The 144,179-nt window shown below is 44.0% G+C and overlaps 1 protein-coding gene and 1 long non-coding RNA gene across 3 annotated transcripts; both read left to right on the forward strand.

Moving 5' to 3' along the window:
- The first annotated feature begins 30,477 nt into the window (after window positions 1-30,477).
- PLPP3 (phospholipid phosphatase 3) lies at window positions 30,478-113,469 on the forward strand. 2 transcript variants are annotated; one of them, XM_082832426.1, is made up of 6 exons: window positions 30,478-31,512; window positions 72,019-72,176; window positions 86,426-86,706; window positions 87,112-87,169; window positions 98,042-98,218; window positions 111,534-113,469. In XM_082832426.1, the coding sequence occupies exons 1-6, from the start codon at window positions 31,374-31,376 to the stop codon at window positions 111,657-111,659; spliced, it is 939 nt and encodes a 312-aa protein (XP_082688552.1). In that variant the 5' UTR covers window positions 30,478-31,373; the 3' UTR covers window positions 111,660-113,469. The 2 variants fall into 2 exon arrangements, with proteins under 2 accessions (XP_082688552.1, XP_082688553.1); XM_082832427.1 differs by lacking the exon at window positions 98,042-98,218.
- Window positions 113,470-132,769: 19,300 nt separating this feature from the next.
- On the forward strand, window positions 132,770-135,723 carry LOC309958704. The gene is made up of 4 exons (XR_014326048.1): window positions 132,770-132,983; window positions 133,946-134,079; window positions 134,178-134,299; window positions 135,263-135,723. It is a non-coding gene; the product is annotated as an uncharacterized lncRNA (long non-coding RNA).
- Window positions 135,724-144,179: the final 8,456 nt, after the last annotated feature.

Raw genomic sequence — 144,179 nt, forward strand, 5'->3', positions numbered from 1 at the left:
TTGTAGAGTTTTTAAGTATTTTAATTCATTTAATTGCAATTAAATCTATTTAAAAATACTTCTTGAATCTGTCTGCTCTGCCGCCACCACTGCTACCAATCTGGTATCTCTTGCCTAGATTACTCCAGTTCTTGTTGACCCAGTAGCCAGAATAATGTTTCAAATTTCCAAATCTGATTGAGTCACCCGGTTGCTTAAAATCTTTAAATTGTTTCTATATATTTTAGAATAAAACAAGGAATCCATAATCTAGCCTACAAATTCTGCATGTTCTAGCCTCTGCCTACCTCTTCAGTTTATTTTATTTCGCTTTGTGCTTCTAACTCATTGGCTTTCTTTCAGTTCCTCACAATATTTATGCGCCCTCCTACCACAGTACCTTAGGATATGCTTTTCCCTCTGCCTAGAATGCCCTTTCTCTAGTTAATGTCTGTTCAGTCTTCCGGTATAATTTTAGAAATCATCTTTTTAATGCAAGCATTCTCCAACTTTCCAACTAAGTCAAATGCCTACTGTACACTCCATCCTAGGCACCAAGACACCAATAATATGATGTAAGAGACAACATGTCCAAACAGTTTACAAGGGTTTGAATGAAAGCAGTGGCTTTAGGGATTCAAAGTCAGAACCCAATTTGAAACCTACCTGGAAAGCAAAATTATTTTAATTTTATACCTATTTTGACAGTGGCAGGGAATAAAAGGAAGGTTGGAGGAAATTTCCAAAAGTCTGACTTGCTCGACTAGATAGAGAGAGGTTATTTGTGGGAAGATGGTAAATTAAAGAGCAGAAATGGATTTCATGGCAAATTAAAGAATGAATGCCAGTTAATATCTTGCAAAATTACATATTTATTTGCTCTTCAACTTGGCGATTATGCTTCTAAGACTCTATCCTAAAGATAAACTGATGACAAAATACTGAAAACAACCCAGTGTCATCAACAGGGAATTAGATGAGCATGCTATAGCACATTCATGTAATAGAGTACCAAGCAAATGTAAAAAGAAAGGAATAAAGACATATATTACTATGGTGTTACCTTCAGGATATAGTGTTAAGTGTAAAAAGCAAGGAGGAGAAAACATATAGTATGTTACCACTTATCTAAAAATGGGAGGGGAGGATACAGCTATATATATTAGTATTTGCTTATATGAAAAAACAAAACTGCAAACCATATATATCTTGAATAGTTACCAATAAAGCAGGGGCATAAGACTGAAATGTAGAGCTGACAAAGTCTTAATCAATCCAATGAGGAGCTCTAGAGCAAAGATTCAGTGTTCTGGTTGGACATAAATGGCCAGGTTGTAGTATATTGCCTTAGTCTGCTCAGGCTGTCATAACAAAAGGCCATTAGACTGGGTGACTTAAATAACAGACATTTATTTTCTCATAGTTCTGGAGGTTGGGAAGCCCAAGATCAAAGTTGGACAGGGTTCAGTCCCTGGTGAGAGCTCTCTTTCTGGCTTGCAGACTGCTGCCTTCTCTCAACATCCTCACATGTCCTTTTAGTTTCCTTTTCTTAGAAGGCCACAAATCACACCATCAGGGCCCCACCCTCATGATCTAATCTAACCTTAATTAACTTCAAAGTCCCCATCTCCAAGTACCATCTGTCTTAGTCTGTTCTGGCTGCTCTAACAGCATACCACAGAATGGGTAGCTTGTAAATAACAGTGATTTATTTCTCACAGTTCTGGAGGATGGAAGTCTTGAGGCCAGGGTGCCAGCATGGTTGCTTGAGGGCCCACTTCTGTGTCATAGACTTTGTGCTGTGTCCTCACATGGCAGGAGGGGCTAGTGAACTCTTTTATAAGAACACTAATCTTCAGAGGACTGAAGAACCTCTCCTTTTTGACCGAAGCATCTGCCAGAGGCCCCACCTACTAATATCATCACCCTGGGCATTAGTATTTCAACATATGAATTTGGGAGGCACACAAACATTCAGACCATAGCATCATCACATTGAAGGTTAGGGCTTCAACATATGAATTGGTAGAAGTGGGACATGAACATTCAGTCCATAACACACCTCCACTGTGTTTAGTCATTGGCTTGGTGTTGCCTGGAAAGAGGAAGTTCTCGGTTCAAAAGCCAAAATGAATCCTGAAGGCACTGAAACTGGAAGCTGTCAACTGACTTCACTCTTTGCAACTGTGGCTGGACAACAAGTTCCTTCTTGAAGGGAGAGCTAAGTGGTGCACCACTATGACCACTACAGTCCACTCCTTGTGTCATGCAGTCCCTAGGGAATATCTCCTCCAGGGTTCTTTGGATGTTTGGGATACCCAGTTATACAGTTTACTTGTGCCCTTTGGTTCTGCTTATGCTTGATCTCAGATGTAACACTTTCATCTTATGATGGATTACTATTGGGATTGCCCAAATTTATAAGTTGGTGGGTCTGACAGAGCCCAAGTCATGGCAGGCAGTTCTGAACACCTGGTCCTTAAGTCCTTAGTGACCTAAGTCATTCCACATCTAGCAGGAGCCGGTAACATGTCAGGAGCCATTTCTCAAAAGGCACATAGTTCTTTGCTGTGAATAGAGTATCTTTGTTTCAGAAGCCCTAGGGCCTGCATTGTGAATCTACAACTAGAACTTTCCACAAACTCTACATGGAAATTTTTTCCACCACTATTTCCAACACATAGGATCTACCAAATGTCTGACCCAAGTGGCAGAACTGCTTGCCCTACAGCCTGGATCTTCTGCAGAGCCCTTTCGTATTCCAGGCCCAACTCAAGGCTGACAGACTTTCATGACACCAACATATGGGTGGTATTCCTAGGTGTGGACTGTACTACCTTCAGAACCTAAAGACCTACCAGGCATTGTGCTTCCATCTTTATAGAAAGGTGCAAGATGCATCAATTTGTCTTTTGCTCTGGAAGAGTTGTTCTGGCAAGTACCTGACCACTGGAGCTTTAAAAACTTTACCAAGGGCTTCCCTGGTGGTGCAGTGGTTGAGAATCTGCCTGCTAATGCAGGGGACACGGGTTTGAGCCCTGGTCTGGGAGGATCCCACATGCCGCGGAGCAACTAGGCCCGTGAGCCACAACCACTGAGCCTGTGCATCTGGAGCCTGTGCTCCGCAACAAGAGAGGCCGTGATAGTGAGAGGCCCGCACACTGCGATTAAGAGCGGCCCCCGCTTGCCACAACTAGAGAAAGCCCTTGCACAGATACGAAGACCCAACACAGCAAAAATAAATAAATTAATTAATAAACTCCTACCCCCAACATCTTCTAAAAAAAAAAAAAAAACTTTACCGAAATAGCAGTCCCCTTAATTATCATGGGATATATCTCCCACCTCCTGGAGAACATGAATAACTAGTGTGCTAGCTACTTCTTATTCATCCTGCCAAATCAGCATGATGTCATCACTGCAATGGATCAACGTGATGTTTTGTGGAACATCCGGAAAGGAAAGCCCTTATCTCTCTTGACTGTATTAACGTCAGAAAGCAGAAGAGGTAAGGTAGCTCTGGGGACAAAATTGTGAATGTACGTAGTTGTCCATTCCATGTGAACTGATTCTGGTCCTTTTTCTTGATTGGAATAGAAAAGAATACATCCTTCAAGTTAATGATCACATACCATACACCTAAGGCCATAATTAATGTGCTCTTATAAAGGTTTATGTCCAGTCTGTTAGTTGAAATTAGGGTTATTACTTGGTTGAGCTCATAGTAGTCATTCTCTAGAATCTATCATCTGGTTTCTGCAGAGGCCAGACTGTCTGGACACATGGAGATATCGTAGGGATCATCACCCCCTCATCCTTGAGATCCTTAAGAGTGGTACTAATCCACTCCATCCTCCCTGGGATACAGTGTTGTTTCTATCTTGATTAAAAGGTGGGGATGGGGAAGCTTCAGAGGCTTCCACTTGGCCTTCCTTACCTTCATATCCCTTACCCCACAGGCTGAGGGTTATTCCAAATGCCAAGTATGTCAATCTCAATTATACATTCAAGGATGGGGGAAATAACCACAGGGTGGGTGCACAGGCCTAGTATATAGATTTTAAGTCAGACTTTGGCCAAGAATCCACTTACTGCTTGGCTCACTCTCGCATCCACTGTACAGATGTTTAGGATGACATCAGGTTTCTAGGTATCTATATTAGCCTGGGTTTTCCAGAGAAACAAAACCAATACGGTGTGTGTGTGTGTGTGTGTGTGTGTGTGTGTGTGTGTGTGTGTACGGAGAGAAAGAGAGATTTGAAGGAATTGGTTCATGTAATTATAGGGACTGGTAAGTCTGAATCCTGCAAGGCAGGCTGGCAGGCTGGACACACAGGCAAGTGTTGCTATTGTAGATCAAGTCCAAAGGCAGTCTAGAGGAAGAATTACTTTTTCCTACAGAGGACCTATCTTTTTTATTCTTAAGGCCTAAGCTGATTGGATGAGGCCCATTCAGACTTTGGAGGGTAATCTTCTTTGCTCAAAGTCTTCTAATTTGAATGTTAGTCACATCTGAAAAATGCCTTCACAGCAACATCTAGACTAGTATTTGGCCAAACATCTGGGCACCACAGCCTAGCCAAACTGACACATAAAATTAACCATCACAGAATCGATGTCAAAAGTCAGACCCTTTTCCAATAGTTTAAAAAATGTGTTGGTATTTCTCTTTCCTCACTGTACAGTCACCCAAGCAAATGGCCCTAGGTCCCTTTGGGAAAGGTCTGGGACATCTGAGTATATACCTAGTGTGGTATTTCAGGATCCTTCTTCCTGAAGACAATCACCTCTTTATTCAGTGGTATACTAGTTATCAACTTATTACCTTCCAGCTTTAAATTTACACATTAATACGTACTCTATGAAAATGGATGGAATCCTTCCTTTTAAGCATTTGTTCTTTACAGTGAGCAAAATGCTAAGCTTTCTCTTTTTTTTTTTTTTACATCTTTATTGGGGTATAATTGCTTTACAATGGTGTGTTAATTTCTGGTTTATAACAAAGTGAATCAGTTATACATATACATATGTTCCCATATCTCTTCCCTCTTGCGTCTCCCTCCCTCCCACACTCCCTATCCCACCCTTCCAGCTTTCTCAGTAGAGAGTGCTAGAGAGGCATTGCTGGAGGAAAGGGCTTCTTTCACTATTTCTGGCTGCTCAGTGCCGTCCTCTGCCCCAGCCTTGCTCCATTTACGAAGGCCATCAGGTATACACCAGTGAGAGAGGCACCTGCATCACTAAGATGAATGAACGGCCCCAGCCTAGCTTGATGATCTTCCTATAGCCCTCTCCACACAGACATTGTACCCTCAAAGCATACTGCCTGCACCAGCACCCCACCTCCTGCTGGCCTCCACCCCTCCCCCCAGAGGTTTTTCTTCTACATCCCTGGCAATGGTGTGGCTTTCCTGATACAGACGCTGTGCTCTCCAGACATGACATCTCCACTGGCACCCTGTCTCCCCCTGCAGGCCATCCTCACTCCCAAAGGGTCGTCTCCCTGCTTGCCCAGAAACTGGTCCAGCCCTGGCCTGGGAAAATCAGCACATGTCCCTGCCAGTCAGTGTGTCGCAGCTATACCTTTTCCAACAAGATCTGAACCCAGTCTTCAGGAGAGACCTCCCACTTTACAAGTTGTCTTTTCTTGGGTACCTTCCCTCAGCCTTAGGGTACTAATGTCTTGTACTTACTCTTTTATCATAGCTTAATTATTCTTCATATTGAACGTTCCCTCTTCAAATTATGGTGTGGTTTCCGTCTCTTAATTGGACTTAGACTGATATAGAATGGGAATGGTCCCAGAAATTTAGGATTTGGGGATTGGGTAGCTCATGGGCTTGAGTGCAGTGCTGAGCACGTTGGTAATGGGAAATGGGATGCTAGGAACCCATGACATGCAATGGCATCACAATTAATCCAGCTGTGGTCGATTGTGACGAAATGCCAGATGGAGCATGTGCCTTGGAAACTTGAGTGTCTACTATGTTTGACCACTGTGACTGTCAGACGACTCTAAGGACTGTGGTATGGCGTGGATTCTTTTTTTTTTTTCTGTGGTATGCGGGCCTCTCACTGTTGTGGCCTCTCCCGTTGCAGAGCACAGGCTCCGGACGCGCAGGCTCAGCGGCCATGGCTCACGGGCCCAGCCACTCCGCGGCATGTGGGATCCTCCCGGACCGGGGCACAAGCCCGCGTCCCCTGCATCGACAGGCGGACTCTTAACCACTGCGCCACCAGGGAAGCCCTGGCATGGATTCTTTTGAGAGCACTTCAGCACATACAGCGAAAAAAATGACAAACTCAAGCTAACTCTCAGCTCCCTTACTCAGGGAAGTAGCTTTCTCCTACAACCTGTGCATGCCAACTGGTTTTGGCTTGCCTATGTTCCAGAGGGTTGTCTCCTGCTTTCCCAGCAACTGTGGACCAGCTGTGGTCTGGGAAATCAGAGAATTTTTCGTCATCTAGTGGACTGCAGCTACACATTCTCCAGTGAGGTCTGAACTCCTGTACTTGTTTGTCCTTTCTTGGTTACTCTCCCTCAGCCCCAAGGTATATTTATATCTTATACTTACTCTTTTATCATTGCTTGATAAGTTTTATATTGAACTTCCCTTGTTTAAATCACAGTGTGGTTTCTATCTCCTGGTTGGACCCAGACTGAAAAAATTGGACTCCACGTTTGGTATCTGCCACAGGTCAGAGACTGATCAAGGAAGCATCAACTTTTATTGAGGCCACTGTTTTCAGCTCCCTGTTTATCTATTCTTGCTTTGTTTTTATTAGAGGCATAAAGCAGTACCTTTTTTCGACTGCCCATCTGTTTTGCCTCCAGGGACACTGTGTTCTATTAACCATCTCTACAATTCTGTGGGTCAGTATCTTAGATGCTACATCAACTTTGCCCATTATGATCATTGTGAGCCTTTGACTTCTGGTGGTTAAACACTACCTGTTGGCCTCATCCCCTTTCCTAACAATGAGCTAAGTTCTCATACCTCTCTTACTGTCAGACCTGCCCTTTAGAGGAAAGCCACCACTAAACTTCTTGGTGATGCAGGTGCCTCTCTCACTGGTGTATACCTGATTGCCTTGGTAAATTGCATGATCTTTGGGACTTCCATGGAACAAAGTCTTCTGGTGGGTCTTTTAGCCTTACATGGTATGTCTACCCCAGCGTGTCCATTGCCTGAACTTTTTATCCTCTCTGCCCACCATATACACAGAAATTCAAGCATTTTTATTTATCTTGGCATAAGCCATTACTTCCTGCAGCCACCCATGCAGTGAGTTTGCACTGTCGCTTGAGTGTCTTAGAAGGGTGTTACATCCAATATCTCAAAAGAGAGTTACATTCAATATCTCAAGAGAGTTCCCACCGAGTTAATAAACTCTCGCTTATTCAGGTTTATGTTCCTTTGATAAAATGTTCTAAAATCCAGTACCACAGGTAACCCCTGGCTCCACCTGGAACATGCTTATGAATTCTCACAGTGCATTTGGAGTACTAACCTTATCCTCTCTTACCAGGCTCAACATGAACTCAGCTGGCTTATGCCGTTACTCTGTGGAACGACTGGCTTGGCAGCTGGGTCCAGGTGCCCCGTCAAGAAGAGATCCTTCGAGTGTCTTCCTCTATGAAGAGCATGCTGGCTCTAAGTGAGGAAGGGTAGGCCACCTCTGTGGGTTCTGAGGGTTTGGATAAGTCTGGGGAGCAAAAATCTTCAGGGGATATGCAGTTATCTCTATTCCATGGGTCAGGATCCTAGGCTTTCCCAGCCAGATCACTGACATGGGCATGATGGACGTTCTTTGGTTATGTGTTCAATTGTCTTTGATTGTCTTTGAAGTTAGGAACTCTCTCTAGTTCTTTTTGGTTTTAACTTTTTCTGCTTCTCACTGCAGGTGATGCAGGGCCCTTTCTAAGATACCACAAAGGATCTCTGGCCTTCACAATTAATTTTCCATTGTTAATTGCCCTCAGCTTTTTCCATTATCCCTCTGTAGGAGGGAGAACCTGTAAGATATAGCTTAGTAACAACTAGCCAATTACATTGTCTCTGTATGCATCTCCTCCCACTCCCATGCTTGAATCATTACACCAACCAAGGAATCCCCTTCACCAGAACATTCTTTCAAGCTACCACTTATGGGTTTTAGCAATTGGCCACAACCTTGGATCAGGGACAATCCATGCCCCAATCCACTGAGATGAGTTTCCTTTAGCCTGAAGAACTTCCTATATTATTTCTTGTAGTGCAGGTCAGTTGGCAATAAATTTCATGTTCTTGTCTGAAAGAATCTATATTTCACTTTCATTGTTAAAGGATATTTTTCCTGGGTATAAAATTCCAGATTGACATCTTCCCAAGAAACTTTCAGTATATTGTTATATGTTTTTCTGGCTAGAATTTTTTCTGACAATGTCTCATATGTTTATTTTCCTCTGGTTGCATTTAGATTTTCTTTTTACACTGGTGCTCAGTAATTTGTTTATGATGTGCCTTTGTTGTGTGTGTGTGTGTATGTGTGTGTGTGTGTATTCTGCTTGCTATTTGTTGAATTTCGTGGATCTGTGGATTTATAGTTTTCATCAAATTTGGAGATTTTTCAGGCTTTATTCCTCTTCTGGGATTCAAATTACATATATATTACATGGCAAATAGGCATATTTTTGAGATACTCTAGATTCAGTTCCAGACCACTGCAATAAAGTATTGCAATAAAGTGAGTCACACAAATGTTTTGGTTTCTCAGTGCATATAAAAGTTATGTTTACACTATACTGTAGCCTACTAAATGTGCAATCACATTATGTCTAAAAACACAATGTCTATATCTTAATTAAAAATACTTTATTGCTAATAAATGTCAAAACAATTACAAAAGTAATATCAAAGTTGAGTGAACACAGATTACCATGACAAATATAATAATAATGAAAAAGTTTTGAAATACTGGGAGAATTGACAAAATGTGACACAGAGACACAAAGTGAGCAAATGCTGTTGGGAAAATGGCACCAATAGGTGCAGGGTTGCCACAAACCTTCAATTTGTAAAATATGCATATCTGCAAAACACAATAAAGCAAAGTGCAATAAAACGAGATATGTCTGTGTTATCCCACAAGCCATTGTAACTGCTCACTGTTTTTCAGTCTTTTTTCTCTGTGTTTCACTTAGCGATATTTCAGTTTACTATGTCTTCAGAGTCACTCATCTTTTCTTCTGTAGTACCTACGCTGTTAAATCCATTCAGTGAATTTTTAAAATTTGGGATATTGTATTTTTCAACTGTAGAATTTCCATTCTACTCTTTTTCAAATTTTTAATTTCCCCTGCATTGTATTTATATTTTCCTTTAAATTCTTGAACTGTTTTAAAGCTCCTGCCTACATCTGTCATTTCTGAGTTGTTTATATTATTTTTCTCCTAGTTATGGGTCACATTTTCCTGCTTCTTTGCACGTTTTTTTGCTTCTTTGCAATTTTTCACTGGAATCTAGACATTGTGATGTTATGGTGCCAGGTATCAATTTTGATGTCTTTTTAAAAAGAGTGCTAAGTTATTTTAGCACTACTACTAAAACATATCATCCTATGTTTCTAAATATCTCTGATTGAAAACCACATGTATAAGAGTTATGGATTAGGAGGCAGAGGAATAGGTATATGAATGTAAAGTCTCTTTTCCCCTCAGTTTCTTTGGTGAAACAGAATCCTTTACATGTAAAACAAAACAAAACAGGAACAAAATCAATGTGGTGTGGTGAAAAATGCCCAGGACCAGGAATGAGAAGATCTGGGATTTTTAAAAAATTCAATTCATTTAAACTGAAAAACAAAAACAAAGAAAACAGAAGAACAAAAATCAGATCACCCCAAATCTGGGATCTTGGTCTTTCTCTATTTTAAGCAAGTTCCTTAGTCTTCCTAAAATAACTTCCTTCTTATAAAATGAGGTCCAAACGACAACTAAGAGTTCTTATGGCTCTAAAATTTGATGATGTTTATGCATTAAAGAATTAATTCTGCTGAGATACCTTATTTGCTGGCAAAGGTGGTCACAGACCAGTTTTGCAACTTGTAAATTGCAGAGGGGAGGAGTGTAGATTCTATCATCCTTCTTCCTATTTAGATACAATCAAATAATCTAGAGGTCAGATGACAAAGCCTAGGAAGAATTTCAACAGCCTCCCAGGCTTTTTCAGAGGAAGATTTTTATTGGTCTACATGAACTCACAGTCTTGTTTTCCTCCTTAGCTCTCTTTCTGTTTTGATGAATCTGTTTGCCTGGTTTAGAATACTAAGTTTCCTTTCTCATTTGTCTATACATTTTAGAAATTTCAGTTAGTTATCGAATGTGAAGCATTAATCCTTCATGACAGAATGTAGTTTCTAGGGAGTCCTCCCATTACACTGCTGAAATATAAAACACTTACTGTGAATGGAGCATGTTATTTGGGACTTTATATACATTCTTTATTTAGTCTGCCTAGGAACACTTCAAAGCAGAGCTAGTCTCCTCATTCTACGGATCAGGAAACTCTAGGGACAGAGAGCTGAAGTCAATTGCCCGTGGTCACGCGTGCTAGTAAATAGTTCATCCTGACTCTGTACTATCATAATATCGAGTTCAATCAAATGAATCATTTAGGTAATTCAAGGAAGACATCCATTATCCTTCAAATAAAAAAAAAATACAGAAACATGCCTATTAAGGGTTAAGGCACTTCCTCAAACATTAGTCCTAATATTTTCTCCTGTTTTCTGTTTCCTGCCCTATTTAATTTATTTTTTTTATTATTTTATTTTATTTTAGTTTTTTTTTTTCGGTGTGTGGGCTTCCCACTGCTGTGGCCCCTCCCGCTGCGGAGCACAGGCTCCGGAAGCACAGGCTCATCGGCCATGGCTCACGGGCACAGCCGCTCAGTGGCATGTGGGATCTTCCCAGACCAGGGCACGAACCCGTGTCCCTTGCATCAGCAGGCGGACTCTCAACCACTGCACCACCAGGGAAGCCCCCTGCCCTATTTTAAGAGAGCGTATCTGTATCAAATCCTGAAACCTGAATAACTACTGATTATGACCTAGAAGGAATACTCAAGGAAAGAACACAAACTTTTATGTGTGATTACCTTGAGGCAGTGACCTTTAACCTTTACTCCAACTCACAGATTAGGGAAATAGACAAAATACTTTGCCCAGATTCAACTGTGAGATAATATATTCTTTATGACTATATTACGAATTGGGTTAAAAAATGGAAAATTTGAATTTAAATAATACTGTAAAAAAAAAAGACTTAAAATAAAAAACGATGAACAGGCTTATCATTCTTATAAAAGATTGAGTGACAAGTCCCTTTGTGTTAACCCTTTCTTTTTGTTACTGTGGGACCACCTTTAATATTGTTAAACTTTCTCAGTGAGGTCACTGGGATCCCAAGCCCCCAAGTGGCTGCCTTTCCCATGGGGTCCTGGATGAAGTTTTGTTTCTGATGCTACAGCTACTCCAGGTCTCCCTGCTTCTCTGACACTTGCTGGGCTCATTCCAAAACTGCTGCTGCTTCCCTTCCTGGTATCACTGGGAATGGATAAGGGTCTTCCCCTTCCAGCATTCATAGCTCTGAATTTGGCTCACAAAGGGCTTTATAAGTTTTTCCCCATTGGCTGGAATGAAACATATTTGACAGTGATTCAATGTCTTGCTTAAAACAATTCCTCTTGTCAAACAATCATATTGAGCCCCAAGCTGTCTTAAGTCTTTCTTACCTCAAGATTTTACCCCATAAAAATTAGAGATGGTCTTTATCTCCCCCCAACACCTTTTTTCCTTGAGGCTTAAACATCTATAAATTATAAATATATCTCTGAAAATATCCACAGAATTTATCTGGTGCTCCATTCTAAGGCTCTCCATGCTTTTTAACCACATGGCTGACTACCAGGACTGCTATGCTATCTATACAAGACCAGAGGCCTTCATATATGTCCACGTGGATGGAGATCCTGGAATTGTGTAGTCACGTGTGGTGGCCCTAAGATTTTATACATTTCCAAAATCTTTATGGACATATTTCTCTGTCCCCTTATTTGAAAATTACAAAACATGCCTCTCTAGTAAAATCCCTATCAAATCTTAGCATTAAACTAGGCGTCAGCTAATCTATTCCATTGAAGAATTATGATCCTTTTAACAGTAAAAATAATGTAATAATAGTATATCTTCTCAGAAGTTAATTTTTTTAAAGATGACTTTTTTAATATGGTCATTTCAGTTTGCAAAGAATTTCCACATTAATTATCTCATTGTATTCCCACATCAGCCCAGAATATAAGGTCTGCAATTCTCGCTTTCTCACACTGGGAACTGAGGCTTAAGAAGAGACAGGAACTTGCCCAAACTCACACAGCTACTTAGTGACTGATTGGAATTCAAATTGCTGATTCTACTTGCTGTGATATTTCCATTATGCTACTTTTTTCAAAAATTAGAAATATCTTGCCTGTGCCAGAGATAATTCCAGTGATCTCATAGGTATATATAAAATCAAAGGGGGTTTAATGATATTACATAAAAACTCAAAAAGAGCAGAAAAACTACCCACAGATGTCAGAATGGTCTTTCTGGGAAATTTTATTTATTGTATATTAAATGTTTTTTATTTATTTTATTTTATTTTTGGCTATGTTGGGTTTTCGTTGCTGTGCGTGGGCTTTTCTCTAGTTGCAGTGAGCAGGGGCTACTCTTTGTTGTGGTTTGCAGGCTTCTTACTGCAGTGGCTTCTCTTGTTGTGGAGCACGGGCTCTAGGCGCACAGGCTTCAGTATTTGTGGCACGGGGGTTCAGTAGTTGTGGCTTGTGGGATCTAGAGCACAGGCTCGGTAGCTCAGTAGTTGTGGTGCACAGGCTTAGTTGCTCTGTGGCATGTGGGATATTCCCAGCCCAGGGCTTGAACCCCTGTCCCTTGCACTAGCAGGCGGATTCTTAACCACTGCACCACCAGGGAAGCCCCTGTATATTAAATGTTTTAAATTTTATTTTGTTATAGTTGGTTGATTGACTCGCTCATTAATTCAGTATACATTTTTGGGATGTCTGTTATCGACAAGGCAATGAACTGAACACTATGAGAACTGTAAAAATGTGTATGACACAATCACTGACCTCATGAGATGTACAATCTCCTAGTACACAAGTAACTATAATAGCAGACAAAATTTACAGATGATACCAGAGCTGTGAGCACAGTGTTACAAGACATTAGCAAAGGAGACTGTTGCAACTGCCTGCTGGTCTCTGCCACCACAGGCACTTTGTATACACCCCAGTCGTGGCTGCTGTACTCCTCCCCAGCCTGAGTGAATTGATGAACAGCTGCCTCCCCGCCTCCCAGGAGACCTTCCAAGACCAGCAGGTATCAGGGAGACTAGGAAACATCACTCAAGGATTTTACATTCTCTTCTGGGAAAGAGAAGCAGTACAACAAACAACTATTCAAGAACAAGATATCACTGGGAGAATTTAATATAGTGCCATGTGGCTGACAGGGTCTTGGTGCTCTGGCCAGGTGTCAAGCCTGAGCCTCTGAGGTGGGAGAGCCAAGTTCAGGACATTGGTCCACCAGAGACCTCCTGGCCCCATGTAATGTCAATTGACAAGAGCTCTCCCAGAAATCTCCATCTCAACACTAAGACCCTGCTACACTCAACGACCAGAAAGCTCCAGTGCTGGACACCCCATGCCAAACAACTAGCAAGACAGGAACATAACCCCACCAATTAACAGAGAGGCTGCCTAAAATCATACTAAATTCACAGACACCCCAAAACACACCACCGGACACGGTCCATCCCACCAGAAAGACAAGATCCAGCCTCATCCACCAGAACACAGGCACAAGTCCCCTCCACCAGGAAGCCTACACAACCCACTGAACCAACCTCAACCATTGGGGGCAGACACCAAAAACAATAGGAACTACAAACCTGCAGCCTGGGAAAAGGAGACCCCAAACACAGTAAGTTAAGCAAAATGAGAAGACAGAGAAATACGCAGCAGATGAAGGAGCAAGGTAAAAACCCACCAGACCAAACAAATGAAGAGGAAATAGGCAGTCTACCTGAAAAAGAATTCAGAGTAATGATAGTAAAGATGATCCAGAATCTTGGAAGTAGAATGGAGAAAATACAAGAAACATTTAACAAGGACCTAAAAGAACTAAAGAGCAAACAAACAATGATGAACAATACAATAAATGAAATTTAAAATTCTCTAGAAGGAATCAATAGCAGAATAACAGAGGCAGAAGAATGGATAAGTGACCTTGAAGATAAAAGAGTGGAAATAACTACCACAGAGCAAATAAAAAAAGAATAATGGAAAGAATTGAGGACAGTCCCAGACACCTCTGCGACAACGTTAAATGCACCAACATTCGAATTATAGGGGTCCCAGAAGAAGAAGAGAAAAAGAAATGGACTGAGAAAATATTTGAAGAGATTATACATGAAAACTTCCCTAATATGGGAAAGGAAATAGTCAATGAAGTCCAGGAGGTGCAGAGAGTCCCATACAGGGTAAATCCAAGGAGAAACACACCAAGACACAAATTAATCAAACTATCAAAAATCAAATACAAAGAAAAAATATTAAAAGCAGCAAGGGAAAAGCAACAAATAACATACAAGGGAATCTCCATAAGGTTAACAGCTGATCTTTCAGCAGAAACTCTGCAAGCCAGAAGGGAGTGGCAGGACATATTTAAAGTGATGAAAGAGAAAAACCTACAACCAAGATTACTCTACCCAGCAAGAATCTCATTCAGATTTGACAGAGAAATTAAAACCTTTACAGACAAGAAACCTTTACAGACAAGAAAAAGCTAAGAGAATTCAGCACCACCAAACCAGCTTTACAACAAATGCTAAAGGAAGTTGTCTAGGCAGGAAACACAAGAAAAGAAAAAACCTACAGAAACAAACCCCAAACAATTAAGAAAATGGTAATAGGAACATACATATCAATAACTACCGTAAGTGTAAATGGATTAAATGCTCCAACCAAAAGACATAGACTGGCTGAATGGATACAAAAACAAGACCCATCTATATGCTGTCTACAAGAGACACACTTCAGACCTAGGGACACATACAGACTGAAAGTGAGGGGATGGAAAAAGATATTCCATGCAAATGGAAATCAAGAGAAAGCTGGAGTAGCAATTCTCATATCAGACAAAGTAGACTTTAAAATAAAGACTATTATAAGAGACAAAGAAGGACACTACATAATTATCAAGGGATAAATCCAAGAAGAAGATATAACAATTGTAAATATTTATGCATCCAACATAGGGGCACCTCAATACATAAGGCAAATACTAACAGCTGTAAAAGGGGAAATCGACAGTAACACAATAATAGTAGGGGACTTTAACACCCCACTTTCACCAATGGACAGATCAACCAAAATGAAAATAAATAAGGAAAAACAAGCTTTAAATGATACATTAAACAAGATGGACTTAATTGATATTTATAGGACATTCCATCCAAAAACAACAGAATATACTTTCTCCTCAAGGGCTCATAGAACATTCTCCAGGATAGATCATATCTTGGGTCACAAATCAAGCCTTGGTAAATTTAAGAAAATTGAAATCATATCAAATATATTTTCTGACCACAACACTATAAGACTAATTACAGGAAAAACACCGTAAAAAATACAAACATATGGAGGCTAAACAATATGCTACTGAATAACCAAGAGATCACTGAAGAAATGAAAGAGGAAATTAAAAAATACCTAGAACAAATGACAATGAAAACACGACTACCCAAAACCTATGGGATGCAGCGAAAGTAGTTCTGAGAGGGAAGTTTATAGCAATACAATCATACCTCAAGAAACAAGAAACATCTCAAATAAACAACCTAACCTTACACCTAAAGCAATTAGAGAAAGAAGAACAAAACAACCCCAAAGTTAGCAGAAGGAAAGAAATCATAAAGATCAGATCAGAAACAAATGAAAAAGAAATGAAGGAAACAATAGCAAAGATCAATAAAACTAAAAGCTGGTTCTTTGAGAAGATAAACAAAATTGATAAACAGTTAGCCAGACTCATTAAGAAAGAAAGGGAGAAGACTCAAATCAACAGAATTAGAAATGAAAAAGGAGAAGTATTAACTGACATTGCAGAAATACGAAGGATCATGAGAGATTACTACAAGCAACTATATGCCAATGAAATAGACAACCTAGAAGAAATGGACAAATTCTTAAAAAAGCACAACCTTCTGAGACTGAACCAGGAGAGAAATAGAAAATATAAACAGACCAATCACAAGCACTGAAATTGAAACTGTGATTAAAAATCTTCCAACAAATAAAAGCCCCGGACCAGATGGCTTCACAGGCGATTCTATCAAACTTTTAGAGAAGAGCTAACACCTATCCTTCTCAAACTCTTCCAAAATATAGCAGAGGGAGGAACACTCCCAAACTTGTTCTATGAGGCCACCATCATCCTGATACCAAAATCAGACACAGATGTTACAATAAAGAGAAAACTACAGGCTGATATCACTGATGAACATAGATGCAAAAATCCTCAACAAAATACAGCAAACAGAATCCAGCAGCACATTAAAAGGATCACACACCATGATCAAATGGGGTTTATCCCAGGAATTCAAAATTCTTCAATATACGCAAATCAATCAATGTGATACACCATATTAACAAATTGAAGAATAAAAACCATATGATAGTCTCCATAGAGGCAGAAAAAGCTTTCAACAAAATTCAACACCCATTTATGATAAAAACTCTCCAGAAACTAGGCATAGAGGGAACTTGCCTCAACATAATAAAGGCCATATATGACAAACCCACAGCAAACATCATTCTCAATGGTGAAAATCTGAAAGCATTTCCTCTAAGATCAGGAACAAGACAAGGTTGCCCACTGTCACCACTATTATTCAACATAGTTTTGGAAGTTTTAGCCACAGCAATCAGAGACAAAAAGGAATCCAAATTGGAAAGAAGAAGTAAAGCTGTCACTGTTTGCAGATGACATGATAAGAAAAAAACATAGAGAAAAAAACCATAGAGAATCCTAAAGATGCTACCAGAAAACTACTAGAGCTAATCAATGAATTTGGTAGAGTAGCAGGATACAAAATTAATGAACAGAAATCTCTTGCATTCCTATACACTAACAATGAGAAATCCAAAAGAGAAATTAAGGAAACACTCCCAATTACCACTGCAACAAAAAGAATAAAATACCTAGGAATAAACCTACCTAAGGAGACAAAAGACCTGTATGCAGAAAACTACAAGACACTGATGAAAGAAATTAAATATGATACAAACAGATGGAGGGATATACCATGTTCTTGGATTGGAATAATCAACTTTGTGAACATGACTATACTACCCAAAACAATGTACAAATTCAATGCAATCCCTATCAAACTACCAATGGCATTTTTCACAGAACCAGAACAAAAATTTTCAGAATTTGTATGGAAACACAAAAGACCCCAAATAGCCAAAGCAATCTTGAGAATGAAAAACAGAGATGGAGGAATCAGGCTCCCTGACTTCAGACTATACTACAAAGCTACAGTAATCAAGACAGTATGGTACTGGCACAAAAAGAGAAAGATAGATCAATGGAACAGGATAGAAAGCCCAGAGATAAACCCACGCATATATGGTCACCTCATCTTTGATAAAGGAAGCAAGAATACACAATGGAGAAAAGACAGCCTCTTCAATAAGTGTTGCTGGGAAAACTGGACAGCTACATGTAAAAGAATGAAATTAGAACACTCCTTAACACCATACACAGAAATAAACTCAAAATGGATTTGAGAACTAAATATAAGACCATACACTATAAAACTCTTAGAGGAAAACATAGGCAGAGCACTCTATGACATAAGTCACAGCAAGATCCTTTTTGACCCACCTCCTAGAGAAATGGAAATGAAAACAAAAATAAACAAATGGGACCTAATGAAACTTCAAAGCTTTTGCACAGCAAAGGAAACCATAAACAAAACCAAAAGACAACCCTCAGAATGGGAGAAAATATTTGCAAACAAAGCAACTGACAAAGGATTAATCTCCAAAATTTACAAGCAGCTCATGCACCTCAATATTAAAAAACAAACAACTCAATCCAAAAATGGGCAGAAGACCTAAACAGACATTTCTCCAAAGAAGATATACAGATTGCCAACAAACATATGAAAGGATGCTCAACACCACTAATCATTAGAGAAATGCAAATCCAGACTACAATGGGATATCACCTCATACGAGTCAGAATGGCCATCATCAAAACATCTACGAACAATAAATGATGGAGAGGGTGTGGAGAAAAGGGAACCTTCTTGCACTCTTGGTGGGAATGTAAATTGATACAACCACTATGGAGAACAGTATGAAAGTGCATTAAAAAACTAAAAATAGAACTACCATATGACCCAGGTCCCACTACTGGGCATATACCCTGAGAGAGCCATAATTCAAAAAGAGTCATGTACCACAATGTTCATTGCAGTCCTATGTACAAGAGCCAGGACATGGAAGCAACTGAAGTGTCCATCAATAGATGAATGGATAAAGAAGATGTGGCACATATATACAATGGAATATTACTCCATAAAAAGAAATGAAATTGAGTTATTTGTAGTGAGGTGGATGGACCTAGAGTGAAGTAAGTCAGAAAGAGAAAAACAAATACTGTATAGCTAACACATATATATGGAATCTAAAAAAAACAAAAGGTTCTGAAGAATGTAGGGGCAGGACAGGAATAAAGATGCAGATGTGGAGAATGAACTTGAGGACATGGGGAAGGGGAAGGGGAAGTAGGGACGAAGTGAGAGAGTGAGTGGCATTGACATATATACACTACCAAATGTAAAATAGATAGCTAGTGGGAATCAGCCGCATAGCACAGGGAAATCAGCTCGGTGCTTTGTGACCACCTAGAAGGGTGGGATAGGGAGGGTGGGAGGGAGACACAAGATGGAGAGGATATGGGGATATATGTATACATATAGCTGATTCACTTTGTTATACAGCAGCAAGTAACCCAGCAGTGTAAAGCAATTATACTCCAATAAAGATGTAAAAAAGGTATAAATTTAAATATTAAAAAAAAAAGAAATTAGCAAAGGAAAAGAAGATGCAACATAATTTTAAATTTTAGTCTACATTGAATATGTACTACTTTTGTAATAAGAATAAAAGGATTCATTTGTTTGTTTTTTAAAGAAGAGATTGTTAAATTTATGAAAGAGAAACAAAGGTATGGAAGTGGCCATGGAGAGTCAGGAATATATAGACCAACTTCTTTTTCTTTGTTCAGTGAATTAACAGAAGGAAAAGTAGCTGCCTTCCTCAGCAAAGTTTAAGGAAATGTTGTAAACTGGGGAAAACTAGGTTTCAATTAAGGTAAGCAAATGGAAGGATTTTTAGGGCTGGGGTGGGGGAGGGATCTTGGCTATCATCTTGCACACCCCCCATTATTTTAAAATTTATTTTTGGCTGCGCTGGGTCTTTATTGCTGCACGCGGTCTTTCTCTAGTTGCGGCGAGCAGGGGCTACTCTTCGTTGTGGAGCACGGGGTCTAGGTGCGCGGGCTTCAGTAGTTGTGGCACATGGGCTTAGTTGTTCTGTGGTAATGTGGGATCTTCCCTAACCAGGGATGGATCCCGTGTCCCCTGCATTGGCAGGCGGATTCTTAACCACTGGACCACCAGGGAAATCCAACCCCCCATTTTAAAGTTGAAGAAATTGAAGCACAAACAAATGAAGATACTTGCCCAAAGTCACATAATCAATTGCAACAGAGACAGAACTAACATTCTTGTCTCCACACCCCATGCTGCTTTCACTGGCAGTATGTAGAATACTGTCAGAGGCATAAACAGAGTTAGATTATCTTTATCGGATATCTACAGGTGTGCCTTAAACATCTAGGCTTTCACTAATTGTTCACTGAATGAGTAAAAAATTAAATTAGTAGTATGTTATTTGATGATACAAGGGCAAATAAAATGATATCTATAATCTATATCTGTCTACTTGACATCCTGAACAACTAATAGATATTTCAAATTTTCCATGTCCAATACTGAACTCCTCATCTTCTCTCCCCATACCTGCTTCCCTCTCAGTTCTTCTTACCTCTAGGGATGGCAACTCCATCCTTCTAGTTACCCAGGCTAAAAGACTCCAAGTCATCTTTGACGTTTCACTTTTTCTCCTACCACACATCCATTTTGTCAGCAAATCCTGTTGGTTCTACCTTCAAAATATCTCCAGAATCTGACCTCTGTCATCACCTTCTTTACCAACACTGCCTTAAATTGACCCACAACTGTCTTCCTCTTGGATTACTGCAATAGTCTCTAAACTAGACGTCCTGCTTCTACCTTTGCCCACATCCAGTCTACTCTCAAAACATCCAGAATGATTCTTTTAAAAGTCAAGTCAGATCATCACTCCTCTGGCCCCAGCTCTGAAATAGTCTTCCACTTCATTCTGAGTAAAGGCTAAAGTCCCTCCGTGGAACAAATGTTTAGAGCAGCTGTAGTCATAATAACCAAGAAGTGGAAGCAACCCGAATGTCACCCAATGGGTGTATAAACAAAAATGTGGTGTACCCATACAGTGGAATAATACTTGGTAAGAAAAAAAAAGTGAAGTACTAATACATGCTACAACTTAGATGAACCTTGAAAACATTACCCAATTGAAAGAAGCCAGTCAAAAAAGACCATATATTATACGACTCCATTTATATGAAATATCCGGAATAAACAAATCCATAGAGACAGAAAATAGGTTAGTGACTATTTAGCACTGGAGGGATTGGAGGAAATAGGGAGGTGACTGCTAATGGGTACAGGTTTCTTTTTTAAAATTTTATCTTATTGAACTACAGTTGATTTACAATGTTGTGTTAATTTATGCTGTACAGCAAAGTGATTCAGTTATATATATATATATTCTTTTTTTTCAGGTTTCTTTTGAGGATGATAAAAATGTTCTAAAATTGATTATATATATATACATATACATATATATTTTTTCAGCTTTCTTTTGAGGATGATAAAATGTTCTAAAATTGATTGTGGTCATGGTTGCTCGTCTCTGTGAATATACTAAAACCATTGAACTGTACACTTTAAATGGGCATATTTTTTGGTGTGTGAATTACATCTTTATAAAGCTGTTAAAAAATGGAAGGTAATAGAAGGGAGGAAAGAACATAATAAGAGGAGCAGTATATGTAAAGACTCCAAATTGGGAAGGAACTTAGTATCTTTGAGGAATACAGGGAAAGCCAGTGCCCCTAGAGTGTATGAACAAGGTGGGAAATAAGCTGGAGAGTTAGTTAAGGGCCACATTATGAAGGATTTTAAATTTTATCATAAGCCTCAAAGTTTAAAAAGGATTTAAGCAGGTAAGTGACATAAGCAAATTCCCATTTCAAAAATCATTCTGGCTGTTGTGTGGAGAGTTAGAAGTGGGCAAATGTAGAACCAGAGCAATTAAAAGGTTATTGCAATAGATAAGGAAGAAAGGATGGTTGATGTTGAGGCAGAGATAAGAGATAGAGTTTGTGATCTACTTTGGAGGGAGAAGCAATGAAAGTTGGTGACTGGTTGGATGTAGGGCATGAAGGATATTGGTAGATGGAGATTCTATTTACTTAGGTGGAGACCCCTAGAGGAAGAGTGGTTTGGGATAGTATATTTCCGGACATGCTAAATTTGAGATGCATCTGAAAACAACAAAGCGTCTATGTACATAGGTAGTTTGATATAAAGTCTAAATTGGGTTCAGATATTGGCTCTGCCATTTACTAGCACTGTGACATTGAGTAAAATTATTTTTTCCTGATTCCTTCATCAGGAGATAGCAATACCCTCTAATAGTCAAATAATAGCCTATTGGGTTATTACAGCTTGTTGGTTAAGAGCACAGACTTTGGACCCCAACTGTCTGTTTTGGATCCTGGCTCCACCATGACTATTGCTGTGTGACTTTGGGCAAGTTACTTAACCTCTTCGAATCTCATTAATAAAAGCACCTATCTCCTAGGGGCATTAAATAGTACATGCATTAGATCAGGGATCCCCAAGCCCTGGGCCGTGGACTGGTATCGGTCCATGGCCTCTTAGGAACAGGGCTTCACAGCAGGAGGTGAGCGGCGAAGCTTCATTTGCCACTCCCCATCGTTTGCATTACCACCTGAATCTCCCCCCAACCCCGTCGGTGGGAAAATTGTCTTCCACGAAACCGGTCCCTGGTGCCAAAAAGTTGGGGACTGCTGCATTAGATAATACAAGCAAAGTGCTTTGGGCTTGGCATATTAAGCCCGATATAAGTGGTAACTATTACTATTATCTCACAGGGTTAACATGAAGAGATGAGATAATATACATGAAAGACGCCAGTGTGTAATAGATGTTCAAAGAATGAGACTAAAATTTCTTTCCTTATTTTTCCACCTGAATTTTGTCTTAATCAAACTTTTAGCTTTTATCCAGATTAGATTAACCCGAGACACCCTCTCCTACTGGAAAGCCCACTATACCGCCCAACAATGTAAGATGGGAGATAAAGCCCGGTTAACATTGCCGAAGAGGGGACAATGGATAAAGGAATGTCTAAGAGAGGAGGCACAGTCCAGGCTGGGAAGATAGAACGCAATTAGCAAATATGGAATTCAGCTTAAACAGTGAAGCAGACACCATAGTTCCTGAGAAAAGGAGAGTTGGGTTGGTCTGGGACACTGGCTGCTAAGAGATGAAACTCCACAGCTGTGTCTTTTATCTGATGAATATCATCAATAAAGCAGGGCTCCTCCCGTGAGGACTCTGACTTGACAATATCTAAACTTATCATTAACTCTTCCCGAAGCGTTCGTGTGTGCCATCCCAGCTGGTCATTCATTCATTTACTCACTTGTTTGATTATTTAGTAATTCAATTAGTTACTAAGTTGACTATTTACTAATTCAACAAATATTTGCTAAGTGCCAGGTGCTAAGGATACACAAGGTGAAAAAAGACAAAAGTTCTTATTCTAATAGAGCTTGAAGTCTGGTGGAGGAAGACAGGAAAGAAACAAGTAAGATGCATAAATTCTATGGAGAAAAATAAATTAATGGCATCAGGAGAGATATGGTCATGGTGAATAAAGGGCTGAAGGAGGGGAACATTACAACAGAGGGAACATTCAGTGCAAAGGTCCCGCATCTTCCTGTCTCTGCCTTCTGTATCCCATTTCCCCATCCTCTAACATTTAAAAGAAAGAAAAGTTTTTGTTGGACTGAAGAAAATAATATACTCAGTAACTCAAGGTATTAGTTTCTTAGGGCTTCTGTGTGTCAATTTCTCCTTTTCAACATTATGCCTGAGAGATTCATCCATGTTCCTCTGTGTAGATGCAGGTCATTCTTTTTCACTGCTGCATAGTATTCCACTGTATGATATATCCTAATTTATTTAGTCATTCTATTTTTGATGGGCATTTGTGTTGCTTCTGTTTGTGAACTTTATTAGTTGCTTTGAACCTTCTTGTACAAGTCTTTTGATAGACATATGCCTTTATCTTTGTTGGGCATATCCATAGGAGTGGGACTGCTGGGTCATAGGATATGCATATGTTTAATTTTAGTAGATATTGCCAAAGAATTTTTCAAAGCAACTATACCAGTTTTCACTCCTGTTGGTCCACATCCTCATCAACACTTGATATTGTCAGGATTTTTGGTTTTTTTTTTTGTGGTATGCAGGCCTCTCACTGCTGCGGCCTCTCCCGCTGCGGAGCACAGGCTCCGGACGCGCAGGCTCAGCGGCCATGGCTCACGGGCCCAGCCGCTCCGCGGCATGTGGGATCCCCCCGGACCGGGGCACAAACCCGTGTCCCCTGCATCAGCAGGCGGACTCTCAACCACTGCGCCACCTGGGAAGCCCTGTCAGGATTTTTAATTGTAGCCATTCTGATAGATATACAGTGGTTTTAATTTGCATTTCCCTAATGTCTAATTATGTTGAGCACCTTGTCCTATGCTTATTGGTCGTTCATACATCCTCCTTCATGAAGTGCCTATTCAAGACTCGCTCCTCTCCCCTGAACCTTTAAAAATTTGGGGGGTTGTCTGTATTTTTGATTGATTTGTAGTTCCTTATACATTCTGGATATAAATCCTGTTTGCAGATATACATCTTTTCCTAATCTGTCCTAATTGCCTTTTCACTTTCTTACCTGTGTATTTTGGCTGTCATCAAACTTTTTCCGTAAAGGGCCAGATAGAAAATATTTTAGACTTTGTAGGCCATGTGATCTCTGTTGCAACTACTCAACTCTGTCTTTGTAGCACAAAAGCAGCTGTAGATAGCCATACAATTAAATGAATAAGCACGGCTGCGTTCCAATAAAGCTTTATTTATAGGCACCAAAATTTTGCATTTCATATACATTTCACATATCATGAAACATTCTTCTTTAGAGTTTTTTCAACCATGTGAAAACGTAAAAACCATTTTGAGCTCACAGGCTATACAAAGACGTGTAGTGGGCCGCATTTAACCTACAGGCCGTAGTTTGGTGACCTCGGATGTACTTCATAAATATAAGTTCTTAATTTTAAAATATTCCAACTTGTACCTCTTCTTTTGTCATTATTGTATTTTATTCCCATATAGGAAATCTTTGCTTACCCCACAGTCATGAATAGGTTCTCCTTTGTTCGATTCTAAAAGCTGTATTTTATCGTTCATGTTTATATCAATGATCCTTCTGGGATTAAGTTTTATGAATGGTTTAACTCTTTTGTTTCTATGTATTCAAGTTATTACATGTCTTTTCTAGCCTTAGTATGCAGCCCTGCCTTATCTGCTTTGTGAAACTTTCCCTCATGGCCCTATGTGGAACTTATAACTCTCTGCTAGCCTTTTATTCAACAACTACTTTTTGACGACTTATTATGTACCACGCTAAGCACAAAGGTTTGGCTTTTGTCTGAAGATTACATGCTGTTTTTTTGTTTTGTTTTTTTTTTTGCGGTACGCGGGCCTCTCACTGTTGTGACCTCTCCCGTTGCGGAGCACAGGCTGCTGACGCGCAGTCTCAGCGGCCATGGCTCACGGGCCCAGCCGCTCTGCAGCATGTGGGAACCTCCCGGACCGGGGCATGAACCCGTGTCCCCTGCATCAGCAGGCTGACTCTCAACCACTGCGCCACCAGGGAAGCCCGAGTACAGGCTTTTGAAGAAACCAATTAAGTCTTTATAATAAAATGTGATGAGAGTCAGGATAATATTGCCAGTATTTGGTTATGTTCTTCTCCTACTAAAAATGAGTCATTTGAGGAAAGGGACCATAAGCTTTTCATTTGATTATCTCTAGCATCTAGCATGAATTCTAGTGTAGAACAGGTGCTCATGAAAATGTGTGAGTGATTAAACGAATGAATAAACACACATGTATATACAGTGAATAAATACACACATAATGTATGTGAATAGGTATACAGAATATGTATACATATGAATTCAGTAAATGCACATAAATGTATATGTATGTGTATACCCACACACAAACACAAAACTCTTCACATCTTCTACCCTTCTTCCCAGACACACACAGCTAAAGTGTCACTTGGAGAAACCACTGATCTTTCCCTTGTGTACCTTAGACAGAGGACAAAGTTATTCAGTGTGGATTAATGATTAAAGTCTCAATGGCTCTTGTATCAGACAGCCCAGGTTCAAATCCAGGCTTTACCACTCAGTAACCTCATAATCTTAGACTAGTTTCTTAACTTCCCTGTGCCCCAGTAACATTATCTGTAAAACGGCAAAACCTTCCTCATAGAGTTGTTTAATGAGTCCATACATATGAGATAATTAGAGACCTAATTATCCGTCCTCAATGAGGACAGTAATTCTTGTCTGCTTTGTTCATTGACATATCCCTAGCTCCTAAAATTGTTTGGTACATATCAGATACTCAATATATACTTGTCACATGAATGATAAATACTGGATAAGGAAAATATCAAAAACTCTGGGCTATTATTATTTCACATATGATATAAAAATTCTGAATTCCCATTACAGCCATTCCCCATCCCCCAGCTATGACAATTTTCACTTTGGGAGTCCCAGCATTTTTCTACAGCGACACAAGGTGGCAGCATCAGTCTCCTTTTGAGTTATCAGCCATGCTCCAGTATTACCCATTCTGGAGACGAACTGCCACATCTTTATTTGCAAGTTCCTCTGTCCATTCTAGACTGCTTTTTTTAAAAAAAATTAATGAACTGCATTCACTCTTTGAATTATCATAAAGTTAGCTCTTAACTGCTATAATTTCTAGCTAAAGAAAAGATGACTGCTTGTAGAAAGGTAAACATATTGACATGAACTGAGGCTACTGTACAGTAATACTACTGTTTTGTGTTCTCAAGCTCCCTTTTTGTAACAAATAACTGCTTGACACACAATGAACCCAATTCTTGCTTTTCAGTGACACAAGGTGCAGCAATGTTGTTCCTTTCCAAGTCTATAAGAAAATACAAAACAACATAAAACTTCTCCGTCTTTTTAGTAAAGACGCGAGGCTAATTCTGCAGTCCCTTTAAATTACTCTGTGAAACCATGGTTGAGCAGCAGAAATTTCTGAGCACTTTTGAAGATGTACAGAAAAGAATTTTAGTTTAGAAATTAAGAGATCTGGAATTCTAGCCCTTCAGGAATCTCCTTACCTCCAATTTTAAGCAAATCTCTTATCTTTCAAAAATTCATTACCTTCATTTCTAAAATGAAGATAATAATCTCTGCCTTATCTACCTGAAATGAGATCAGTGAATATAAATGCCTTTATAAACTGTGAAGGGTTCTATTTTACTCCGCATGAGCTAATGTTAGAATCATTTCCATTTTACCTTCAAGGAAAACCATTTCTATCCAGTTAAATGGGCTCGCCTCAGTTTTGTCATCTATAAAATGGGCTAATGATAGCAACCCGCCCCCACCTACTTTGGTGAACTGTAAGAATAAAATAATACCTGTGAAAGTGCCTTTAAAATGAAAGTACTCCCACTTGTACAAAATTATTAGTTTAAGTAAATAGCTTTTCTTGAGTTTCACAAACAATCCTGAAGAAAATAATCTGTAACTAAATTGTCTAAAAGAAATAAGCTTGTTTGATTCAATACCTTCAGAATTCTCAAGAAATTGCACATTTCAAAAAAAGATAGATATAGAGATGCTGAAGGTGTTTTTGCATCTAGGGAAAAATGAATAAAATTAAATGGTACATTCAGAGTTAGTACTGGATAAACACCTTTTTAGATCTCTGCCACATCTTTGTTTGCAACCTAGGCAGTCTGATACAAGAACCACCAAGACTTTAATCCTTAATCTATACTGAATAACTTTTAATATCTGTGTTTAAAACAGGTATATTGTAGAAACAAAGTGCTCATTTAAAATATTAACATTCAATTAACATTTGTCAACTACCTATTGTGTACTAGGTATTTTCAAATGTATTATTTCATTATTAATGTTTTAGTCCCCAGAACCAGAGAAAAATGTCAGTCCCATTTAAAAGTTGAGGCAATTCAGGTTCAGAGAGGTTGTTGAGCATATCTCAGATCAAACAGCACATCAAGATGTTCAGACCTCAAAGCTTCTGCTCCTTCCCGCCTTTTCTCCAGAGTGTTACTCTGGAGGCCTCTATTCAGTCCAGTGGGAGCACTCGTGATATTGAATTCAACACTTAGAGCAGCAAGCCAACAAGTTTTGTTTAGTAAAAACGAGAGATGGAATGGAACACTTTTAAAGAACTTGGATAAGTGGGTACTTGTTAGCCCAAACTTAGGTTTCTTTAAGTGAATTTCAATGGCTTGGGAAATTTGGGCTCTGACCTTTGGACTACACAATTTTATGTAAAGGAACTCAGTTACCTTTCCCTTAAGTATTTCCAGAGCCAATTCATGCCTTTTCAAAAAATAAAAAATGATTAATTATTAAATGTTAGGGGTTAAAAAGAGAAATAAAATTATGAGGTAACGAGAGATCTTAGAAATGAAGGCCTTTTAAATCTCTTGGGAGGTATCAGTTATTTAAGAATGATGTGCTGTTGTTGCCACACATAATAAGTTAATCTTAAAAAGGCATTTATCCCCGCTGATGTTATAGTTTTTATACAGACTAGTTGAGTGAAATGGATGTCATTTTCAGGTGTGCATTCTGGTGGGCTATGTTTACCAGGAATTTAAATTATGTAATTACTTTGAAATGACACCATTCTAAACTACCCAGTCTGTTCTGTTGCATTTTACTTGCTAATTGGACTCTTCAATTTTAGGATTTAAAGCAAAGAGGCCTTCAGATGCATCTGGGGAGGCTGTTTTATTTCCTATTACATAAAGAATGATATTGACACTATATTTATGACTAGTTCAAGTCCATTTTAATGAGTATCTGTAGTGTTCTGTTCCCTTGAAGAGTTATCCAAATGTAATCATTGTTTGCACCCAACTACATGCACCAATTAACACTATGATCTTTTTGTTATGAAAAAATAGCCCCCAGAGCCTTGTAATTTGAAATATAAAGCTCTTATTTAAACATCCATTTATTTTCCCTTTTATTCGCTCCTGGAACAATAGATTTTTATCTTTCTTAATAAGTAGCTGAATTTAATCCAGGGAACCTTTGAAGCCAAAAAGGTTCCTAGTATTCAATCCAGTGCCAGCTGAAGTTTACCATCCATCTTGCCCAGTAACTTTAAAGAGCCCAACAGTGACTGCTGAGTTATAATACCATTTAACTACAGTAAAAGTCTGGCTTTTAAAAATGCCTGTTCTTAAATTAATAAAAGTCATTTCAAAGAGAAGGAAAAACAGACAGGAAATGTAAAGGGAGGTGACTATAAAATTCAAATAATAGAACAGAGGACTCTACAGTGGAATATTCATGGCTGTCAGTGGCACAGATGCCCTAGGACTTTTGAAACTCAAAGGAGGGAAAGATCAGAGTGGGCTCCTGAAGTTTCAGGGGTTTGCTCTTACTTTTCGTTTGGGATTCCAAAGATGTGGCTTGGTGACTTAGAACTTCAAGGGTGATAATCATGACAAGGAGTGCTGAGTGGGCAACAGGGAAGACACCAGGAGCCCAGAATTCCTTTCAGAATGTCAATAATGGTGAAATCGGTTTTGTATTGTTTCTGCTATTTTAACATGTCAAGAGAAGGTATTTCTCATGGTAAAGCCGTCTAAGGAATTTGTTCTTCTGGTTTCCCTGGCTTTGACTTGCTGCTATTTGATTGAGAATGCTGTGTCTGATCTGCCGCTAGATACTGCAGCTCCAAAACTGTCTCAGAGATTCAATTACTCTTGCTTCCAGAAGACAGCGATTTTGCCTTTCTTTGCCAGCCCAATGGTTGCTGTGCAGTCTGGACTTAAGCTTAATTCTGCAGGCGTCAGACTCTGTGCGAGGTACCTGGGAGATGCTTTGGAGCTGATAATCTGTAGAGTGGACTAGTCTTTACTAAGTATAACGCCAAATCAGACTGTGATGAGTGCCACAAGAGTGTTATAAATAAAGTGTTGAAAGTGAAGTTAATTCTGTCTAGAGATCAAGAAAGGGCTCCGAGAGAAGGTGACATTTCAGAGTACCCTAAAGCAAGAGAAGAATTTTGCTAGTTAGAGAAGGGATGGATGTGCATTACAGGCAGAGGGAAAAGGAAGACGGGGTGTGGAGTGGGAAAGGACTATTGGAGAAAGGTCAAGTGGCTGGTGGTGGCTGGATATAGGGTTACTGAACCCCATAACAAGTCAGGATAAAAAAAGACCATGAACAATATAACATATAAAAAAGCTACAACTATTTCTGTTTCTGGATGTACAAAAAGAGACATCTGGAAGAAATGCCTATTTATTGTACTGTGTGCCCAGTTTTCTGCTAGGCACTACAGAAGATAGAAGGAAAGGCCCTTGCCTTGGAAATGATTATAGTCTACCTGGAAGAAAAATTAATTCACATAAAATAATTAATTTAAAAGCACATGACAACCTCTAAGGCAAAGCATTAGATTGCCCCCAAAACTACCCCCCATAGTTGTACAAGCAGGCTGGGGGCCAGCTGAACTAGCAGGGGGTTGTAGGGCTTGGGACTCGTGCACCCTGGAAACAGGAATAAAAGTCATAGTTAACACCTATATACCTGGCACTGTTCTAGGCGTTACATGGGTTAGGTATTTAAGTCTTCACAATTACTCTATTTAGGAGAAACAGTTATTATCTCCAGTTTACATATGAGGAAACCAAGGCACAGAGCCACGGCCAAGGTTCCAGTCCACAGGGTCTAGTCGTGCAGTCCTTTTCCTGTTCGTATCCTCAGAACCTACCCCAGTACCCGGTGCTGGGTGTTAAGATCTTTAAAAAAATTTTTTTTTTCTTTGAGTATTTTCGGGATAATATGATTCAAATCAAAATAAAGACTTGAAAGCCCCAAATGTGTCAGGGAGGAGAAATGCTTTTGAGCTGCACAGCCTGAACTTTTACCTGACCCAAGGCCGGCAAGAAAAAGTTTCTTTTTATTCTTTTATTTATTTATTTATTTTTCCTTTTGTGACAATTTAGTGTTTCTGAACGCTAGGGGCTCCCGGATTCTCTGGTTTGAGAGTAACTTTTCCTTTTAGGATTTTTTTTTTTGGAAAGGGGTGGGGGAAAATGTGGCCTTAATTATCCTACGTCTTCGGCTGCTTAAGGAAGGGGCTGTGCTTTCGGAATCTCTTCTGAGCCAAGTAAGGAGGTCCCTCTCTCTTTTTAAAGGACCTCTTGAAATAAAACTGCCGAAAACAAATCCAGGCGATCACAACGGCAGCTGCGGCGGCAGCAGCAGCAGCAGCAGGAGGAGGAGGAAAGTTAGAGTTGCGGCAGCGCTTCGGCGTGGCTGGGCTCCGCGCAGCTGGGCTCCGCGCAGCTCCCATTCATTAAGCAACCAGCCGCGGAGGAGGGTGGTCGAGGGCCCGCGCTGCCCGCTCGCTGCTTTGCACACAGAAACGGGAGCCCCGCGCGTCCGGGGCAGCGCGGCGCTGCAGAAGTTTCTGCTCGGGAGTTGTCTCTCTCCCCTCTGGACTTTCGAACGATTCGGGATTGAGGCAGGAAAAGCAGAGGAGCCCCAGGGGAGCAGAAAGCACCACCGCCTGCCGTTGGAAGCGGGCAGCGGGGCCGCACTCTCCCGCCGCGCCCCGAGCAGCCTCGGCCGGGAGGCGACCCGGGCGTCTGGGTGTGTGACTGCTGTCGCGGGGCGTCTTGACCAGCGCCATGCAAAACTACAAGTACGACAAGGCGATCGTCGCGGAGAGCAAGAACGGCGGCAGCCCGGCGCTCAACAACAACCCGAGGAAGGGCGGCAGCAAGCGGGTGCTGCTCATCTGCCTGGACCTCTTCTGCCTCTTCATGGGTGAGCCCAGCCCCGTTGTCCCTCCGGCCCTCGGCGCCCGGCGCGCGTCCCAGCCCGACCGGGGCTGCGCGCCGGGCCGCGTCTCCCGGCTGCGCCGCGCAGTCCGCCCCGGGGGCCGCCCGCAGGCTTCTCGCGGAGCCTTCGCGCCGCTCCCGGCCCCCGGGTCCCCGCCCTCCCCGTTCCCGCCGCCTCCCCGGCCTGTAAAGGAGTGTTGGGAGCGCTGTAGGCTTTCGCGGGCCACTTGGACACCGGATCCTAAAAGCCGACCTCCGCTTGGAAGCCCGGCCAGAATCCCACGAAAGGCGTGGGCCCGGCCTGTTAGGATAGGGGAAATCGGTGGAACCAGGACCCGGAGCCGGCGTAGAGTTGGTTGCCCTCCATCCAAGTAAGATGGATCTCCTGGAGCGCTGGGCTCCAGCCTGTAGAACGCTGCCTTCCCCCGGCCGAATGTAAACATCCAGCCCTTCCGCCGGGGCTGCCTGGGCCTTTTCTCATGCCGCTATCCTGAACGCCCCCCGGGGGTTGGGAGGGTGCTCTCGAGGGGCGTGATGCTGGGTACCGATCCAGCAGTCACTTTTTAGGCGCCTACTGTGTGCCAGGGAGTACTGCCTCTCCCTGACTCGGTGCAACACGGGCGAGGAGGTCCATTTCACCGATGAGGCAACTGAGGCACTGGGAAAGCTAGCCACGGTTCATGCATCGGGACCACAATTAATTGTATTCCCAGAAAGCTGAGGCTGTAGCCCGCTTCTGTTTTCCAAACTAGTTGGAAGCACAGCTGGAAGAGCAGGAGTAAATGGAACGGAGTGGGAGGGAAAGGAGGATTTATGAACTCGCCCCCGGGGCAGGGGGTGGCTATTGGCAAGAATCTACAGGAGTTCCAAGATTGAAGTAAGTGTAGATTTTTTTTTTTAAGCGAATCATGGTGTTATGGGAAGCGTGCAGGACTTGTCATCAGGACACCACCACTCTGCCACTTGCCGGGGGTGCCACCTAACTGCCTCTCTGGCCTCAGTTTCCTCATCAGTTGAGTGAGTGGCTTGAGCTAGATCCTCTCTAAGGCCCCTTCCTGCATTAAGAACTCGGATTTGGTCCAGGAGCTGTTCTGCCAACTCTGCTAACTGAAGAAACATCTGTGTTCCCTGTTCCCCTTAAAATAGAACTCCTGCACGGAAGCTCAAGTCCCTTTGAAATGGAGTTGTCCATGCAGAGTGTGCAAACCAGAGACTTCTTGGGCTGGAGTCCAATGACCCTGTGTTCATGGCTCTGTAGCAGGATCCTTACTGAGGTCCATCTGTCCTTGGCTTGACTGTCCATAGTAAATTCTGAGAGTCAAAGAAAGAAAGGACTCTTGGAGCTTAAATATAAGAATGGCCCCCTTTAGATATGCAGAGACAGCTGAAGGTCAAATTGTGCTCTACGGAAGGGAAGAAAGGTGACTGTAGTTCAGGTGGCAAATCCCATTCCCACCTCCTCGTATCAATTCAGCATTAAGATGTTATGTAAAGGAATTGTCACTGGGGGGCCTACCTTCCTGAAGGCCACTGGCTTATTATGCACAGTGCAGAGATGAGTACTTAAAAGTCCCCTTGCCCAGCTATTGAATGTTTAAGAGACCTTCCCTGGTCCTGGGGGAGTACCAGGAACACAAACACATTGAAGCTGTTTGCTGTAAACTTGTCTGGGGCTTCCCAGTGTTCACTGATGTGTTTTGTTCCCTGGTGGTAGGGTGAATTCTTTCTAGACTGTCTGTTCCCTGTACCCTCCTACCTCCTACTTGGTGATTAGGAAAGCAGAGCTAGAACACACTTGACAGCCTTCGGACAGTTTTATTGTACTCCCCTCCTCTTTCCACTCTTCTGATTTCAGAAGGCAGTCCCACGAGATGGTGTATCTTATCAAAGGAAAAAGTGTGAAGGAATTTGCAAAAAGACACACCTATCAGCTATAGTTTAGCGGGGGACACAGAAATCCCAAGATACTGTTGTACATTGAAGGTGTTAAGTAAGGTGTGTGTTTGCACATTACAGCTCTTCATCTGCCCCAACTCTCCCTGTGTCCCCTTCAAAGCTAATATTCTATACCTAGCTGTGTGTTAAGTTTACTCACTATTGGCCTCTTTGAGCAAATGATTTTTGTTTACTGAAAAAAAAAAAAGTTAATAAGATACCAGGACCATGTATTTTACCATAAGGAGCACATAGCTATCCGTTTTAAGGTATGTGCCTTGCCATTAACATAATGTCAACCAAGTCATTTTCAATGTGTCTCCCCCATGCATAGGCCAAATTACAATATCACTAATTTAATGCCTCTCGACCACCCTTAATAGGAAACACTGTAAGGTAAACATTTACTTGAGAAATTTATGCAGGAGAACTCTATTTGGCTTCTAAAAGAAAATTATTAACACAACATGTGATTTTAATATTCCACACATCACAGTCCTAAAAAATTGTTTCTACTTGGTTCACTTTCTGCCTGGGACTGTCAGTATGATTTAATTTTTATATAGTGTATTGATCATATGGTCTGGATTACAAGGCCCTAATATATGAAAAAGGGAGACATTTTTCTGTTTATTCTCTCACAGGAATATATACCAAGCTTCCTCTCCTTGTGTCTGGAAAAAATAAAAGCTGATGTGCAATATACGTGTTATGTAAGTGGAAATATGCAAGCAGTTTAACTTGTTTCACATACCTTTTGGAACGTTAAATTCTTGGTGAAAAAACAGAAGCCCACTCTCCTTTGAGGACCAAAGGAATCTGTTGTCAGAGAATCACCAACGGAGGTTTATGTCTCAGAAAATAGCATCTTTGCCGATTATTGCTTTTATAAACACAGTTATGAATCTTTGCATAGTAGTTTTTCTGAAATCGATTTTGTTTTCCTTTCAGTTGCATAAACGTATGGCCTTCTGTTTTTTTATGCACTCCTTCTGCTCTACCAGGTTACAAGAGAGCAGCAGACGATATTCCCAGGCAAGGAGGAATGAGCATCTACTGTCTTTCTAAGCCCTGTTAGCCTCTTTTTCAGATGAATGAGCTTATGTCCTTTTCACTTCAACTCTGATGAAGAGATTATCTCCATTTTATAGATGAGAAAACTGAGGTACACACTGAAGTCAATTTGAGTTGATCTCTAATCCTCAGTGAGCATGACTGGAGTCCATCCCCCTTTTCTTCCCTCATCTGAAGAACCCTGAAACTCAGATCATTAGAAAATTCTAAAGCTCGGTTTGCAGAAAGTCCTGCCTCTTCACATTTTCCAGTTAGTCATTTGCACCAAAGCAGATGGATAAAGGTGGTTCAACTCTTCTGGTCAGTGATACGGTCTTGTCTCCCCAAGGTATCGTTTTGATTTGGGGTCGTTCTAACACTAAGTAATTCCCAAATTTTGAGGACGCCTTTTTACCCCATGAGACAGTGGTTCCAAAGAAAGCACAAATGGCAGTGCACGGCTGTAGCACAAATGCAGAGATTTGGTAAATCCATGTGGAGCTTCTCTGCTCTGTCCCCTGTCTCTTCCTTGTCCCCCTCCCCAGATATCTACTGAGTGCCTCCTTCCAACCCATGCAGAGTCAACCCTGCTGACTCTTCCAGGATGGTTGAAAACCTTTATTGTCTGGATTGGCTAGTTTCTTTTGTTTTTCTTTTTTTTTTTTTCTCCTTAGCTCTTCCATCCCTTTCTCTTATACTTGAGATATACCATAGGGTTATAGCTGCCTTTGTGGGAGACTGTTAAAGCCAGAGTTGGTGGCCTTTTCCACTTTTAGCCCTTTTGACTTCCTGTCAATTTGAGATTCTTTCTTTCCCCCTTCCTGTGCAGTTGTTTGGGCTGGCAAGCCCTGTTCATAGCATGATGCTAATGATACCATAGTTGAGGGCTTCTTCCCCGTGTAGGCAGTCATGTTTATGGAGACACCCTGCCCTAGGTGTCATGTCAACCTGGTACACATTATTTGAGGAGTGATAATTTGGGGGATGCCTACTGTGTCAGTACTTCGCCAACTCAGCTAATAAGGAGACCCATCTGGTATGACATGCAGATTTCTCAGGCTCCTTCCCAGGAGATTCAAATTCACTAGGCTCTGGACCAGGGCCTAGGATTCTGTGTTTTATAAAAGCTTCTGGTGATTCTTATCAGGCCAATTTGAGAATCACTGTGTTGTTTAATAGCTAATGTCTTAAAGGGCAGTTGGTTTATGTAGAGGGATCGCATGTTCTGGCACGTTTTGAATTGTTAGGTTGTCTGTACTTTTCTTTCTGTTTGTGGCCAGTACACCTGTCTTTTCCAATAAAGATATTCAAGATACCTAGAGATTATCATACTAAGTGAAGTCAGACAGAGAAAGACAAATATCATATCAAATATCAAAGACAGATATCACATATCTCTCATAGGTGAAGTCTAATTTTAAAAAATGATATAAATGAACTTATTTACAAAACAGAAACAGGCTTGCCGCTATGGAAAACAAACTTATGGTTACCAAAGGGGAAACGTGGAGGGGAGGGATAAATCAGGAGCTTGGGGTAACCGTACACACACTACTGTATATAAGATAGATAACCAACAAGGACATACTGTATAGCATAGGGAACTCAACTCAATATTCTGTGATAACCTATATGAGAAAAGAATATAAAAAAGAATGAATATAGGTATATGTGTAACCGAATCACTTTACACCTGAAACTAACACAACATTGTAAATCAACTATACTCCAATTAAAAAAAAATATTTAGATTGTTAGAATCCTTTCCAAAGGAAAAATTACCTCTGGGTGCTGGCCTGAAGGTCTGATTTTTAGTGCAAGGACTTGCTGGTGTCTCCTAACTGCTAAGAGACTGGGATTTTTATTTATTTGTAAACTGAGTTCTCTGTAGTGTTGTAGGCCGAGTGACCACTTTGGATAAATGAAGTGTTAACTCTATAAATATTTTCTTTTGAGATATTGAAGTTTGTATATGAGTAAACAGTGAAAGGAATGAATGAGGGTTCTAAAGAGACCCTTTAAAAGGTCAAAGTTAGCTTGGCAAAGTATTGTAGCAACAACACAAGCTTCGGATTCACCCAGGTCTGGGTTTGAATCCTGACATAAAGTCATCTACACATGTGACATGGGCAAAAATTATTTAACCTTTCAGGCCTCAGTTTCCTCATCTGTAAAATACAAAAGCAAACCTGTGACCCTCGTATATGGTGAGGCTCAGATGAGATCACAAATCTGAAAGCACTTCGAAGAGGTAAAAAGCACTAAGTCGTTATCGGGTATTAGGTAGCTATTATTATTCACAGTAATAGTAGCATTTTCCTTTCCTTCCCGGTGTCCTTACTCCTCGATGGTTCTATGAATTTGATATTTTGGCAGCAAAGTTGCCTGAAATATATTAGGGGAAACAGTGGTGAAGAGAATCCCAAGAAAAAACCAGACAGAGGGAACACAAATGTTTTCTATCAGCCAGAGAAAAGCAGTGGCAGGTTTGGGAAAAGTCACAGTGCAGGAACCTCAAGAGTCTTTGGTGGTTACCTTCTTCCCCTCTGGAAGGGACATGGCTATATCATCTTAAGGGAGAGACAGATACACCTTTGTCGGGGAGGGAATTTGGACAAATGGCCTATTTTAGTGTCAACTCTTATATGTGTCTTTTGAAAGCCCAGAGGAAGAAAAAATAACTAAAAAGAGCAACATGATTGAAAATAATCAAAATGCTTGTCATCCAGGGCGCTGTCCATATCTCTTGAGGAAGGGAATCACTGTGGTAGTGAACATATTTATTGTTCAGGTCAACCATGTAATATAGATAGTAGATTCCTTTTAGAGGGGAGGAAACTGCAGTTCAGAGAGGTTAAGTAACTTGCACAACGGTGCCCAGCTAATAAGTAGTCACTAAATTTTCCAGAACTCTCGTCGGCTTACCTTGCTGCCCACTTTTCAATGCAGTTAATGCAGTGAAGACTCCCTCTTTTCTATTCCATTCCATTTCATTTATTTCCATTTTTTTGAGTCCAAATATGTACAAATATGTTCTGCAGGGCCCAATAGAAATAGTTGCAGAACAGCTTGGAGTGTGCTGACTGAGCCTCTCGGTGGACGTAATAAAGAAAATTCCATCGGAGCAATTCTTTAGTGCCTAGATTCATGGATGCTTTAGAATTTGAAAGTACCTTGGGGATTTCATTATCAACAATACCAAGTCATTTTTTATCTCAGTCAGAAAAATAGCCCTCTTTCAACAGGGGACAGGTGGGAGGTCCAAGGGGGAAGCACAGGCTTTGGAGACAGATAGGTGGGAGTTTGCTTAGGGTTATTAGCTGTACGTGGTTAGGCAAGTTGTGACTGTCTCTGAGGCCTCGGTTTTCTCATTTGTAAAATGGGATAATATGTGTTGTGAAGTTGTGAGGCGATGCCTGGTATAGTGTGTGGCGCTGTGCACTCACCAGCTGCTGTTGTCATTGTCACCACGTCCTAGTCAGTGCCCTTGATTCACGTAGGAAGACTTGGATGCTTGGACTGGTTAGTAATTGTCTGGTGATAGCGAAAGGGCAGGACCTAGAACCAAGGTCTTGCCTTTATACCATTTTGCTTTTCTGGTGCGTACGTGTCAGTTCGAAACTTGATTATCATTTATGAGGTAGTTCTCCAGAGAGCCCTATTCTCATTTTTCTCTTTCCTGGGTCAATTAAAAGAGGAACAAGACAAACAGGTTTAACTTTTAACCCAAATCAGAGGATGATAGTTTAGTGAGGGCAGAGACACATGGGGCAAATTTGAAGGACTAGGCAGTTTTTTTGATAGATCACTTTTCTTCCACTGGCCCTTGTTCTAGAAGGTGCTTATTACCAAAGATCACTGCTGACTGATTTGAACTTGAACAGGCACCATCTTTTTCAAATGACGTGTCCCAGGAGAGAAGAAAGAGAAGCCCACGTTTTCGAAGTGTTTGTTTTTGACTGAGGAGGAAACTGAGTCTCAGATGAAATAATTTTCTCAAGGTCATGCATGAGTTGGTGGTCCCAACATTCAAAAGAAGGCTAGGTCAGTTTCTGAAACATCCTTGTGAAACTATTCTTCCTTTAGGTCCAAGTTAAATTATAAATTATGATCTGCATCAGAATTCCCAAATTTAAACCAAACCAAACCAAACAACACACATAAGATCCAGTTGGCACCTTATGAAAGGAACTTGATGATTTCTGTGTGCTTTGAGAGTATACACTGCAATCAGAGTATTGGTGGGAAGTGTGTTTTTGAGGTTTGTCACAAATTAACAAAATTATATGCTTAGAGAGTTTTGCAGAGAAATGCAAATCAGTGTAAGCGCCTTGTCATAATAAGCAGTATGCTTTTGTTCCTGTTTATGTATCCCTAAAGCACATAATACACATGATTATATTGACACGAAGGAAGCTCTTCTCACTGATGGTTTCTTTATATCTGGCCCCCAAATTAGCATCAATCAGTATAATTTCTAGAGAGCCTATTTAATTAAGTCTATGTTTGTACCTGTCTTTCAGGTATGTCTTGTCTTCTGCAGTTGTTTCTTGAGCATCTACTATGTGCAACACCCCTTAGTCCCTTCTTCCCCTGGGCTGGGGTTGGTGGGTGGGGTTCCTTGTGCTTTATGATTTCCCACGTTGGGAAAGGGTAACAGACTTTTGTGTAATTTTACACACTTAGTGCTGCTGATTTGGGCATGGTAAGGGAGGGGCTATGGCTGCACAGTGAAAAGCAATGAGTTTGCCTGAGGGCTTGGAGCTGGGTCTTGTTAGAGAAATAATAGCCTTCATTACATGGAGTGGGAAAGGGTATTGCAGCAGAGGGAGCAGCGGATGCTGAGACTTAGAAACAAGAACGTTTTGGGGAAGGGTGGGTGGTTGGAGGCTGGAGTGTAAGTGCTGTGTATTTGCATTGAGTTGGTGGGGAAAGAGAATGTTGGGGATGAGGCTGGAGAGATAGTTAGGAGCCAGATTAAAAAGGGGAGCTATAAATGGCAGGCCGCTAAGGGACTTGAACTTTAATTTGGAGGACCAGCGAATGAGGTTGTATTTTCGTTTTCATTTTTCTTTTCATTATGGAAAATTTCATACAGAAACCAAACACAGTATATACCTAGGAGTGGAATTGCTGGGTCATACGGTAACTCCATGTTTAATTTTCTAAGGACCTGCCAAACTGTTTTTCCATAGCAGCTGCACCATTTTAGAAGTACCGTAAGGTTAGTTAAAATGTGTAAGGAAAAAAAAAATTACCAAAGTTTTACAGGCAATGTTTGACATTAACATATTCATGTGCAGTTTTTAAGAGGGGATTAATTTAATCTGATTTGTGTTTGAGGGGAGGGAAATTGGAGGCCAAGGAGGGAAATCATTTGGGAGGCAGATTAGAAATGAACCTGAGGTACAGGGGACAGAGAGGAGAAGGATGGGTGACAAGGAGATTAAAGGAGATTGGGGGGGTGAGGGGGATGGTGGTGGGGGGGTGGTTCCTGATCTCCTGGTTGGGAGCCTCTGAACCATGGTGATGCCTCTCTCTCCACGAACACTTTAAAGGCAGTGTTCGTAGAGACCTATGAAGCCTGTATTATAGGATTAGTAAATGCTTCTTTATGTTCATAGCCTTATTAGAAAGATGAGGCTATAAGTTTTTTATATACATAATTTATTTAATTAATATATATTTTGCTCTGGAATTTTTAAATTTCTCAAAGCCCCTTAAAATAAATGGGCCATTGGTAATCCTCTTGGTTTAGAGAAACGGTTTTCCTTGAGTTATAATGGTATTTTTAAAACAGTTTTGCTGAGATCTAATTTATGTACCGTAACATTGATTCACTTAAAGTGTTCAATGCACTGGCTTTTAGTATATTCAGAGTTGAGCAACCATCACCACAATCAATTTTAGAACATTTTTATCACTGCAGCAACAAAACAACTGTACCATTAACTGTCACTCCACATTTACCCTCCTCCTCCCCCATCCCATGGCAACCACTGATCCACTTTCTGTTTCTTTGCCTTTGACTCAGCATAATATTTTCAAGGTTCATCCGTATCGTAGCATGTATGTTCAGCACGTGTGTTCAGCAGGTATTAGTACTTCATCTACTTTTTTTTTTAACATCTTTATTGGAGTATAATTGCTTTACAATGGTGTGTTAGTTTCTGCTGTATAACAAAGTGAATCAGCTATACGTATACATATGTCCCCATATCCCCTCCCTCTTGCGTCTCCCTCGCACCCTCCCTATCCCACCCCTCTAGGTGGCCACAAAGCACCGAGCTGATCTCCCTGCGCTATTGGACATAGATTTTCAATTCTCATGGTTATATTTACCTAGGAGTGGAAATGCGGGACGATATGGTTCCTGTGCTTGACTTTTTGAGGAACTGCCAAACTATTTTCCATAGTGCCTACACCATTTTGGAAGTATCTTAAGATTAATTAAAATATGTATGGAAAAAATACAAAAGGTTTACCGAAGACCTTTGGAATTAACATATTCATGAAACCACTCTAGTGCCGCTTTGTTTGTCAGAGAATATTTCACAAAGAAACAGAGTTTTCAGTCAGTTTAGCAGTGTCAGTGGGTTTACGATGAGTGGGCAGAGAACAATAAAGCTGCCTGAGGAATAGATGCTGGGTGGTCAGCTAGAGCCCCTCACCCGCTGAGTAACGTACTTCCACAAACCAGGGTGTGTGACAAGCAGATTCCTGCTTCAGCAAAATGAAAAGCAGCCTTAGATCTTCAGAGTGCCCTGAAAACAATTAAAAGTACAAACATTAAAAATCTCTATTCCTTGGATTAGCTTTACAATATTTTTAAGACCATGAAATAGAACTGTAGTTCCTGATAAGGTTGATTTTTTTTTTTTTTCCCATCCCCTTTCCCCCCTGGAGATGTGGCTGTTATACATGATTATCATCTCAAAAACTAAAATTACTGTGCATCTTTTAGATTCATGTGCTGGATGCTGGGTGATATTAAAGGGTATAAGACACAAACACAGATCTTTAGAAACTGGTTGGAGTGTCAAGCTGAAAATTACAGTGAAGATGAAGCTATAAGTGCGTGAAAAATTAAACCACATAGAATACAAGAAGGTGAGGAAAAGGCCCTCAACCTTTATTATTAGGAGTTCTGGTTGATATCTCACTTAATCTTTCCAATAACAAAATAAGGTAGATGTCAATAACCGGTTTTGCAACTCAGAGAGGGTAAATGATTTGCTCAAGTTCACACAGCTAATATGTGTTAGGCCTGGGATTTGGACTCAAGCAAGCCTGACTAAATGATGACAATTGCTAACAAGTATTGCAAGTATGTACCTCTCACTGGGCAAAGCAGTATGCATGCGTTCTCTTATTTAATTCTCCCAATGAGCCTATGAAGTCTTCATTACTATTATCTCCATTGACAGAACTGAGGTTCAGAGATGTTAAAAAATAATTCACCAGAAGTTACACAGCAGGTGAGTTTGAGTTGGGGTCAGACCTGAAAAGTCTGTCTCATGAGGCCATTTTTTTTTTTAACATCTTTATTGGAGTATAATTGCTTTACAATGTTGTGTTAGTTTCTGCTGTATAACAAAGTGAATCAGTTATATGTATGCATATATCCCCATATCCCCTCCCTCTTGCTTTGAGGCCTGAAGCCCAAGTTTTCCCCACTATTCCCTGCCAGCTTTCACATCAGCAACGCGTGATGAATTGTCCAAAATGAGTTGGACTCATGATTCTCACCCTGGGTTCTCTGGACCTGCCAAGGTCTGTTAGGGCAATCACAGGGCATCTCGTGCTCTTTTTAGGACTTCAAAAATACCTAACATGTCCTGTACGTTTTTCAATGATTAACTTGCCTAGACTAACTGAGAACAGCAGCCTCTGCCTGGACTGGTCACAGCACTGGCGTTCTGTGCTTGTGATCTGAATGTGGAATGACACTGGCAGATCACTCTGGTCTCGCTGGTTATTTCCACTCATCAGGGGATGTGATTGACACTTCCCATGCTTTGATTAACAGAAGTGGAGAAATGATTTAAATATAGTTTACCTGGTAAATAAAGACATCTTATAGATGTCACAGAGGGTCGAGAAGGAACTGCAAGGCATCTTTGATGGTGAAAAGGTTGGACGTTCTAGAATGGACAAGCAGCTCTGGATTTAGGGCAGAGGAAGCCCGCTGGATCCTGGGAAGGCTTCTTAAAGGAAGGAGAGACTTGAACAAGGCCTTTGTCACTCATATCAGGGAGCAGGAATGGGTCTCTGTTAGTGACCCTGTTTGTCCCGTGGGCTCTGTCTGCTGTCTTGGTGGTTTGGTGTAACCGTTGGGTCACACTGAGAAATTGTGAGCTTCTCTGGTTAGTGGCTGTGGATGCGGCATCTTCATTAAATGCAGTAAATAGAACTTCCCCCAGTAGCCTCTTCCCCACAAATGACCCACATTGTTGTAAAGTTAGCAACCACTGACAGGAAGTGGCAGGAGTGCTTCCAGCCACACAGTGGATTTCATTAGACACTGGCCCAAAGTAGCTGTTTTGGTCATTTTGGCTTTCGTAGGCTTCTAGGGAGGAACGGCCTAATACATTCTTTCTCATCCTTGCATGTGTCCTGCTGTCATCTTCGCCTTAGTGGATATTTTGATTAAATGCCTAGTGTCTTCTTTTGAAGCAGCCACATGTTTCGCAATCAAAGGGAGGAACTTCCGGCAGGCTGAGATTTAAGACTATTTCCAAAGGTGTCACCAACTTACAGTAGTCCTCCCTTATCTGCTGTTGCCCTTTCCATGTTCTCAGTTACCCTCAGTCCAAAAATATTAAATGGAAAATTCCAGAAATAAACAATTCATAAGTTTTAACTTGCATGCCGTCTGAGTAGCGTGATCAAATCTCTCGCTAGGATCCCCAACTGGTGACATGGTCAGCTACTGACATCCAACCATCCACGTTGTTATGACTTGATGATCCAGGATCACCCGATGCATATGGTCCTTCTTCTGACGTATCATCAGAAGGTCAGTAGTAGCCTAACGCTGTGTCACAATACCTACGTCATTACTTCACTTTATCTCATCATGTAGGCATTTTATCATCTTGCATCATCACAAGAAGAAGGGAGACTACAGTACAAGCAGATATTTTGAGAGAGAGACAACATTCACATAACTTTTATTACAGTATATTATCGTAATTCTATTTTATTAGTCATTGTTGTTAATCTCTTCCTGTGCCTAATTTAAATTAAACTTTATCATAACGATGTATGTACAGGAAAATTCATGGTACATACAGGGTTCGGTACCCACAGTTTCAGGCATCCACTGGAGCTCTTGTAAGTATCTCCTGAAAATAAGGTGAGGGGCTATTATACTTGAATCTTTTGTATAGCAGTTTTCTCATTTAAATCTGTCTGGAGAGAGTGGCTCCAATGCCCTGGCAGGAGGGATGATGGGTCCCACTCACTCTAGTAAACCTTTGCTTTGGACGGTCTATACTGTAGGCATTGTGTGAATGTAGAATTCTCTGGGGCTGGCTGGGAAATTAAAGTATACTTCTTGAGTCAGAGTATTCAAAATACAGGGCTTTCAATCCCAGGGGAAAATAAGCCCTCTTGATTTTAGGGTTTAATTTTCCGAAGGCCACTGATGGAGTTGAAGAGCCTTTAATTATAATTTTGCTTTAAATTGGATATTTGTGGTTGTGTTGACCTCAGCTGTGAAATCCAAACATTTATTATTAATTAATAATCCCTTTCATTGAACAGTTCTACCAAATGATAGCATATGCATCTGAGAATTTGAATGTAAATATTCTTCTTGCCTCAATTCATTTTTCTCATTCTAGCTCTTTCTTCAGCTCCCCAGCCCTGAAAAGCCCGCAAAACAAAACACTCAAACCACCCTACCCAGGATATCATTCTCCAAGTGTCAACAGGAAAAAGTCTGGGAAAGGAACAGTTTTGAACCCTTGCACTATAGTCAGGCACATTCACGCATCTCATCAAAGCCTACAACAGTGGAGGGGAGATATCGCTGTAACTGATTTTACAGATGTGGCAGTTGCCCTTGGGAAAGGTCGAGGAACTTGCTGGGGATCCTGCATCTGGAAAATGGTGGAATGCCTGGGACAAGAACCAGCCAGCACCTATGTCTCCTCTTTCCTCCCACAGTGAAGACTCGCATTGAAATTTGCACTGACTGCTATTTTCAATAATAAGCATATGAAGCGAGCAAGCCAGCCAGAAAATTTTAAAATGAAATGACTAGACCTTGTAAAGTGTTCAAGTGTGATTTGGGGGTTAAAGCCTTTTGCCCCTTTAGTATTGCCTGTTTCTTTGTAAATTCCTAGAGGATAGATATTAGACTCAAAACGTCTGGGCTGGAAGGGGGAAGGGCATGAACTTTGCTGTACATCCCTGGCAGGCAATCATGCAAGGGGTTTGTTAACTGGCTTGAATTTCACAACAACCTATGGAGGAGGAGGGGGTTAGAGTTCATTTCAGTTTCCTCAGAACCTGGTCGGCTCTGCCTGTCTCAACTCTTTTTGGTGGGTGGCGTAACACATTGTATTAATAATTCAGCTACTTCATCACTCGCAGAGACTGTTTACTAAGATTCCAGGGGAACTGCTTTGCTAGAATCTATTTGGAGCTGGTAGCTGGGACCATGCATCCACTTTGATTGAAAATATGCTCACAGAGCATCCCAACTCCAATTCTGTAGAGCCTGAGAAGAAAAGGGCAGAAAACCGTGGCAGGGGACTACTTTGCCGATTTCGTACAGAAATGGAATGACTGGGGGATAGCGACTTCGGATTTGTATTGTTAATTCTTCCTATGGGTTTTCTCCAAAGGAGTTAAAAGGGCAGGGAAATGCAACAATTTGAGTGAAGCAGCCTACACTTGGGTTAGAGGCTCTGTGTATTTCCCAGGCTATTGCAGGACTCCTATTCAGCTGGGATTTGAATGGGAGTGTGATTTGCATGAGGGCAAGTGTATAAAGTAGGTCTTTTTTTCCCTTTCCTCAAAGAAGTTTTGTGGCATTTCTTTTTCTGACAGAGTTGGCATGAAGCTTTGACAAACACAGACCGATGGAAAAGTTAAACAGGCCTGAGAGCAAGCGCATTTTGTCCAGATCCTTCACACTTAGAATGCAGAGCAGCTGGCAGGAGGCAGCTTAGATCACAGGAGTCACGGCAAGCGCTGTTCCTCCACTGTGGACTGGTGATGAATGGGAAATGCTCACAGAAGCAAGGGGAAAATGGATGATTGCCTATTTATCATTCTCTGTGGTCGGGGAAACTACAGATGAGAACAGTCCTGGGACTCAGCTGTCCATCTTATCTGTCCTTCGGTATTTATTGAGATAAATACAAAGAGATAACAAAGAAATACTAGAGGCAGATCCTGCCCTCAAAGTGTAGGAGAGAAGATGAGAAGATGGACACACATTCATTCCTGGAGAAAACATGGCCAGGTGTCTTGAGCTGATCATTAAATGAAATTTTAAAAAGTCTTAGAAAGTTTAAGAGGCAGCTCCACACTGATCCTGGGCTGTGTTCCCAACTTTGCTGTATTAGCTGGGTGATCCCTGGCATATCACTGCCACTTCAGGAATGGTAAAATGGAGATGATGATTCATTCCCTGCCTGCCTCATGGAGCTATTGAGACCAAGGGTATGGTATCACATATATATATAGGAAAATGCTTTGAAACTGTGAAGTCATATTTGTACTATATATATATATATATATATATATATATAGAGAGAGAGAGAGAGAGAGAGAGAGAGAGAGAGAGTGTCTTCTGAATCTGCTCTCCTCCATTCTCCCTATTTCTATCCCACTTTAAGTGCATGCTGTCATACACCTAGATCTGAAAACATTCCTTTACAGATCTTATTTTTAGGGGGATAGTGTGCCCCCGTATATTATTTATGCATTAACTATACAGGAATCTTTTCTCAAAACTGTAATTCGGATCACGTAGGCCCTTCTCTTCATGATTTTTATGACCTCTCGTGGACTACAGAATAAAACTTATTAGTATATTTGAGACCCTTCAGAATCTGGCCCCAACCAACCCTTTCTGCTCCCCATTCCCTTCCCATCCCCCTCCGCTTCCCCCCTTTATGCCCTTGTCCCAGACATCTCCATTCTGTGGCTCTTCCAGGAACTTTCCCACCAAATCATTTCTCTTTGCTTGATACGTGTTACTCACCTCTTAGAATCAATTCAAGTGCCACCTCCTCTGTGAAGACTTTTCTGATTTGCTCTGGGCAGAGTTAGCCCCTCTCTGGGCTATCATAGCACTTTGTATTGACCTTTCTTGTGTCAAATTTTTTGGCTTGTTTTATGGTTTTGTACAGTTCCATCTTAATAGATTATGATTCCCTTGTATATAACAGGTGCTTGAAAATTTTTATTAAAGTCAAGACATTGAAGAAAATGTCAATAAAACATTATTTTAGTAAATATAGACAAGAAGCAAAAAGAAAAATAAAATTTTTGTTGCTTATCCTACCGTAGTCCTAAGGTAGCCATGGGCACAGTATCTCTTCTTTCTATAAATGGCTGAATTATTATTAAGTATAATTATAAAGCTAAACACTGGATGCTTAAGACATACTTCCTGCCAATCAGTGTGATGGAATGGAAAAAAGCCTTCGCTTTCTAGAGTTTATAACAGCCCATAATAAAGTATTAACTAACCTGAGAGATGGGGAGTATGTAGCTAATTAAAGGCAGCTAGATATTTTAAGTTCGATTTTGCATTTCATGCAGTGTTTTGAACTTGGTCAACAGACTGAATTTGTACTAACCATAATAGCTTCCATTAAAAAAAAAAAATTGAACTTACCCTAAAAGCCAGGGCTGTATTTTAGGATGAGTGGTTTTTCTCATCCTAGTCGTGCCTTAAGGAGAGGCTCTGAATGAGGAGAGCAGACGCCTCCTGTTGGGGAAAGATGCCCAAGCGAGAGTTACGAAATCTAGGTTTATGTCTTAACTTTCTTATTAACTTACTGGGTCACTTTAGCCAAGTAACTTTTCCTCTCTGTGACACTGTTGTCTCATCTGTGAAATGGGACAGTTAAGTCTTCCAGCATGGAGAATTCTCTTGTTCTTTTGTCCAACTCGGCATTTCCTCTGAAATCTCTACCTCCGTTCCTTAAAATATTTTAAAGTTCACATTGAAGGAGGAAGGGAAGGATTTTCTCCTTTCAAATCTTTTCTGTTTGATCATATTGCTGTACTTTTTCTTAATTCTGTCCCTTCAAAAGTATTTGGTTCATAGCTTTTACCATTGGAAAAACTTAAAAACAATCCCCTTGTATACTAGGACACTGCACATTTGTGTGTTTACCTTTTTAGGTATTAATCTGGGTTAATCCTGCTTTTCATAATTTTGAGAGGGCTGAGATTGTAGTACCAAAATGTCTGATTCAGAAGAGAAAGGAACTAACAGTACGGAGCACCTAATGTGTTTTATTCGATCCCTGTGATATCCTTGTGGAATGGGTGGATTACTCCAATTTTATAAATGATAAAACTGAGGCATGAAGAGGTTAGTTACTAGGAATTAACCCCAGATCTGTGTATCTTATTTCAAAACTCAGGCTTCAAGACCATTTAATCAATCTTCCCACTTTCACCCACAACTGGGGCCGTCCCTCTAAACCATCTTTTCTTGGTTAGTGTCAAGCCTCTGCTTAATAACTTCAGTGATGGTAAATTTTATAGCAGTTCTAATTGTTCAGAATATTATGTTAATGTAAAATCTACCTTTCTATATATTTAACCGAGCATTGGCTATGTTTGGTACTCTGCTGGTAAGTTGTTATTAACATTAATAATCATATCAATCAGTTTCATAATTAAAAGCTCCTGAATAAGTGGTGGTGATACGTCACTTCAGGCAATATTCGTTGAGCACCTTTCATGTACCAAGTACTGTGCTTGCTGTTGGGGTCTAATGATGAATTGGATGTAGTTCTTCTAGGGTCTTCTGGAGGAGACACTGGTCAGATGCAGCTCTAGAAATACAACACAGACACGGTACAGAGGTAACAGGATCGAACTGGGGGGCCTGAGGACAGTCTCGTCACAGTCGTTTGGATGGGCAACTCAGGAGAATGCTCTTAGGCACCATTGTCAAAGAAGGCATTGCGCTGAAGACCTTTCTTGAGCAGAGTGGTTCCCGTGCCTCAGCTCTAACCATTGGTACAATGACCACCCTTTAGAATAACCTTAGAATGCAGGAGTGGAGGGGCCTAAGCATCAGTCGTTTTCCCCTGCCCGCTCCCATTGAATAGATGGGAAAACTAGGCTCAGAGAAGCTCAGTCTCTTAGAAAATGAGTAAAATCCAGAGCAACTAAAACCCTTACCTTGTGCAGGTTCAAGTTTAAATCCAACATATGCCATATTTTAAAGCATCCCTTTATGCCGTGGATTTGGTTATTATGCAAATCAGATAATGACCCCATGTGTCATAAAGCCTTTTAAACCTTCACATAACATCCCAAAGCACAGCAATATACTCTTACAGTAAAAAAATATTCCCAAAATATGATTATGTTAAAAGTGGATAACCCTCCCACCCTCCCTCCAAATTCCACTCCCCAGAAGCAGCTGCCGTTAACAGCTGTAGTTCCTGCCAGCCTTACTTTGAATACACAGGTCTTCTGATTGGCATCCACCTTCATCCGTATCGGTTGTTTCCTGGACACACCCCACAGATGTCTGCCTTCTGGCTCTGGCTCATGCCTTTGCTCTTCAGAGCACCCTCCCCTTCTTCTCTGCCTATGGGAAAGAGTATTCATCTCTAGTCTGGTTCCTGCTCATCCTGTACCCTCACTACCCCAACCTTGGGGAACTTCCACCTCCTCATTTCAAGTCCTTCCAGCTGTGACACTAGGTAGCGACCTTCAATCACTTACTTTCTGTTGGGTTAACTTTCCTTCCCTAAATAATGGGGCAGTTGAGTTAGATGATCTTTAAGCTCTGCTGAGGTCATCAAATATAAAAGACTCCACACTTAGGACATTGCTTCACGGTTAGATGTCTTGATCCGTGTTGAATTGCTGAATCCTGTACAGGGTTGCGACACAAGAGGAGAGATAAAGAGATTCACCCTAAGAAGTTCCCACAGTTTAATCTCAAGAGTTAGAAAGTTTTAAACTTTCAGAGGCGATATGGCACAACGGAAAGAGGATGTGTCCTGGGGGACAGTTCTGGACTCAAATCCTGGCTCTACCATTTGCTAGCTTACAACCCGAGGCCAGGGTTGTAACCTTTCTGAACTTCAGTTTCCTCATCTGTAAAAGAAGGACAACAGTTCCTATCTGACAGAGTGTCCCAAGATTGGGAGATACAGACAGTAGGCTCTTCCACATTAATCTCTACCCTACTCTCTAAAACCTTTTTGTTTAGAAACTTTTCTGTCACAGTTGGCAAGCTTCACAAGGAATAAGAGAGAGTGCTACCTGGATTGATAGGATGTGCAGTGTACACGGTATGGATTAGATGCAGTTTACCTGATCTGCCAAAAGTAACTTTGGAGTCCTTCCAGGGAATCATTGAGTAGCTGTACAGATGTAGCTACCTTTCTGTCTGCGCTTGCTAAAGGAAGGTGTTTTCCAATTTGGAGAGAATGCATTGGAAATTTGTCTTTAATGCATTCCAGTGTTCTGAGGCAAAACTTGCCCAAGAGATTGAGCAGAGCCTATGAACCAATATCATTTAAAGTTCATTAAAACGATCATCTTAATTGAATACAATGGAACAAGAAGTTCTCAGTCTTCTGGTAGCAATTAAAGACTAAAGAGTCAATTTGCAGTTGTTTTTGCAACTCTTCAAATAATACTTTCTCTGCCCCTCCTCTCATGAAAAGAGTTTTTAGCTATAGACATACCCTCACATTGAGGATTTTGAAAGCTGTGAGGACCACAAACCTGCTGGCAAAGGCTTCTGCTGCCAAGACGTCAGAGTTCTCAAAAGCAAGATGGTTCAAGCTCAGGATGCGCTGATTTGGAAATAGAGTCCAAACAAAGGGCCTTTTGAAGCAGGAAACTGGGCTTTGGCTTCAGCACAGAGCAGTGTGGGATTGGAAAAGCGCCCTAGGACTCGCTGAGGAGAAGAGGCACTATGAGACCGATGGGAGGAAGTATAAAGTTTCTCCATACAGTGAGACTTTCTTTCCAAAGCCTCGAAAGTTGGTTTCGGAAGCTGTCATCTTTCCTCTGTCTGCTTCATCGTCATGCCTCTAAAATGTGGGCTTAACGACATGGTATGTCTTTGAGCAGAAAAGGAAAATGAGCCTCCAAGGTACATGGGGACGTTCCCATTCTAGCAAGATGCCTCACCTGAAGACCAGTGGTTTTCTTTCAAGACCCAAAGCAACCACATTCATGAATTCATTCATTCACTCACTTAATTGCAATATTTACTGATCACCTGCTACGTGCTAGCTTGATGGAGGTATAAAGTTAAACAGCACAATTCCCGCTCAAGGAGCTCAACATTTAGTTAACCAAAACTTGAAGTACTTCCCAATGTGTTCACGCACACATGACTTTCCTCTCCTCCATCACGCACACAGGATTTTACATTTGACCTTCCCTGCAGTGAAACTTCGAATACTCACCTTTACAGGTATTCCAAACAGCAGCACACTGACAACAGAAGGAGTCCAGTTCAGGTAGAGAAGGGCTTTAAGCACGGGGGAAGGCTCAGTGATGGAGCTTAAGGAAGAGAAAATAATTTAAATTCTGATGGATTCTATTCTTCGTGGTTTTTTTTTTTTTTCCTGTTCTTTTCCTGTTCCTTTTTCTTTTTTCTGGCCATGCGGCTTGTGGGATCTTAGTTCCTGACCTGGGATTGAACCTGGGCCCTGGCAGTGAACCGAGTCATAACCACTGGACCACCAGGGAATTCCCAGTTCTTCATTTTGATGTATCTAAACTTCACCTATTAAGCACAAACTTCCGTGACCAGAAAAGACCCACTTCCTGTCAAAGGCTTGGTGAGACAGAGGGAGGGGAGTGGAAACACAAGAGTAGGAACAACAGAAGGAAAAGGGTGGGTTTGGCAGAACCACGGGCAAGAGAACTTACGCTGGAGAGCCTGGGAGCTGGAACCCGTCGCCATAGAAGAAGCGCGGTGGCTTTGGGTTGTACATTTGGAAAACTGATTTTTCTGGAACAGAAAGGGCTCAAAGATGTGAGGCAAAAAGGGACAACCTTTCATGTATTAGTGATCTTAGATGTTTGCTCTGTGCCCCCAAATGTGTATCGATAATGTAGCCCATGTGTTCGTGTCTTCCAAGAGTCAAGAATCCAAGCTTACTCTGTCTCTGCCTTGTAGCGTTATGTGCCAGTTTACTATTGATTGTTCCTACACAGTAGTTTTACAGACGTAGGCTTGCTCAACCAATGCAAACATTCTTGAATTCAGAGGTGCCAGGGCCTTGAATCTGCATACAGGTTCCCCTAATATTAGTTGGATGTTGTCATCAGATGTAGGGATGTCTTGATTCCCACTGAAGGTGGTGTTTTTGATGACAAGACTTAATCAGAGAAGTGACAATGTCTGATTGGTTGATTGAACAACATTTAGAAGAAAACTTTCTGGCGTGTTTACGGATACCAGGCCACACACGTAGCTTTTCTCTTGCTCTTTAGTTTTTGTTTTTTTTCTCTCTTGCTCTTTGAATTAAGAGTATTTGTATGGTAGATTACAATTTGGGGAAAATACTGCATTCGTATATTTGGAGAGGTATAGAGAATAAGTGAGGGTTTATGTGGAACCTTGACAGTGAAATCTGAGGCAGGGACCTTCTTTTTTTACTTCTCCATTTCTTTTTTTTTTAAATTTATTTATTTTATTTATTTGATTTTTGGCTGTGCTGGGTCTTCGTTGCTGCGCGCCAGCTTTTTTCTAGTTGCGGTGAGCGGGGGCTACTCTTCGTTGCGGTGCGCAGGCTTCTCACTGCAGTGGCTTCTCTTGTGGCAGAGCACAGGCTCTAGGCGCGTGGGCTCAGTAGTTGTGACATGCAGACTCAGTAGTTGTGGCTCGTTGGCTGTGGAGCACAGGCTCAGTAGTTGTGGTGCACAGGCTTAGCTGCTCTGTGGCATGTGGGAATCTTCCCGGATCAGGGCTCAAACCTGTGTCCCCTGCATTGGCAGGAGGATCCTTAACCACTGCGCCACCAGGGAAGTCCTACATACAATTTTCTATTTTTTTCTATTTTATTTATTTATTTATTTATTTATTTATTTATTTTTGGCTGTGTTGGATCTTCATTGCTGTGTGCGGACTTTCTCTAGTTGCGGTGAGCGGGGGCTACTCTTTGTTGTTGTACGCTGGCTTCTCATTGTCGTGGCTTCTCTTGTTGCAGAGCATGGGCTCTAGGCGCGTGGGCTTCAGTAGTAGTGGCAAGCAGGCTCAGTAGTTGTGACTTGCGGGCTCTAGAGCTCAGGCTCAGTAGTTGTGGCACACGGGCTTAGTTGCTCCGCGGCATGTGGGATCTTCCCGGACCAGGGCTCGAACCCGTGTCTCTGCATTGGCAGGCAGATTCTTAACCACTGTGCCACCAGGGAAGTCCTACATACAATCTTCTATGTTGCTAATAGTCACCATAATGAAAATTATTTTGTCTTTGCTTGACCATATGACCCTTTATGATCATTCAGAATTAAGCATCACCCTTTAATCACACATAGATTTCTCTTCCACTCCCTTTCTCTTCTCTTCATCCTGGGAATGGTACTATTGCCCCTGTTTTGCTTGGATGGCTGTGACAGTACCATAGACTGGATAGCTTAAAGAGCAGAAATGTATTGTCTCAGAGCTACGGAGATAGAAGCCTGAAGTCAAGGTGATGCAGGGCGATTCCTCCTGTGGGCTGTGGGGCAAGGATCTGTTCCTGACGGCTCTCTTTGGCTTGTAGATGGCCGTCTTCATGTTCTCATGGCATTCTCCCTGTCTGCTCTGTATGCGTGTCTCTCTGTCCAAATATCCCCTTTGCAGCAGGTCACCAGCCATATTAGATTAGGACTGACCCTAATGTCGTCACTGTAATTTGATTACTACTGTAAAGACCCCACTTCCAAATAAGGTCATACTCGGAGGTCCTGGGGGTTAGAATTCCAATATATGAAATTTTTGAGGTGGGGCATAATTCAGTTCTTAACACCCCGCATTTGTATATGAAGAAATTGAGACCCAGGCCAAGTAGCTGGAGATTTGAATTCTGGCCTGAGTGAATCTGGAGTGATACATTATCATCACATCCTGTCTTCTCCCCATGACTTGAAAATACCATGAACAAAGGGAAAAACAATTCTTTGATCTGAATTTAATTAGCGTGAGACAATGTTTGATGGTTATTAACTGCTAAATTTAACTGAGTTTGACTATTTGAAACCTGTGTAAATCATGTTATTTAAAAATGAAGTTAAGTGCAGCACATTATACTTAGTTAAAATGTTTTATTGCTCTAAAGCGTTTGCTAAGCCTGTTGCACAGACTCTTCCATTCTTATCTGAAAGTACCAGATAAGTACTGGTATTTATAATACAGTGACCTGTAGGCTTTATAGCATCCCATCAATTCCCTGGCAACTGGATCACACTTTATAGCAAAACCAATCAGTATTAGATATTGGTCACCAATTTTTATCTTGTTTGTCTCTCTTTTTTGTAGATTCCTTTTAGTTCTTCATTTTCCTTCTCCTGCATTAGTGATTATGGCAAGCCACACACAAACACTCACATGTACACACACACACTTGCACCCCATATATATATATATATATATATATATATGTACACACACACACACACACACACACACACACACACACACACCATTAGGCCCTAGGGAAGGCTAGAACCAGCATAACAATAACCGACTAATGTAGCCAGTCATGGTGCAGTTATACAGCTCATGGATACCTGTACTTGTGTCTCTTTGTCACTGAGTGCACTTGGGCAAATCACTACTCTTCTTAATTTCCCCACATGAATTAAAAAAGAAAACGATTTAACTTATGATCACTGCATCTCCCCAGTTGCTCTTACATCTGTGATTTGTTCATTGTAGGTGCATAATAAATATCTATTGGACAAAAATGAATGAAAAGAAAGTGAACACATAGTTTCCATAGTGTGGTGTGAACTAAGGAAGATCCAAGTGATCCAAGTGACATTCCATTCAAACCAACATGAAGTGCTGAGAAAATCCCCAGTTATTTTCCTTTAGCTGGAAATAATCAAACATTGAAAAGACATTGGAATTGTAGAAAACTCTACATATGCTGATGCCCTTGCCTGCTTTAAAGGAAAGGAAGAACTGCCACGTGGGGACATAGGGCTACCCTGGTCATCTTGCTTCATTCCAATGTATTTTGTGGGGGCCATAACCATAGCTTCATGAATTGAGTGCACTCTGTATATGGTACTGTACCTCTAAACTTCAGAGTAACCCCTCCACTGGCCCCACGTTACAGATGGCCTGGAGAGGTTAGCAGCTTACCCAACGTCACAGGACTAAAGAGAGGCAGATGCAAACTTCAAAAGCAAATCCATTTAATCCCCAAAGCCCGTGCTTTTCTTGATAGTCTGTATTGTTAGTCACCCGCTCCCATCTCATAAAAAACCCAAAGGCTTGGTGACGTTTATGATACGTAATCAGTAACTCTTTGTGAAGTACGTAGTAGACTTCTTTATTGGCCAAGATAACACTTGTCTCTCTCCTTCTTACAGAAGACACACCATCCCATATTCATGATACGAGTAACACCGATTGAGCATTTCAGTGTGCTAGGCATGGTGTGAAACATTTTCTCACACGGTATCTTTTTTATGTCATATCCCTATGAGAATTTAACTGGCATGTTTAAGGTGGAGACAGGACCCAGGTGTATCTGACTCCAGAATACACACACGTGGAGCTATACCATGCTACTTGTTGCCATGTGCTTCAGTAGCCAACAGATGGATTGCCACCCCCTTTAGCCTCATACTTCTCGTCTACGCCTAGTAATGCTTTTGAATAGTGCTGTGCGTTAAGATAACTGAGAGAGTCTGAGACTAGCAATGAGTTTCAGAGAGGTGTAGGAAGCAAGGAGGGGAACAGGCCCAGCCTCTCCTGGAGAGCAGGCAGTGTTTATTTGAGTTGTGCTGTCCTGGACCTAGCTTGGCGTCCAGGCTGTGAGAGGCTTTCATACCTCTTATTCAGGGTGGATGGGGATGTGTCTAGAGAATGCAGAAGGTTTTTCCTTGGGAAGATGCTTGTCATGTGTCACTGAGCAGAGAGCTTTAGATGTAAAGTCCTGTTCTCCAGTCCCTCTTCCCCATGGCCGCCAGGGTGCTCTCTCTCAAACACAACTTGGCCATACTGTCTACCCCACACGTATTCCTTTATTTTGAGTATCTGCTGTGCACCCAGCAATGTGTAGAGGATGAATAGGAAACACCATCCCTGCTGGCTAGGAAATCAGTCTTGTTGGAAAGCCATACCCTCAAAACATAATTTTGGAGCTGGTTAGAGACCATTTAGGCTAGCTTTTCTTAGCAAGGGCTCTGGAGAACTGTGGTTCTTCTAGGTTGTACATCTCCCTGTTGAAACTCAAAAGTGAACTCTGATGAAGTGTCCAGGGAGAACAGTTTGTGCCAAATATGCTTTGGGATATAACCGAGTAGTGCAGGCTCCTCTCTTTAATAGATAAGGGGGCTTGGCGAGGAAAAGGGACTTTCTGAAGTCACCGAAGAATCCAATGTTGGGCTCCAAGACCCAGCCCTGGGCTTATTCTGCCGCACAGAGGCCCCCTAATGTTACTCCCCACTCTGCTTCTATCTCAGACCAGGCAGTCCTAAACCACATATTTTCTCCTGTATCTTGAAACCATATGTTTCGTAGGTTTTTTTTTCTCCCTTTCTAAGATAGGCCTCTGATGTTTGGTGTCTGAAATCGTTCTGTTTCTTTTTCAGAGCTGTTTTGGCAAAGACATTGGAAAGCTAGGTTCACAACGAGGCAGAAGAGAAAGTGAGAGGAGGCTTACAGGTGTGGAGCCCTAGTAGGAAAGATGGGGTTTCTATGGGAATGTTAGCAGCCCCCTAAATAGGGAGCTCTTTGAGGGCAGGAGCCCTGGTTTATTCATCTCAGTATTTCCCACTCCCAGCACAAAATAGACACTCAGTAAACCTTCGATATTCAATATGCTTTAAAAATTTTGTTTATTTGGTGTATGCATATAAAAATTCCATTGTAAAACCCCCTGAATTCAAACGTGAAATGGTCTTGACTTTTTAGAGTAGTGATTCCCAGATCGCCTTGGGATAGAATCATCTCAAGGTCTTATTATAAAAGGAGAATTCTCAGGCCCTCGCCGCAGAACTTCTGATTGAGTTATTGAGTGGGTTCTGGGCAGTGCCTGGAATGTGTTTTTTAATAAGTGCCCCTGATGGTTTGGATGATTGGCCAAATCGGAGAGTCAGTATCCAGAGGGTAACGTTCGATCCCCCATGTCACCCTTAAAGACAGACATGAAAATAAGCACTGGCCTTCAGGCCTGGAACCTTAAAACAAACACACACACAAAGAGCTGTGTGCGAAGGAATACAGAAAGGCTATATGCAGAACAATTGGCCAGTATAGCCTGGGTCAGATGGAGAGGGGCGATGGATAGAAGTGATTTGCAAGCCTAATTAGACCTCCTCCCCAGTGCTCAAACCTGCAGCTCTAAGCCTCCTGCTAATTGGCAGTCCCTTAATAGATTAGGACCTGGCATCAGGTTTGCATGTTATTATAAACCACACACAGAAAAACCCAGTGGCTGAGGAGCTCCTGCCAAACCCAGGCCTGGGTTTTTGTGAGGCTTTTGAAGTGCGCTGCTCTTTCAGGATTTTGTATAGTCAGTGTACCAAAAGGCATCAAACCACTCCTTTGGATGGGATTTGTGAAGGGCGAGTTTGTTCAATAATTAATTCCCCAAGACCCATTCTGTCATCTTGACGGACAGGCTGGAGCCCATATATGCAGCTCTGCTCTCAGCCGTCCTTGGGGCATGATAGGAGACATGATTTCTCATGGATCCTGTCCTATCCTTAGGAATCTGTCCCCCTCCCCTTGGTGCGCTTGCAGGGGAAGGAAGAAACATTAAGAGCGCATCTGCTAGAGCTGGGCTGAGTGACACACCGTCTCAGGAAATCCTCACAGCAGCCCTTCCAAACTGCATGACATGACGTGTTTTGCCAATGAGGACGTGGAGATCCTGAGAACTCACTAGTCCAGGGTCACACCACTACACCTGGCGGAGAGCGGAGGGACTCGCACCTGGGTCTGCTCGCTGCAAACTACCACTGAACCAAACCAAAGCTGGAAGACCCTTTTTAATTTTTCTTGGTGCTCAGTTGATGAATCTGGGCAGTGTAAGAGTTTTTCTGAGACTCACATCCTGCGCGGGAATACTTGTTTGCATCCCTGGGTAATATATGTACTGTAAGTGCCCATCTCCCTCCTCAGATCATATAATGGGGTCCCTGCTCAGGAGTGAGGCTGCCATCACAGAGAGCCTTGCTGCACGGAGGGACCGAGCGGGGCCACAGAGGGTGGCTTTGCAGGAGTGCGAAGGCCTCTGACTGGCTTCCAAGGGCGCAGTCAGGTATGCCTGGAGCCTTTGAACAATTCCAGGGGCCTTGCCCTCTGCTCTTGTCGGCCCAATTAGGTTCCAGGGGGGCCTCCTTCCATTTTTTTCCAAGTCCATTTCCACAAAGGGAGAGCTGTAGGGGAGGCCGAGGTTTCAATGAAAACCTTCCATTTTTCAGGCAGACATACCAGGCAGCTCTCATGGCGATACTATGGTGAAGGAGAATAATGTTATTTGGCATTCCGCCCTTTTAAGAAAGTGTATGTGTGTGTCGGGGGTGGTGATGCCGATGGACAGGCAGGAGAGGATAGGCAGAGAGAACAGTGCGGGCTTTGTAATTTACCGCAATAGAGAGGTCAGGTGGGCAGGGTCATGAGGAGAGGAGGGCTGCAGGGAAGGCCTCAAAGCCCCCTCCTTGGGCTTCAATACCTTCTCCTCCCCCTTTTCCTGATTCATTCACTTTGAGAGGTTGCAAAGGGGATGTTGAGGAGTTTTTATGTTTTTATTTGGAAGAAGGGCTCTAGACGTTCTGTCCCTTGGAGAGAAGCTGGCTCCTTGCTGCTTTGCAAGGATTAAGGGCCTGGCTTCCAGAACCGTGGAATAAACATCCCAGGAACTACCCTTTTCTCTCCACAGCTGAAAAATGCATCATGGAGCAGTGGCTTCCTGGAGAGTTCTGGCAAAAGAGCTTCCCTCTGGAACAATAGGGCTCCTATAGCAAGCCACCTAGGAGTTCTTCCCTGCAGCCCGCTCTCCCACGTGCATCTGGATGACCACATTTTGTTTCGCTGATCCTGGTGGGGAAGGGGCGGGGCTCACAGCCAGAGCCACCAAGGGCGGCCCCAGAGCACAAGGGTCTCTATCTCAGGAGGGCTGACCCATTTACGAGAAGTACCCCTTCTGAGGTCCAGGCAAAGGCACCTAAACGTAGGAAATGGGATGGCTGCAGGGCACTGTGCAAAGCCAGCCTGACCCGGCGGCGTTTCTGCCCAGCTGCTCTGTGACCTTATTTCTCATCTTCTGTTCTGGCCTTTGCAAAATCGAGCTGGTACTGCTTACTGGAAAGGATTATTGGGAGGGATAAATGAGAGCCAGCTCAAAGTGCCTAGAATAGTATCCAGTTTGCAGGAGTAACTGATGCTAATTCCCCCCCCCCCCGCCCCCCCGCCTCTAACCCACACTGCAGTATTGCTGATAGATACCTACTTCTTTGAGCCAAGAGCTGCCGATCATGAATTTGGTTTGTATCTGAAGGTTTGCAGATTTGGGGATGTTTTCTGGGGCTGTTCTTTATAAATGAGCATCTTTGAACCCTGGAAGGCTTTGCTTGGCCAGGCTACCTTCACAAACTTAAAGTAGCCTGCTCCCCAGTTACCCCAGCTGGGATAGTGGGCAGGAGGTGATGCCCATCTGCTCTGTAAAGATGCCATGGAAAGAAAGCCTTCAGTTTGTTCAGAAGATGCCCTGCACTCCTTGGATAAGGGTGAAAACTTTGGAAGGTCCATAAGACACCTGGTAAGACCACCTCTTTCATTTTGCACATGAAGAAATAGAGCCCAAGAGAGCAGCAGTGCAATGATATAGTTAGTTAGCAGCAGAGTTAATGCTGATGAATACAAGCTTTTATTATCAGTTACCATTGGTTAGCATTTGTTTTTAAGGTGGCCTTGGCTAGAGAAACTTTGACTAAATTCCCCAAACTCACTTGTGCTATCTTATCGCTACCAGGCATTACTTCACTGAATCGAAAACTAGTGTGGAGATCATTTTCCTTCCAGAATATTGGCTGAGCTGACCCAGCTCAGACTACTTGAGATTCTTTCTTGCTCAGTAGGTGAAAGGTTGGCTAATTTATTAGAACAAAGTAGAATGACCCCAATATATCTATCTGCCTTCAACTTACTATAATTTATAGCGATCCTAGTGATGATTAAGTTAGAAACCTTTTTCCTCCAAGGAAGAAATTTCTTCTGAATTGAACGACATTTCTACCTCTCAGCTTTTCCTTTTTAGCATCTTTTCAGCATCTGTGTGTTAGGAATTAGTTAGGCTCCCTCAAACTACTTTTCTCACTTTGCCTCAAGAGTAAGAGGTGGGTAGGGGATGAGGGTGAAACTCTGAAGCAGTTTTTTGGGGGTGGGGGAGACTTCCCAGTTCTGGATTTTTCTTTTTTTTGTATTGCTTTAAATACATCATTAGCATTCAAATAACAGCAAGGAATCTTTGAAATGCATTTATTGAGCTAGTCTATAAACCGGTATTGCATACCTATTGGCTGCTGAGTCATGTGCTAAAGGGCATCTTCCATGCTCCCTTAATATTTTAGAAATGCCTGCGTGGAAGTTCCCGTCATGTGGCATCATGGGCAGTTGTCCCCAGAGTATGCCTTCTTAGAGGGCAGGGACCACTTCCTATTAATTTTTGTAGCTCATAATTCTCTCAGTGTGGAGTTTCCTCCATCAAAGCAGGCTTTTTCTCCTTCACTTTCTGGCCACCCATTGCAACTTGGAGAACTCAGTGGGGTATGCACCAAGCCTCAGATGTCTGGGAGAGAAGTTTGACTTGTACTTTAATCAGGTGTTCTGTAATGCCATTCACTCCCGGGATATGTCTAAAATGAAAATATAGCCTAGAAGGACAGCACAGAGAGAGGAAATAAACTACAAATTAAAAAGTGATTAGTGAGTGTTTAGGCAGAAGGTCAAAGGGATTATTTTGGACTTCAAACTTTTCAGCTTTCAGGGCTTGTATTCAGTTACAAAATTACATCCCCGAATTATTTGTGCAGGTGGCAGCTGTCAGATTTGAAGAAGGTTTCTGTGTTTTACAAAAGGAACATTGACAGGACTGGGAGTGGGGAGTATGCTCCTGGGGTGAGGGCTGTCTTCTCCACCACGCACTGGAATTGCTCCAGTCTTGTGCAGCTCGAGTGACAGTCCTTGTCTGAGCTGACACAGCCGTGTCCAGGTTGGTCAGGTGACCTTCTTGAGGAAACCAGTCAAGCCGGTTGATTGGCATGGAAACAGTCCCGGAGAGTCGATTTTCAGACTGGGAGCGCAGGGAACGAACCTTTGTTAAATACCTACCATATGGTATTTCATCCTCACAGCTCTTCAGAGTGGCTCTTGGCATCCTCTTCTTACAGTTGGGGCTCAGAGAAGTTAAGCAATTTGCTGAAGATTGCCTACATGATAAGTGGCAAACCCGGTTTTCAAATCCAGGTCTGTTGCTTTCTTGAAATCTATGCTCTTCCTCTTACTGGGAACTTTCTTCACGGCAGAGATTCCCAAGAGGATCACAGCAAATGGGTTAGGTCGGGGTGTGCTGAAAATGATCCTTTAGCCCTTGGCCTGTGAGGTAGGGTGGGTGTGGCACTGAATCACTCCTCAGTTTACCCCTTCCAAGTATGTTCTGATAGTTTCACTACCTAAATGTCTGGGGAACTCTGAAGATTAAGTGTCTTAAAGATCATCCAGTTCAACCACTCCTCTGAGACTTGAAGCTGGTTGGGTTCTCCATAATTTACTCCTGGTGCAATTGTCTGCTCTTTGTGAGGGTATGTGGTACTGTGTTGCTTTGGGAGATTGTGTTAAAAAAACAGGATTTGGGGATATGAGAGAGATTAGATTAAATTCAGAAACAGGGGGAGGTGTTGGGGAGAATCTAAGACGGGGGGGCGGGTCATAGAGTGTACTGGAGGCGGAGCCATATCCTGGGAATTTTAGTCTGTTTCCTATACAATTATTCAGTACCCATGCGCTGAGCACCCACTAAGTGCCAGGAATTATTCTTTGTGCTGGGGATACAGAAATGAATAAAATATGGACCCTTTTCTGAAGAGACTGTCAGCTAGTGAGGAGACTTAACAGAAAAGATTCATTACAGTGATAGGGGGTGGTGGGTCTCAGCCTTCCCATCAAGTAAATGGAATAAATGACACCTCAGGTCTCCTGTAGTTCCAAAATTTTACCAGCGTATTACTGAAATGTTCCTGACTCCACAAGAGTAAGGTTTGTAATACCAACAATTATCTAGTGGATTTTAATTTGTAAATTCCTTCTCACTCGGCTTTGACTTTTTAGAATGAATGAGCTTCTATCAGAAAGAGGCTTTGTTTTCATTTTAATACTATTGCCTTGAAAAATAGAACACTCTATCACATAGACGTGTATAAGTTGGGCCCACTTCTTTCTTCTGAAGCATAACCATGTAATTTATTAACACGTCCACATTGTTTAAGTGGCCAGTAAGGCAGATTCATTCTGGCCCTACCACCAGCTTCATGGAATAAACTTGCTAAGGCCTTTGTAGTTCAACAAGCTTTGGCTTCCAACCCTCATTCATTTTTTTTTTCTTTTTAAACATCTTTGTTGGAGTATAATTGCTTTACAATGTTGTGTTAGTTTCTGCTTTATAGCAAAGTGAATCAGCTACACATATACATATATGCCCGTATTTCCTCCCTCTTGTGTCTCCCTCCCACCCTCCCTATCCCACCCCTCTAGGTGGTCACAAAACACTGAGCTGATCTCCCTGTGCTATGTGGCTGCGCTGCTTCCCACTAGCTATCGATTTTACGTTTGGTAGTGTATATATGTCCACGCCACTCTCTCACTTCGTCCCAGCTTACTCTTCCCCCTCCCCGTGTCCTCAAGTCCATTCTCTATGTCTGCATCATTATTCCTGTCCTGCCCCTAGGTTCTTCATAACCTTTTTTTTTTTTTAGATTCCATATATATGTGTTAGCATACGGCATTTGTTTTTCTCTTTCTGACTTACTTCACTCTAGGTCCATCCACCTCACTACAAATAACTCAGTTTCATTTCTTTTTATGGCTGAGTAATATTCCATTGTATATATGTACCACATCTTCTTTATCCATTCAACTGTCAATGGACACTTAAGTTGCTTCCATGTCCTGCTATTATAAATAGAGCTGCAATGAACATTGTGGTGCATGACTCTTTTTGAATTATGGTTTTCTCAGGGTATATGCCCAGTAGTGGGATTGCTGGGTCGTATGGTAGTTCTTTTTTTAGTTTTTTAAGGAACCTCCATACTGTTCTCCAGTGGCTGTATCAATCTACATTCCCACCAACAGTTCAAGAGCAACCCTCATTCATTTTACTAACCGTGAGAACTTTGGCAAGTCACGTAGCTTCTGAGCCTCAGTTTCCTCATGTCTGAAATGCAAATGTTATTAACTGCCTTGCAGTGATGACTTGACACAAGTTTTGGATTTGAAAACGTTGATAGGAGGCACAGTCTTTGGTTAAGTTTAAGACATACGCACATGCACATACTCATCCATATATGTCTAATGTAGCCATCACCTATCATGGAGGACATTGTTGAATCAAGAGTTCATTATTTCTATTTTTATGGCGTCAGCCAAGGACTTTATGTTCTCTAGAGTACGGATGGAAAAGCCAGACGTCTCCAGGGGCCAGGTGGTTAACATAAATGACTGAAGTAGACCAGGTATAGGAAGATTGACGGTACAAGCTCAATGGGAATGGAACTGAGACACAGCCTTGGTTCAGGGAGACAGCAGGGCATGGTGGTGCCCTGGAGAATCTGTGCAGCCAGTTACCACTGCCTGCATTGATTGCCACAGGGCGGTAGAACTGGCTTAAGAAGCTGAGATCTGAATGTTATGTGAGACCTCTTGTTATGAAATGTTGACAACGAATTTTAAAAATCTTAAACACTGGGTGGGCCAAGCGGAACATCTCTGCAGGCCAGGTTCGGCCATGCACTGCCAATGTGTCACCTTCAACCTAGAACTTGGTAGGACCGTGTAGCCTGATGGGTTAACTTGGAATACCCTGACGGCCTTGGATTTCCTATCAGCGTGACGTTGTTCTTGTAAGGCCTCCAGTAATGCTCCAGCTCTTCATTTTTGGCACTGCGTCTGGCTCCGGTCTTGCCTTTTGACTATCTCGAGCTTTGACCCTCCCAGGTGTCTGATGTCCTGCCAGTCCCCATATTGTTTATTTTACCGCCACGTGAACCTGGTGTTTTGTGTACACCTGGATAGCATGGCTTGGATGGGAGCACAGTGCTGATGAATGCATGTTTAACTGTTGGAAAAATAAGAAGAAATGTTTTTTCACCCTTATTATAGACTTACCTCCCATTCAGCCTCCTGTGATCTTTGAGAATACGGGGCAGGGTTCCTGCTGTGATATTTCTTCTCTGTGTCAGGGTGCCAGGTCCTGCTAACCACTATCGAAGCCCCTTCTGTTTACACAATCCCTAGAAGTCCCTGGAATTAAAGGATTTTATGAGCATGTTTTTCCCGTGGGATCAGATTGCACTGGGGAAGAGGCTGGTGGGCCCGTGGCTTTCGACAGAACTCTGATCACATCTTATCCCTGCTTAAAAGCTTTCCATGGCTTCCTGTCACATACAGAAGCAAGAATTAACATTTATGGAGCCCAGCGGTTACTGGTTGTTTTATAAATTGTCCCAGTTAGTCCTTCCAGTCCACTCTTTATGTTGGGAACTATTACACAAAGGCCTATTGCACAATGATGCAGGTGGAGTTCAGGGAGGTAAACTGACATGCCCGAGGTCACACAGTAAGCATGACAGGTGATAGAAGTGGAATCCTGTCTGCCTGACTCCAAAGTTCCTGGTTAAATTGGAAAAAAGTAACTCTGCCAGAGTGGGTTACGTGCTGAGTAGACTCCTTTGTAGAAAAGATATTTATATTTAGGTCTTGAATCAGAGTCTGCCAGTGGTACTTTAATCCAGATGTTAAAAACATTACTTCCCAGAGTTGTCAGGAAGATCAGAGGTGATCATTTATGTAAGAGCTGTAAAACCCTGTGCGCACATGTGATTCTTTCTCTGTACTAGTTCTGGGCAGTGTATTGCAAATGAACACATCTGGGTCATTAGGGAGACTGAGGCAGGAGAGTGGCCGGATCTGTACAAATCCATCTCAGCATCTAAGGAGGAGGAGCCTTGCTTTTTATCCTTGTTCAAGGTCAACCTACACTTTCCGGAGCTTTGTAGCTTTGTGAATTATCTGCATAGACAGAGTTCATGTCTACTTAAGAATAAAGGCTAACTGGCCCTGTCTCTGAATGAACTTTAGAGTCAGAGTATTCTATTGCATACTCTGGTTACACCTCTTATCAGCATAGTGGGCACTGAGGCAAATTATAATCTCTGACCCTCAGTGCTTTGGCTATATACTGAAAATTAATTTAGAGGGTTGTTTGGAGAGTTAAATCAGTTGATATATCCAAACCTCCTGGCACATAATAAGTGCCCAATGAATGTAAATTTACTCTCACCCTTTTAAAAGAGGGAAGAAAAGAGAGGAAGGAGGTCTTGGGAAGTGACCCAGTTTTACCTGGAGCAGAGGAATCATTAGTCCTTCAGACTCTAGTAGTTGTGTAGTACTAGAAATAAAATATCTTGTTTGTGAAATACATAATGGCAACCAAAGAGGTCTGGAATTCTCTCAGTGAAAGGTATGAATCATGGGCCGTTGGTTGAGTTTTTAGTTCTTGGTAGATATGGCAGCCCTTTAAAAATCCAACTGCACCAAAGCCGAAACAGCCAGAGCTGGGGGTTTTAAGGTGGCTGAAGTTCTTTATTTTAAAGGATAAAATGTGTTTATTTTAAGCCCTTTCAAATAAGAAAGATCATTCTAAGTCCTTTTTCATACCCGCGATTAGACTAAAGACAGGTGTCTCTTTGTCATGGAATCTGAGATTTTTCCAAAGTTGAGGAACTCAGAAACAGTGCTCAAGGTTGTGTCCTGAGCACCTCACACAGTGCCCAGAAACTAAACTCAGGAACTGTCTATACATGCTTGTGGAATCCAGCTAAGACCAAGGACTTGGGCTCAGGAAACCCAGGGACCAGGATTGGATCTGCCATTCCTTTCTTCATTTCTACCATGTGGTTGCTTTAAGTTCTGACAGTCTTCGTTTTGTAAAGAAAGGGCCTGAACTTTCCAGTACCGAAGGACTGAGCATTTATCAAAGAGAACCTCTAGACCCAGAATACTGCATGTTCACACCAGCCAACAGCGAGCGCGTTTCATGGCAGCCTCTTTCAAAGGTGGGAAATGCCTTCATAGTAAACTTAGTTTTGTCTCATCTGGATTGTGGCCAGTCTAGAAATCTGGACAAATATCGTAAACCAAAGAAAGTTTGCACACTTCTAAGACAAGTAGCAATTAATTACTTTAAATAGAAACCTTGTCACTTACAAGCAACATAAATATTTGTATTTTGAACCTCTAAGTAGTAGCTGGGTTGACCATTCTGGCCTTAAGTGATTAAAAAAAAAATCAGTTGGTCATATTTTAACAGGGAAGACATTTATAAAGAAAGGGAGGGTCAGGTCATGGAGTAAGAAAACATAAGCCCAAAAAAAGACAGACCTGGGTTCAAATCCCAGCAACCAACTGACTCACTTGGGAACCTTGGCCACGTTACAAAACTACTGGTTTCAGTTTTCTGTTGGGTACAAATGAAAGTAATGGCCTGTAACTTTTCAGAGCTGTTGTGGTGATGAAAATACATGAATTCCTAATTCGATTCTAAACTCCTTGAAATCAGAAGCCCGGTGGCGTCCACCTACGCTTCTCACATCTGGTCCAAATTGGTGCTATTTGCTTGCTTTGATTTCAGATGAGCTACTTAAACTTTCTGAGCCTTAATTTTTCACTTATAAAGTGAGTAAAACAGTAAAGTTGGTAGAACTCTATAACCGTAGATAAGATGCATAAATTCCTGTCACAGAATCATTTGAGCAACTAGACTGTGCTTGATACCTACACACAGATTCTATATCCAGTATTACTTTGTGAGCAGATATGTAGGCTTTCTGCAGATATTAGTTTAATTATCACTCACACAGATGCTGAACTTGGCTTATTTTAAGGTAACTACAGCTCGGGTGAAGTAGAAAGTTGGACAACTCTGGAAAAGGTACTTGAAGGACATGGTCCACAGGAGCGATGGGAAAATCTCTCCCCGATGCTCCGATTTCGGTCATGCAAAAGTGCAAAAATTTCTCATTCACTCTCCCACCCCCACTCTTTTCCTACCCTCACAAGAGCTTTCTAAAAAGCACTCTGAGAGCAGGAGGCTGTGTTTAATTTTGCACAAACTTGAAGCTGTGGCTGGAGGGAGCAGGGCTCTGGGGCTGGGTCACTTTGGTAACACTTCCCACATGACTTTATCAATGGGTGGGCCACGGAAACTTATCCCATGTTTTCTTACACCCCACCCCCAAACCGCCCAACCTGCCCAAGTGTTCGTTTTTCGAAGCCCAAGAACTTTCAAAGGCCTGAACCCAACACAGGGGCTTTTCTTCATGCTTTGATTTTCTGCCCATTAAGTGTTTGTCAGTGAGTTCGTATTTCGCCTCCTCTGCAGCCTACACATCCCAAGAGGTCCCTGGAGGTTTAGGAAGTTAATTGATCCTTGATTAAAAGAAGGAGAAATGCTTGAGTTGAGGTCTAGCATCACCAGATGGGGCGTGTGTGTGTGTGTGTGTGTGTGTGTGTGTGTGTGTGTGTGTGTGTGTGTATTTACATACATTTTGGTTCTGCTTTGCAGAAAGCTTGTAATGTACCTTTCATTATAAATAAATCTAAATTCTGGGATATTGGCCTTGGAGTCTTCATTATATTCAGTACTGTCGTGTGTGGTGCACAGTGAATGTTCAGAGAGCAGGAGCCAGTGCTGCTGCCTTGACTGTTCCAAACAAAGCATTTTCTTCTTCAAAGCCCATGAGATTTGCTGGGCTGCAATTAATGTATTAAACTCATAGGTGCTTCCTTCCCTCTCTTTTAAGTGACTCATTTACTGTAGAAAGCACCCAGGAGTCAGAGCATTTGAGCCCTGTCCACACTTACCGTGGACAGAGGGATGCTGGTAAGTCACTTTAATCCCTTTGAACCTTAGGGTGACTTAACGTGTCAGCTGTTATGACTGCTCCTCCTGTTGGCCTTTGGGCCACTGGAAGGTTGGGACTCCAGCTCAGTAGTCCCATCAGTGCTGAGAACAGAACAGGCAGCAGGTTTGTCAGATCTGCCACAGTTTATGTGGGGGTCCTCGGTACCTTGTGTATCTCTCCCAGCTCTGTAGCCAAACTTAAAACTGTATTCTCGTGATGGCAATGGCCATCAGTTTTGTCGATGGTCTATTGCGATCCCTAAACTACACTGTTTTTATGAGTGTATTTAACCCCTGGACCCCAGAAAAACCTCCGACTCACATGAGGGTCAAATTAAGCCTCCCATCTGGGCCATCTTTAGTGTCTGTAGTAGAGTGTTCTTCTGTGCCCACGCTGTACTCTCTACATCCATCAGTCCTCACACTAAAAATGTTTTAGTGCACTTGTTTTCATGATCTTACAACACGATGCACCTCTTGAGGGCAGGCACTGTACTTTGATGTACTTACCCCTTGATTCCCAGTGGCTAGCCCTGGGAATGGTCTTATAATGAAATGATCAGGGACTGCAGTGATTGGTAATGAAGATGGTGCCAACGCTGGAAATGGAGATCCCGTTTTGGAAAAGAACGCCTCGTCTCTGTCGTGGAGAGGCAAGGCATGGTGTTATGTCTCTTGAGGACTGGCTGTCCCATTGGGGGGACATGTTCATGCTTTTCCCATCAACTGAAGGGGATCTGAGGTTATTCTTTTCCCGGAGCCAAGTCAGGATTTGACTGGCATCACCCCCAATCATACCACAAGTTTGTAGGGGAGACAGAAAAGGCCACCGGGTTTTCTAAATGCCGTCTCCACGCCTTTCAAGAAAATAAAATGGACCATATTCCGATCCAACTTCTTGTCTGTTTGTGGCCATCATCCACATAATTGGAACCGGAAACCCTCCCCAAGCCTTGGACAAGGAAGGAAGGAAAAGGATTTGGATTGTTCCCAGGTTAAGAGTACAGAGGAACTGACCAGACAGATTTTCTTTCCTAACCTTCTCTGTGGGACTTTCCCCTCCTTCTTCCTTTTAGCGTTTCTGAGTGTCCACAGTGTGTGCCAGACTCGGTGCTGACACTACCCCGTGCTGCTGCCTGGTTTCTTCCAACGAAAGCAACTTCCTGTACTGGTTTTATTCCATGATGTGTGTCTTCCCCTACTACATTGTAAACTTCCTGAGGGCAGGACTTGTGTCATCTTTGTAGTCCTCGTACTTAGTAGGCATATTTAAGACTCAATAAATATTTGTTGAACGAATGAATACATTATTATATCCTCCCAGCAATCCCAAAGCAAGATTTTGTTTTTCCCGTTGAGCAGATGAGAGGGGGCTTTTGGAGATGAAAAGTAACTTACTCGAGTAGTAGGGAGCAGAGTTGAGATCATTAACCGAGTTCAGTCTGACTCCACAGCTCTTTTATATGTGTTTTATTGTCCTTAGGAACATATGTTTTACAGGCCTATCATGTGAACACTAGTAAAAATAGAAGCTGGGGGCCTTAGGAGCGGAGCACAAATGTAAGGAACTTGGGGTCTGTTCCCTTCCTTTTATTAGCAACGCTCTGGCTCCTTGGCACCACAGAGACTGTGACCGGGCTCAGATGTGAAGCTAACGGTGTTTATCACGATGTGTGGAACTTTAAAAGTGGACTATTAATATCATGCTGCTGGCTTCACAGCTCCTTTTCATAGCCAACTTGGCCACATTTCAAAATGTTTAGGCAGTGGAATGAAGACGGCTCAGGCCCACGTGATATCTTTTCTCTCCCAGCCCCCAACCCAAGAAGATCAGCTAACCGCACTTGCCATCTCGAAGCCAGAACATGGATTCCCTGTTTCCCTTTCTTCCTTTTCTCCATCGCAGAGCTAATAGTTGTTGCCTTCCAGGGCCCCTCTGTGTTTACTCTCCGAAGGTCAGGCACAGCGCTGCGGTGTGCGGCTGGGCTTTCTTTTCAAAGCACCAGTATGAATTTGATAAAGTAAATTGTTGTTCTAGCAGGAAGCAGTTGGGGGGGGTCACAAAATAAATAGCCGTAGAATTCAAATAAATCCAAAGAATAAAACCAAATAAATCCATGTGTGTATGCACAGTGATACATAAATACACTTTTTAGAAAGTGAGCATTTTTATTGCTGCCAGTCTGGACCAAAGTCATTGAAAAACTGCAGAGTTCATGGTATATATATATTTTTTTCTTTAAGAGGCCGTCCGGGCCTTCGAGCCACATGACAGGAGCTTAATTCTTTTTGAAAAACATGAAAATGGAATCTTATCTTTTAAACGGCTGCTTATCGTGGGTTCTTTTTTTCCACTAATGAAATTCATATATGGATGAAACCAATTTGCAAAGTTAAATTAGGGATTTAGGCACTTTGGGGTGGATTGAGAGACCCTGAGTGAGCTAAGCATTCGTTCTGAGCCTCTGTTCTCTCCACTGGCAGATGAGTGATAGTAGTGCTTAAGTGACTTTAAAATGACTGCTCAGGGTTGTTGGAAGAGTCAATGCAAAAATGGTTGCAAAATACGTCACCTGTTGTTAGTGCACAGCAGTGGTGGGCTGTTATCATCGACAAGGTGGCTTTCATGGTCTTCCTTAGCCTGACATTCAGTGGCTTACCTTGCACTTTTACTTTACCTTTTACTCACCATTGTGACGTGGCCTTGGGACTAGGTATTGAATTTGGATATAGGGGAGGAAGTGTCTTTCCAGCCTAAAGAAGAGCGTGAACCGAGACAGAGGCTCTGTGTCCTGTTTTGTTGGAGGGTGTATCAAGGAGGTTCAGGTCGTGGGGAACTCTGGAGGTCATACTTACGGATGTCATCTTGTCCTGTGCAATGGGGAAACATTGAAGAAGCTTGAGCGTGGCCACGACATACTTACGGTCAGGAAGCAAACTGGTGGATGTGGGTAAGAGGCACAGAAGGCCAGGAGACCAATTTGGAAGCTGCCGCCGTGTCCAAGAAAGAGATATTGTTGGCCTTCACTTTTTGCTTCAGGCTTATGAGGGCCTTTCCTGGCAGGTGATGGAATCCATTTTCCATGACCTTTAAGAGAATGGCAACTGAGCTGGACATTGATAAACTAGCAGCAGCTGCAAGAGTGCCTCGGTACCCCTGATGCCCTTGGGCTCTGCTCCAGGTCTGTAGGCAGGAGGGCCCAGCTCAGCTCTGCTCAGTCTTGTCAAAGACTCTTTGAACAGTGAAAGAAAAGCACTGGAAATGGCGTTCGCTAAGCAGCTACTATGCGCGAACACTGTACTAGGAGTTTTATGTGCTTTGTTTCCTATTCCCTTTTAGTCATCACCTCAATTCATTTGTGGGGAAACTGAGGCTCAGGAAGATGGAGAGAGAACCAGATGTCCCATTGCTAGGAAGTGGTGGATCTGGGGTGCAAATTCAGGTTGTCTGTCTGATTCCAGAGTCTTCAGAATTCCAAGCCACAGAGTCTTGGCATGAGCTTCTCAAGGGGGAAATGATTGACTTAAGAGAGGAAGGCACTTGGAGGCATCGTGACACATCATTAGATTTGGGGCTTTGTTAGTAATAATTACAAATCGGGCTTTGATTTTTAGCAGGATGTTGTAGAGCAGTGGCAAAGCTCCTGCCCTGCCACTTCCACCGCCTCCCTCTGTGCTCTTGGACAAGGCAAGAGGATCACACCACACCCTTCTTAGTGGCCACTAAAGGAGGGAAGGGGGTGCATGTAGAGAAGCCTCTCTGTAGGCTGTAGATCAAATGCAAGGAATTACCATTGCCATCGATGTTGTTATCTGGGGTGGTCTTTGCTGTAGGTCATTCTTCTTTGGCCTCCTCGCACTGACGTTTTTCCCTGTCTCTTGTTTTTTTCTGGTGTATGCGATGATGGTTCCGTCTGGTCCAGCGGGCCTGCCCTTCATCATCATTGAGACAAGCACCATCAAGCCTTACCACCGGGGGTTTTACTGCAATGACGAGAGCATCAAGTACCCGCTGAAAACCGGTGAGACAATCAATGATGCTGTGCTCTGCGCCGTGGGGATTGTCATCGCCATCCTCGCGGTAAGCTCCCAGACCGCCGTGCGCAAAGCACGTCGTGGACTATCCGAGCTAGTAGAGGTTTGGAAGATCAAGTAGAATTTCATTTGATTAACACTGTTTCATGCAGTTAATACTATTACTAAAAGTATTTTAAAATACTAAATATATATATAAGTATTATAAAGGTATGCTAAGCAACCTTCTACAATGCTTTGCATACCTTATCCTTACAACAATCTAACAAAGTCTAGATATCGTTCTTATCTTTCTTCTACAAATTAAGAAGCTGAGGTCCGCAGAGTAAAAATAATTTGCCCAAGGTCACTTAGTTAATGAGTGGTGGAGTTGGGATTTCAACCTATTGTCCCTTACCCCAGAGTCTGAGCTCTTAGCCACTGTGCTATAAATCAGCCCCAGAGGATGGGGGTAATACCTTACCAAATATCTCAGGCCTTTTCTGTGTTCTTTCCACACTCTCGTGGTGCTGCTCTGACAGTGGTAATGCCACTGACATTCTCTGCCATATTGTTTAATTCTCTCATCCAGGGACTGTAGTGTCAAAGTGAAAATAGAATGAGACTTGCAATCCAGGGACCTAGGTTCTAGACCTGGCCCTCCACTGCCAAGCTGTACGTCTTTAAAATCTCGTTCCAGTGCTGTACGTCTTTAAAATCAGGGGTCACCATCTTGCTTCAAAACTTTGCAGTCAGAAGTAAAAGAGATCATGAATATTGAAGTAATTGGCAAACTCTTAATTGCCGGCCAGGCTGCTCATACTGCAGTGTAAAATCTAGACTTACATCCAGATCTTTCCTTAGAGGATGAAGCCCTCATTGAAGATGCCAGAATGTGCCGCCGACTTGACAAGGTCCAGGATTACTTGGAGCAATGGTAGCCTCATGGGAATCAGGGTATGGTCTATCTGGGCTTTACTTGGTCACTGTCCTGTTTCAGACGTGTCCATTTAGGGCAGGGGAGGGGGAGAGTAACTGAGGGTGTTCCAGTCTTATAATTTGTAGTTCATACATTTTCACAGCCATCCATTCCACACCTCCAATATTTTCTGAATTTTTTCTTTGTCCTTGAACTTGAGCCAAATGGGCAAAGGGCTAGGCATCACATCCACCAAGATCGAAAATCTTTGTTTCAAATCCTTGAGTCATCTTTGTATTCATCCTAGCCTGGAAGCTTAGCTTTGGCCTGTAACAGCAAGCCAAGAAGGAAGGAGTTAATATTAAGAACACTGCATGTGAAATAAGGGCTTAGTATCCCCCGCATTCAAATGGAAGATCAGAAGCTTGGAGGGATTCAGTGACATGCTCAAAGTGTAAAGCAAGTAAAAATTCAAGCCTAAACCTGGCTATTCCCAAACCTCTGTTCATCTTGCAGGCTTGATTTAGGCTTGGAGGTTGGCTATCCTATCCAAGTGCTCAGTGGGATGGGCAGTTAGCGACTGTTGCCTTCTCTGCATCAAATGCAAGCTGCCGATGGCCATGGAGCACAGTGCATGAAGTTCTTCTTTTGACTTCCCCACTCTGGGGGTTTGTGATAACTTTGAGACCCCTGTTTGTTTTTTAATAACATCGTAAACGAGGCGCGCAATCGACAGTTTGACGTTGGGGAGGGGGCAGGGAGGCTAGTAGAATTCTTTCCAGCCTTGAAAAGAAAAGCCGTCCATTTGGCAACTGCGGTAGTTTCTTAAAGGTGGACTAAGGATCTCTGTGTTCAAAAGCTGAGAAATATGAAATCTAATTTTACTCTTTGCTCCAAATTAACAGTGTGGGGTTGAGTTCTCTAGGAAGAATGGCTTTGCCTGGAAACAGCGTTTAAATACTTAATACAGTATCTTGTGCTAAGGTTTGAACAGGTGTTTTTTGACACTTGGAGGCTCAGTTAATTGAATGCTTTTAGAAGCCGACTCTAACCCGGGAGGGCTTGAGATAAGAATAGCACAGTGACAGGGATGTTCTGTGATCTTCGTACTCTTTACGTGCGATTATCAGTGGCTTGCCTAGTGGGCTGCTCCTAGACGTGGCGCCCTGGAGAGAGACACTCCTCAGAGGCCTTGGGCCCCTCTGGCTACGTGAATTAGGTGAATGCCTGGTTCTTCTAGGCCTCGTTTTCCTCGTCTGTAAAATGAGAGTGTTCTTTGACTTCACTCCTGGGGATTGCTGTGGGAATCAAATGCCGTCCCTTCCGTGGGCACATGCTCGGCTGCAGTGGGCTGGGTGGACCCAGCGTGCTCAAGTGGCTTCTTTGAGGTCCACGTGTCTCTTCCATCCTTCCTTCCTCAAGCAAAATTCCTGGTCAGCAGCTCTTTCCCTGCTGTTTGCCAAGAGCCCCTTCTTCCTCACGAGATGCTAGTGTTTCTAAGAAAAATCTGCTTTGAAGAGCTTAGTTGTGGCTGGCCTCCCTCCTCATGTCACGTGGATGTTTTAATTAAAATGCTCCCTGACCTCCCAGGTTTCCTGGAAATGGTCATGTGCTGTGGCCTTGGTTATATAGGACGGGCGGCAGCGATGTTTCCTTCTCCCACACAGGGTTAGCAAAATAGGATTGGTCGGGCTTCCCTCTGGTTCTGAAAAAGGCCAGCCAAGCAAATGTGGTAATAATTGGTGTCCTTTGTCAGGGGCTACTGTTGTGCCATGGAAACCTGAGACCGTGTTCAAGCCTTTTGCCCTCGTAGAAACCCCGCCACCCTGACACGAGGTTTTCTGGTGTCTCAGTTTCTCATGGGGTTAAAGTCATAAGCGCTGGTTCATCCCTGAGCTCCTCTGCTATGGAACGTGTAGCAAATTAACGAACCTCACTGCGCTTCAGTGGGCTCATCTGTGAAATGGACATTCTATGTCTACTTATGAAGGTTTTCAGAAATAAATGAGCTAAAGTATGGAAAGTAACTTAGGGCCCGACACACGCAGTACAGTAGGTAAATGTTCACTATTTTTATTGTAAATGAGTAAACAGTCAAAAAGTTGTGAAGTGACTTAGCCAAGACCTCATACCCGGTGTAAGTAGAATCAGGAAATGACTTCCAGCCTTTGCACTCGTCACATCTCCCGCTCTTTCCTTGTAGTTTATTCGTCAGAAACCGGGTCTCTTGACTCTCGTTCCAGTGCTCTTTGCAAGAAAACTTTTACCTCCTGATCCAGCTGCCCCTGCATTTCAGCTGGAGGCATGTGTGAGAGGTGGGCTCCTAATGAGGTCTGCTTGCCTGCTCACCTGCCACTGAGGACCGGAGCACTCAGGGGAAAAGGGAAAGCAAAGAGCTCAGAGGAAGAGTGACTAATTCCCATTCATATATAGTCTCAATTCTGGAAAAGCTATACGCCTTGAATTCAACAACGATAGCAGCCCCTCTCTCCCACTGTGACTGGCCAGAGAGCCTGGCTGGCCCCGGCCAGAATCTGCTTCTGATCAGAGGGCGTGAATGACAGTCAGGGAGGGTGGAGGGGGTACCCAGAGCTGGAAGTCTAATCATCCTGCTACTTGCTGCCCCGGTCTCCTCCCACCGAATGTCAGATTTGTTTAAAACAACACGAGAAGCCTTTACTGATTAGGATGCCCTTGTTCCAGTCTGAGGAGTCCCCACAACAAAGGAATCGCATGCCAGCGGGGTTTAGAGTGTGGTTGAGAGATGCACGAATCAGAAGTTATAGAGAAAGCAGACACCTTTCTATGGCAGGAGATGTGGAAAAATCTAGTCATTTTGACCTCTTTTTCAGATGTATCGCAGATTCTGGAATTATAGCATAATAGGAATTCCTTCTAAATCCACAAGGCAGTGGTTCCTATCCCTGCCTTGTAAGGGTTTAATGACTCTACAGCAGTGAGATCAGGAGCGAAAGCAGTACATATCATTTCCTATCTAGCCTTCTCTCGATTTGCCTTGTACCGCGCTGTGAAGAGAATTATGGGCAAAGATCTTAATATGGAAAAATGCTTCGTATTCTTTTTAAATAAACATGAGCTCAGTGCTTGCCTCGGTCAGACCCTGAAAGGGGTTTAATGAAGATTCTTAATATCTAGGAGTTGAAGCATGATGGATCACAAGTGAATCCCTTTCTCCCTCTGGCCGTAAAAACACTCCTTTTCCTCAGATCCCATTGATTTTGACCTCTGTCATGATATTCCTAACTAGAGAAAAAGCTCGGGCTTTGTCATCATCTGATTGAGGTTCACGGCCTGACTTCTGAGCTTATCCGTTCTGTGACTTGTCCGTCAACTTCGAGCAATCCATGGACCCCTTTGGAAAAGAGCTATACCTTCCTTTACTGTAAATTGGTGACAATGGTTCACCAACGCCATAGGCTAGTTCTGGGAATCAAATCAAGTGACATTATGTGTGTCATCAGTCAGAATCAGCCTTTTCTTTTCTGTAGTGTCTACCGTAGCCTTTGTACTGTGCGTACAAAGTAGCCTTCCTATGCATATTCTTTCACTTGTACTTGGTAGTGATTCTAGGGGGTAGATTGGTACAGCTAAGGCAACTGGGAGTCGAGATAGGAAGTGACTTTTCCATAACTAAGGAGTGGCAGGGCCAGACCAGTAGTCCTCTGGATCCCAAGGCAAGGCTTTTAAGAAAAACAATGACACCACTGCTACCTTCTAAAGGCTGCCTCCCCTTCCACAATTACTTATCAAGCCCCCAGGGCGTGGCAGGTGCTGGGGATGCCATGTTGAACCTCAGCGCAACAATCTGTGTGTTGTCTCTTGTCGCTAAACTTCCAGAAGCTGCCCCATCTCAAGCAGACGAATAGCACCTTCAATACACATCGCCTTGTAATGTGTCCACATCTTGTCTCCCAGCTAGATAACAGGTTCCTGCAAGGCAGAGATCAGGTCTTTTCCTCCTGCACATGGTAAGTACTAAATAAACACCAAGCAAATATCACCTCTCCTCCAGGAAGCATCCCTTGGCTGCCTCCTCCCCCCACCTTCCAAAGGTCCCAGAGGTCCCCGGGCCCACCGCTATCGTTGCAGTCACTGTGCTGAACTGTCATGTCTGTTTGATTGTCTGTTTCCTCGTTATCCTGCTAGCTGCATCACGGCAGGGACCGGTCTGATTTGATTTTATATTGCTAGTGCAAGGCACAGACTTGGGTGCTCAGTATACATGTTTGTGAAAATCACAGAGGAGGTCATGCATTTTGGGCAGAAACTCACAAGCATTAGGCCAAAAGATGTCGGAGGACCTAGGAAGCAGGGACAAGTGTCCTGTTTATCTCCCTAAAATCTTCCCTGTGGTCCCTGATGCACGTGGGGGCCTGCTCTCTACCACATGCACATTTCTAGCTGGAGAGACAAGAAGAAGAGCTTATAGCTCCGAGACTTGTTTATTCAGGATCAGGCTTCAGTTTGCCCACATCTGGACTTCATTACTTCCTCCCAACCCCCACCCCCCCATCTCCCTTTATCTGAGAGCGCACTGCCAAGAAAACAAGGTTCCCCAAGATTGCTTCCTCATTAAAGGTTAGTCGAGTCTTCAACTCTGAAAAACATGAAGTCGAGCTGGCCCAGTGGTGCCTTGGTGGGAGACCCAGTTCCCCAGTTTACAATCCACTACATCTGTGCAATTACCAAGACCACCAACAGAGAGTGGCCCTGTTAATCCTTCAACTGTGTCATCCCGGATCAGACAGCTACAGAGTTCTTCTGAGACCTTCTTACCCCTGGGGGTGAGGTGGGAGAAGGGGCCCTGTTTGCGATGTAACAAACACAGGCATGGAGGTTAGGATTTAGGTTTCTCCCTTTCCCCTCCACGCCCCATACTCTGCAGAGATTCTTCCTTAGTTACTATCACTCTTAAGGGTTCAGGTTTATTTGGAATATGTGTCGAATATGAAGGTGGTGATATTCTCCACTAAGTGATAATGCTTAGGGGGCTGGGAAATCTGTTTGCGTGAGTTAGTGTTAGGGGATGGGGTAGAGGATCGGATACCATTGATGAACTATCTAGTGGGCCCGAAACTAATATGCCTTATCTTAAGTCCTCTTCAACAGCTACAGGGGGTAGGTATTATTTACCCCATTTTACAAATGAGGGAAGGTCCTGAGGCTTACAAGGGGGGTGTGGCTAGTGTGAGGTTACTCTGCTTAATGAATGGGGAGCAGGAATGAAAACCCAGGTCTGTCTGGCTTCAGAGCCGGGCGCGTGAACTGACCTTGAAGACCCCCTCCGTGCTAGGGGCTATGCAGAGCGCTCTTTATTTAGTGAGCTAGAAAATCTTTAGTTCCTGGTGTAGAGAGCTCAATGTATAGAGGAAGACGAAACATCTAGAGCACCGGGCAGATGGCTGCCCGAGGCTGACAGTGTGGGATGGTGTTTTGTAGCAAGTGGTTTGTGCAGAATCTCTGGGTGAGACCTTCCTTAGAACAAGCAGGCAGCTTCTAGGCTTCTTCTTGGCCTAGAAGCTGATAGACAAGACATAGATACTGTCCTTGGAGCTTATGGTATAAAGGGGAAGCAGGGCAAGTACAAGACTGACTGTACCATTAGATCCTCAAGGAGACTAAAGAATTGGTCTGAGAGCTAGAGGAGAGTCAGGGCTGTGCAGGGTGGTGGGCCCCAGAGAGGTGAGAGCTTCAAGGACAAAACAGGCCAAATGCTATAGATGGTCTAAGGTGTAAATAAAGTGCTATGGGAGTTGAGAGGAAGATCACTGAAGGTTGTTTTCATTGGTGAAGGCTTCATCGTCGCCATCATCATCATCCTTCATGGAGCACTTGTCCCAGTTAATATCACAACAACCCTTGAGCTCTTGGTACTGTCATCATATCATCCCCCTTTGTACACATAAGAGGGCTGAGAGTCCTAGAGCTCAGTTGTCCAAGACTCCTGAGTCAAAGAGCCCAAACTCTAACCCAGTGCACTAGTCGGCACTTGAGCTCTACTTTGAAGCAGAGGCGAGACTTTCATCAGAGATCCTGATACTCCAGGCAGAGGGGATGATGGCTTCACCATGACTGAAACAATAGGGTGTTTTCAAGAGTAGTCGAGCCAGACCCGTTTGGCTGGAGAACTAGAGTGTAAGGGAGTAGACAGAGATAAAGTAGGAAGAGATAACTGCAAGACTGTGAAACTCCTTGAGTGCTGAGGACTTTTTACTCCAGTTAATTGCCTAGAGATTGACGAAAGTATTTTCAGCCTACTGGGTCAATTTTCCAACCAAGGTTAAGGATGAGGCCCGAACCACAGTGGTGGTAATACAAGGGGAAGAGAGAGACAAGAATGGATGTGAGACACCTTGCAAACGTGAGATGAACAGAATTTGATGACAGTGGGGTAAAGGAGACAGAGGGGTCTAAGATTTCCTGTCTTTGCAGTTCTATGTTTGGTGGCATCTTGAGTAGAAATGAAGGGAAGAGAAGTGAGGTTTGGGGCAGAAGTTGCAATGAGTGTGACTTGGTCAGGTTGACATGCTGATAACATCGGTTTGATAACTAACTAGTTGGATGATTTGGCAGAAGATTGGAACAAGACTGATAGGGGTAAATGGTAAGCTGAAACTAGAGAGAGAAAGGTGCCCTTTTGAAGGTCATCTTCACAGAGGTAATCATTGAAGCTATTGGAGCAGCTGGGATCACAGTGAAAAGGCAAGGATACAACCCTAGGAAGACCTGCCTTTATCTGGTAGAACCCAAAAGTGGAGCCACTGGGAGCAGAAAGGCGTTTGAGAAATAGGAAGAAAAGCACAGTGGTGATATTAAGGACGTTAGGAAATTCAAGGTCAAAAGGAACGAGAGGTAGGCAATAGGCGATGTTACAGAGAGAACAGTCGGGAGACTCTTGCATGGATAGGCAGAGCTGGTCATCTAGGAGACACATGGCTGTGAGTCCCTGACTTTGGAAAATACGATGCTTCACGCTTCAAACTGCCTCCCTTGTAAAGCTTGTGGTCTTAGGGCAGCCACTACTGATTTCAACCATTCATAGCTTTTATGGTGACCTCTCTCTGGCTTCTTTGCTGTCCATTATTCTAGATATTGGAGTTTTGACCTACCCATAAAGCCCAGAATCTCCACTGGTGGCCTTGGACAGATTTAGGTTCCCATTGCCTTTCCCGATCTGTCAGGCACTGATCTCCTGCCAAGAGGTTGAAGCCAACCTAGTGGGAGAAGAATGGGATATTAAATTTCTCATCAGTTATTTCTCGTCACGAAAGATACTGCATTTTTTTTGTAGTAGATGGAGCATTCAGCTCAAAGAAAACACAGCTACATGTATCTCCATCCTTAGAAGCAGGACCCAGATACGTTACATTTTTCCTTTCCCTTGGGACTGAAAGATAATGTGAAGAAAAGGATTCTCCATTATTCTCCATCATTTAATGTTTGTTGAATGAATGAATCTCTTCTGGGCTGAGAGAAGTTCATTAATCCACAGAGCTGAGATGTGAAGGGGGAGCTTGGTGCTCTGTGGCTGGCAGGGATCTAGATGTGCACGTGCCTGACAGGGTTACATGACCTTCCCAGGTGCTCAAGGAACGTCTGTCTCCCTGGAGACATCCGTCCTGCCACCACCTGCTAGGGCTTCTAAGAGAACGCTAGCTTGACGCCATTGGACAGAACACGGGAGGCCCAGGCTGCAGCGACAGCCCTGCCACTGCCCATTGCCTTGTACCTGAGGGTGATTCAATGGCCTCTCTGGCCTTCGTCATACTCACAAAGTATGGATAATAATTTAGTAATCCATGGGGTGTTGTGAGAAGCAGATAACAGTGGATAGGGAAATGTTTTGTGAGCCATAACAGGCTGTGCAGATGTTATCATTCAAGCAGATCAGACTATAGGGAAGTTTGTCCTTCGAACTCAGCAGGGGAAGAAGATGAGTTCTCAGGCTCTGAAAGACGGATTGTTGGGACACTGTGTGCAAAAGTCTTTTCTTGGGAAAATCTATAGAGGGGACTGTTGTACATAGCCCTCGCTGCCTGGGATTTAGACTTCCCTTCTGCTTTGTTCCCCTGAAAAAGGCATCCTAGATAAAATGGTCAAAACCAACATCTCCATACCCATATTTTCTGGTTCTACCCTGGAGGGGTGGTACTTCCACATTCTTTAGTGTGGAATGTTCCTTTCCAAGGGGCTCTTAGAACTGTCTTGGAAAAGATGTACTTGTATAAAAGTACAGGCATTTCCTACAGATATTGCAGGTTCGGTTGCAGATCATCGCAATAAAGTGAATATTGCAACAAAGCGAGTCACACGACATTTTGTTTCCCCAGTGCATGTAAAAGTTATGTTTACACTAAACCGTAGTCTTTTAAGTGTGCAATCGTATTATCTCTACAAATCAATGTATATGCCTGAATTAAAAAGCACTTTATTGCTAAAAAAATGCTGACAATCATCTGAGGCTTGCGGGAATCATAAGCTTTTTGCAGTGGTAACAGTAAAGACCGCTGAACACAGATCACAATAACAAATATAATAATAATGAAATAATTATGAAATAATGAAAAAATTGGAAATATTACGAGTATCACCAAAACGTAATACACAGAGACACGAATTGAGCAAATGCTGTTGGAAAAATGGTGCCGATAGACTTGCTTAACGCAGGGCTGCCACAAACCTTCAGTTTGTAAAAAAAAAAACAACAAAACAAACAACAAAAAAGACCTCACAATATCTGCAAAGCACAATAAAATGAGGTATGCCTGTGTTAATTTTTTGTTTCTCTTTTTTCCAAGGGCAGAAAAAAAAACAATGTTTGCATGGCTCTTCTGCTAGGTGCTAGGCATTTGATATACCACCTTCTTTTTTTTTTTTTTTTGCGGTACACGAACCTCTCACTGTTGTGGCCTCTCCCATTGTGGAGCACAGGCTCCGGATGCGCAGGCTCAGCGGCCATGGCTCACGGGCCCAGCCGCTCCGCGGCATGTGGGATCTTCCCGGACCGGGGCACGAACCTGTGTCCCCTGCATCGTCGGGCGGACTCTCAACCACTGTGCCACCAGGGAAGCCCCTGATATACCACCTTCTTGAATCCCCTGGCAATCCTGTCAGGTAGAGATTACTCTTTTTTTTTTGAGCTTTTTAAAAAAAAAATTATTTTATATTGGAGCACAGTTGATTAGCAATGTTGTGTTAGTTTTAGGTGTACAGCAAAGTGATTCAGTTATTCATATACATGTATCTATTCTTTTTCAAATTCTTTTCACATTTAGGTTATTACAGAATATTGAGCAGAGTTCCCTGTGCTATACAGTAGGTCCTTGTTGGCTATCTATTTTAACTATAGTAGTGTGTACATGGCAAGATATTACTCTTATTTCATAGACAAGGAGACCTAAGCCCAGAGAGGTGAAGTCACTTATCTAGGTCCAAGGTAAGAGATGGGATTCAGACCAAGGTTTTTCTGGCTCCACAGTCAGTGCTTCTTTCACCACCATGTGCTCTCTTCTTTCCAAAATGTCTCTCCTAATGTATCTCCAAATTTCCCCTCCGGAACAGTTCAATATTTGTGAATATGTGGCCAGTTGAGCTCTTGTACACCAGAAAAGACAGGAAGAGGAGCTGTCTGAGAGTTGGAGACTCCCTCCCTCCAGACTGCGGCCATTCTCGGGCAAGGACTGATTGACTGATCCCTTTCTCTCCACTTGTAGCTTAATTGCAATGCTTTCCCACTTTATTAGTTTCCAGATTCCGTGCCAAGTGCTTTAAAAGGCAGGTAGGGGAGAATTCTTCTCTGCTCGCTGGCAGCCTGCCATCACCCCCAGAATCTGTTGCTTGCTGTTTCAGAAAGGGATCCACATTGAAGGCATTTTTCTCAGCCGTGAAATTTACATATCATAACCTTGCTGACTGAAGCAGAAATGAGGGCTCCAGGGGCAGGAGTATGGGCCGGAGTGGGGACAGAGCCTTTGCCGGGGGGGAGAGGGAGGGGGAGGGGAGAGCTTATTTTATTACCCGGGAATAAAAACATTGTGAGTAATGAATAAAGTCCGAAAGCAGTAAATCTGGAACTCCGGAGTTACGTGTGTAACGTGTTGGAGAACAATTTAAGCCCTCGCCTCTTCTGCAGAAGCGAGGTATTTGGGCAGCCCGAATTTCATTAAATGGTCTTTTAAGGGTTAGGATTACAAGAAGCCAAACCCGGCTGGTTCATAATGATGATTTATGGCTGTGTTGTCGACTCCCCGACCCTTCTGTACAAGGGGATGGAGAAAATACATAATTTGTTGCTCATTAACTCCAGGATCTGTCAGGGCTGCCCCAGAAGCCATGTGGTCCTGGAGTCATGTGTCTGCTAAATGGCTTCAGCCTGGTCCTGTCCTCGAAAATACGCAGTTGCCATTCTACAGTGGAAATTGTTTTTAATAACAATAGAAATAATAAAATGATCTCGATGTATTTCTTCTGTGTGTCTTTCAACTTGAGAGTCAGAATACCTGGGCTCTGCTCTTAACACTGTAAGCTTACTAGCCTCACATCCTTCAGATAAGTCATTATTTCTCAGTGCCTTAGTATTCCCACCTGTAAACTGGGTATATTGTCTTCACAGGTTGCAGATTAAATGAAACTGTAAGTTGCTAAAGAAACATAGAAGATTGCTAGTATTATTAGGGTTGTTATTGGGAATTTGAGGGGCCATCACATATTCTCTTTTTCATCTTCCCACGAGAGGAGGAAGCATTTTAATTAGCAGCTTGCTATTTGCGAGACTGTGGCACTGAAAACTGCAGTTTTAGAATGAAGGGATGTTAGAGCTGAAAACAGTCCTTGAGGTGTAATCAAACCCTTTCTCCCTAAGATGGCTGACGCAGAGAGGCGACTCCCCTGAGATTCATCAATAAAATGATGTAAGAGATGCTGATGTGCAGTGGGAACCCACATGTTCTTTTTCAGCATCAGATAGGAAATCACGCTCAGGCCATGCCGATTTAGAAACAGTTTCTTAATCTGTGGCAGTGGATGGCTCAAGGAACTCGGGAGCAATCCAAGGGCAGGGATCATTCATGGGGCTTTGGTTCTGCTCCTTGCCTATGGTGTCATCTCCGAGGAAGTACCATTCCTCTGCTACTAATTATTACCTTTGTTTGATTGGGAGGCTACTGGTGGAGGTGGCACAGGAGAGCTGGGAATAAATGTCTTTGCCGTTATGAAGGAATGAATCATGGAGTCTAGTGCCCTCGTTTTGCAAATGGAGAAGCTAACTTATCCCAAGTCACTCAGTGAGTAGGGACTCGAGCCCTGGCCTCTTGACTCCTAGTTTAGTGCTTTTCCCCCCCAGGTCTAACATCACGTGGGCATGATTTATAAATAAAGAAGAATAAGAAAGAGAGAACATGATGGTGGTAACAAACATCTGGAATGTGTTAGCCTGTAAGGTTACATAGGGTAAAAGTATAAACAGGTTCAAAAGGGGAATTAGACCATGAATGGTAGGAAAGAATGCTGGGTGGAGGGTTAGAACACCTGGGTCTAATCTTTAGATGTGAGTTAATTTGGACCTCAGTTTCTTCCATATATAATGGAGCCTTTCATTTATGACCGGCTAGGCTTCTCAGATTTTAATCTCTGCAGCATGTTGTCAAAGGACTCTTAGTAATGTTTAGATGACATTTCCAATTTTGCAATAAAACAACTGTGAGGACCACCATCCTGCTCCCTTTCATTCATTTGTTCATTCATCGGATCGTCCTGTTCTCCCAGGGAGTGGCTAAGCCAGGATGCCAGACCAGACTGGCCTTTGATCAGCTCTCTCTAATATAGAGTCATATGATCTAGGAAACTCAATATGATCTAGGAAACCAAAGGGTAGCACTTAGAAATATCAAGTATTTATGAACACAGAATCACTGTATAAATGTTAGCAGTGCTGGTAGCTGTTGTCACGACTGCACCTGCTCGCCCCTGGGCCCAGCTGGAATTTCATGGCCATCCTCCCCCCAGACTTGGGAGCCCTGGACTTGGATCAGATCTCTAGCCTCGACGCCTTCCCCAGCTGTAAAAGAATGACGGGACACTTTGAGAAGGACTGCCCGGATGTGTCAGTCTGTTGCTTCCCTTGTGGTTGTGAACATGCTCTCTGTTCCCTGAAAGGGCAAGTGTGGCTCATCAGCCTTCCCTGTGAGGAAGTGTGAAAGGGACTTTGTGGTGAGTGGTGAGTTGAACATCGCTGTCCCTGGACTCTGGTTGCATCCAGGAAGTGGCCAGGGCTGTGCCGTGGAGTTAAGACGAGGGCAGCAGGCTGTGTGGTGGTGCATCACCAGCGCAGAACTGGTCCTCGGCTGTGTAGGCAGCAGAGGCGTTTTGAGTCAGCTGCCCACCCCCCGTTCTTAATATAAAACCTGACAGTTTGGGTTAAGGTGCTTTCCCTCCCCCAGCCTCAGTCCACCTCCTGGTGGTCCTGAGGAGTTCATAAAATAAAGTGTATAAAAAATAAATACTGGTATGCAATAGATAATCAATAGTTGGTGGCCCTTTTTTTTTTTTCTCTTTAAAGTGGTGATAAATCGCCCCTGAACATGAAGGAGTGGGCACTGTGGGATGGAGGAAGGGCATGATCTGAAGTGCCTTGTATAAAAGTTTCTTGGTTTGTAGGCCGGTGTTCTTTTCATCATGCGCTACTTCTAAAGAGTAAAATGAAAGAATCACTTTCTGTGACCCAACAGGGCATTTCCCATCCATGTTACCACCTTTCCGGCAGTAACTGCAGAGATTTAAGTTATTTCAGAAGGACGCCAGGTAGGTGGCAGAGCCTGGATTCAAACCCAGGACTGGGTCTGGGGGCATTCGCCCTTTCCCACAGAAACCTCGGCCATGGCTCGACATGGCACGGATTGAGGCCCGGTGTAAAGTTACATCATTGTTGGTGATCCTTTACCCCAAATCCCAGAATCCGGAAATGTGCTTAGGCCCTCAGACCATGATCTTGATTCTTCAATAGCTAAGTCATTATTTGTCTCTCTCTTTGTTTTAAAATATATGCGTGTGTGTGTATAATATATCTTTATATATTATGTATTTTTATATCTTATATATTTACATATAAATATATTCGATTGCATATTTTTCTTGTTACAAAAGTACTATATGGCCATGTAGAACTTTTTAAAAAAAGGAAAAAATGACTGTGTTAGCACATTAATCTTTTCTCCTGTGCCTATTTATGTCTGTATACTTCTTAAATAGAAAATTGGGATGTTCTAGATTATAACTTGGAGTTATATACTGAATCTCTCTTAGGTCAGTAAATATCCTTTACAGCCTCACTTTTGTTGCTGGGTCTTGATACTGCCTAACCCCCATCCATTGTCTTTCAGATCATCACAGGGGAATTCTACCGCATCTACTACCTGAAGGAGAAGTCGCGGTCCACGATTCAGAATCCCTATGTGGCAGCCCTCTATAAGCAAGTGGGCTGCTTCCTCTTTGGCTGCGCCATCAGCCAGTCCTTCACAGACATTGCCAAAGTCTCCATAGGGCGCCTGCGTCCTCACTTCTTGAGCGTCTGCAACCCTGATTTCAGTCAAATCAACTGCTCCGAGGGCTACATTCAAAACTACAAATGCAGAGGCGACGACAGCAAAGTCCAGGAAGCCAGGTAAGACCCCACCTCCCGTGGCACTGTGTCCATGCCTTTGCTGTAGGCAGTTCAGTGAGCACCTACTTAGCAGGGTACCAAGTTCAGAGCTGGGCCCCGGTTTAGATGGGTGAATAAAGCAGAGTCCACATTCTTAAGGAACTCACAGTCAGATGATTGAGACAGATGGTAAATAAACAGTTACAATAGAGCATTGCTAAGTCCATTCGTTCATTCTTTCTTTCTTTGTTTCGTTTATTCACACATTCATGGGTGCCCGCTAGGTTCCGGGCAATCCACTACCAAGGATGCAAAAATGAACAAGGCAGTGCTGCTTTCGGGGTCACTGTCTAGGGAGGGAAGATGCACGGACATGTACCGGGGATATGAATACGGCCCTTACACTGCCCTCTCTTGCTCTTACAGGAGGTCCTTCTTCTCTGGCCACGCCTCCTTCTCCATGTACACCATGCTGTATTTGGTGGTAAGTACTTTGATTCCAGTGGAGTCCAGCCCCAGCTTCAATCCCGTCTGTGCAAAGAGCCATCAGAATCGTTAGGGACAGACTTCACTGAGAAATCTTTGAAAAAGAGGTTAGATAGAAGAATTAGCTTCTATTCTGAGCTCTGCCACTGAGTTAGCAGAAGTTGTTTCACTTTCCAGACTTTTCCCATGTTTCAAATAAAAATAATATTTACCATGGCTGCTTGATAAGGATTGAGCACCCATTTTGGAATGATTAAGTGATAAAGACACTTGTATAACATTTTATGGTAATAAGCACCGTTTTCTGAAAATCCATGAACTCAGTTGATCCTTTCAGAAGCCTTATGTTATAAGTAATATTATCTCTACTGTGGGAAAGGATTACTCAGTAAGTCTTAGAGAATTAAAGCAAACTGCCAAAGTTTACGCAGACACCAGAACTGTCGCTCAAATCCATGCCTTGTGCTCGAATTCCTCGTAATGTTCTCCGTGCCATTCCTTCCCCACCCTCTACTGATGGAAGGGCTTTAAAAATCATTGTGTGACTACGGAGTGATTTTGAGTTTTACAGAATCCTTCTGCATCCCTGAGCACATGTGACCTCATAATAGCACAGTGAAGGAGGAAATCCTTGGCCCCACTGCTCAGATCCAGAGACCAAGGCCCAGAGAGGATCAGTAGTGTGTTGGAGGACCTTCAGATAGTGGTAGAGCCATGGTCTGAGGTCCCCTGTTGGCCTCGACATGCCATGCTTCCTGGAGATGCCGGGATGGTGCAGGTGAAGCGCCTTGCTCCCCTCCAGCTGCCACACAGACAGACAGCCGCTGGTCTGTTTCTCTTTGTCAATTAAATATGGTCCCACTGCCGTTCCTTCCCCCTTGAATGAGGTCCGTGTGCCAAAGCACTTCCTGCTTTTGGCTGCTTTGATGGAGTTCAGAGCGAGAAGGCGCTGAAAGGTCAGATGTAGCTCAGAGGAGCATAAGCTGTTTGGAAAAAGAACATTTTGATTTCAACTTATTTGAAAAGCATAATTAGGAGTTGGAAAAACAGCAGAGAGGTTGTTTTTGTTTTGTTTTGTTTTTTCCCCCAATCCTTTCCAAGTCTGGAGGCCTCCAGGCTTCCTGTTACCTAGGATACAGAGCTAAGAGGTAGGCCCCAACCTCTAAAAACATTAAATGTGGATTTTAAAAATTCATGGAGAGCACTTCCCACCATTCTTCATTTTTTGTTGTTGTTGTTTTAGTTTTTGCTTTGCTCTTAGGAAGGACAATTTAGCAGCAATATTTTGTTTCCTGTTCCATTTATATTTTACCCAGGGCTGGAAGCAATTTTACAAAATATAATTCAGTGTTTTGTGAAGTAAAAGTGCTGACAGTTTTCTGGTACCTTCTAGGTGCCAGGCACTGTGTCGCACTCAAGCTATACCTTTCGATTCTCTCAATAACCCGGTGAGATGTGGGTTTTTTTTTGTTTTTTTTGGCGGTATGTGGGCCTCTCACTGTTGTGGCCTCTCCCGTTGCGGAGCACAGGCTCCAGACGCGCAGGCTCAGTGGCCATGGCTCACGGGCCCAGCTGCTCCGCGGCATGTGGGATCTTCCCAGACTGGAGCACGAACCCGTGTCCGCTGCATCGGCAGGCGGACTCTCAACCACTGCGCCACCAGGGAAGCCCATGAGATGTGTTTTGATTACACAGTTTTCAGTTTCAAACAAACAAACAAACCTGAATCTAAGAGGTATTTGAAGCCTGGTCCTCATGACCCCAGCATCGTTGTATGTTCTTTTCATTGTGCTGCACGACAAAAAATAAGGCCAAACAAACCTCTGCAGGATAAACTTACAGAATATAAGCTCCAGCCCTAATTTCAATGTCGCTTGAAGGTGACCTGCCTTTCTTCAGATCTGCTTTAATGGGTGAGATGCCCCCCTACCCCCAGCACCCATCACCTCCTGGAAGCTATGATTATAGCAAGAGCTCTCTGTGGGGGTGATGGGTGAGGAGTAGATTGTGATTGAATGTTTATTTGCATCTTTGAGGGAGGAAAAAATTATAGTGCCTTTATATTCCAGGAAGGAAGGAAGGAAGGGAGGGAGGGAGGAAAGGACGAAAGAAGAAGAAAGAAGACAGCCTCCTTCATCCTTCATCTCTGAAGCATATTTTTACACACACTCCCCCATGCACACACTGCACACTCTTCAGAGCTCTTGCAAACACACACATTCACAACTCACAGACACCCACATATACAACGTGCAAACACAGGGCTCTCCTTTTAGCTCTAAGATTATCTTGTCTTAAAACAACCTCTGCAGGTAAGGGCTAAGAAGTAAGGAGGACAGTGCCCTTCACCAGGGCTCCTTTTTATGTGATATTACACAGAAATCTCAACTCTTTGAAAGTCCAATTTGCAAAGCTTTCTAAAGGAATTTTGAAGAACACCGTTGCCTCCTGTCTGGGGAAGTGGGAAATCCTGCAGTCCATCAGAGAAGCCCCTAGACTCCTCCCACAGGGCTTTTATATTGGGCTGCAGGAAGTGCCGGAGCTGCACTCGGCCTCCCACAGAGCCCCGTGGGCTTTTATGAAGGCAGCCTGTGATCCACAGCTTCTCTGAAGCCTTGGGAAGAAGCCCGTTTGAACCGGCTGGGCATGGCATTGACAATGTTTGCCTTTAGAGTTGGACAGACCTGGGTGACTCTGGCCATGCCAATTACTAGCTGTGGAACTGGGAGTTGATTACTTAGGTTTTCGAACCTCAGTATACTCATCTGTCAAGGGGAGACAATTGTGTCTGTTTTTGTAGAGTTGTTGCCACTTTTCTTCTCTAGGCCCTGCTTTCCCCATCCGTCAAATGTAAGAGTGGAATTAGAAGGTGTCTTCTGATTCTCAATCTCTGTGGTTCTATTTAAAAGCAGTTTGGACCACGTGCTGAAAGAGAAGATGGGAGGCACTCAGAGACAGTTTTGCCCAGATTCCCGTGGAGTTCAGAGAGTGGCAGACCAGAAGCGCCAGCCATCCCTTCGCCAGGCCTTTCAGTGCCAGCCACCGTCTAGAGCCTCCCGTGGCTTTGGGGGGCGCTCCATATTAGGTTTTGATTTGTAAAATGGATAGCTTGGAAAAACCATGCTCCAAACACCAAATTATCTCTGGGCATGGAAGCTTAAGGATGAGGTTAAGGCCTGTCAGAGATTAATGCAAATTCTAATCAGAGAAATCCCGCAGCCTATATAAACATAAACGGTGCTTCCTACCCTTGAGCCCTGGTCTAAACTCCAGAGGACCACATCTGGATTGGCCCCACGCCTCCATGGTCAGGGATTGAGGATGGCCTGGCTGTCTGGATAAAATGGCAACACAGGAGCCAGGCACCAATTCACATAGCACACCTGGAGTTACCTCTGTTGTACCAGGCATGCTGCTGCCTTCTGGGGCTGCTAGATGAATCAGACCTGGGCCCTGCCCTCGAGGAACTCACCTATGCTTTCAACATTCATCATTCAGCATGTATTTAGTGAGTGGCTATTATGCACCAAGCCCCATGCCAGGGGTGGGGATATAGCGATCGGCAAGGCATGGGCATGGCCCTTGGGGAGTTCAGTCTAGAGGAACAGGTGGACAGTGACGATAGTCTTGTCCATGCTACAGGAGGGCCCGGGGTGTATAGGTTATTATGGAAGCTCAGAATTGTGGCACCCTGGCTAAGCTGGAGTGGGGAGCAGAAGCCGGGGAAGGCTTCTCTTAGGTAGTCACGGGATGGTGGGAGGGTTGGAAGGACTGCCAGGTGCACGGGTGGAAAGGAGGATGGTGATGCGGGATCTGCAGGTGTTCAGTTGAGTAGGGCTTTGATGGCTGGTAGGAAGCAGGGCGTGGAGCGTGCAGTGAGAGCTGAGAAGACCCTGGGGGTCTTCTCAGCCCCAGCTCCTCCTTCTGCAGCTCAGATTAGGCAGCAGCAAGTTCGAGTGAGGCCTTTCTCGGACTGCCGAGCTCCTCTCCTGGGAATCTGCGCCTTGCCCCTCCCCTTCCTCAGGACACTTTGTCAGAGAAGCCTTTCCTGGAAGCCCCCTCCTATACTCCCTAACTCCCTTTGCAGCCTTATTTTTTCCCCCAATTTCTCACCATCTGACATACTCTTTGTGTATCTCCACCAGATAAATTATAAGCTTCATGAAGGAGAGGTTTTTGGTCTCTTGATTCACTGCTGTTTCTCACTTCCCAGTGTCTGATACTTAAGTATGCAATGAATGATGAACGAATGAACGGATGGATGGATGGATGGATGGATGGATGATGGATGGATGGATGGATGGATGGATGGATGAATCCCGCGTCTTTTGACACTCCCAGGCCGTGCTCCTTTTCCATTCCAATCAGAACTTTGTTCATCTCCTCATCACTGACTTGATAGATCACAAAGGGCCTGTGTGATGTAGGGAAGCCCTTTGCTGCCTCTTTGCTGAACTGTTTGCCTTTGGACTCTTCACTGTGGTGCCCGTGAATACTGTGGATGTGTCAGAGGCTTTGTTGGGTACCAGGGAAGTGGCTGTGCTCTGATAGCCATGTTCTCTGGCCTCTGGTTGTTAGTCATTGAGCTTTTGTTCAACATGTTTAGAATCCTGGAGCAGTCGGGTCTGGTATGCCCACGACACGTGCCCACAGATCCTGGGAGTGTCTGGTGAAACCCCTTCCGGGAACAAGATTGTTGTTTCCAAGGGGGGATAAACCACAGCACCAGATGTTTTTCCTCTTCTTCCTGCCTGCCTCATCCATCCATCCAGCAGTTTCTGAGTACCTGTTCTGTGCCAGACCTTGTGTGAGCACCTGGGGACACCAAAAGAGCTCACATTTTGTGAGGAAAGCCTGAAAAATATTTAAATAGTTGCAAAGCAGTTGGCTAAGTTCTCTGATAGTGGTGGACTGAGGGATTGGAGCCCAGAGGAAAGGACTATTAACTCTGCTCTGAGTCAGTTTACAGGCTCTCCTGAGCTTAAGATCAGGTCAGAGACTCTTCTATTCTAACTCTTACAAAAGCTATACACCTGTGTTTGAGACGTGCGTGCTATAAAAGTGTGTGACAGGTGAATTAGAGAAGCCTGAAGTTCCTTGTGTCCCATTCGGGTTGTCCTTTAGTCCATGACGCCTGTATAGTCCCCTCAGATTGCTTCTCCAGAGACAGAAGTCCAATACAAAAGACCAATACTTGACATGCAAAGCACTAATTCCCTAAGGAAGCCAGGTGGTTCTGTGGTTAGAGCATGGACTTAAAAGAGGCAAATCTTACTCAGTGGAAATCATGGCCCATTGTTACCTTGAGCAGGTGACATGGCCTCTCTTGGCCTTGCTCTCTTCATCTGTAAAATGGGCACAATGGTGTCTGCCTACCAGGATGGTTGTAACAATTGCAGGGGATATAATTTAAAGCACTTCGCTCGGTGTCGAAGAGCTCAGCAAACCAGTAGTTTCTTTTTCTCCCCCTGATAGTGGCAGAAAACAAGATCTGCTTCCCTTCTAAAGGAGGAGAAAAGTCAACTAAAAACTCCTCTTTGTCCTGAACGTAGTTGAATAACTTCCCAGTTCTGCACCACGTAGAGTCACCAGACACGTGAACCTGAGCCATGGAGGAGATGGGAGAAGGGAGAAAGTTTCTCCCGTGGGTGTCAGCGATCTGGACAGACTTCCAGGAAGAAAGAGGGCAGGGACAGAGGAAGGACAAAAGCCTCCTTCTCACTCTTAGCAGAGAGCTCCCAAGAGCAATGGAAATGAAGCCAGAGGACAGTACAGACCTGTTTCACCAGTATGCAAATTGTGTAATGAAACACAAATGACTTAGCAAGAACCAGTGAGACTCACCCCAGTCTGACTTGCTGGTTCAGCCCCAAGCTGGCTTGAACTCAGCCAGATCTTTCTAAGGAGGTTTTGTTAGAATTCCACAGGATCCCAGTTTTGAAGCTCAGACCAGGAAGAAGAGAGCTCCACTTCTGGAGTGAGTTCTGTGTGCCGAGGACTTTCATATACATCGGGGGGCGGCGGGGGGGACAGACATACACCTTTCTATTGTAAACTCCATATCTACAATCAGCAGTTTTATTTTAGCAACTGGAAGAAAAATCTTAGTCCCAGAAAGGGACTGAAAGATTATATTCTTTTTTTTGTGAAGGAACTTGTTTTATGCATGTCTGTGTCTTTCACAGCTTTGAACAGAATAGATGCTCACAGCATTTTTTTTTTTAAGTGAACAAATCTCCTTATGTGACATATGGGAAAGCAGAAATCCAGAGAAGCAGAGTGCCTTGTCCGGGGTCAGACAGCTGGTGTGTAGCAGAGAAAAGATTCAAATCCAGTTGCTCTGTTTGCAAGTCAGGCACTTTCTGTGGCATCGCGCTGACGCACAGGAAGTGGATTCTCTGAACACAGAGGCCTTCACACAGGTGGGGAATTAAAGACAGAGAGGACAGGACCTCAGGGCTGCAGATGCCCAGGAGAGGTCAAGCTGATTTAGGCTTTCTGGTTTTGTCCAGCTGCGCTCACCCCTTTCTTAACCACCCGTTTCAGGGTGCCTGGGACTTTGCTGAAGCCCCTGCAGGAGCTTTGATTCTGGGAGAGGCTCCTTGCTGTTTGGTCTAGGACAGGGCATTACATCCTTGGGGCCACAAGGTTTGACTCCCTCTCCTGAGTAAGGGTTACCTGCCCCCTGTGGAGTGGGAATGAATGGAGCCTCCTGACCTACATAGTATCCCCAGGTCAGGTTTCCAAGGGAGCAGCGTGTTCCAGAATGTACTCACTGATTCTGGTGAGGCCCGAGCCTCTGGCCTGGAGTGAGTGGCTCTTGTGAACTGGGCTTTCAACTGGCAAAATCCAATCCGTTCAGCACTTAGATTGGGGTAGGGCAGAGGGTGTTATCAGATCCTTTGGTCAACCTCAAAGCCTGTTGCCCTCAGCTGACTTTTCAAATCGAAAGTAGTCCTTGGGTGAAAGGTCATTGTGCAATCGCTTTCTTTAGTAATTCGCTTGTTTTGGTGAAATCAACAAAGTCATTGAGTCAATCTCATCTATCAAAGAGAAAGGGTGACATCGATTTCTATAAAGAGTGCCTTGAGTCCCTGTCTCATGCCAGGCAGGGTCCTGTGATGTGTCATTTGACCCTGGCAACCCTAAGAGGAAGATGATGTCCTGCCGGTTTCACAGAGAAAGAGACTGAGGCTTAGAGAAGTTAGTGAGTGGTAGAGCTGGGACTGGAATCAGGGCTGTCTCACCCCAAAATTCACTTTGCTACTGCTGTGCCCCTGCTACAGACACCAGGATCCACCCTGAGATCTTGAGACATTTCTCAATAAATGTGTCAGTTACTGATGGATTTGGGGGCGCGAGCTTCCATCTGCCCACTCATTCCATGCCTGACTGCTTCCCGAAGGGATTCTTTCCCCCAAGATGGCCCCTCACTTCTTTCTTATTCCTGAGCACTCCCTTTCTGAAGCTATTCTGATGACAAGTCTCTTCCTCCCTCCTCAAGTTCCTCTCATGTATTTGCTTTTTTCTTATATTAAGCTCCAGCCTTCAGTATCTGAGTCAGTGGAAGGGGAGATGTGTGCCTCGTCCGGTTGGGAAACCCACCCTTCCTCTGTCCCATCCTGATCTCCAGCGCCCGTGACCTAAAGTCTACATGGAGGGGGCAGGGAGAGATGGAGGATTTTGAAAAGTCATTTTTTGAGGACCTGCAGATTTTTAAATTGAGGGAAATGAGAAAACCTTGAGGTTATTAGGTCCAAATTAAGAGAAAAAAAACCATGGTTAGAGAATAAAAGCATCTGTTTTTTGAGCAGTACGTGGTGCTAGGCACTTAGCACCAATCTGTGCTACAGCCTGTGAAACAGTGGTTGTTACACTTATTTCACATGGGTGAAAACTGAGGCTCAATGAGGTTTTTCTTTTTTGGGGGGGGCTGCACCCCGCAGCTTGAGGGATCTTAGTTCCCTGACCAGGGATCCAACCCACACCCTCAGCAGTGAAAGCATGGAGTCCTAACCACTGGACCGCCAGGGAATTCCCCAATGAGGTTTTTCTGGTGAAAACCTGTGCCCTTTCCGTTGCCCACCCCGCCCCTGTCCATGGCCAAGACTGGCTGGAGGAAGGCCAGACCATGGTGGTCACACTACATATGGCCTAGTCCTTCTTCCCTGAACTTGCTATTGTCTTAAAGACCGGGTTGAGTTGGAGCTATCAACATCATTCTCACTCTCAAAAAGGAAGAGATTTCTTTGATTCTTGGTTGTAGAATCTGCTGTTTGTGGGGTCATTTCAGCAGAAATGAGGGAGTAGCCTTTGACCTGCAGATTATTTTCTGGTACTGAGTACCTTGCTTAAAATCATTTTACACCATGGCTTACAGTACCATTTCCCAATTGTGATTCATTAGGTAGATACTCTGTAAAAATAATGTCTTGTAAGTGATGAAAATAAACATTTAGTATTTACCAATCTTTTTTAGAAAGACCCTTAGTATTCCATGGAGTATGGTTTGGGAAAGACTGACCTACTAAATAAAGGCCACGTTCATTAGTTTGACCTCCAGTGCCCTTCACGAGCTGCCTGTGCTTGCCTCTGTAGCCCTGTGTTTCACCCCTCCCCCATCCCCTGCCCCATACCCCCTTTTCTGCTATTACAGAACTTCAAGAAGTTCTCTGCCGCTCTGATTGCTGCCTTATAAGCCTTTGCTCTGCCTGGAATACACACTACCTCACTACCATCCCCTTAACTCCTAGAAAATACCTATTCGTGTTTAGGATTCAAGTCAAGTATACCTTCCCCTTAGTAACTGACCTTGGTCCCCCCAGCTTCTTTCATAGTTTCTATAAAGCCCATAAGTGCACTTACATGTTTTCATATGTTCCTCCAACTGGATGCTCGTAGGGCAGGAATTATAACTTCTCATTTCTGTGTCCTTAGTACCTATCATAGTGCCTGGCTTATTTATTGAGCTGTGTGTGTACGTGTGAGTGTATTTATTTATTTATTTATTGGCTAGTTCCACAGGTTTGGCCTTTTAGGTTAATTTTAGAATAATTTTTTAAGGTTTTTTTCTCCAAAGCTTTTTAGGATGTTCCTAGGAATCTGATTAAGTTTACATATTAACTTTTGAGTTTATAAGTTGAGGGTTCTTATAAATGGGTGTTCTTATAAATAAAAATCCTAGTGATCTATTCAAATTGTCCTTTATGTCCTTGGCTTCATAAAGGCTCTATGCAGTTCTTGGTAAGCTAATAACTATTTATAGCATCATCTTGGCCATTATGATGGTTTTTTTTTTTTTTTTTTTGCGGTATGCGGGCCTCTCGCTGTTGTGGCCTCTCCCGTTGCGGAGCACAGGCTCCAGATGCGCAGGCTCAGCGGCCATGGCTCACCGGCCCAGCCGCTCCGCGGCATGTGGGATCTTCCCAGACCGGGGCACGAACCCGCGCCCCCTGCATCGGCAGGCGGACTCTCAACCACTGCGCCACCAGGAAGGCCCCATTATGATGATTTTATCTCTTCTTTTAGATTTTTAACTGGGTATTTTTTATAAAACGATTGGTTTTTATCATTTGTTTAGTGGCCAACATCATCAGTGCATTCTCTTTATTATTTTTTATTTGTTGTTCGTTCTTACATTTCCCAACAATACATTTATATAATTTCGTAGTGATTATAAAGTTGCCTGCTGTTTTCCAGGCCTGGGTTTTTTTTTTGCAGTTGTCTTCCAAGTCGTCGAGGTTTCAGTGCTAGAGGTTCTTCCTACGCGGGCAAGAGTGACTCTGGAATCTTCCACTCTTCTGTCTCCTCAGGTTTACTGCTGGCTTGTCAATCCTGACCACCCAAAGGAAGGTGTCCATTTGTCTCAGGAAGGGCAGAGTCACTCCCTTGCCACTGTCCAGGTCTATCTTTAGGCTGTCAGCCCCTCCCCTCTGCTCTCTTCCCCTCTCTCTGGTCTCCCAGTGCCTTGCTTTGATTTGTAGTCGGAAGTTCCCCTCGTCCCGTTGTGTCTTCCCCCTCATTTCCCAAGTTCCCACAGGAACCTGAGAAGTCTGCTGTGCCCAGAGGTTAGAACGGAAACTGCAGCAAGATAATTCCAAGGGACAATGCCCAGCTGACGTCATTGCAACTTCTTTGCCTCGGCCAGAGCGGCGTTTTGGTTTTTTTCTTCCATTTTTCTTCAGGTTACTCTTCTACCCCACCCAGTCCAGTCTCTGTCAACCTCTCTTTGAAAGCTCTCTGGCATTGTCTGGTTGGTTTATGTGTTTCCTCATATTCTAATGCAAAATCCCTGGTTCCAAGTGGTGACTTAGAAGCTTGTTCTTTGGTAGAGTTGCTTTCTTTTGAAGCAGAAGCATTCCCTTGCGACTCTCATAATAAACCACCCTCCCCCACCCCGTCATCATGCTTGTGTTTCCATGACACTCCTGAGAGGCAGGTAATGTATAGCCGTAATCTCCAGGAAAACACACATGTGCATTGAATGAGTTGTCATCAATTGTAAAAAAGAAACCTTTACTAACCCCAGTTACTATTCTTTAATTGGTTTCAGTCAAGAAGATGATAAAAGGAAACTCAGGTTTCTGGAGGGTCTAGTCCATGCCAGGCAGCGTGCTAAGGCCATTCTCATGAATTCTTTTCCTTGGCTCTTATTAGCTTACCTCCCTAGAAAAGCTCCATTTTTCTTAGTGTTTAGCAGAGGAACTAAGGCTCAAGGTTTAAAAACATGCGCTTGAGGTCAAGTCCAAGTTGAACGCTCTTTCTTCCAGATGGTTCCATGTGTGGGAATGTCACGTGTGTCAACCTGGGGCTAGAATGCAGGGGAGCGGCCAGTCACTCAGTGTCTGTTCGTTTTGTCTCCTCCCTCCAGCTGTACCTGCAGGCCCGCTTCACTTGGCGAGGGGCCCGCCTGCTCCGGCCCCTCCTGCAGTTCACCCTGATCATGATGGCCTTTTACACAGGACTGTCCCGCGTGTCTGACCACAAGCACCATCCCAGTGATGTCCTGGCGGGGTTTGCTCAAGGAGCCCTGGTGGCCTGCTGCATAGTAAGTAGCCTCTTGTCCTCAGCACACAAGCAGGGCCCTGGATGGCTTGCTTGTTAAATGTTTCCAGCTCAGTGACCAAAGCCAGGGAGCTCAGTCCTCTTCTCTGCTTGGCGTCTGAGGAGCCATCCTGCCCCAGGAGCCCTTCAGTGAAATGAGGATAATTCCTGCTTCTTTCCAGCCTGGGAGTTTTAATCCAACAGATTCTGTGAATCCTTTTCTGCAGAAATACGGAAGGTTCGTGCTCATAGTTGCAATAGCAAGAGGTCTTAGATATTATTCTACTCACTCACTCCATCCATGAGGGCAGTCAGGGTTCAAGAGGGGAAGAAACTTGCCTCAGGTCACATGTCAAGAGTCTGAGTCTCTGACTCATATGTTTCTCACATGCTGCTTTGGTGATTACTTACTATTCAGAAGCACTTCCCAGCTGCTTGGAAAACATCTACCCTTCCCGCTGTGACCTTTACAGGACTTGGTCAGACCCTAAATTAGGTGTTGGCTGGGGAGGTGGGAGTATGGCGAAGGCTAAGCCCTCTCCTAGCCTGAGGGCTTTGTACAATCAAGTCACAGAGCTTCCTAGAGAATGGCCTTGGGATGGACCACATTCCGATTGGCCTCAAATGACCTACCCCTTCACGTACTTCCTCCCTGACTCCCAGTGAGGGGGGATGAGGCATTCCACCTCTGAGGCTCTATCTCTTCAGGAATCTCTGCTTTTTTTTGCCTGCTAAGTTTTTGTTTTTAAGAGTCAAAAAGGGAAACTTTTTTTTAAAAATCTGTACAACATTACATTTCACGCTAAAATTTTGAGGGTTTTTTTTCAGCAAACACAACTGAGCACCTCCTCTGACATTGTGCCTTCCTGGGCCCTACTCAGGGGCACTCACCCTGGTCCATCAGGGATCCGTGTTCGAGTACCACAAATGCAGCTTGTATTGTTAGTTTAGCCCTTGCTCATTCCCGGTAAGAATCATGAAGTGAGATCTAGGCCAGCCGCTGGTCCTTTCCTGGTTTTTCAGCCTGGCTGCAGCCCCATGTCTCCCTGGAATAACCTCCCTGCTTTCCTGCATGCGTCACCCTGTGTTGAAATTGTGGACGTGTGTCTCCCTTTCAATTGTTTCTCAGGGACAGGGACCCTAGTTAACATATATGTTATTCTCCCTGTGTCACCAAGGCCTCTCAGAGATTGTAGCTCAGAGTAAGTGAATGCGTGTGTAATCAACACAAAGCTAGTACTCTTGAGAACATTCTCTTGAAGGCAGAGGGACGGATAAGGCACAGCCCTTACTTCCAAAAAAATCCCAGTCTAGTTGCTCACAGCCAGGCCAAGCACAGGAGCTACAGTACAACGAGGGACCGTCACGGGGACTGGCCAGGGCACTTCGGCAGGCAGGCAGGTGAGGCAAGAAGAGGGGCAGGGAGTTGGGGCGATCAGAGTGGACACCACAAAGAAAGCAGCATCTGAGCTGCCGGCCAGCCTCATCCCAGGAACCCTAGTCTAGGGACTGGCTGTTTTGAGGGCTTTATTCATTGCTTTCTTTCGTTTTTCTTTTCAAGTCAAGGCTAGAAGGGAGAGAAATTGGGGGAGCAGACCGTTAATGAGAGCAGCTGTCACTGAGAGCTTGTTCTCTGAAGCTTGGCCCTTTAATGTGAAGTGACAGTGGGGGATGGGTGTTTGCACGACAGGGTAACCCTTTGCTGACCGTGCCCTCTGAGCCTTGCTCTAGGCAGGAGGTCAGCCCACGGGGGCCTGCTGTGGTGTTTCCTTCTCGGCGCCACTGCCCTAATTAAAGTCTCCCGAATCCCCAATTAAAAAAATTGAAAGGTTGGGGGTTCCTTCATAGCCTTCCCCTCTTTTATAGAGCGCTCTCTACGCACAATGAGACGAAGTGTCCGGGAGGACCATGGTTTGCTTTCGAGAAGGGAAGTGAGGGTCTGACTTTTATCCTGTTTGGCTCGGGTGCGCTGGAGCGCTGGATAGGAATTTGGTCCTAGCGTTTGTCAAGCATCTACTCTATGCTGGCTCTGCTCTGGGTCCTTCACTCGTCGGCTCCTTTTAGGGACACGGAGCCGTTGTATACCGCGGCCATTTTACAGATGAGGTCACTGAGGCTCAGAGAGATGACTCAGGTCATCTGAGGTCAGAGCTAGTTGACAGCGGCTCCCGGGATGATCACTGACTCCAAAGCTTTGCCCTCTGTGCTTGGCAAGGGGGCACGGTCACCGGAGCTGAAGCGGCCGGAGTCACCCGAGGCATAAGCAGCCTAGGCAGCAGCTTACAGAGCAGAAGTTAAGGGTGTCAGGGGCCTTCCCAACCCTTCGGGCTGATCCAGTTGCTGCTTTCAGTTGGAAAGCCTGTTTTACAGTGTCAGGATGGCTTAGAAAAGGGTTACACACATCTTTCCCTGTCCCACTTAGCTGTGAACACATGAGGGTAGGGACTTGATATTTCTCATTTTTCTCCCAGTGCCTGACTTCCGGCCTGGTCATGGAAGCTCGGGGTCCTGGCTGGCTCAGCACTCCAGCGCTGAGGGAGCCGTTTCATCTAAGCCACCTGAGAGGCCAGGGCAAGACACTGGAGTCAGCCTAGGAGCTTGAGGAAGCTCAGCCTGGGGAAGAGAAGGCAGTGGGTCACTTCCCATCAAAGGAGGTATAAGGACCAAGACCCTGAGTTGAGCCAGAGACGGGTCTGGGGAACCAAGAGGCCGTCTGAGGACACCGCGTGCTGGAGGAGGGGACCGTGAGGTGGCTGAAGGGCATCTGCCTCACGGGTTTTGCAGCTTTATCGGGTGCTTTTCCAGAGTTGTACCGGGTAGCTTGCAGCCTAGGCAGGAGCCTGCGGTCTCTGCTCTGCTGTGTCTCAAAGCAGAACTTGCCCCCAAGAATCAAGGCTGTCCTGGCACATACCAGGCAAAGCCGAGTTCTCTTCTCGCCCGTGAATGGGGCTGATATGAATGGATCTTAACACAGGGACATTACCTGAGCTTGGCTAGGAGGACCAAGAAAAGGCAGCCCAGTGAGGTACAAGGCCATCGCACAGAGGTCAAGGAACCCAGAAGCCATTTCCCACTGTGCCTGGTAACCTCCTGAGCCAAGCTTCGATGGACCCCCGTCGACAGGGAAATCATATTTGCTGACATGCATTGAGAGCTCACGTGCCAGCCACTATGTTAAGCACTTTACATAGACCATCTCCAGTCCCCCAAAGATCCTATTTTGAACCCTATACCCATCACTGTCCTCACTAAAAAGATGAGAAAACAGGGACTAAGGAGGATGAAGTAACAAGGAGAGGGTAGAGGGTCGACCCCAGGGCGGTCCAGCAGAGACAGGTCTGAAGACCCCAGACTCTTCTTATAAGACCTCATCTCCTGCCCATCTCACGTCCCTTCACCTCCAGGCACATGAAACTTATCAAGATTTTTCAACACCCTGAGCTCTTATCTTAGACAGCTGTCCCCTTTTGACGGAGCACACAGTTCCAGTTTCACCCCATCTCTGATGAAACCTGTGTTAGTTCCCCACGTTGCTGCTCTGACAGATTACTACAAACTTAGTGGCTTAAAACGACACAAATTAATTTTCTTAGAGTTCTTGAGTTCTGAATTCCAAAATGGGTCTCAACGGGCTAAAATCAAGGTGTTGGTAGGGCTGCATTCCTTCCGGAGGCTCTAGGGAGAGTCTGTTTCTTCGACGTTTCCAGCTTCCAGAGGCTGCCGGCATTCTTTGGCTCGTGGCCCCTTCCCCCGTCTTCAAAACCAGCAGCGTAGCATCTTCATCTCTCTTTCGTTCTCTCTGACCTCGGCTTACATCTTCACATCTCCTTCTGTGATTCTGACTCTCCTGCCTCTGTCTTACGAGGACCCCTGTGATTACATTGGGCCCACCTGGGTGATCCAGGATACCCTCCCCGTCTCGAAATCTTTAACTTAATCACATCTGCAAAGTCCATTTTGCCATGTAAGGTAACATATTCACAGGTCCTGGGGATTAGGACGTGGCCATCTTTGGGGGGCTGTTGTTTAGTCTAGCATACCTTCTCTTCTGTCTTTTCTGACGACAGATTGCCTAACTGTCTTCCAATGCTCCCACAGTCCTTTGCATGTTTTTCCTGCTGTGACATTCAGCCTGGTTCTGTCGTAATTGTTCAAATGTCTGTCTCCCCAGCTAGACTATGGGTGCCTTAAGAGCAGAATCCATGGCTTAACCCTCTCGTTGTTCATTATCAGTGCCTGATACAGTGGCTGACACACAATAGCTACTTGATAAGCACTGGCTAAAGAATGAGTGATGAATTAGCCTGTGACCCCAGGCAAGACACTTCCTCTTGAGCCTAGTTTCCTCATCTGAATTGATCTTGGAGGCCCTTAGCTCCATGACCTTCTCCCACAGAGATTCCGAGGCACAGCCGACTTTGGACTTTGTAGTAACTGAGCTGGACCTGCCTTCTCAGATGGAACCGTCTCCATGCAATGCCTAGGTGGCCTCTATTTGGGGATCATGACATGTCTTTAAGTCCCCAGGGGGTACAGTGCATCACTCCAGAATGTTGGCTCAGCCACTGCAGAGCCTTGGGCAACAGGCCATGACAGCCAAGCACTTTTACCCGGGTCTGTTGAGAGTAAGTCCTGTCACAGCAAAAAGACGTGTCTAGACAAAAATCACACGCCAAACAGGAGAGGGTTTGGTCCCCTCCCTCACTGCTTACTAGCTGAACGCTTTCCAGAGGAGGAGGGCAATGGCAGCCGACACAGACAAAAAACCTACACAGTGTTGTGAACTCAACACAGAGACACGGACATGCAGGGGCAGAAGGGCAGGCACACTGATGTACATCTTCACACATGTGGACGGAGGTGCACAGGACAGAGGCACGGGGACAGACCCAGTCGTACCCAGACACAGATATCCATCCTCTCTCCGTCACCTGCACTCAGAATCACAGATACACAGACAGGCCAAGGCAAACACAGGCACATGCTCACACACACACACACACACACACAGAGCCACCCCTCCCAAGATGTGAACTCTACAGCTGGGCTCACCATTCCCACCCCTGGCGTAACCCAGGGGCCTGGACGAAGCGACAGACCTCGGTTCATTTCCTATCTGGTGACAACTTGACTATCTGTCCACCTCCTCCCTGACCCTCCAACAGATGGCAAATTGTGGGGCCCTGGGAGGGGTCAGGGCAGGGCCAGGCCGCCATTGCTGTGGGTGCAGCAGAGGAAGCAGCTGCTCGTGAATTTCATAAACATGCAGCAGAGTCTTTCCTGGTTTTCCTCTTGCAGGGTGTGTGGCTCAGCCAGCAGTTGCTCTTTTGTGTGCTGCTATCTTCCTCCAGGATGTAGGGAAGGGCGAGGATGTTCTTTGTCTCTGCCGCAGTTAGGTGACCCTGGGAGAAAGGACAAGTGAGAATGTGAATGGAAGAAGGGTTCAGTGATGACAGCCCCCCAAGAGGAAAATGGGGCACAGAGAGAGGATGGGACACACCCAAGGACTCATGGTGGCGGAGTAGGAACCAGATCTCGGCTCTCTTGATCCTATCTCAAAGGATTAAACTAGTAAACTCCAAACACGTGTAGTCTGTGCCCTGAATTTGTGAGATCTTCTGTAACAGGAGATTCCCATCTATTTCCACTGGATTCATTCCACTACTGCCTGGGCACAGGGGAATGGATGAAATGACCTCCTGAATCATTTCTTGCGCTGCAAAAGCCTAGCTCTTTGCCCAGAAGCCCTGGGGCTGACCTTGTCATCCTGGGCCTCTACTCTCAGGTGGGCAGGGGAGCCAGGAACCCCTGGGTGTGGGAGAGAGAAGGAAGCAGAGGCAGGGGTAAACTTTGCCCCCCAGTAGATAATGACAATTTGCACAGTTCTTCTAAAATCTCCTTTCTCATTCCCCTGCTGAGATGAATGGGGTAGATGATGAGGCAGAGACTCAGAAGGGGGAGTTGTGTTCCTGCCACTTAGGCATATTGGGCAAGTCACTTCCTCTCAGCTGCCTTTTCCCACCCCGCGATGTGGGGATGATACGTCTTAACATCACCTGATCTTTGGATTGAGGATTCAGTGAATTAACGGTGCCTCATGCTTGACACATGCAAGGCATTGATCAGATGTGTTTTGCGTGTTAAGTATGGTGCCTTGTTTTAAATATTCGCAGCTGGAAAGAATTGGTCCTTAAAGAGCTTAGAGTGCAGTAGTTTCCCAGCCATGATCCATAATAAGAAATACATTATAACCCAATAGAGGTACCCACACGTAACTAAAATATTTCACAAAATAAGACTTATGCTTACTGTATGTGATACGTTCTAACATTTTAAATTTAACCCTTAAGAATGCTGGTAGTAACCGCCCAGTAAATTGATTTTAAACTTACTAATGACTTGTGACATGCAGTTTGAAAAACACTGGGCTATTGGGGACAGGCACGTAAACACACAAGTGCAGTAGAAGAGCACAGCCATTAGGATGGGATCCTGTCCTGGGGACAGTGGGGGGCTTGAGAGAGGGGAGAGCTCATTCTTCTTGAGGGTGCTGGAAGACTAGAAGAATTCCTGGAGGAGGAGAATCTCGAGCAATGAATGGATATTTTCTGAGATACAAAAGATAAGGAAGGGCATTTCATGCAGAAGGAATAACACAAAGACATGGAGATGGATGGGAACATGGTATGTCTTGTGATCCTAAAAAGTTCAGAATGATGGAACTTGTGGAATATTTGGGGGAAGTCAATAATAGTAGCTCTCTTTACCCTTTCAGCTTCAAAAGGTGGGATTTCTAGAAGTAGGCGCCTGCCTTCCTCTAGCCTCTGTTATTCTTAGGTACCATGTTCCTGAACTCTAGCTGATACTGGATCTAGCATCTTAGTGACCGCCGTCAGCCCTCTGGGTCCTCCTTACCAGAAACCCTCCTTTGTATTAGCCAAGAAGTGCCTTCCTGTGAGGCTGCTTACAGGGCTCAGACGCCTGTTCTCCTCCACAAGTGCCCGCGACTTTCCTCTGCTGCCCCAAACCCTCCTTCTTTTTACGGGACCAGCTCCCTTTGTGACCCTCAGTAGCAGTGATGGTCATGAATGATGGTAACTGAGGGAGGATTTGAAGAGCTCTTCATAGGTGTGAAGCGTTTTCATGTGAATTCTCCCATTTAAGCCTTACAGAAACTGTGAGAAGGTAGATTTTTAAATAATGGTAGCACACAAATGCAGGGCAGACCCATCCTCTGAAATCATAAACCTCTTCATTTTGCATAAATGCAAGTCTAGACGAGAGTCTGACTTGGCCTGGGTCATAGAGCAGTAGCAATGTGGGGACTAGATCCTGCTGCCTGACTCCTCGTATGACACTTTCTACCTCATCAAGTGCCCTTTCAGATATACCAGGAAATTACTCAGTATGGACACTGACAAGCTCCTGTGCCAGAAAATCACTGAAAGGCCTCTACTGAGGTCAAAAAATAATTATTGCAATCAAGTAACTCCCATTTAGGCAAAAGACAGGGCTGCCAAAGATGACTTTTCTTTAGACGGCACTTATTATACGTAGGGCATGAGAGTGAGCTGAGACCCAAGGCAAAGAAAATTATTCCTTAATCAATGAGATTGTTTGTTATGGTAGAGCAGGATGCCCAAAGGATATCCCAAGACCAGGGCATCAGGGTGTATGCAACAGGGGCAGCCCATGGTTTCTGTCCTCACAGTGGGGTGGACTAGATTTATTGAGGCCACGCTTGCTGGGCTCTGAGCACAGTTCATTCGCTTGAGTATCTCATTGCCTAAAGGGGAAGCATGACATAGCATTTATAGCATTATGTCTGCACTCGAGCCTGTAGGCCTCATGCGAAGACAGAAGTTCATTGAAAGTTCAGCGTGGGTACCAAAGAGCAGATTCGAGCAGCTTAAGGAAGGGCTCATGGAGCCCAGTGTATAGATAAGGAAGCTGCTCTCAGAGAGATTACAAGATGTCTAAGACACACAGCCAGTGAGTGGCAGGTCTATGGCTTGAGCCCGTCTGTTCATCTCCATGGACTGTCCACTGATGGCTCTCCTCACTCGTCTACATAACAAACACCACTAGTGTTTGTTCAATGCAGATTCTAGGCCACACTTCTAGTTGGTCTGGGTGGGCCCAGGAATCCGCTTTTTCAAGAAGCACCCTGCTGATTCGGAAATAGACGATCTGAAGATTATACTTTGAGAAACATTGGAATAGACAGCTCGGTTTTCTTCTGATTCTGAGATTCCAAAATTCTTCCACTCTTACGTTTATGTGCTCTGTGTTGGCGTCTAAGCTCAACGAGGGCTTATAAAAATTTCAATATATAAGGATGTGGTGCCTGTCTTCAAGGAGTTCTCTTACGCACTCTCAGGACTTGAGACACTCAGGGACTCCAGAAATATTTAAAGGACAATTTTGTTGTCATAATCTGCCCTTAACAAAATGACACTCAGGGCTTGCTGACTCAGCAATTTGCAGCAATGGGAGTGGAAACCTGGCTGCAGATGAGACTTTTTGTTTCTGGCCAGGGGTTCTTGGTGAGCTCCAGGCAGGCAGCACCTAGGCCAGGCTGGGCTGTGTGCTTTGGGCATCTCCAGAGCTGGTGAATGCTGGTAACGAGACATTGGAAGCATCTTCCTTTTTGATTGTGCTGACTCATTCCCCAAAATAGCCCCAGAAATTATTGGACTTTGAGAGCATATCCTATCTGCCCTGTGGAAAACTCCCATCTCATGTGGTCTTTATGTCTGGCTTGAATCTATACAGGTTTTCACCGATTCGTCCATATTCTCAATCATTTCAATTTTCCCCTCTCTAATTTTCCTTGTTTCTGGTTCCTTCTCTTGTTTCTTTTCTTTCCACCCAAGGGGCAGGGGAAGAGACGTGACTTGATGTGGGTAGGCACTGAACACGCAAGCCAGCGATCATTGCTCTGTTTATTAACGAGCCCCACTTGCTCATTTTGTGACATCATATAATCCTTTGAGTAAACCTCTGAGGTAGGCATTGTATCCCTCATTCAGGTATTTTGCTGAAAATGGCAAAACTTGGATTTAAAGACAAGTCTGTCCCACTACCAAGAGCAAAGCCTGTCATCAGTGCTACATGGAGAGTGGGAGGTGGTGACCCAATGGCACAGTAACAAGAGTCGCCATTTAGAAGGAGACTCCTGTACATGTCTCATCTCATTACCGCCAACAGGATTCCTCCAGCCAGGAGTTGCCCAGTTTGTGTGTTTGCTCTCGGTGGAAGGGCTTCACTCTCTTGAGTGCTTGTCTGAATCAGATTACTACGCCCTCAGATCACAGAAGAGCTTGCCTTTCTGACTCGGGAGAAGGTCAGAACCACTTTCCCAAGCAAATATTTGAGGGAGCCAGGATTTTAGAAGGCAGAGAAAAGCAGAGCTGTCATTTTTCCCCTAGCGTAGTTACCCAAACTTGAAGAGTTTCGTTGGGAACAAGTGAGAGATTTCTAGAGTTAAAAACAAAACTAGAAATAAAAGCATTATGTCCCCCTGCACACATACATGCCGCCTCCATCAACGGCAGTTGTGTCCTCAACGTTTCAAAAACCCATCTCTTCTTTGTCTTCACTGCATGGTGATCTTACAGGACTCATCCTCTCCTAGATTCTGCAACAGTGTCCTGACTGGGACCCCTGCCTTCGGGCCCTCGGCTCCCTTTCTGACGCCTTCTCCTTCTTAGGTAATCAATGATCTTAATGCAAGTCTTCCCAACGTGCTGCTTCCCTGTTTCAGCCTTGACAGTGGCTCCTCGGGCTGTGCCAGACCCCTTCTCAGTATCTGGCTCCCCCTCCAGCCTCACTGACCGCTCAGCCCTCCCTATACTGAGCTTCCTGCGGCCCCTGAACGAGCTGGGCTCCCTCACTCCCGTGCCTTCGCACGCGCTACTCCCTTTGCCTAGAATAACATTCCTGGCATTCACCACCTGGCTTACTCCTACTTATCCTTCAAAGCTAAGCTCAAATATACCTCCTTTGGGGGAAGCCTTCTAAGGCCCTCTCCCCTCCACTTCAGCCTGGGTTAGATGCCACATTCTCTGTGTTGCTTTAACACCCCGGCTTCCCTCTGTCATAATCCTCAGAACACTACTGTAACTGCTCTATTTACCCGGATCTCTCCCTCATTGCCCTGTGAGCTCTTGGAGGGCAAAGAACTCTCTCTCTTCTGTATATTTAACATCTCAGGGCTTTGGCACGGAGCAGATGTTCAATAAGTGTTTACTGATTGCACTTTTCAGAAAAGCAATTTGTGAAGGTAGAGGAGAAGATAAATGGAATTGAAAGCATATGCTCAGGGTAGGAGAACTTAAAACTCTCCCTGGTGCTTCGCGCCTAGATTTCATGTTTGCCAGGACTGTCGTCTGATCGGCTCTTTCACACCACAGAGGAGGTCTGTGCAGTGGGGCTGTGGGCTGGGAGTGGCTTTGTCCCTCAGACCTGGGATAGCCACCTAATTCGTGTAGACCCTTCCCAGCCTGGGCCTCTGGGTTTTCTTTCCAGGTGGAAATCATCTTCTGCAGGAAATAGAACTGGCCTTTCCTAGTCCTTTTTGTATTCTGCTGTTCAAGCATGAAGAAGGAGCCCTGTTTGAGTCTTGACGGGATCGTGTTTCATGATCCCCCAAAAAGTGTTTGCGTAACCTCAGGCCATGCTGAAGGCAAAATACAGCTTAAGGGGGGATCCTGCTGGACCCGACTCCACTTTTTATCTTGCCGCTGGGGTGTGTGCATGTGGCGTGGGAGGGTGTGGTCCCCCTGACATCCGTAGGCGTTCTCCGTTGCCGATAAGATCCAAGGCCAGAGTGCTTGCTTCCAGTGGAAAGAAGTGGAGGAATTCAACAGCAAACATTTTATAAGCTCCTGGTGTGTGCAAGGCTCAATGCAAAGGCCTGTGGGTGATGTGGGATGATTAGGGCTGGGCTGCATCCTCAGGAAGCCTCTCATTAGGAAGAAAGACTGATGGGCAAAGTTTTGGAGACACGAGAGGACGTGGCTTACTCTAGGCCCAGACACGACCTTGGTACCCACACAAGGAACGCCTTTATTGAACTATGTGCCAGATGCAGGTTTAGTTCTTATCAAGTACATTCTTGCCTTTAACCTTCATTTCATTCCTATCTTGCAGTTCGGAAACGGAAACTCTTAACATGTAGTGGATATGAGCTCAGGAAATTAAATTGGGAAGTCAGCCAGTAGATGGAGGTGGTATCGGGATCTTGAAGGGAGGGATGTTTGTGTGAGGGTGTCCCCTGCCGTCTTTGCCCTCAGCACATGGCACACAGGCTGGGAGAAAGATCTCTAAGGAATGAGATTCGTAAGAACCCTTATTTGGTGGCGCTCGCTGCTAGGCTGGAGAAAGTGGAGTTCAGAGCCAGCGATGGGGAGACTGACCGAAATCTCTTCCTCGGGGACAAAGTGAAGGAGGAAGGGGAAGGTAATTTCCAGGTAGAGATGAGGACATGGGCTCTGTCAGAGAAGAGTTGAAAAGTTTAATGATCTCCTATAACTTTAATCATGTTTGTTCAGATTTCCTTATACTGGGGGCACCTGAAACCCCCCCTTCCCCACCTGTTTGTAAAGGGTTCCCGTGCAGGGGAGCCTAGGGCCTCCTGGCAGGGTTGGGTACAAACCTTTTCTCTCCTGGTTCTCAAGCTGGCCCTGGCTACGAGACAAACCTTTCTGTGCCACGGTTCTCACTGTTCACACCTCCTTAGAAAAGAAAGTGACAGAAGGCTTAATTTTTTCCTTTGCAAAATGGTACATTCAATAGCACTCAGGCTGCAAATGTCTTAAAATGTTCCATTTCTTGGCTAATATTTCACTTTCTTGCTGTAGGATAGAAATCGCCTAGCCTTCTTTCTGTATATATATATGCATATATATATATTTTTAACCAAAAACTAGTAATGAAATGTTTAAGTAATATATATATATAATGGGTACAAAAATTCAAAACATACAATACAAAGGATTTTATGGTGGCCAGTAAATAAGCCTCTGCTTCCCATTTGCCTTCTAGTCACCCCATGCTCCTGGGGTGACCAGCATCACCTGTGTCTTGCTGTGATTTTGACTGCACTTTGCTGATGGCTGTATCGCTACAGAGAGAACACTGTGGAAATCGGTTCAGCAAAGGATCCAAGTCACTTCTGTGGCCAGGCCCTGGCTGCAGAGCCTTGGTATTGGTGCAGTCTTATTAAGAACTTCATTTTCTTGCCTATAATGGGCCCTGAATGAAGTCACAGGGCCGTCATTATTAGTGAGCGCGTGACCATCTGCAGGACAGACTCTTCCATCCAGAGAGCCGTTAGCCATAGGACCTTTGAAGTGTTTTAGCCACTAAAACACTAGTGGCTAAACTCAGGCATATGTTTCCTATTAAATTACATGACTGACAGCTGCCTCTTATGGCTACTTAGTACAAACGCCTGTTGCTTAATGGCTCCAATGGATATCTGTGTATTTATTTTGCCACCTAATACAAAGCATAAATTTTTCTTACTCTGGTAACTTAGCAAGTTCTTGAATCTTTCATCATAAGCTAATTGAGACCGGAACTCTGCCCGAGCCATCCTTATACCCTTGTGGGTAAGCGTTCAAGTAAACGTTTCTCAGCGATTCTAAGAACGACTCCGTGAGGGCACATGCTCAGGAGGAGGAAGGAGGTTGGGAATAAGCGATAGGAGAATTTGTGTTGACCTTTCCACCGGGTTAGTTGCTGACTCCTTCAGTCAGGAGACCCTGGCTTCTCGACCCCCATCAAATTGTTGACATCACTGGGCTTTCAGGAAAAGGTGATAGCGACTGCTTCCTTGCTCCAGCGCCTGCTGATAGGAATTCATACTGGCTGATCTCTTTTGGTTACACCCTAGATTCCTTTGTGAGGAAAGGGAAAGTATCACAGACTAATGACGGTGACTAATTATGACTTGCTTCCTTTGTGTGAGAACTTATCTTTCACGGCTACTCATTTACCTTGAGAAATAAGGAAGTGGGGCTTGCACACAGCGGGCACTGGACTGAGAGCCCACGGAAGCGCGGGCTGCCCCTGCCATGGCTGTGCAACGTCGGGCGTGTCACTGCCTTTCTCTGGGCCTCAGTTTGCCTCTCTGTACAAGAAGAATTGGACTCTGTGGTCTCCTTGGTCCTTCCGTATTCAAAGATCTACAGTTTGGGGACGCCTTTCTCTAAAGTCTATGCTCCTATGGTCTTCCCTTTGCCTTTGCCTTTGCCTGTCCCCAAGGCTCAGATGTCAGTGACTGATTGGAATCTCTGATTTTGTGCTTCTAGGTTTTCTTCGTGTCTGACCTCTTCAAGACCAAGACGACACTCTCCCTGCCTCCTCCTGCTATCCGGAAGGACATCCTTTCACCTGTGGACATTATCGACAGGAACAATCACCACAACATGGTGTAGGTACTACCCACCTCCTGAGCTGTTTTTGGAAAATGACTGCTGACAGCAAGTTTTTGCTGCTCTCCTATCTCATCAGACAGTAGAATGTAGGGAAAAACTTTTTGCCCGACTGATTTTTAAAAAGGAAAAAAAAAAGTCTTACCTTGTGGCCTTCCAAAATAGGTAGTGTTCACCTGTATGGAAACAACAGCAAACTAACAGCAAGTGCGGGAATCCTGGATGTGCAGTTGGTTTAAGTGTTCATGTTCTAGTGAACACAGGCTTGTTCCGGAACAAACACTAAGATGATTTGAGTAGAGCCTGCCGGTCACCTCTGTGACCTGAGGAATCCCAGGCCTGTTGGAAAAGCTCAAATTCACCTTGTAGCACACGACGCCAGAAATAGCACTGAATCAAGAAAATAGCCATGGGGGGCTCCCCTGTTGTGTCTCTCTGTCCACACCACTCGATTCTCCACTGTGACTTTGGTTCAGGAATCTTATTTGTTTGTTTGTTTTTGTTTTTAACTCTAAGAAGAGAGCACGTTTGCTCAGTCAAGCGATCAGATCCTGAATCCAAATTCCCAGTTGTGAAGCCTTATCACTCACTTCCTCAGCCCGTAGGCCAGCAACCGCAGTCCCTCACTTTAGCGATTAGGTGACTCTTTGTGGATGAGTGAATTTCACAAATAGCACAATTTCAGAAGCGCTCGAGGGCACAGGCCCTCCCGTGTCTTCTCTTGATACACCAGCCTGTGATGCTGAGATGCCAATTACAGGATGCTGATGTCGTGTACATCAATGACCGGGGCACTGCCACGCTCAAGTAGTGATGGTTAGCTTCGGTTACTGCTTTCTTCCTGGAAACCCTTGCTGGGTGCCCACCGGGATTGCCTGGGAGCGCCCGGAGACGAGCAAAGATGTGGTCTGCCATCAGCTGATGGAAAGCAGCCTTCCATGCAAGAGATGAAGGAGTGGAGGGGGCAGAATGAAAAGTGAAGCAACCCTTTGGCTACTCAAAGTCTGAATGAGCCAGAGTAGCAGACAGTCTCACATCCCAGAGGCTGCCCTTCCAGATAAAGTGGGGGTCTCTGGGGGAGCCGCTCTTGCTAAGCTGTGTAAAGCACTATTGTCTTGGGGTTGATCTCTAGGGCAGTTCTTGGTAGGTTCTGCTGGGCAGAACACGTGGGTTAAATCTCCGTAGAGTTTCCTCATCCTCTCTCCGTAAGTGTCCTTCCAAGCAAGGTCCCACTCGAGGCAGCAGACAGGGACCGCTTCTACTGAACCTTTGAGGAAAGGAGGAAGGAAGAAATGCTTTCAGATCTCGGATGCAAACCTTTCAAAGGGCTAAATGTAACCACATGGGTCAACCACATGCACATCCTTACAACAGAAGCCGTCCTTTCATTTCAACTTATAGCAAGCTATGATTTTTATATATAAATATTATATAAATAATGTATAAAACATTAAAAGTTAACTATGTAAAATATTATTTCTGAAACAATTTTAGCTATATCCACTATGACTATGAACTGTGTCTCGACCTGTGTTATTTACATTAGCTGCTTACAAAAGCATGGAGTTCATTTTTTTTTAATATCAACTAAAATATTGTAGTTCTGTGCTAGACATTGTTTTTACAATGAAAGAAATAACTGCAACTAGAGAAAACTGTATAAAAACATTAAATTGTCAGTATTTTTGTAAGGTTCCATTTTGTAAAGAGAATAATATTCAAAGACTTTTGTAGAATACAAAGTGAAAACTTGTATCTGCGAAACTATACTTGTATTAAAGGTGCTTTTTAAATAAAAGCTCATAACAACTAAGGAGGGAGTTGGAAGCTCAGAATGATTGAGGGGGTTGGTATTGGGTGGGTGGGAGGAGGGGGACTTGAAGGCTGTGCTCCTCGAGGGGCCTCGCCTCCCCTCAGAGCATCACCGTGGGATTCTCTCAATGGAAAATATGGCGGCCATGGTACTGTCGATAGGGATGCCCCAAGCTCTTTCATCTCTGAGAGCCTGTTTGCAGAGTGAACAGAGAGAGCTCCGGTCCTGCTCTCCTCTCAGGGTCTTCTAAAGAGCTTTTGTATTCAAAAGGGGGGTTTCCTCGGGGCAGGGGGAGCTGTGGGTCCCCGAAAGCAGATAAGGAGCGGGCTGTAGATAAGGTGTGCTTCGGGAGGTGACAAAGGGAGTCCTTTACCCAGCCGGCGACATCAAAGGAAGGAGGCTGCACCGCTAAGAATGGTATTTGCCCCCTGCTTTCCTTCCCTGTGTCTCCCCAGCCTGGAAGAAGAGGGGAAGCTGGACGTTCGCTCACATTGTTTAAGCACCTGCGTGCCAGGCGCTGTGGCCTATTTGTCGCTTTTGATCCTTCCAGCAGTTCTTATTTTGAGAAATAAAGACTGCTAAGGAATGCAAAGATGATGTTTAAGGTCGTAGAGGAGTAAACTGCAGGCCAGAGCTTGGATTCATTTCCTATTTTGCTGCTGTCACAAATTACCACCAACTTGTGGCTTAAAACAGCACAAGTGTACTATCTTCTCGTTCTGGAGTCTCTGGGGCTCCGTTTCCTGGAGGTTACAGTCAGCTGGTTAGCAACCTTAATTCCATCTGCTACCTTAATTCCATCTGCTACCTTAATTCCATCTGCTACCTTAATTCCTTAATTCCCCTGTTGCCATGTCACATAACATAGTCACAGGTTCTGGGGATTAGGACATGGGCATCTTTGAGGGGACCATTATTCTGCCTACCTGTGGCCGCCAAAGATTCACATCCAGCCCACATGCAAAGTATATTCCCCCTATCCCAACATTCACCAAAGTCTCAACACATGATAGCATCAATTCAAAATCTCAAATCTCATTATCAAACTACATCCTCTAAATAAGGTAAGGATGAGGTTCTGGGTTTAATCCATCCTGAGGCACAATTCCTCTCCATCTATGAATCCGTGAAACTTAAGAAATAAGTTATCTGCTCCCAAAATTCTGTGATGGGACAGGCATAGAATAACAGTTATAGACATTCCTAGTCAAAAGAGAAAATGGAAAGAAAGAGGGAATCATTGGTCTCAAGCAATTTTAAAATGCAGCCAGGCAAACTCCCATTTGATTTCAGGGCCTGGGAATAGACCCATGTGGCTTGTGGCTTCCTTTCTGCCACCAAGGTCAGCCTGCTCTTCGCTGCTACACAAGCCTCACTCAGGTCCCTGTCCTAACTCAGCATTTTCCTGTAAGTGGAGTTGTAACTTTGGACCGCACAATGCAGCGAGGGAGATGCTTAAGGCCAGAGTCCAAAGTTTTTCCTTCAAATCTAGGGGAACAAAGTTCCAGATAGACAAAATAACTTCCTGGCAGGAGGAGGGGGGTACACAGCAAGTTAGTGGGGGAGCCGGGGAGACCAAATCAGGTCATTCCATACTGCTTGTCTCCCTGTCTTCCCATTATACCTTTCCAATAACACTTGGTGAATGAAACTAGTCTCAAGGAGGGAGAACGCCATTTCATGGGCACTTAAGGAAAGATGGGGCCTGTGCCATGGTATGGTGCAGCTCTGGGATTCATATCTAAATTATTTCAGTTATTTGTTGATTAATACTAATTAAGTACTCTGTACCGGGCACTGGTTAACACATGAGGTAGGACAGTGGATAAAAGGGACAGGGTCTCAGCTTCGAGGGAATCATGGGCTACAGAAGAATGCAAAAAAATCAACTAATCACACAAATAGGTAATTAGGAAGTAAGAAGAGTGTTATGAAGAAAGAATACAGGAAGCTATGAGAGACGTCATTTGGAGGACTCTGTCCTATCTGATGGTGGTTTTTCTGAGATCTACCAAGGGCCAAAGTCTGTGTATACCACTTATCTACACCAATGACATAAATGAAAAGAGCTCTGCCAGATGTAGGTCTAGGAGAAGAGACAAGTAATTACGGTAGTGTGATAAGGGGCGGAGGGGAGGTGTTGCAGGATCGTAAGTAGAATGAGTCAGACTTTGACGTCCTCCATGTGGACCCTCTCCGTATCTCTGGTAAGCATCCCTTCTAGGACATTCAACCCTGAAAAAACATTCCAGCTTCTGCATGAACCAACCCTTCCAATGACGATAATTGTGCCTTCAACAGCCCTTTGCAGTTTTCTGAAAACTTGAGTGCACACATCACATTTGGATTCTCCTCACCTCCTTAGGAGAAAAGATGAGGCATGAGTGGCCCCAGATGTCAGAGATGAATATAGGCTCAGGGAAGCTTTGGTAGTTTTCTTTTGATACCAAAACAGTTTGTAAATAATAATGAATAAGAAAAAGAGAGACAACATCTTTTTTAAACTTTCTAAGAGAGGATATACAAATGGTAGATAAACACAGAAGTGTGCTCACCTTTATTAGTCATGGGGGAATGCAAATTAAAATCACAGTGAGATATTACTACATACTGTGACATCCTTGTCTAACTTAACAAAAAAACTGACAGTACAAATGTTGGTGAGGAGGTGAAACAATTGAACTTTCATTCACTGCAAGTGGGGATATAAATTGGTACAGCCATTTTGGAAACTTTGGCAGTATCTACTAAAGCCAATAATATGCATACCCCATCCCCCAGAAATTCCACTCCCAAATATACACCCAACAGAGGGATGTATGTGTTCTCACCAAAACTGGAAACAACTCAAATCCCCATCAACAATTGAGTTAAAAAGTGAAAATTAAAAAGATCATTAAAAAGTATAATTAAATATTCACATGAGGAATACCATTTAGCAATGAAAATGAACAAACCCCTGCAATGCACAACAATATGACTGAATTTCACAGAAAGAATATTGAGTGAATGAAGCCAGGCACAACAGAATACATACTGTGTGAGTTCATTTTTATGAAGTTCAAAACAGGCAAACTCACAGCAAAAGAAACAATTAACAAAATGAAAAGACAACCTACTGAATGGGAAAAAATATCTGCAAACCTTATATCTGATAAGGAGTTAATATCCCCAAATGTAAAGAACTCATACAACTCAATAGCAAAAAACAAATAACCCAATGTAAAAATGGACAATGGACCTGAATAGACATTTTTCCAAAGAAGTATATGAATGGCCAACAGGTACATGAAAAGATGTTCTACATCACTAATCATTAGGGAAATGCAAATCAAGACCACAATGAGATATCACCTCATGCCTGTTAGAATGACTAACATCAAAAAGACAAGATATAACAATTGCCGGTGCAGCTGTGAAGTAAAGGGAACCCTTGTGCACGGCTGGCGGCATGGTAAACTGGGACAGCCACTGTGGAAAAACAGTATGGAGGTTCCTCAAAAAAATAAAAGTAGAACTATTATATGATCCAGCCATTCCACCTCTGGGTATATATCTGAAAGGAATGAAAATCCTGTGTTGAGATATCTGCACCCCATGTTTATAGTAGCATTATTTACAATAGCCAAGACATGGAAATAGCCTAAGTGTCCATCAACAGATGAATGGATAAAGAAGTTGTGGAGGGGCTTCCCTGGTGGCGCAGTGGTTGAGAGTCCGCCTGCCGATGCAGGGGAAATGGGTTCGTGCCCCGGTCCGGGAGGATCCCACATGCCGTGGAGCGGCTGGGCCCGTGAGCCATGGCCGCTGGGCCTGCGCGTCCGGAGCCTGTGCTCCGCAACGGGAGAGGCCACAGCAGTGAGAGGCCCGCGTACCGCAAAAAAAAAAAAAAAAAAAAGAAGTTGTGGAATATAGATACAATTGAATATTATTCTGCTATAAAAAAGAAGAAATTCTGACATTTGCAACAACATGGATGGAACTGAAGGGCATTATGCTAAATGAAATGTCAGACAGAAAAAGACAAATACTGTATGATCTCGCTTATATGTGAAATGTAAAAATAACAAAAAGAAAAACCAAACTCATAGAAAAAGTCATCAGATTTGTGGTTACCAGAGGCAGGGGTTGTGGAGAGGTGGAACTGGATGAAGGTGGTCAAAAGGTACAGACTTCCAGTTACAAGATAAGAACTAGAAGTGTAATGTACAACATGATGATGTAGTTAGCACTGCTGTATGGCATATAGGAAAGTGGTTAAGAGAATAAATCCTGAGTTCTCATCACAAGGAACAAATATTTTTCTTAATATATATTTTTTGTATTATAAGAGATGATGAATACTAACTAAACTTATTGTGGTAATCATTTCACAATATATGGACGTCAAACATTATACTGTGCACCTGAAACTTATACAGTGCTGTATGTCAATTATATCTCAATAAAACTGGGAAAAAAAAAAGAAAAAACCCAAAACAAGCAAGCAAAAACAATACATTTCAAGGAGTTCAGTAAGAACAGAAAATTCCAGAGCAATGATTATACCTTGGTCAGAAAAACACACTTGAACCAAAATAAATATTTGTACCACTTGATTCCTAGCATTGAAAGGGCCTGGTAGGAAACCAAGGAAATTATTTGACTGTCATAATTATACTCAACCTTGTTTTTCTCTACTCATCTCCTATCACAGATTCTAAAAAAGGGGATCACTGACTTTCCCAGCCCCCATTCAGCTGATCATGTTCTATGTATTTGAGAAAACAGGAAAGCACTTGAGATGTCTCATTAGCCTGGTTATTGCTGCTTCCTTCCTTCGACATTGTGCTGTGAGGGTATGATGTTTGGGGCTCTGGCAGCTACCTTGCCAGCCATAAGGAAAAAGCCAGAACCTCACAGAGCAGTTGACCAGTGCCCTAGGTGGATCAGCTCTGGAGCCACCTGCGTCTAGACATCTCATTATGTGTGATAACTAAATGCCTCTGTTATTTCAATAAATTCAATTCAACGTTAAAAGAAAATCAGAAAAAGCTCATCTATAGTGATAGAAGTCAGATTTGTGATTACCGTTAGGGGGCATATCGACTGGGAGAGGACTTAATGTGGGTGGTAGTCACTTTGTGAAAATTTATTAAGCAGTACATTTCGATTCATGTATTTGTCTATTGCTATGTCACACTTCAACTGAAAAAGGGAACAGAAGGAAATTTGTTCAATGCCAAAGGAAAATAAAAAGATTGACAAGATATTGGCAATTTTTACTTCCTAAATAGCTTTCAAACTCATCCCTTCCCTTTATTCCCTTTATTTATGTGAGGCCCCATTAACTCTTTTTTAACCAACTGCAATAGCCTCTTTACCAGGTATCACTGCTTCAGTCTACATTCTTGTAAGAATTCCTCCACACAGCGGCCAAAGGGAACCTTCTAAACACGAATCTGACCATGCCACTCACCTGCTCAGGGAATAAAATCCTTCGCATGGTATTTATTCTTCTTTTTAAATTTATTTCAAAAAATGTAATATAATACAGAGAATAACATGAGAACCGTGTGCCTACCACTCAACTATAAGAGATTAGCATATTGCCCTATTTGTTCCAGATCAGATATTGTTGTTGTTAAGAAAGAAGCGGTTGAGATACAATTTTAGCCCAGTCCCTTCATCCCACACAGTCTCTCCGCCAGGTAACTGTTATCCTGAATTTGGTGCGTGCCCTTTCAAATCAGGTTTTCTTACTTGACCCAACATATGTATGCATCCATGAGCCCTATATAGAATTGTTTAGTGAGTGTTAAATAAGCATATATATAAATAGTATCAAAGTAGTATGTTTTTTATAATCTGCTCTAATCACTCAACATCGTGTTTTTGCAATTTATACAGGATGGCACACAGATCCGTAATGTTCATTTAACACTGTAGCATCACTGTATGGGTAAACCATACCTTATTAATCCATTATAAAGTTGATGGACATTTGGATTGTTTCCAATTTGTTGCTATTGCAGACAGTGCAGACATAGACTCCTTTATGTATTTCTCCTTTTAGTCCCAATACACAGAGAAATGGAATTGCTAGATGGTAGAGTATATGCGTCACCACTCTAACAGATATTATTGCCAAAATGCTCTCAGAAGTAGTTGTATCAAATTTATACTATCACTAGCAGCATATGTAATTTCTATTTGATTTCCATCTTCAACAACTGGTACTGTTGGACTTTAACATTTTAGCAATCTGATAAGTGTGACTAAGTAAAATCCCTCTGAATTTTCATTTTCATCTTGCACACTAAATAGGTTGAGTGTGTGTGGTTTATAATTTTTTATTGTGAGCTTATCTATAGCAGGGTTTCTGTTGTCTATGGGAGTCCCATGCATCCTGGTCTCTAAAAAGCAGGTTTGTGTTTGCTGCCGCCAGGAAGGAATCCCAGGGGGTTCATAGACCCTGGGCTATGCAATCCAATTATGTTATTCTCTTTTTAAACTTTCTAAAGAAGGAGTTCAGAAAACAGTTCAGTCCTATTAGATGGATATATAGGACTGTGTGATTTGGCTTTTATGTGCCTCTCCAACTTCAACTTCAGCCAGAAGTTATTACCTTGGTTTTATACTCTCCTTTTATTTCTGATACATGGAATGCCTTTTGATCTGGTCCATGTATTAACAGAGGAAGGGAACTATATTCAGTGGAGAGAACTGTTATATTTTATTCAGTATTTCTATGTGTTTTTTCTGGGAGGGGTAGTTCTATGTTAATGAAGTCTGCCATGTCGCTAGATTTGGAATTTCAGCATGGGATTCCTTTCATGATCTGGGATTTTCCTATCCCTCAACCCCTATTTCTTGTGATACACCTACCTTTCCCCTTGTCCCCTAAAATCCAGCTATGCTGAATTGCTTGCAATTCTCCCAAACTCATATCACTTTGCTTTTGCACATGTAGCTACCTCTTCCTAGTTATTGTCAAGAATCAGATCTGCCTCCACCTACCTGGGAAAACTCTGAGCCCAGAGGTTGTGTTGGATGGCTTTGCTGGCCTTCCACTGTCCTCTTGCTCTGCAATTGACTAGATGTCCAACTATCTCACCTATTGACTGTGAACTCCTTGCAGGCAATGACAATGTCTTATCCTTCATTTCCTTAGGATGGAGCACAGTGGCTAGCACAGAGTAAGTACTCGATTAAATATTTTTGATTGAATAGATGACTAGAGAGTCCCTTCTTTAGTATATATTTGGAAGTGTGTGTGTGTGTGTGTGTGTGTGTGTGTGTGTGTGTGTGTGAATTATATATGCAAGGATGTACATGTATTTGCCAATACACAATTGTGTATCTCTGGGCATGCACGCAAATGTGTGTGTGTGTGTGTCTCCAAGTATATGCACGTACGTGAATGTTCACTCTGCTTCTTCTGAGTGTGTGACACAAACTCTTAGGTGGCATTTGTGGGGATGCTATGATGTTTGTGGTGACGGCGGAGAGGGGGAATAAAGGATAATTGCCACTTTGGTGCCCAAACTGTGGAATATGTGGTCCAAGCAGCTCTCAGAAACTCGCCCCATGGAAGGTGCCTTTTATGGGGGTTGGGGGGGTGGAATCCATTGTACCTAAGTAAGCACTGCACTGCCCTTGAATTCAGGGTGTTGGAACGACGGGTTGGAAGGAGTTTTGACATCAGTGGTACAGCCTCAGTGAACAATGACTCCTGTGGACCTCATCTCTTTAACTCCAGTAGAAGCTATGTGTCAAGTTTTCACTTTTCATTTTCTTTTTAATCCTTTAAGGCCAGTTCCTGCCTCACACCGGGGCCTCTTTCCATCCCATTAAGCCTCTGCCTTCTATTTCTGTGTTTCCTTCCCTCTCATTACTCTGGCATGTGTGGGCAAACAGAAACTTTCTACTGGCACTCTCACTCGACATCTTTCTCTTTCTGCCTGATTCACGGGAGGCTGTCTGGGGGTCCACCTTGATTGGCAGGGGAGTTCCACGACCATGATGTCACCTCTGCTCAGTTGGAGGACCCCAGCATGAATCAAGACATCAGAGGAAATGAGTGGTGATCCCCCAAGGAGACAAGCTCATAAAATCATCATCAGTGACAGCAAAGGAAATTAAGGAAAACTGAGGTCAGAGTTATAAGAGTACAGCCAGTGTTTGTTTATTCATTCCTCATTCATTCAGTGAATGTTCACTGAGCCCCTACACTTTGAATAAGACACAGTTCTTGTCCTCAAGGAATTTACAGTCTAACGAGGGAGACTGATGGATGGACAAACAGAAAGACAAAAGTAAGCCCAGGATACTCTGGAAACCCAAAAAAGAGGAATCTAAATGACAGGAAGATCAGAGAGGAAGCAAATTGTAAAGAACATGCGTTCAGAGTCAGATAGACTTGGGTTTAAATCTCCAGTCTGCCACTTAACTACATAAGCCCCTCACTTCTTGAACCTCTGTTTCTTCAGTTGGATGTTGGAGATAACATAATACTTATGCAAAATGGTTATAATGATTAAATGAAATATTTTAGTATAGAGCCCAACTCACCACAAGCATTTAAATTGAAGATATTTTCTATTTTATATAGATATTGCTTAATGTTAAATTTTGAAACAAGTAGGAGATGGCTAGATAAAGAAAAGGGAGCATGGTGTTCTTGCAGAGAACACAACCATGTCCAAAGGGCTGACACATTTCATGAGCTGATATATAGCTTGATGTGGTTGAAATAAAGGGATCGCATGTGAAAGCAATGGCAGATAAAGTCAGAGAGGTAAGTTGAGGCCAAATCATGCAGTCTTGTATACCTACCTAAGAAGTCTGAGCTAGTATCTCTGGAGGTTTTCAAAAGGGAGTAACATGATTAGATTTGCATTTCTAAGAAGTTTCTCTGAGGCAACTTGACAAAAGAGCCTTAGCATGGACATATAATTTGCTCTACTAATGTTACTTCTAGGAATTTATCATAAGGAGATAATTAGAAATAAAGACAAAAGTTTATGTACAAGAATGTGTGCTGAAGGCACATAAGGAAATTGGAAACAATCTAAATGTTGACTAATTGGAAAACGATTAAATAAATCACAATACATCCAGTTGATGCAATATTTTAAAGCATTCAAGTACATTTGGCAATATTTCAAGGTATAGGGAGGCATTCAAAAGAAAATGCCAAGACAAAAAGAAGAATTCAAAGCTTAAACACAGTGATTCTGGTTTTGATTTAAAATAAATAAACAACTGAATAAATATGCAAAACTATTGGGAGGAGCTGTACCAAAACCAAAAAGTAACTATAGTTATCTTTGCATAGTGGAAATATTGGTGATTTCTGTTTTCTTTTTCAAGTTTTTTCTATACTTTCGACATCTTTAGAATGAATATGTAGCTTTCACAATTTAAAAATATTTTTTAAAATGATCACTCTTACGGGCATTGTATAGAATAGAGGTTTATGTAGGAGAGAAAAAAAAAGAAATGAGACAGTTAGTTGACTATTATAATAACCCAGGAGAGAAGCGATAAGATTTTTAGCCAAGGCAAAGCCAGAAGGGATGTACAAGCAGGAGGGCGGATTCTAGAAATATAAAGAGTTAGAATTGAGAAGACTTCATTGCCTATTAGATATGGGTGAAAACAGAGAGAAGAAATCAAACATGGTGCCCAGGTGTCTGACTTGGGCAATCAGGTGGAGTGTGTACTGATCTCAGAGAGAGAGAAAACGGGGAAAGGGCAGTTTGGAGGAGAGAGTAGTAGAGATGAGGAACTCTGGGATATGCTGACCTTCACCTGTCTGTGAGATGTTGAGATAGATGTGTCCAGTAAATAGGTGGATAAATAGGCCTGCAGTTCATTTAGTTACTCATTCATTCATTCAACAAATGTTAATTGAGTACCTACTCTGTGCCAGGCAATGCTTTGGTTTTGGACAGCAGTATACAAAACAAAATAGAGCTTGCATTCCAGTTGGGGACTAGGGTCTCTAGCTCAGAATAGACGTAACAGACATCTGGGCTGAAGACAGACCTATAGGAATCAACAGCTTGGACATGGTAGAGGTGGAGAAAGACGTGAGAAGTGGATGAGATGGATGGCCCAGCGGGGTTGTGTAGGATGAGAAACGTGGGCTTGTTTTGGATCAAGTTCAGTCAAACTATTTCTTTTCTATGGCTTAGAGGATTGAACTGCTTTGAAAAATGTCTGCACACCCTTTAAATATGATTACTTTCTGACTGTACTCAACTCCCAGTCTAGCTACCACTTCTGTGAGAGGTGGACAAGTCACTGAATCTTAGATTTGATGGTCTTATCTCTAAACTAGGAATAATATGGCTTTAACCTGCGTCAGTATAACTCTCCTGCTTCAGGACCTCTGCAGTCTCTGTTCCTCCTGCCTAGAATACTCTTCCTTGTGACCTTCCCCTGCTGGGCTCCTTCTCATCAGTTCTCTGCCCCGCTAACACTCCTGCAGAGACGACTTCCCTGACCCTCCAGGATAAAGCAGTGCAAACCCAGGCCCTTGATACTCAAGCACCCTATTCTAATCGCTGTCTGCTATTTCTTTTACTGTTTTTACTCATTGTTGATTCTTGCACTCCCTAACCAGAACGTGTCATGAAAGTATGGGTCAAACTTGCCTTGTTCTTTGTGATAGTCCAATCTCCTAGAAGAAAGCTTAGCACATAGTAGGCAAGCAGTAATTTTTGAATTATTTTGAATTTGAATAATTTTGAACAAATGAAGGATTTTCCAGCTTTATGAGCAAATATTAATAAACAACTCTTGAACATTTCTATGTGCCAAGTACCTTGTTAAACTGCTGGGGATACAGAAATCTTACTTGCTCCTTATTTGTAAACAAGTTTACAATCTCATGAGAGATACAGACACCTATGCAGCTATTATAAGGGAGTGAATCAAAGCAGGGCAGAGGTTTGGGTTGTTGTGAGGAAGGGTCTGGAGATGTGCTGTATGTGTAGAGGACGGAACTAGGTGGTCTCGGGGCTACAAATTGGAATACTGGGATTGTGATGCCAACTTGATATTCTGACCCAGAGGCTTGGTTGATGGATGAAAAGATAGGACAGGAGAATGAATCCACTTTACACTTACACTAGACTATGAAATTTATATCTGTTTGGCTCACAAGCACATCATATCCAGATGTATATACACATAGTAGGTGCTCAATAAATATTTTTTGAATAAACAAGTTTCATCTCAGCATGAAATAAAATTCACAGTTGGTATATTCCTGAAATGGAATATCATTCAGCCTTAGCAAGGAAGAAAATTCTGACATGGATGAAGATTGAGGACAGTTTGCTAAATGAAGTAAGCCAGTCACAAAAAGACACAAACTGCATAATTTCACTTATATGAGGTATGTAGAATAGTCAAAGAAATAGAAACAGGAAGTAGAATAGTGGCTGCCAGGGACTGCAGGCAGGGAAGAATGGATAGTTGTTTAATGGGTATAGAGTTTCAGTTTTGCAAGAAGAAAAAGTTCTGGTAGTTGGTTGCACAACAATGTGAATATACTTAACATTACTGTACACTTGCAAATGGTTAAGATGGTAACTTTTATGTAATATGTATTTTACTACATTTAAAAGTAAAAAAATAAAATAAAATAAAATTCAGAGTGTGACTAGGGATTCAGTTGCATCTGAATCTGTGTTATTTTGTTCTCCTAAGTGAAAGAACTCAAAAAGTCTGTGTTCCTAGTGAGAGTTCCTCCTGTTTTCAGAATCTAGGAACCTGCATGAAAGGGGCAAGGGGAAACTGAGGCTCTGAGAGGTTTTGTAATTTGTCCCAGGTCACACTGTCAGCAGGGCTGGTCCTGTGATAAGAACCTGAGTCATTGACTTGAGGGCAGCGCTCTCCCCATTCCACCTGCGGTCAGGGGTCAGGGGCAACCTCTGCAGCCACCTCTCACATCCTGATCCTGCTTGGGGCACCACGGTTCCTGCCACAGGACAGATGTCCCTTGACATCTCTGCTTGAAAATCTGATAGGCACGTTGCAATCAGCTATACCGAGCTCCTGATTTACTAGTTATCAGATGGTATATTCTTAAAAATAATTTTTGATGATAGTTCACTGTGTGATTTTTGGCATACAACTTAGGAGTTCAAAGAATGAAGTCGCAGTCCTATAAACAAAACTCTTTCCCCATGAACTGATTCTTGACACTAAGTTCTCTGTGCTGACATCTGTAAATATGATAAATAGGACTAGAATTCATGCTTAACTCTGTGTCACTCTAGTGATAAATATTATATACCAGTGGATATATATACTAAAGAAAATTCTCAGATGTCCCATTATGAGATAAATTCCCTATACTTTGTATGTTTCCTTACTTTATATGTTTAGGAATTATTTTTTAAAATCCAGATTTGTTATTTTGATCAATTGTGTATACTAATCATTATAATGATAACTCAATGCAGATGGAATTTTTTAATGCTTAGAACCATATGGTTAGAGGAAACAAAACATCTTATATAGCATTTATATACATTTTAGAGATATATGATATGGTGATCAATAAAAGACTTTCAATCTTATAATCTGTATTAGGTTAAGATTCTGGAGGAGAGGTAAATGGAATGAAAATATGAGTTCAAGGAATAAAAGAAACTAAAATTTCTGATTGTTGAGAAGAGTTCTTTCATACATTTTTAAAAGTAAATGTAGGCATCAGAACACTATGATATTCACTTTCAACTAGATCATTTAAAAGTGACTTAGTACCTTTATTTCAAATTTTCAATATTTACAAATTGCCATAAGTTTCTTTGCAACTATGTAAACTTACAATGAACAATTTTGGAGGTCAGTGTAAAATGTGTGTTAGAGTACATAATTTTTCAGAATTCTTTTGTGGGTGTGTAAACCAAACCAGTTTGAAAACCGGGGGCGCAGACTGTCCTTGATAAGTTGTACTGTAAAGGATGCTGAGAAATGGGTAGGTAGCGGGAGGAAAATATGGAACCTCAAAAGACCTGTTTGGTTTGGGTTCGCTCCTGTTTCTAACGATGGGAGAAATTACAGAATGTTTATGTGCCAAGGAGAATGATTTAGCCAGGAAGGTGAAAGTGATGGTGCGGGAGAGGAGGGACGGTGGCTTGGGGCAGTGAAGGACGTGGGCACAGAGTACCAGCAGACGTGAGGCCCGTGAAAGGACAAGGCAGAGCGACGTGGCCGACGCCGGGAGGGAGGGCAGAGAGGATGGGCGAAGGGCAAGCGCGGATATCCGTGTGGGATGGAGGAGCGGGTGGTGGCTGGAGGAAGTTCTCTCTGACTGAGTCTATTTCCTCAGTAAAATCAAAGCAAGATTAGCAGCCGTGAGGAAGGGCGCGGGAGGAGGTGTTGGGAACGACAAGAGAGAAGATGTCGAACGGTCCTTTAGAGGAGTGGAACGGAATTCACTCGGGAAGTGCAGTAGGACTTGGGCTTGGTTTCAGGAGTTTGTTGAGAGGAGTCAGCCAGGCGGTGTGCTTCTTCCGCCACGTGCAGCCGGGTGGACGCAGGTGAGGGCGGGCGGGAGAGTTGTATTTACCCAGCTTGCAATGTGCAGGTGCGCACACTGATGGGTGCGGGTGCAAGGGAGTTGAGGCCGAGTCATTAAAATGATGGAGCCTGGACTTTAAGCTGCGGAAGGAGGGACAGGACGGCACAGGGATGGGTGATGCAATCCATGAATAATTAACTCCCCGTGGGGGGCCAACTGCTGCGTTTGGAGTATTGACTTTCTTTTTAAAATGTCAGCCGTCTTATTTTTTTCCCCCCAAGGGCACTGACTCTCCGATTCTCCTCCTCTTCCGTCCTCAATATTTCTGTCGTCGTTTTCACAGGTGGAATATCTTCTAACATCTTCAAGGAGGTCAGTCGCGGTTTCTTTCAGCGTTACCTCTGCCGCCTGCGTGGCCCGCTTTGCGCGTTTCCTAGGCATTCGCGTTTCTGTTTGTTTTGGTCGCCGGCTTTCCTCCAGCAGCGGCGAATCCGGGCGGTCCCTTCAGGTTCTGGGGGAGAAGGAAGCGCTGATTGGTTGTCCTGCGAGCCGGTGCGGGGCCTGTCGCCGGGGGGCGGGGAGGGCGGCCGGGAGCTGAGCCAGCCGCGGTTCTCCCTGGGCCGCTGGGCTCCTGCCGTCCCTCCGTCCCGGGCCTGGGAGGCGGGCGCCCGGGGCGGGACTGTGCGGGCCACGGGGGACCTGATTTCTTGTTTTCTGCCCAGCCGGACGTTTTGGCACGCAATGCAGATGCTTTGTAGCAGGGCATTTATCTGGGAGAGTGTTTGCGGTGACATCACAGAAACAGATTTTGTTTGGCCTGCCTCCCCGCCCACTCCCCGCCCTCTCCAGACTTCCTCGGGTGGGCAGGCACGCACCCAGTGGGAACAGTCCAGGGCTTCCAGCCAGTCCTCCTTTTGAAAGGCACGGGGTCGGAAGGGTGATTGAACATTAACTCTTCGTGGCGGCAGTTTATCTGTCAGGGAGGCCTGGCGGCCGGAGGATTTGGATTTCCAAGCAGCGCCACGCACAGAGTGCTGTCCACCAAACGCTGTATTTCGTGCTTCGTCCGTGCCACACCCCGGGGACGTTTCCGAAGAGAAGGGCAACTTCCAGCCCTTTAGAGTGACTGCCTCTCATTCTCACGTCCCAGCTCTTGGTGGTTCCTGCATTGAATTCTCACAACCTGTGATGTCGACATTAGCCTCCCATTCTAAAGATGAGGCAGCTGAGTCTTAGAGAGATGAAGTGACTTACCGATATCATCTAGATAGGTGGGACAGAATTCGGTTTGGCCCTGCTCTGCCTTCAAAGCCCAGGTATAATCTATTATTCTACCAGAGCCATGCCCTCCAGGGATACTGGGTTTGCTGGGTGGGGAGAGGACCAGAGAACTAAGTAAAGCCGGAAGTGCAGACTCCAGGCGACCACTAAAAGCAAGGGAAGGCACCATGACTTACTTTGTTTGCTTGCTTGTTTCTGTGCCCTTTAGGGAAATATGCCCAGAGGAAGTTCATTTAACCTGGCCCTGCAGGATGAGCAGGGAATTCCACCCGCTGACAATGGACATTTCAGGCCCTGGGAGCAGAAGGTCCAAAGGGGAAGAGATTCTAACATCCACAGAATGTAATGGGGGAAGGCCCTTAGGGAGCCCCCAGCCCTTCATTTTACTGAGGGAATAAATGGAGGCCCAGAGAGGGTATTTAATTATTTAAGATCACGAAACGCAAGTGCCCAAATTGGGGCTGGAATCCCAGTACTCTGCCCTTTAATCTGTGGTCTGTCTTTATTAGTAATTTAGCAGTAAGACACAATGTAAGAGTTGTTCACACTTGTTCAGCACTTACTAAACAAGTACTTTATATATATTCCTTTCTTTTAATCCTTGGAACAACTCTATGAGGTAGACGGTATTTTACAAAGGAGAAAATTGAGACTGAAGGAAGTAACTTACTCAGGATCACACTGCAAGTCTGAGCCTGGAGCCCAGGCTCTTTCCTCTCTGCTCTAGTAGTGATAAGCAGATACGGAAAGAAGGGTGTGACCAAAAAAAAAAAACCCCTTTTCAACGTATGTATTTTTATCTCCCGTATTCAGATGAGAAACTGAGGTTCAGAGACCGTCAGTGACTTGCCTAAGGTCACAGAGCAATAAAGTGGTGGAGGGAGCAGTGGTGACTACTCCTGGGTTCTCTCTACTCCTATCACAGCCCCCACCTTGGAGAGAGAAGCAGTCAAAGCCCCTTGTCTCTTGATCGTCTTTCACATCTTCCAGACAGCTCTGCCTTGGGATCGTCTTCTGCAGGCCAAGTGGCTCTGGTCAAATCTTACTTCTCCCATGAGGGATTACCTATCCTAACAAGACAGGGACCTGGGTCTCCCGGCGGCCAGTGAGGTGATTTTCTGCATTCCTCCTCACTTTCTCCTGTGCAGCTTTGTCATCAGGGGATCTGGATCACATTATCCCCCAAAGACCAAAGTGTGAGATGCTTTTAGCTCCAGGGTCCTTTGGAGAAGCCACTTGGTCAAGCCCTTTTGGTTTAAGTTTGCAGGATAAGCATCGAGGGGCAAAGCCCGGTCAGGACGGTGGCACTGGAGGCCTGGGGCCTGCTTGAACTGGGTAAGCACCTCTTACATCTGGGTGAAGAGTGACGAGTAGACAGAATTATGAATTGGGGGTGGAAAAATGAGTCTCCCCAAATATTTCCGTTCACTAGTAACCCTCACTGACCGAGTGAATAAGCTTCATGAGAGTGCTCAAAACTAATTAGGTTTATCTGGCTTGTCTTCACTGCTAAATCAGGTGTCTCTGAGGGCTTGGCTTCCAGAAGGGATGTTTGAAAGATGGGTTTCCACTGTGGAAGGAAGCTCTGGACCAGATCCCAGGAGGTCTGGGGGTCTCGAGCCAGCTCTGCCAATGACTGACTGTGTGACCCTGGAAAAGGCAGTTCACCTCTCTAAGCCCATCGTTATTCATTCACTCATTCTGTCATTCCATACACATTTCTGGAAGCGCTACTGTGGGCCTGGCACCGTCTTAATGGTTGAGACAACTTCTAACAAAACAACCTCTGCAGTGGGAGACCTCATAGCTTCTGGGGGGAAATGATCAAGGCTAGAGACTGTGAGTGGATTCTAAGCTGCTCTGGGATATGGGTAAATGCCCCCTGGAAGAACTGATGTCAACAGGATCCTAGCCCTTATGGAAGCTCTGTGAAAATTTGAAAAAGGCTCCTCCTTTTCTGGACAAATGTAGCCTCATACCTGGAGGTACAGCTTGGCACGCAGAGCCCAAGCAGATCTTTGTGTCCCCAGTTGCCTCCTAGGTTGATCACGCTTGCCTGGTGAACAACTTGCTTATCTGAACACAGCAGCCCTGAATGTCAAGATTGAGATAGAAAGGTCCGGTAGAAGGAAAAGGTGGCAGAGACCATTTCAGGCTCAGAGAGGAGTGTGTATAAACCCCGCAGGCTGGAGAGAATGCTGCCTCCGCTTGGGGACTTGCCTGTGGTTCAGTGACTGGAGGGACAAGTGGGTGGTGTATTAATGGGGGGATTGAGGAGAGATGAGGTTGGGAAGATAGGCAGAGGCTGTTTCTCCACTTATGAAGCAAACAGTTAGTGGGCATCAGTCCAAGTGTAGTGCCATAAATACTAGGGAAATAGTGAACAAAATCAACCCAGTGCCCTTCCCTGGAGGAATTCACATTCTAGTGAGATCCCGATGGGCCTCCAGTGTCTATGACGGCATCATGAGGCCATATTGATTTCTGACCCACCTCTCCTCTAGCACTGTATGAGCCCCCAACCAAGATAATGTGTATAAAAGGCCTTTGAGAACTGGGAACTTCCGAATCATTCCAATAAATAATCACTTTTAATCTTTTTCTTTTTGGCCGGACTGTGTGGCTTGCAGGATCTTAGTTCCCCGACCAGGGATTGAACCTGGGCCTGGCAGTGAAAGCACCAAGTCCTAACCACTGGACCACCAGGGAATTCTCAATCACTTTTGTTTTTTTTCTTGGGGTACGCAGGCCTCTCACTGTTGTGGCCTCTCCCGTTGCGGAGCACAGGCTCCGGACGTGCAGGCTCAGCAGCCATGGCTCACGGGCCCAGCCGCTCCGCGGCATGTGGGATCTTCCCGGACCGGGGCACGAACCCGTGTGCCCTGCATCGGCAGGCGGACTCTCAACCACTGCGCCACCAGGAAGGCCCCTCAATCACTTTTAATCTTAATCTGAGTGACTAACACTTGTGCCTAGGAATTCGGGGGCCTGTTCCTGGCACCCACCTGATCCTACCTTCTGAGAAGAAGGCACCTTTTGTCATGGTCCTGATGCAACAGGAAATGTGACGCCTTCCCTTGCTCTACTCTCAAGGCCCATCCTGACCAGGAAAGATCCAACCTCTCTGGGTCAGCTGAGCAGGCTGGATGGGCTGTGACTTCCTGGGGCCTGTATAGGAATTCACTGGCTCGTTCTCAGGCTATGAGCATCTGCTGTGGTCAAAGGCTGTTTCTCTTCTGGCTGAAGCACCGGTGTGGATGAGAGAGTCACTTAAAAATCACAAACAAAAGGGAAGCTCTGACTCTTGGGTAAGAGAGGGTTATCCCCGGGCTAGAAGCTGGGTCTGGCCTGATCAATAAATAGGTCTGATTCAGTGAAAGAGGCTGATTCCTAGGCCTGGGAAATTGTCCTCTTCCTCACTATGTGGCTGTAGACAAGTCAATTCCCCTTTCTGGGTAGTAGTTCCTTCCTCTATTAACCAGGAGGTTGAACTTATTCAAACCTGAACAACAGAGTCATTTGAATTCTTCTGTGGGACCTCAGTATGTAAAACAGATAAAAGCAGTGATGCTGCGGTTAAGGCAAGTGGTGGGGCCTGGAGATCTGCTGATCTCATCTTGTCCTGCCTCATCCTCCCTGGACTTCTCCCGCTACCAGATATTGTCCTGGAGTCAGAGTGGAATTTGGTTTGAAAATGAATGGATTAGATCATTTTTCCTCTAACTGGGCTCCACTGGCCCCTGGGTTCAGGGTAGGGGTGAGTGCAATTTAAAAGTTTTGTGATAATTTTGTGTATCCATTGAAATGGTTATCCAGCCCTCTCCCCATTCCATATAAATATAATGACCCTCCCCCCATCTCCATTTCTATGTATAGATGTGAGATTTCAGTGGCCCCATTTGACTTTCTATTTATGACTATGACAACACCATGAATAAGTCTAAAATGTTTTCCATTTCACTTTCCGTGCAGTGTGTTTCCCAAATTGGACAATCTGTGATTTTTTTTCCTTAAAAAAGATGTATTTGTCAGAAGACAGTAGCATAAACAAGGTAGGAATTTATTTCTCTCTCATATATGAAGTCCAGGTAGGCGGTCCAGGGATAGAATGATGGTTTCTTGAGCATCAGGACCCGAGCTCTTCCCATCGTGTTGCTCTATAGTCCTCATCATGGGCCTTCCAACCTGTGATCCAAGATGGCAGCCTCAGTTCCTGCCATCAAGTGTGCATTTCATCCAAAAGGAAGGAGGCAAGGAGGCACGGAGGAAAGGGGAGAGCCTACCATTTCCTTTTAAGGGCAGAAGTTACACACATCACTTTTTTTCACATCCACTACCTATAGTTTGATCATATGGCCACCGCTTCCTTCAAGGGAGGCCAAGAAATCTCTTTAGTTGGGCAGTCTTGTGACCAACTAAAAATTCTATCATTATGCAACAGAAGAGAACAGACAAATGGGCCAAATGGAAATCTCTGCTGAGAGTCTAGCCATTTCTCAAGCTTGAGACATATGAATTTCTACACTTTTTTTTCTAGGTGTGAAATTCTGTGATGTGAGTAACATCTAAAAACTTCAACCTGGACAGGAGCTCAAGATTTCAGCTAATCCAGTCTCTTTCATCAAATGATGAAGATGTTATGGACCCATTTTACAGAGAAGACAACTTTGGGCCAGAGAGGTTAAGTGACCCACCCAGGGTTAACTTGGTCAGTAGCACAGGGAGAAGTTAATCTTGTGGAGATAATTGCAGGAGTGGTGGGATTCACTGGGCACCTGGGAGGGCTCTTTGCTCTGTGCTTTTTACTGCCGCTTCCATGATGTCCTGGCTCTTCAGACCATACCTTACCGCTGATGCTATCATTTGGGGGATAAAGTGGACTCTGACCCGGGGATCGTGATGTCCTGAGGGAGTCCAAGCTTTGCAGTCACACAGAGCTGGCTTTCAGTCCTAGTTCTTCTTCTTATGATTCTGCTGCCTTGGGCAAGGCATTTTCTCTTGACCTTAGTTTCCTCTTGTTTAAACAGAAGATAATATTCATCTCCAAATTTTCTTCCCACCCTTCCTTCTTCCTTCCACCTCCCCCCACCCCGTTCCCCCACCCCTTTTCCTCCTTTTTGTCACTCATAGAATGAATAAATAAAGGGAACTGGTCTGGAACTTAGTACTTAGAAGTGAAAGCCCAAGGTAGTTTCCTTCCTTTCTTCCTTCTTCTTTCCTCTTCTCCTTTCATTTTCTTTCTCTTGTTTCAGTTTCATGTAAGTTTAGATTTTTTCCCACGAGGTTCAATAATCATAGGACCCAGAGGACTAAAAAAAAATGTAGTAGTTGGTACGCACCAGATTCTCTTCAGAAAATGCGGTGCCCAGAAATAGTTGCCCTGACTGGCGAACTTCTACTTCCCTTTAACATTTTTTTTTTTTTTGGCTTGTTTTTTGCATCAGGCAAGGAGAACTATAGTAACTCTTGGGTTTCCCCCTCTGACACCTTACTGCTGGACCCTGACGTGGCTATTCCCTCCCTTCTTCATGATTTCTGAACGCTTGAAAATGTTTATAAAATGTCATGCTTCCTGTGGGGTTTTCTCCCCCTTGTATTTAGCTCTGGTTTTCTATAAGCTCCTTGAGGACAGGGAATGGACATCTGTGTATCCCCGCCTTTATGTGTTAGAGAAGTGAAAACTGAAGCCTGATTGGAGATGAACTTCCTCTGAGCAAGGACCCTGTGTTCTACTTCTTTGCCTTCATCGTAGCACCTATGAAGGAGAAAGGAAGGAAAGAGGAGTGGAGGGAAGGAGAAAGAAGGTAGGGCAAGGGGGAGGAAGGGAGAAGGTGGGAAATCAGCATTTAAGCATGAAAAGTACCAGCTTTTAAGAAAACGCTACCTCACTTAATCTTGACAGTGCACGTGTGAGACAAATTGCAGAGGATGAGACTGGAGCCCAGGAAGGTGCAGTCACTGTCCGAGCTCCCACAGCGCATGCAAAGCAGAATGAGAAGCGGAAACAAGATCTGTGAAGCTGAGGTGAGGGTCTTATTCTTGAACCATGAGTCAGAGTTACTGACACAGTCAAGTGTGAGAATTAAATGCACTGTGTAGGAGGCTAGGTCTATCTCAGGGATTCCCTTTAACGATAGTAATAATGAAGCTCTGTGACCCTGACAAAGTAGCTGGTTGTCTCGGAGCCTCAGTTTCCCCATCTCTAATGAAGGGGGCCCTCTGTGACTGTGGGGGTCCCTCTAGGCTCTTGAGGTGCTGGGATTCAGCCTCTCTCCCTGGATTCCTCAACCATCAGTGTGAGCCATTTAAAAATGATAGATTCTTCCAGCAGGAGCAATGCGTCTTTCGCTAGGTCAGGCCAAGCAAACTTACTTGGGGTTTTTGATGGGATTTCTCTTAATTGATTGGGGTGAGGAGTTCAGAGCTAAGTTGGAGGACTGGCTTTTCAGCTCCAAGCTGGAAGAGACTGGGGCCTGACGTGATGTGAGGTTGCCTGCCCCCTCTTAGAAGGCTGATTGGAGAGCATTCTGCACCCAGCAACACTCCCTACTCCCTGGAGAGCACAGAGGGAGCTGATGTAAGCTAACTTGGTCCTGGAAGGAACGATGTCAAATTTCTGGGGCTTTCCTATTTTGACTCTCCTCATTGCCTGAATGGTTTTCAGTGTTCTTTTGTTTTATTTATTTATTGGTCTGTCTCTCTCTCTTTTTCTTTTCCTCTCTCCCTCCCTCTCCTCCTTCCCTCCCTCCCTCCCTCAACTTCCTTTCTTCCTTCTTTCCTTCCAAATGTATTCTTATTCTCAGTTTAAAAACATTTAAGACAATAAGAGGTTTTGAATGGTAGCGCTCTCCAGAGTCTAGCTATCAGTGATGTTTTACGTCTTCTGATCATTGGTATGTTCCGTCTCTTCCTTATTCATTTAACTAAGACTCATTAATAGTAGCAATAGTTACAACTGGGAGAACTTACCGAGCACCATTCTTTCAGGTCCCACAAGGCACTGCGTTCTTTCACCCAGCAAATATTTACGGAGCATCCACCCATTTCCAGGCACCATCTTGGAAGAGATTCAGCCACAACCAAGGCAGAGTCTCTTTTCTGAAAGGAGCTTACATCGTAGTTGGAAACACAGACAATGAGCAAGTAAATAAATATTTAATGTATTTTCAGGTTATTTACTTACATCCTCAAAACAACCTCATGACAGGTATTATAAGCCCATTTTACACACACAGAAACGCTGAAGTGTGGATCATGAAGTTACCTGCCCAGAGTCACATGAGAAATTTGAATGCGCCCCAGCCTGTGGTCTTTGTAGGACCCAATGAAGCTTTTTATTGTTAGCCCAGAGGCAGTAGACTGTGAAGCTATGACGCTGAAGCTCCAGGGCTCCTCACTTGCATGAGCCCTTTTTCAAGTCACTTCGGACCTAACTTTTTTTTTTTTTTTTTTGTGGTACGCAGGCCTCTCACTGTTGTGGCCTCTCCTGTTGTGGAGCACAGGCTCTGGGCGCGCAAGCTCAGCGGCCATGGCTCACGGGCCCAGCTGCTCCGCGGCATGTGGGATCTTCCCGGACCGGGGCACGAACCCGTGTCCCCTGCATTGGCAGGCGGACTCTCAACCACTGCGCCACCAGGGAAGCCCCGGACCTAACTTTTAATCCCTTCCTTAGTGAGGGCCCATCACATTTTATAAGCCTCGGGCTTCACAAAACCTGAACCAGGCCTTCACCAACATAAGGATTCAGAGACGATTCTAATTTTCCTCAAGAACTTAGAATCCAATGGAGGAGAAAGACATGAAAATAAAACATCATAATACATAGAGATGAGTGCTATAAAGGAGGTGTTATGGACCAAATTGTGTCTGCCAGATTCATATGTTGAACTCTAACCCTCCATGTGATTGTATATAGGCAGAGGGCCTTTAGGGAGGCAATTAGGTTAAATGAAATCATAAGGGTGGGGCCCTCATCCCATAGCATTGGTGGCTTTGTAAGAAGAAGAAGAGACAGCAGAGAGCTCTCTCTTCCTACACACATGGAGCAAAGCCCACAAGAGCACACAGAGAGAAGGCAGCTGTCTGTAAGCCAGGAAGAACACTCTCACCAGAAACTGAGATTGCTGGCACCTTGATCGTGGACCTCTAGCCTCTAGAACAGTGAAGAAATAAATTTTTCTTATTTATGCTACTCAGTCTGTGGTATTTTGTTATGGTATCCTGAGCAAACTTGAACAGGAGGCAGATACAAGGCAGATGGATTTGAGGATGGGGGAAGCATTCCAGGCATAGGAAACAGCCTGAGTAAAGGTGTGGAGGCCTGAGGTAGCACAGCATACCTGTAGAACCATAAATAATAACTATACGTACTCTGGTGGAGTACAAAGGCAGAGATAAACAGTGAAGGTGGGTGGGAGAAGATGGCAACCATGTGTGATGCCATGCTTAAGACTGGATAGGTGTGGGCGTGCCCCTAGTTTGCCCTTGAGCAGGGCAGAATCAAAACCATCATGGTGGCAGGAGGAAGAAGATGGATGAGAGGGAGGGAGACTAGTTAGGCGACTAATGTAATAGTCCAGGTACGAAAGGGTGAGGCTATGAAGTAGGTCAGTGAGGTTAGAGAGAGGGAATGTGTTGGAACTAGGAGGAGAGAACAGGAGAGAGAAGAGGAGCTAGAATCATACTCGGGTTTCTCATTTGGGTATCTGGGTGGATGGTGCTTGGAATATTTTGGCCACCTGTAAAGTGACTTGAATATATACATAGATTTAATTTACTTATGAGGAAAAGGGTTTGGAATTCTTGTATTTCAAAGAAATATGAGGTGGCAGGGTGCTGTGGTCCTAGATCTGCAGGTCTGGTCAACTGGATGCTCTGATATTTGGGAGCCAGCAGAGTGGGAATAGGGTGTCCAAGAGGCACAGGGGAAGATCTGCAGACAGCCTTCATTAGCAACATTATGCTTCTTAATAGAATACTGCTTCTTTTTCTGTTTTTTTTTTTTTCTTTTTTTTAATAAACCTGAAACTTGGGCCAAGAAAATTATAATGTCTTGGAAGGAGTTGGGGTCAAATGTGGGGCGAAGAGCCTGGTCGAGTCCTAGTCCCGACCTAACCCACCATGTGCCTTCGGGTGGAGCATTTACTGTCTCTGGGCCTCAGTCTCACCTTTTCAAAACTGAACCACTTGGGTTAAATGATCTTTAAATTCCCTTTTAGTGCTCATATTTTATGTATCAATGTTTAACTAACATTATGCAAAAAATGTACACAAATCAAGAGTTTGGAGAAGATTAGCCTTTCATTTCCAAGGACAATGCCTAATTCAGTCCCGAAATGACAAGCTTTAACTCCTACGTCATTTCATCTCACCCTGGATTCACAGACTCATAGAGAAGTCTAGAGAGAAGAGATTATTTAGATACCATCCAGTTCAGTTTCTTTGTTTTTTTTTTTTTTTGCGGTACGCGGGCCTCTCACTGTTGTGGCCTCTCCTGTTGCGGAGCCCAGGCTCCGGACACACAGGCCCGGCGGCCATGGCTCACGGGCCCAGCCGCTCCGCAGCATGTGAGATCTTCCCGGACCGGGGCACAAACCCGTGTCCCCTGCATCGGCAGGCGGACCCTCAACCACTGCGCCACCAGGGAAGCCCCAGTTCAGTTTCTTGATTCCACTTTTGAAGGGAGCGAGGAACAGGAAGAGCATCACCCAAGGTCACACAGCTGGTTAGTAGCAGAGTCAGGCACTGAACCGAAGCCTCCCGACGAGGGCCATGAGGGGCGTATAACCACTTGCTTACTCTGTAGACTCTGATGTGAGTGGTATCCCTGGAATTATCGAGGCAGAGATCCTGCTCTTGACCCCCACTTCAGCACCCCGCTCATTCTATGTATCTAATTGTTTAAAATGCCTCCTCCACCCCCCTGGATACCTGGCACCCTCACTTCTTCCTTTTTACTTGCCAGCTGGAATTCTATTCATCCTTTAAAACTCAGTACAAATGTCACCTCCATGGTCCCCTTTCTTCCCTGTGTACATACCTTTATGGCCACATAAGCATAACACATTGCATGGCAATGGTTTCTTACTTATCTCTCTACAGTTAACCGAAAAGGTTGGGAACTGTGTCTTATTCATCTCTGTACTTCTAACATCTATCTAGCCCAGGTGTTCAACTAATATCCATGGAATGAATGAATACAACGGATAAATGATAGCATGAGTATAAACTGAGGTCTGCTGGAGAATATAGAATCAAACAGAAAAGGCTTAGGAAGCCATGTCCCATGAGGTGTAAATGAGGCTAGGGTTTTCCTCTCATCCGGTTATTTCTTGGACCTACAGGTCATCACCCTCATTAAGGACAGCTCTGCTAAGCTATAAGCAGGAAATGCCTTGGTATCAGGCCCGATGGCCCATATTGAAGACATAATCCTTTGGCCCGTGACTCACCAATGGATTCCAGAAGGCTCAGTGTGGGTGGCCTTCCTCAATCAATCAATGGTTGGGCGTCCCAGCTTGTGATTGGATCCAAGCCACCCAAGCGTACAGGTCTCTTAGATGCAGGCTGTATGGAGACCTCTGGCCACCAGGCCTGTATAAGTTGTAGCCACCCACCAGGAGATACAGAGAAGCTTCCATAAAATCCAGCTTTTATGACCACTGACACCCCCTTGAGCATGGTTAATATGATTAGTTAACGTTTATGAGACACTCTCTGTGCAGTGGGGCCAAGGGAGAGCCAATTTGGCAGCCTCAACACAAATGGATGTTTCTGTGTAACCCCACGAAGGTGATCCCTCCTCCCCAGATGAGTTCATTTGCAACTATATTCAGGAGCTCATATAGGCCAGGGCAAAACTCAATGCATTCTGTATAACATCAATCTAGGCATTAACCCAGGGGAACTTCAGTTAACCAAAACCCAGCAAAGGAAAACCCTCAATTAATTGGATCTTGATTTTTGCACTTCTCCTGATTTGTTCTATGAGTGACGTTGACGTGCAAAGTATTTGGTTCAGTCTTTCTCATTCAGTAAAATATATGAGCTGCTGACTTTATGCGAGACCCTGTGTCTGCTCTCCGCATTGTAGAAATAAATAGACAGCCTGTGCCCCCAGACAACTCAATCTTGAGGGTAAGAGAGGCATGGCAATAAAAATATAGCCTTACAGGTGATGTGTAAGAGCGAAGTTCACAGAAGAGTAGAGGCCTAGAGGAAGGAGTGGTCAGCAGGTTAGGCAAGCTTTATAGGAGGAAAAGCTTAAGATGGCATTTGACTGGTGGTGACAATTTCAGGATAGGTGGATATGGACCTTACAGGAAGAGGAAATGAATGAACAAAGGTACCGGAAGGTGAAATGCCATAGGATATTCAGGGAACGCTAAGCCATGCGGACAGGCTGGAATCTATGGTGTGAGGGGATGAGGTGGGAAATCTAGGCAAGGGCTAGATTATAAAGGGCCTTGCCCATCGTTTAAGAAGTGACTGCTGTGTTTGGAAGCACTGGTCATCCCCTTCTCGGAATGCTCTCCTCCCTTGGTCTGGGTGACATCACATCCTGATGGAGTAGCTCCTACCTCTTTGGCCTTGTCTCCTCTGTTATTTACATGGAACTGTCTTTCTCTGCCATGTTTTTTTTTTTTTTAACATCTTTATTGGAGTATAATTGCTTTGCAATGGTGTGTTTCTGCTGTAGAACAAAGTGAATCAGCTATACCTATCCCCATATCTCCTCCCTCTTGCGTCTCCCTCCCACCCTCCCTATCCCACCCCTCTAGGTGGTCACAAAGCACGGCTCTGCCCATGTTTTAATACCAGTGTTCCTCCCCTGTTTTCTTCTCACTCTAGACCCTTCTCTGAGCAATTTTCCCACTGCAGCAATTCCCCAAATGATACCCCTCATGCAGATAAGTTCTTTCCTGAACTCCAGATATGTACATAGATCTAACTGCCTAGTGGATGTCTCTACCCGATGGGGGTAGCCCTTTGTTCTCTAAACCGTCATTCGTTCTGTATTTCCAATCTTATGAAAAGCATCAATATCCAGCATCAATATCCTTGTTGTAGCCTCTGACCTGGAACTCTCCTGGACTCCTTACTTTCCTTCATGAGTCACTTCAAGTCCATCAACCATTCATTCATTCATCCCCTAGACATTTATGGAGTTCTGACTTTGACCAGCAGCTGGTGATGTGGAGATGAGTAAAACAGAACCCTGGCCCCTGAGGAGGAGTCAGAAGAAAGGGACATGAACAGGTGGCTGTCACTCTGGGTGCACCGTGTAGCAAGAGGGGGCTGTGGGAGTATGGAGAAGGCACCTGCCCCAGCTTGGTGGCTGGCCTGGTGTGAGGGAGAACTGGCAAAACTTCCTCCAGGAGATGATTACCTGTGCCGGCCCTCAAAGAATGAGTAGCGGGAAGGCCGGGCAGTAGCGGGTGGGAGATGGTGAGGGAAGAGAGTCATTCCAGGAAAAGGGAATAACGTGAGGAAATGAATGGAGATGTAAATGGCACAGTGTGGCTGTAACTACAAGCAGTTGAGAGCTGCCGGAGAGAAAAATGGGAGGTGGTAGGAGAGAAGGAGGTGAGGTTGGTTATAGTTACACGGAGCCTCGTGTTCCCTGATGAAGAGTCCGGATGTATCTCAAGGGAAACAGGAACCCGGCATTTGGAGCAGGGGTCTGACCTGATCAGGTTAATTGTGCAGGAAGATCATGCCAACAGATGGGGTAGGTTGTCAGGGGAGGGAGGGGCTGCTCCAATAAGAATACCGATGCAAGAGGTGATGAGGCCGGACCTGGTCCAGGTGCTCCAGGAATGGGGAGGAAGTGCGCCTGGGGAGACGTTTCTCAAGCAGGGTCAGCTGCCTTTGCTCATCATTTGACTATGGGAACGATCCAAGGATGGAATGAAGGGGCTGAGTTTGTTCCAGCTGAGAGAACACAGGAGTGGAAGCAGGCTTCCTGGGGTAAGAAGCCTTCAGTTTTAGACCACTTTTGAGATGTTATACCCCCAAATGCTTTGTAAGCTTGATTTTCTTCACATGGCAGACTGGGGCTGCCTGCACCTCCTGGATCTGACCTCGACCCCTCTGGGTTGAATCCATAACTTTGAACTGGGCACAGAGGCCCAGAACAGAACAGAGAGCTGCTGGGAAACGTGGACGGTGGGAGTGAAGTCACCAGTCACCTTTGCTGCCCCCCAGGCTGCTGGCTTCAGTGGGCCTCCTACACCCTACCATTTCCCGCTAGGAACGTGGAGCCACTGGAGAGATACAACACTCTCCATCCACACCGGCAAGTGTGAACCCTGTCCATCCATGCCTCCGTGCCCCTCCACCTCCACGTGTCTCTCATTAAAGGGCTGATGGAGGGGCCGCTGTGGTTCGTGGATTTATCATTACTCTGTCCTCCTCCAGAAAAGCTTATGGTCTTAAAGGGAAAGGGGCTTTGATGAAGAGTGTGCGGTTCTCAGGGAAAAGTGGGTTTTAGGGTTCTGTCTAGATAATAGTTCCCTTTTCTCTTTGTTTTGCATTGTGTTCCTTTTGTTTTAAAGGGCAGGTGTTTCCTGTTGTCTTTGGACAAAGTAGCATCTCTCTGGTATTTTCTTAGAGCGAGTGAAGTGGGGTCAGCCTGAGGGAAGCATGGTGAGCACAGGGGTTGCCAGCCCTGAGCTACTCCTTCCTTGTCTATAAGAGGTTGGCCTAGATGAAGTCCGAGTCCTCTTAGGTCCAAGAATCTCAGATATGGTTCCGAGGGTCCGTGAGGTGGGGTGGCAGCACCATGAACAGAAAAAGCAGGGAGCTGGGAGCCCTTGCTCTTCTTGCCGGCTGTTGAGACCCCGGGCAATTCAGCTCACCTCCCTGAATTAGGATTTCCTATCTGTCAGATAAAGACAATTATCCTATTTGGGTACTTTCAGGCTGTCGTGAGGAACAAATGGAAATGTCAGAGGGTAATTTGTAAAGGACGGTGCACGTCAAGGAACTTGGGCCCAACTGGTGGCGTTGCTCAGCTGGCTCCTTTGACAATTTGAATTGGGCCAGTTGAACTGTGGCCTAGAACGTGGTCAGTGGGAATAGTGTGTATAGCCAGTATCCCTCCTCAGTGAGACCCAAATTTCCTCATCAGTACCATGAGTACAATAATAAGTATCCCACAAGGTGGTAGTGAGGAATAAATTACATAATTCTATTCACCTCTTCTTCTATCCACCCATCTGTCCATCAGTCCATCCATCCATCCACCCATCCATCCATCCATCCACTAAACTTTATTGCACACCTGTTGTTCACCAGTTTCTGTGGTGACCTCTGGGTACCCAGAAAGGAATAGGATATAATCCTGTCCTCTATGAAAGCACAATCTAGGTACAGAGACATAAAACTAACCAAAAAACTTATAAAATAAGGAGTTCAGGGACACACATGTGCTCCAGGTGTTTGGGAGCCCAGCATTTAGCTTAGTCTGTGGGTCAGCAAAGTCTCCTTGGAAGAGATGGCAGCTGAGCTGAGACTAGGAGGATGAATCAGCCAGGTACTGGGAGGGTTGGGGGAGGGCACAGGCGAGGTAGACCACCGTCCAGACAAAGGGACCAACGTGGAATATTCTTTTTTCGTAACTTTGCATGGCTTATTCCTCACTTCTTTCAGGCTTCTGCTCAAAAGGTCCCCTCCTCACAGGCATTTTCTCTGAGCACTTTGGTCACTCTCTATCCCTTTATCCTGCTTTAGTTTCATTTACATCACTTGTCATGACCTGAAGTCATAGTATATTTATTTTTGTGTACTTAGAGTCTGTCTTCTCTGTTGGAAGGTAAGCTCAGTGTGGGCAGGGACCTCACCTGTCTTGTTCAGTGACAGATCCCCATCCCTTCAGGTATGATGCTGTATTAGTAACAAGGTACTATAGGTTGGGTGGCTAAAGCAACAGAAATTTATTTTCTCATGTTTCTGGAGGCTAGAAATCTGAGATCAAGGGGTCAGCAGGGTTGGTTCCTTCTGAGGTTCTTCTGAGGAAGCATTTGTTCTATGTCTTTCTCCTAGCTGCTGGTGGTTTGCTGGCCATCTTTGGTGTTCCTTGTTTTGTAGACACATCACCTTGCTCGCTGCTTTCATCTTCATGTGGCATTACCCCTGTCTGTGTGTGTGTGTATGTGTGTGTGTGCCTGTGTCCAAATTTTCTCTTTTTATAAGGACACAATTCCCTGTATTCCAGTGTGACCTCCTCTTAACTAATTACATCTGCAATGACCCTATTTCCAATTCAGTTCACATTCGGAGGTACTGGAGGTTAGGACTTTAAGATATGAATTTTGGGGGGACACAATTCCACCCAAAAAAGACACACAGGAGATAGTCAGGATCTATTTGCTGAATGAAGGGATGCATGGATAAAGGCAGAGAGGCAGGGATTAGCATGGTGCCTCTGGGGAACGCTGGGTTGCTTGGGATTCTCGGAGCTTCAAGGGCAGGGCAGGGCCTGGCAAGAGCTAACACCCAGGAGGTATGTGTACCTCTTCTTTAGCACATGGGAAGCACCCCGTCAGAGGCAGATGCTACGATTTTAATTTCTACTGGTTGTTAGGTGGATGCATTGCTATCTCCGTGGCAATGCATCCTTGCTCCTGGTGCGTCGCAGTTCACAGCATGGCAGAGCTGAGTGTCAGCAATTTGGGCCAACACCATCCTGTTTACCAAGAACCGTATGCGCACCAGCTTACTCAGCAGGTCCCAGAGGCCTATGTCTTATACGAGGCCCTCTAACCTGGTCATCTTTTCTTTACATCCCAACAATGGGCTGCATTCTGCCCTCTGATAAACAGCCTATCATTCATGACCTGAGATCAGTAATGGTTCCAGGGGTTCTGGTACATTTCCTTTAGGGTCATAACCACTGAGACAC

The sequence above is a fragment of the Leucopleurus acutus genome, assembly GCF_964270905.1.
Source record: "Leucopleurus acutus genome assembly, chromosome: 2".
Classification (NCBI taxonomy): Eukaryota; Metazoa; Chordata; class Mammalia; order Artiodactyla; family Delphinidae; genus Leucopleurus; species Leucopleurus acutus.

Bases quoted from the DNA above. Each gene is read 5' to 3' on its own strand.
- PLPP3 (XM_082832426.1), top strand. From the start codon at position 31,374: ATGCAAAACTACAAGTACGACAAGGCGATCGTCGCGGAGAGCAAGAAC. The intron at 31,513-72,018 runs GTGAGCCCAGCC...CGTCTGGTCCAG, and splicing joins CCTCTTCTGCCTCTTCATGG to CGGGCCTGCCCTTCATCATC. The intron at 86,707-87,111 runs GTAAGACCCCAC...TTGCTCTTACAG, and splicing joins AGCAAAGTCCAGGAAGCCAG to GAGGTCCTTCTTCTCTGGCC.